This window comes from Schistocerca americana, chromosome 3, assembly GCF_021461395.2.
Source record: "Schistocerca americana isolate TAMUIC-IGC-003095 chromosome 3, iqSchAmer2.1, whole genome shotgun sequence".
Lineage (NCBI taxonomy): Eukaryota > Metazoa > Arthropoda > Insecta > Orthoptera > Acrididae > Schistocerca > Schistocerca americana.
In genome coordinates, this window is record NC_060121.1 from 174,284,798 (window position 1) to 174,395,521 (window position 110,724).

The 110,724-nt window shown below is 39.1% G+C and overlaps 1 protein-coding gene across 1 annotated transcript; it reads left to right on the forward strand.

Annotated features, from left to right (window-relative positions):
- Window positions 1-2,489: 2,489 nt before the first annotated feature.
- On the forward strand, window positions 2,490-91,279 carry LOC124606811 (cytoplasmic dynein 2 light intermediate chain 1). Its single transcript, XM_047138879.1, has 9 exons — window positions 2,490-2,593; window positions 8,248-8,359; window positions 12,888-12,989; window positions 13,104-13,367; window positions 24,688-24,756; window positions 51,456-51,613; window positions 74,456-74,612; window positions 90,279-90,371; window positions 90,460-91,279. The coding sequence occupies exons 1-9, from the start codon at window positions 2,583-2,585 to the stop codon at window positions 90,514-90,516; spliced, it is 1,023 nt and encodes a 340-aa protein (XP_046994835.1). The 5' UTR covers window positions 2,490-2,582; the 3' UTR covers window positions 90,517-91,279.
- The last annotated feature ends 19,445 nt before the right edge of the window (window positions 91,280-110,724 follow it).

Genomic DNA, 110,724 nt, shown 5'->3' on the forward strand with positions numbered 1-110,724 from the left:
TGTAGGCTGCATCCGACTTTAACCCTCTCGCATTACTGATGTCAAAGTTGGCAGTATCACTTCATCAGTGGAATTTCCTGTTTGTCATATTCATCAAAGTGGATTTGAACAGCCAATCTGTGCCATTTCTTCAACATTGGTCTTTTTTATTCCTTCCTCCTTTCATTAATTTATTACACTGGATTAATGATATGTCTTTGTCTGTACGAACTGAGATTTCTGAATATTTACTGGTAGCACAGATAATTCATATTATCTAATAACATTCACTGTGCATACCCATGCAGCAGGCTATCACACCAAATATCTAGAAGTAGATTTAGGATAGCTAGTGCTAAAAGATTGTGTATAATTCATCTTCGACATCTGTTAAATCTCACTGCTATAATAATGGCAGTACAGGGAGCATAGTTGGTATACTGCCTTCTTCCCCAGCGAGGGGCATAGGAGGGTGGCTTCCTGTCCCCCCCCCAACCCCGTTTTAAAATAAGTCTTCCCAAACCAAACTCTCATCCACGACGGACAGATGTATCAGTTCAGTTTGAGACAGTCACAGTATGCAGTGGATAATGATTAGTAGCTAGCGTGCGGAGCATTTGTTGTGAAATGATGAAACTGTTTTGTTATTTGGCATGAATGTGATACAAGTTCATAGCTCATATCCTCTAGTACGTAGTCAGTTTGAGGTTGTGATGGGTGGACACAGAGCTCATATGAAAAGGCACTTACACATAACCATCCACTTTGTTGGACGAGATTTGCTTAGTATGTATGAGTGGCAAATCGGATCCAACAAAGTGACCAGCCTTGGTGGCAGTTCTGACTGCTGGCAGTAACATCAAAGAGCTTGTGCCTCCTCTCCTAGTGTGGACACTGGGTCGAGTATTCATTGGCTCAGAAGCAATTTGCAGTGTCTGCTGAACGCGTATTTATTGTGATTAAAAATGTTGCAGTATTGGGTGGAATATGGATAAGACATTAACACCGATGGAGTTTTGTCGTCACTGGGAATGTTAAAATGTTTAGGGAACCCCATGTACTGCAATTGCAAAAGCAAATTCAGCAGCTTATATACTTGGAGGGAAATATGTCAACTGTTAGAAAATAATGTGCATGATGTGAAAAAGCAAATTGAGTCTATATTGATATCTTTTTTCTGCAGGTACAACTCTCCTAAAAGAAATGTCATCTTTGATAATTTAAGACCTCCACAATTCCGTAATAACTCGAAATCTGTAGCGTTTATTGCTTAAGACTATGAGTCCCACTTCAATGTGATATTAATTTTGCCCCACCACACTGCTCCCTTCATTTTCAAAGAGAGATCGTCTACCAGCGTTATTTCTTCTCGTTATTCCAAATCCAGCGCTTATCTTCTCGCAGTAAAATGAATGCTTCACGTGCAACGGCTGCTAAAAGTCTCTTTTTTCCTTATAATATCTACCACAGAAAATTTAATTAATACATTACTTTATGACAGTAACGAAGTGGGAGTAACCTCGACAACTTATCAGAGCCAACTGCGATCCTACATGGCCGAATCCCTTGGGCCCTGTGCCTTTGTTTGGTGAGGATGAGATTGAGAGGCCGAACGCAAATGCGTTGGCGGCCCAGGTTCGGCACAATCCATTGCCTATCGTTTCTTGGCCTTCATTGGCCCAGCGCGTACGCGCCTGAAGGAAGGCAAACGTTAAAATTGAAAAATTGAGAATTTCTTTTGGTGCTATTAACACGCCGGCATTCAACCGTGCCGCAGAATGACGTCCATATATGTGTCCGATGATCATCACACAAATAAACAATTGACAGTAATTCAGAGCTACGAAAAAAATATATACCCAGATAAATAACTTACTCCCTGGTGTTCTGCAGACTTGCTTCCATTTTGTGTCCAATATTTCGAAAATCGACTCAACCGTCTTCTTCAGGTTCTGTGAATTTTGGTGTTACATGTACTCTAGAAGAAGACGGCTGGGTAGGTCGACGAAATATTAAGCGTAAAATGGAAACAACTCGGCAGAACACCCCGAAGCACGCAATCACCAATCAAACGCTCCGATAAAACCTGAGGAATTACAACATAAGTAAATAATTCATTTGCACCGCTCTGTGAGTCCTAAATCAGTGACACATTCAATGTTTCTGGAATTCCATTGACATGTGGCAAATCATATATAACGCAATAGATAGCTCTGAAATTACAAAATCTGTTCAACTGTGAGTAAATTGTAAAAGCAATGCAATCGTAATTATTAATATGAACATGCGTTTAGCATAATATTCATGTTAATAATTGTTTGCGTTAAAATCTTTTCGGTATATTTTATGCAGACTGCTGAATTGGCAAACGATTACGGCAATAATTTTCCTCTCCTGTAGAAATACAGTTTTGAGCTTCCTTTCATTTATAGCTGCTTTTCAATTGAAATAAAAGTCTACTGTTACAGACGTCACAAGAATTTCCCTCGACACAGTGGTCAGTTGTGTTGCTTGTTGCTAAGCAACGAGCAATATTATACTTGCTACACAGCAACGAAGCGGTTTGTTTCTGGTCGTTAACGCTGCTATTAAAATGTTCAACGATGAAGAAAAGGTACTGACATTACATTAATATTTACTGCTGTCAGTTTCACTTGACAATTAGCGTGAAAAATTGCAATTAACCAGAGAAGTACTATACCAGCTTCCCAATAGTAGGTGAAGCAGGTGTCAAAAATTTTTGCCATTGAAATGAACATAATCAAATAAAAGTGTTTGGTCCAAAAAACGCAAAAATACAAACTGAATACTAATAGCTGTTGGTTGGACGAGATTAATTGCATCCGTTGTAAATTACCGTTACGTGGGCTTTATATAATTACGAAAATTGATATAAATCGGAAGATTGCAAATGTATTGTGTCAGTGTCTGTACCTATATTGTAGTTCACGTTTGTAACGTCTTAGGTGACTTCTAGTGTATCCACGATATATTAAAAAAAAAAAAAAATCAATCATTGATTCATATTCAGTTGAGAGCAAATGTTCGACTCCCTTTGCAACTGTAACCTACTGATTGTTGAAATTTTTTTTATTGTACTTATCAGTGAAGATTCGGTATTGTACCCTGCGTGATAAAATGTAGCAAATATGGGGAGGCTATAAGAATAAAACTAGGATTTCAAACTTTTACAATTTTTAAATTCATTTGCACAACAGATAAAACAAAAACGTTCTATATGTTTTTCGTCGTGTATTAACGCAGGTAGCAGCATTAATGCGACTGGAGAGCAATAAGATACGGTTGTAGGGCATGGGCTATCTACCAAAAAAACACATCACACAAAACGTGAACTTTTATGTTAGATGTAATGTAAAGTACTGTTTAGTTCGTAGGCGTCCATCTTCAAACATGAAAGTGAACTGAATAAATAACTCGTAAATTCATAGCCCAATGAAAACTGACAGAAAAAAGTAGTCTAATACTTTTAGTTGCGTACATCGTGAAAGATCTCATGTTTGAGCCAATGCAAAATGAATCAGGAAAAATGGTAAAGCGGCAGAATGGCATTTGAATAAGCCATCCCGAAGTAGTGGGAAATAGACGAAGAAGACCGAACAGTGTACGAAATTTTTCGTTAGATACAAAACGTATGTGGAGAGCAAGGGAAGATCTGCCTTCGGGCAGAACACACAGTAGTTGTCCTAATCGTTACAGTAATTTGCAACGTAATTAAGTAACGCATTCTAGCTGTTCCATTGACAGTACCACATGTTACCTAGAACTTTTTTCCTTAAAAGAATGTTGGTTTTTCCATAATGATTGCCGCATAAATTCATGGAAGTAATTTTAATGTTCTTCCAATCACCGACGGAAAATTCGGTTAATATTAAACTCATCTAGGCACTGAAAACTGAAGCATCAACAAATTAATATGATCTTCAAAAACCATTTTAATTGATGTTTTGTACCTAGAGGTATTTCTCTATGTATTGAGACAAAGTGGAAAATTGTAGCACAGTTTGCATACTTTGTGTCAGTTGCTTGGTAGGAAATATCTAGGACACATGTATTGTATGCAGAAAAGCAAGTTGCAAGATTTGTCAGTTGCTGAAGCCATTTCAAGTATCATAACATTTTTTTGCTCATCCAAGTATACTTACTGTTTATTAATTATTACAAATAAACATTGTGATACACAGAATCTTTGTGCATAATATAAAAAGTTTGACAAAAGAACCTTCAAGCCACTTACCATGAAATATATGATATGATGATGTCTGCTGTATTTTCCCCATTGAATTTTGCTTTCTTCTTTGGAGTCGATAGTAGAGTTGTGTATTTTTGGATAAAAGTCTTTAAAATCCTACCAATAGATTTGAGGCTGGGATATGACAGCATTTCTACTTGATTCTATAATGCCAAATTTTGATAATGCGCGTGCTTTTTTCTGTTACAGACTCTGCAAATAGTAATTGTAATTTTTCTGTTGATGGCATCATACAGCTTAAATATGCCAGTGACTTTGGCTTAATCTCAGATGAAAGCTCTGCGTGTCATGTGAATACCATATGTGGTTAAAAGTTTGTCATATGATTTTGAACAAATTGTCTAGCCTAACCTCATTCTACCATGGATGTGAAAATATTTATTTGCATATGTGCCCTGCATCACAGCACTGTAGTTATAAAAGTGTGATATGTACACTGTACTGTATGCCGTACATCATTCATTCACGTTAATATTAAAATACGTTACAAACAAGAACTGTATTTATCATTTTTAGCAGCAAGTTGTAAAATATCACTTGACAGGAATTATTCTACCACAGAACAGTACCAGCGTTCAGTTCTGCTTAGCAATGCAAAACAGCTCAGACAACTTGTCGAAATGGCTTGTTGAACAATTATTATATCAGTTAGTGTGAGGCAGTGATGATTTCTGTAGAAAAGTTTCATTGTCATTATCCCACAATGAGCTTTAAAAAATATGATTAAAATGTAGAGAGGAGTTCATATTGATCTGATAAAATGAACATCATGTTTATAAAAGGCCAGTATCATTTACTTATGTGGATCAGGAAACAAACATTTTTGTAACACTGACAGGTAATAAACCACCAGCAGGCAGTACCTTATGCTCAGTGCAACAGCTGGGGACATTTTAATGCAGTTATGAAGACTTAATTGGAGAGTCATTGTTTTAGGAGACTCATTGCTGATTTATTGCCTGGTAATACTGATTGATACCACAAAGAAAAGATAATGCCAAGCTTTGGAGTATTTGCCACATTAAAATTCTCTACAAGGATTGAAAGGCATAATGCAATAGTCATTGATAGTTTGTTCTTAGACCCAAAAACCTGCAGTGATTTAGCTATAAAACCGATAGTCAGTGGTCAATCTTACCATGATGATCAAATGTTAACAATAAAAAAGGAATCAGACCCGTTATAGTCTAGTCAATGAATGATGATGGTTCACGCAGCTCGAGACACAGACGGCAATTGCATTGTTGCCAGTTCCAAGCAATGGTTGTGGTAAGTGCATAAACATGCTCTGTGCTGAAGAAAATGTGTATACCATAAATTATGTCTATCTGTGCAGAATTTGTCGCTTACGACCACTATGAAATGTGACAACTGGGAACATATGGAAGTAAAATACACTAAATAACTTGCTACAATCATATTTAATGCTCACATTGGCTATGAAATACATAGTAGAGCACTTGGAACATTACCGGACATTCATTGGTTGTCGGAGAATGCGTGACATACACAGATGAGCCAAAACATTATGACCGCCTGCTTAATTGTTTGTCCATCTTTGGAATGAAATACATCACTGATTCTGCATATCAGGGAGCTGACAGTTTGTTGGTATGTTTGTGGAGGTATGTGGTATTAGATGTCGACACACAGGTTGTGTAATTTGAGTAAATAACGGTCCACTAATTTTTTTGTATGCCGTGATGGTGCCCAATAGTGGCCCCAGATGGGTTCCATAGGATTTACATCAGGTGAATTTGATCACTGAGACACCAACACAAATTCGCTATAGTGCTCCTCAAACAAATGTAGCATGATTCTGGCTCTGAGACACGGCAGCTATACTCTTGAAAGATGACATTGTTGGGGAAGACATCAAGCATGAAAGGATGCAGGTGGTTCGTAGCTGTCAGCATGTCTTTGATTACTACTTCAGATCTCATGCAGATGTGGGAGAATGTCCCCCCTAGCACAATAATGCTTCCACCAGAGTGGGTCTGTGGCATGCCGCACATTTCAGGCTGCTGTTCACCTCTATAACTGTGTGTATGGAGACGACCAGCAACCTAGTGTAGCAAAAATGTGATTCATCCAAAGAGATGATGTGTTTCTATTGATCGATGGTCGAATCCCAATGTTCCCATGCCCACTACAATCGAAATTGGTGTTGTCATTGGGTCAACATATGAACATGTAGGGGTGGTCTGCTGCAGAGCTCCATGTTCAACAATGTATGATGAATGTGTGCTCTGAAACACTTGTGCATGCAGCCAGCATTGTGCTCTTTTGGCAGAGATGCCACAAATCAACATCTACCCTACTTTACAGAGAAGACAATCCTCCGAACCCCATGTTCTGTGAAAAGTTGTGGACATCCAACCATCTAGCACCTATTGGTATCTTCACAGTCCTTCTATCTCTTTCCATAAATGCTCACAACAGTAGCACGGGAACATTCAACCAGCTTCACCATTTTCAAGATACTCGTTCACAGGCCCTGCGAAATAATAATCTGCCGTTTGTCAAAGTCACTTATCTCAGCCCATATAATTGCTTGGGTGACCCCCCATCCATGTCTGCTCTGCTTGTATAATTTTGTTACCATGTCGTGTTCACAACACCACAAGGTGCCATCCAACATCGCAGTGGGCAGTGGTCATAATGTTTTGACTAGATGTGTAGAATGAGCCTAAACTCGATCGCCATTATTCGTGACTCCAACTGTAGTTACAGATGATAGAAGAAAATTATAGTATTGCATAATCATAAACAGTGACATGATAACAGTTTTTGTAGTAAGATTACAGGAAGAATATTGGGTTAAATTTATAAAGACGTCACTGTAGACATTTATTTTAACTCTTTCTTGAACATATTCATACAGTACTTTCAGTCTGTTTTCACCTATAACTAGGAATTGTAAAACTGAACAGATACAAGAGTAAAGGATGATTACCTTGTGTATCTTGTGTAAGGAACAGAGAGCTGTACATAATTCAGAGGATTAGTTGTTGTCCAGAGCTGGAACTCCATTATTGATACCACCAGTATCGTAAAATTCCCCGTTATATCATTCAAAATAGTGAAACAATTTCTGAGAATAAACATAAACAATTTGGAATATTATTAAATAAGTTACAAACAGAAATATTGCTCAAAATGAAATCAAACTTAGAGAAAACGACCCTGGACAAATGTGGATACATTCAAATGATTGGTCACAAAACTGAATGATGTGAAATGCGATTTATTCATCTTGGTATGTACAACAATTTTCAGATTATTTGATTTGATGTATTGGAGATGCCAAGTTTTACAATAAGAAACATTTTTAAGAGAAATACAGCAGTTGATTCATTTGTTCAAACAGTAAAGCTGCCCCCAAGAAATTCTTCAGTAGGATAATAACACTATTCCACATTCCACCAGAAAAGTAAAGAGCAATCTTTTCAATGAACCAAGCTCCATCTTAAATATATTACTGCCTTTTGTGTTATCATAAATTTTTTACCCCATATATGTTTGGATGTAAAGTTTTAAGTGATACATTGGATGACAGAGAGAGAGAGAGAGAGAGAGAGAGAGAGAGAGAGAGAGAGTAATACCCAGAAGCAATTACTGTAATTGTTAGCGTGAGCAGATTAGCACAACTCGTAACTTGTTTTTAGTTAAGAGAAGTTACCTGTAGTAACTGCTTCTGCCTTTTAATGTACAAGTAATTAAACATCTCTGGAGCCTTTCCCTCCAATAAGGATGTAGAGAACACAGTGAGTGAATAAAAAATATTCTTTTATAATTCTGGGACATACACCATATCATTGCTACAATTACTGTAGGAAGAACGTAATGAATTAAATGTTTTATCTATTTCTAAATGTGACAGGAAGAGTATCAGCCACTTTCAACTTACTGCAACATACAGGGTGTGGATTTTGACACAAGTATTTGCATGATTTGTTATTAATTAATTTGATTTATTCTCTGTCATGGTTTTTCAGCAGTGAAAGCCTGCTTGAAATAGCACAACGACTCTGCAAAGAGAAAAAGCAGTTACCAGCAGCAACTGAATCAAAAGAATGCTCCCTTTTGTTCATGGGAAATAAAGGAGTGGCAAGTATCCCATTTGTTTTACTTCCAATTAAACTTCTTTGTAGTGAATTGTGATTTCAACCCTCCACATAAAAGATAAACTACACAAATAAGACACTCTAGTAGCAACAATATCATGAAAAGCATAGACGGCTACTGTTACTCACCATATAGGGGAGATGTTGAGTTACAGACAGGCAAAACTAAGAGATAGCTACACATTTAAGCCTTTGGCCAAAAGGCTTTCTTTCGAAGTAGAAAACGCACACACAGTCACACAACTCATGCACATATGACTACAGTTTCTAGCTGCTGTGGTCAACCTACCAGTGGCCAGAGACTGTTGTACTTGTGCGTGTGAGTTGTGTGAATTTGCATGTTTTTTCTACTTTGAAAGAAAGCTGAAAGATGTTTTGGCTTTTATTTAAAATGTATATGCAGTGAGCATTCTAATATAGTACATGAGTTTTAGTTTAGTTGTAGAGTTAAAACAATTTACATCTTATGTTTTACATGAAACAAAATGATAATTATGGTTAATTTTCTCTTTACATATCACAGAAATTAGATGTAAGTACTATTTAATTTTATGTGAAAATCAAGAATGGAGTAGTTTTAAGTCTTGAAGTAAAGTATCCTCAACGTGAAGGTTGTTTTGAACCTCACACTACTTGCTCATAGTTTTATTGGAGAAGTTGTGCCCTTACTTTCCTGATACCTCTGAACTGACACATGTAGTCAGTTATAGAGGGATCCAGTGAGCGAACAAATGACACTATGAAAGACCTACATGTTCAAAAACATAGAATTCTAACTGTGATTCTTGCTTTGTCTCTCTTTCAGTGTCATTACTGGTGTTCAGTTTTGTATGTTCATTTATAATAAACAAAACTTTTCTTTAAATGCTTATGTCTGTGAGTAAGAAATCCTTCTCTTTTTATCGAAAAAGCATTTTTCATGGGATTTTGAAATATTACATGATATTTTTTTATTTTAGAAAATGCTAATCAAAGTTAGTCTTGCTTGAATGATGGGAAAAAGGCAGACTACAAATTTAAATGTCCAGGGTTCAATTCTCAGTGAGTCCTAGGCCTTTTTTTCTGTCATTTATTGCTTCTTTCATCTTGGGAAAAGATTTGCCAATTTTAAAAATGACAAGTTGCACTGCAATTTGGAGTGTACATGAAACTGTAGATATTCCTGTAACTGGCTGGGTAAGTCAGTTCTAAGATCAAATGAAGCAAAAGTGTACCACCTCCTATAGGACTATGACTAGTGCAGTGTTCTAACCAACCATCTGCTTGGGGGCAGCTTTTTCTTTTTAGTTCCTCCATCAGGAGAAAGAGGAAAATGGGACAAAAAGTGAGACCTCCAGGAGCTAGAGTGAAAGAAAAATATGTTGATAAGACACAAGGAGTCATCAAGATATCAGAAGTAACAGTTATCTGTCAGTAGAGATTCAATTCACAGAGTACATAATAGTGTTTTGCCAGATGCCATAACTGCTCAAAAGTTTCTTATTGTTCTTTCAGTTTTTTCCCTCTCGTTTCTTTATGAGAAAACATGAAACACCGCAAATTTAACTGTGTGCTGCATCTCATATTATGTACACTTTATCCAATATTTATTGGTTATGAGGACATGTGTGGTTCTATAAATATGAGGGTTGGAACTTAAATAGTGGCAACTACAGGGTTATTACAAATGATTGAAGCGATTTCACAGCTCTACAATAACTTAATTATTTGAGATATTTTCACAATGCTTTGCACACACACATACAAAAACTCAAAAAGTTTTTTTAGGCATTCACAAATGTTCGATAAGCGCCCCTTTATTGATTAGGCAGACATCAAGCCGATAATCGAGTTGCTCCCACACTCGGCGCAGCATGTCCCCATCAATGAGTTCGAAAGCATCGTTGATGCGAGCTCACAGTTCTGGCACGTTTCTCGGTAGAGGAGGTTTAAACACTGAATCTTTCACATAATTCCACAAAAAGAAATCGCACGGGGTTAAGTCAGGAGAGCGTGGAGGCCGTGACATGAATTGCTGATCGTGATCTCCACCACGACCGATCCACCGGTTTTCCAATCTCCTGTTTAAGAAATGCCGAACATCATGATGGAAGTGCGGTGGAGCACCATCCTGTTGAAAGATGAAGTCGGCGCTGTCGGTCTCCAGTTGTGGCATGAGCCAATTTCCGCGGGCTACGCGTGAAACTTGCCCGCAGGCGTTCAACCGTTTCTTCGCTCACTGCGGGCCGACCTGTTGATTTCCCCTTACAGAGGCATCCAGAAGCTTTAAACTGCGCATACCATCGCCAAATGGAGTTAGCAGTTGGTGGATCTTTGTTGAACTTCGTCCTGAAGTGTCGTTGCACTGTTATGACTGACTGATGTGAGAGCATTTCAAGCACGACATACGCTTTCTCGGCTCCTGTCGCCATTTTGTCTCACTGCGCTCTCGAGCACTCTGGCAGCAGAAACCTGAAGTGCGGCTTTAGCCGAACAAAACTTTATGAGTTTTTCTACGTATCTGTAGTGTGTCGTGACCATATGTCGGTGAATGGAGCTACAGTGAATTTATGAAATCGCTCCAATCATTTGTAATAGCCCTGTATTTATTCACAACTGATACAAAAGAGTTAATGTTTGCACCTGTTACTGTCCTTCAAAGTAGTCATCAGCGTTGTGTAGAACCCACTGCCAGCTATGTGGAAGGCATTGTATACCGTTAGCAGAGCCTGTTCTGATGATGGTGCAAATGGAGCGGTCCACTGCCTGTTGAATCTCGGGAACAGTTCTGAAGCGAATGCTGTGAAGGGGTTCCTTCATCTTCGGAATCAAATCAAAGTCACAAGGGTTTAAGTCCGGGGAGTATGGTGGATGGAACAGTACTTCCCAGTCCCATCAACCAAACAAAGCAGCCACAGCTTGCGCTGTATGTGCCCACACATTGTTGTGCAAAATATTGGGTGGGTTGCACAGGAAGTGTCGCCGCTTCTTTTGTAAAGCTGGTCACAGGTGATGCTCCAAAAACGAACAGTAATACTGTGCATTGATGGGCTGCCATGTAGGAATATAATGCATTAGGATAACACCATCACAGTCGTACACGAGAATCACCATAATGTTAGACCGCACCATTCGCACCATCAACAGAACAAGCTCTGCTAACGGTATTTTATGCATTCCACATTGCTGTTAGTGGGTCCTGCACAATGCTGGTGACTACTTTGAAGGACAGTAACAGGTGCAAACATGTATCTCTTTTCTATCAGTGGTGAATAAATAGTTGCCACTATTTAAGTTCCAGCCCTCGTATGTTTATTCCCCATACAGAAAAGGGTTTCTACTACCAAGTGGCAGGAATTCATGTTCTTTTTGTAAAATAACCTGATATAATATTTTCTTATTTCTGAATATTACTGTCCCCTTTGCTTTTGAGGATTCGTAATGGATCACAAATACTTTGTAACAAAGTGCTTTAATTAATTATTTGAAGCACCACATAAAAATACTCTTTTTTAGTCCTCTTCTAGTCTTACATTTTGAAGTCAGCAGTCTTGTGATCTAGTCTGGCCCATCCCAATGCTCTCTCCTCCCACCTTTCAGTTATCAGGCTTGTAACAAATTTGTTGAAAATTTCCATCATTTTCTATCTTGTGAGCTTGTGATAATCTATAGCTATGTAGACAAAACATTTTTCATCCTGATCTTGGTTTACATTTACAATTTGTTTACCGTTAAAAGGCCCCTTCCAGCACCATTCCTTACTACATGCCCAACTAACTTGTCTCTACTTTTGGTAATTAACTTCTTGCCTCAACAGCCAAGTGAGGTAATGCAGTGGTTCAGCCACTGAAGTCTGATTCTGGAGGAGTGCACCACAGATCTCCATCTGACCATCCAGATTTATGTATTCAGTGATTTCTCTTAAAAAAAATATTACTTGAAGCAAATGCTGGGGTGGTTACATCTGCCTGAACTTTCTCTGTCTGTTTATTCTTGTCCCTTTCCTTTCTTCTCTTTACTCTCCCTTCCCCTCACACCTCTCTTGACCCTGACCTTCCATCCGATCACTTTTATTTTCACCCCGCCCTCTCAGTCCAAGATAATCATTTAGCCCTGCCAGGTCATAGTGTTGGGACAATGTAACTAGTGTGTGTGTGTGTGTGTGTGTGTGTGTGTGTGTGTGTGTGTGTGTGGAAGAGGGCGAGGGGGGGGGGGGAGTTTGTGGTCAGCAAGTCCACCTGTGTGTGCCTGTTGTATACAATCTGGAGAATAACACGGTTTTGAAAGCTGAGTTGCAATGTTTAACCTGTTCTTACGTCCCTGTACCAGGCCTTTGCCATAAGATGAGCGTTTGCAGTGATTAATTTTGTTATACATATTCTGTTCAAAATTGTATATTGTCATGCAAAGATTATAATACAATGTTATCAATAGTATACATTACTGGTGTACTAGTACTTTTGGTATGTTGATTCCAAATGAAAAAGATCAATGTATATCTTCGTATTAATATTTAATTTTTTCTCTTGAAGGGAAAAACATCATTAATATACCGATTTCTTGACAGAAATGAAACTGCAAAACCAACATTGGCACTTGAATATGCTTATGGGCGGAAATCGGGGAAAAGCTTGGTAAGAAAAATTGGTATTTGTTTCCATTTAGATTTGTATGTTTCAGAAGCCTTTAATGTAACATCTAAATGTTTACAAATTGACAGTGTGTTTCTAAAACAATTACGTTCCTAGGTAAAGGATGTGTGCCACATCTGGGAACTGGGTGGTGGAACTCTTTTTTCAGGACTTCTTCAGGCACCTCTTGCATCATGCCAATCTCATGGCTTAAAAAATTTGACAGTAGTGCTCATGCTTGATTTGTCATTACCAAAACAACTTTGGCTGACACTTGAAACACTTATCCAAGCCCTGTTGTCTGCCTTAAGAAGACAAACTGGCAGTCACCTTCAAGAGCTCCAGGAAGAAGCTTGGCTTCGAGTGGGGAAAGACCACCAGGTTAGTCGCAGTGGAGGACATGTTGTCCCCATACTCATGTACACCAGTACATAAATTCTGGTAGAATATTATAACATCATGTCAAGAATAGAACATTAAGTTTCTAATTTCATTCATTTTCAATGGAAGATTTAGAAATTTATTCAAAATGTTCTCCTTATTCAGTTCCCGCTGATGTAAATTATCATATTGAAATATACTCATAAGAAATCCAAATGTATAATTGAAGTTAGAGGCAATACTACACTTGTGAAATATCTGTTGTGTCGCTGCAGGCAGACTGAGTTTTGAGCATAATTATGCAAGTGACATTCAAATGAAAATGAGACAGACTCCAAAGTAATCATCATGACTGCTAGTACATTTATTCACTGTGCGACAAGATGGTCAACACCTTCACGGAAAAATGTTTGCAGTCATCTGTGGGGCGATGATTGTACCCAGGTGTGCTTCTTTTCATCCGAAGGAAATTGATGGCCATGGGTGTCTTTCCCCAGGGCTCCAAAAATGTAGAAATTGCATGGGGAGAGATGGGACTGTGTGGAGGATATGTAAGGGCTTTCCAGTATAGGTGAAGCAGCATTGGCAACATGTGTAGCACTGAAGGGAAAACATATGTGGTCAATGATTTCCTTCAGACAAAGAGGTGCACACCTGCATACACTCATGGTTCCCTAGGTAGCCACAAACATTTTTCCATAAAGGCATTGACTGTCTTGTCTCACAGTGGGATAAAAGTATTTACATTTATGGTGATGATAAATTTATTAACAGTTATGCGGATTACTTTTGAAATAATAAACAGTTTACTTACTTTTTGGCATCTGTCTCATTTTCATTTGAGTGCCCCTTATATTGCAGGCTGCTATTATTTACTGCAGTACCAAAAGAGAGAATTTTTCCCCTGAAGAACAATACAGGGATACTGTTTAAGTTTCTTATTATCAAAAGACTGGGTTAGTACAGATTTTCTAATATGTGAATTCTTTTGATCACTGGATAAGTAGGATAGTTTTGCTTGGATAGAAGCTTCATCTGTACTTATTATAAATGAGGCAGGTGTTAATTCATCAAGTTCAAACCAACAGCTATAACTGTATGTGAAAGATTCATGTTTTAAGCTCTTTGATTTTGACAGTAATTTGCAAAGAAGACTTTTGTCATATTTATTCCATTTATTCAATGAGGAGTATTGCTATGAGTTCAGGAGTCTGGAAGACTTTGTCCAGTAACTCAGCCCACCTCCCACTTTTAGTATTAGGTTAGCAGTTGCATTCAACTGCATACTACTGTCCTCCATCTAGAAGCTCCAAAAAAATGTACCAATCCACAAAAGTAGCAGTGACATATAGGTTTGTCTGGAAAGTAATGTGTCACAGTTAAAAAAAAATGTAATGATGTGAAAGGATTCTCCCAACCTCCTCGAAACATCTTGTGCCACCCATTCGATGGCAGTCTGGAAAGGCAATCATGCCTGAATTCTTCCTTAAGCATTCAGACAATTTCCAGCAGCATCTTGTTGGGCTTCAGGTGAAACTTTATCCCATCGCATTGCTGTAAAGTTTTTTCTAGCATATGTTCTGTACAACCACTATACAGAGTTTCGTGGAAGAAGCCTTCATAAACCTCCAAGAACACAGAGATAATCGAGCAACCTACCCCTGGAAAGATAAGAGTTGTCCCCCAACCCCTCCTCCCCAACTGATCCAACCACTCTACAATGTCACATCACAAAAAATGTGACACATTACTTTCCGTACACACCCTGTATTATGGAAACTGAAGTTAAATATCATTTGCACTGTAGCTACTCTGACATACCATATGACTTACGTGCACACAAGTTGTACTGTAACTTCGTTATGAGAAATTCTGTCCCATCACAGTACTGACATGTGTGAAGTAACAAAGAAGTACATTGTTGGAATTCAAAGAGTCCTTGCGTTGCTGTGGGGATTTGGGATTGAAATTCTAGAACAGAGACAACACACTGTATTATGTGGGTGAGTTTTGTAAATGCCACTATTATTCCCAGGTGATGAGAAAAGCTGATCGATGTGGGAATCCAAATTACAGGAAAATAAAGAACAAATACCTAATTGCAAAACACACCGTAGTGACAAAAATGGAGTACCACTAAACACAATTCACTAAGTCACACACTGTTCTTTGGATCCTATATGCACTGAGTTGTACATATTAGGACATCTATCTGAGCAACTGAAATATTGCATTTCATTTTCATTTCATTTTATTATCTTCGCATAAATCATTTACATGATGTAGGAATTGTCACAACAAAGTTATCATACAAGTGCTACAAACATAATAATGGAATATCACTATCAAGGCAATTTTAAAAGCACAAATTTAGACATATAAATTCAAAATTTTGACAATAAATTTACACACCATCAAAGTACCTATCTATGTCATAGAAAGTTTTGCTTAAAGGGTAATTTTTAAGCTCAGTCTTAAATTTTACTTCATCTATTATTTCCTTCATGTGTACTGGCAGAGCATTGTAAAGTTTTATTCCAAAATAACTTACATGCTTTTGGGTTTGTGTTGTCGTTACCCTTTCTACCTACAAATTCTTATGACTTCTTGTATTATAATTGTGATAGTCCTCATTTGTACATAGATTTTTCATATGTGCTCTTGTACACAGAATTCTTTTAAGTATATACAGTGATGGTATTGTGAGTATTTATAGTTGTTTGAAAAGGGGCCTATAATGAATTCTTGGAGAATTATGTGTTATGATTTGTATAGCTCTTTTCTGAAATTTGAAGATATCTATTAAGTGTGATTTAGTTTTACCCCAGAACACTATACTATAAGACATGATGGACTGGAAGTAAGCTAAATACACTAGTCTAGTACAGTATGTGCTGCATACTTTACATAATATCCTCAATGCAAAACATGCCGAATTGAGCCTGTGGGATAAATACTTGAGATGGTCTTTCCAGCTTAAGTTTTGATCAATGTGCATGCCCAAAAATTTCATGGATTGCACACTCTCTATCTCCTTATCAATTAGTTTTAACTGGAGGTCCATATCTTGGGTTGCTTTGCCATACTGTATATAATTTCTTTTACTTAGATTAAGTGTTAACTCCTCCCCCATGAGCCATAGACCTTGCCTTTGGTGGGGAGGCTTGCGTGCCTCAGCGATACAGATAGCCGTACCGTAGGTGCAACCACAGCGGAGAGGTATCTGTTGAGAGGCCAGACAAATGTATGGTTCCTGAAGAGGGGCAGCAGCCTTTTCAGTAGTTGCAGGGGCAACAGTTTGGATGATTGACTGATCTGGCCTTTTAACACTAACCAAAATGGCCTTGCTGTGCTGGTACTGCGAACGGCTGAAAGCAAGGGGAAACTATGGCCGTAATTTTTCCCGAGGGCATGCGGCTTTACTGTATGGATAAATGATGATGGCGTCCTCTTGGGTAAAATATTCTGGAAGTAAAATAGTCACCCATTCAGATCTCTGGGCGGGGACTACTCAGGAGGACGTCGTTATCAGGACTAAGAAAACTGGTGTTCTACGGATCAGAGTGTGGAATGTCAGATCCCTTAATCGGGCAGGTAGGTTAGAAAATTTAAAAAGGGAAATGGATAGGTTAAAGTTAGCTATAGTGGGAATTAGTGAAGTTCGGTGGCAGGAGGAACAAGACTTTTGATCAGGTGAATACAGGGTTATAAATACAAAATCAAATAGGGGTAATGCAGGAGTAGGTTTAATAATGAACAAAACAATAGGAATGCAGGTAAGCTACTGCAAACAGCACAGTGAACGCATTGTTGTGGCCAAGATAGATACGAAGCCCATGCCTACAACATTAGTACAAGTCTATATGAAGGGAGATGAAAATTTAATAGTCATAAGTGATTGGAATTCGATAGTAGGAAAAGGAAGAGAAGGAAACATAGTAGATGAATATGGATTTGGGGTAAGAAATGAAAGAGGAAGCTGCCTGGTGGAATTTTGCACAGAGCACAACTTAATCATCGCTAACACTTGGTTCAAGAATCATAAAAGAAGGTTGTATACATGGAAGAAGCTTGGAGGTACTGACAGTTTCAGATAGATTATATAATGGTAAGACAGAGATTTAGGAACCAGGTTTTAAATTGTAAGACATTTCCAGGGGCAGATGTGGACTCTGACCACAATCTATTGGTTATGAACTGTAGATTAAAACTGAAGAAACTGAAAAAAAGGTGGGGATTTAAGGATATGGGACCTGGATAAACTGACTAAACCAGAGGTTGTACAGAGTTTCAGGGAGAGCATAAGGGAACAATTGACAAGAATGGGGGAAACAAATACAGTAGAAGAAGAATGGATAGCTTTGAGGGATGAAGTAGTGAAGGCAGCAGAGGATTATGTAGGTAAAAAGACGAGGGCTAGTAGAAATCCTTGAGTGACAGAAGAAATATTGAATTTAATTGATGAAAGGAGAAAATATGTAAATATGCAGTAAATGAAACAGGCAAAAAGGAATACAAACATCTCAAAAATGAGATTGACAGGAAGTGCAAAATGGCTAAGCAGGCATGGCTAGAGGACAAATGTAAGGATGTAGAGGCTTATCTCACTAGGGGTCAGATAGATACTGCCTACAGGAAAATTAAAGAGACCTTTGGAGAAAAGAGAACCACTTGTATGAATATCAAGAGCTCAGAGGAAATCCAGTTCTAAGCAAAGAAGGGAAAGCAGAAAGGTGGAAGGAGTATATAGAGGGTCTATACAAGGGCAATGTTATAGAAATGGAAGAGGATGTAGATGAAGATGAAATGGGAGATATGATACTGCGTGAAGAGTTTGATAGAGCACTGAAAGACCTAAGTCGCAACAAGGGCCCGGGAGTAGACACCATTCCATTAGAACTACTGACAGTCTCGGGAGAGCCAGTCCTGACAAAACTCTACCATCTGGTGAGCAAAATGTATGAGACAGGCAAAATACCCTCAGACTTCAAGAAGAATATAATAATTCCAATCCCAAAGAAAGCAGGTGTTGACAGATGTGAAAATCACCGAACTATCAGTTTAATAAGTCACGGATGCAAAATACTAACATGAATTCTTTACAGATGAATGGAAAAACTGGTAGAACCCGACCTCGGGGAAGATCAGTTTGGATTCAGTAGAAATATGGGAACACGTGAGGCAATACTGACCCTACGACCTATTTTAGAAGCTAGATTAAGAAAAAGCAAACCTACGTTTCTAGCATTTGTAGACTTAGAGAAAGCTTTTGACAATGTTGACTGGAATACTCTCTTTGAAATTCTGAGGGTGGCAGGGATAAAATACAGGGAGCGAAAGGCTATTTACAATTTGTACAGAAACCAGATGGCAGTTATGAGGGTCGAGGGACATGCAAGGGAAGCAGTGGTTGGGAAGGGAGTGAGACAGGGTTGTAGCCTCTCCCCAATGTTGTTCAATCTGTATATTGAGCAAGCAGTAAAGGAAACAAAAAAAAAAAAAAAAAAGAAAATCAGAGTAGGTATTAAAATCCATGGAGAAGAAATAAAAACCTTAAGGTTCGCCAATGACATTGTAATTCTGTCAGAGACAGCAAAGGACTTGGAAGAGCAGTTGAATGGAATGGACAGTGTCTTGAAAGGAGGATATAAGATGAACATCAACAAAAGCAAAACGAAGATAATGGAATGTAGTCGAATTAAGTCGGGTGATGCAGAGGGAATTAGATTAGGAAATGAGACACTGAAAGTAGTAAAGGAGTTTTGCTATTTGGGGAGCGAAATAACTGATGATGGTCGAAGTAGACTGGCAATGGCAAGGAAAGCGTTTCTGAAGAAGAGAAATTTGTTAACATCGAGTATTGATTTAAGTGTCAGGAAGTCGTTTCTGAAAGTATTTGTATGGAGCGTAGCCATGTATGGAAGTGAAACATGGACGATAACTAGTTTGGACAAGAAGAGAATAGAAGCTTTCGAAATGTGGCGCGACAGAAGAATGCTGAAGATTAGATGAGTAGATCACATAACTAATGAGGAGGTACTGAATAGGATTGGGGAGGGGGAGAAGAGGAGTTTGTGGCACAACTTGACTAGAAGAAGGGATTGGTTGGTAGGACATATTCTGAGGCATCAAGGGATCACCAATTTAGTATTGGAGGGCAGCATGGAGGGTAAAAATCGTAGAGGGAGACCAAGAGATGAATACACTAAGCAGATTCAGAAGGATGTAGGCTGCAGTAGGTACTGGGAGATGAAGAAACTTGCACAGGATAGAGTAGCATGGAGAGCTGCATCAAACCAGTCTCAGGACTGGAGACCACAACAACAGCAACTAGTGTCAATTCATTAGCATTAAACCATTGTTGTATATATTTCAGGACTATGTCAGCTGTGGTGGTTAATGATTTTTTATCATCACTTATAATTACGCTCGTGTCATCTGCGAACAACATTGTTTTGGTAGAAATATTTGAATTTTTTATGTCATTTATATAAATTAAGAATAGTAAGGGACCAAGAACACTGCCCTGTGAGACTCCTAGTTCCAGTGTCTTTGCATCTGAAACCTACTTGATTTTCTGATTTTTATGTTCTGCGATGATTTCTACCACCCGAGTTCTATCTTAAAGTAAGATTCAAACCATTGCCTTGCAACTCCCCTTACACCTGTTGCCTCCATCTTGTTTAACAGAATTTGGTGGTTTACTGCATCAAAAGCTTTAGATAGATCTGAGTTAATTCCATTACACATGTTTTAGTATTGAGATTCCTGACAATCTCTTCAGTGTATGCGTGGATAGCCAATTCTGTGCTGTGGCCTGAGCGAAAGCCATGTTGATTGCAGTTCAGAAGTTTGTAAGCATGTAAGTAATATATGAGTCTGGCTTTCATTAGTTTCTCTAGAATTTTGAAAAATGATTGGAGAAGGGATATTAGTGCATAATTTTCTACCTTGTGTTGATCTCCTTTTTTTAAACAGAGGTCTAACCTTAGAAAGTTTCAACCTCTGAGGAAACATACCTTCACTGAAAGACAAATTGGCAATATGTACCAGGGGCTTTATAATTTGTTGGGCAACTTTTTTTATTATTGACACAGGCACTTCATCCTCACCTGCAGACATTTTTGATTTTAGGCCCTTTATCACCTTTAATATTTCACTATCATTTGTGGGAGTTAACAACATACTACTCTTTACTTTTGGGGCTGTTAATTTCTCATGTTTCGTAAAGTTTTTACTTAATGGCACAGGTACACTTAAAAAGTAATTGTTTATGTAATTCATCTTTTAATTCAATATTTTCACTATTTTTGACTATTATTTCCTGATCCTTGGGGCCTTTACCTATTTCCCTTTTCACAATTTCTCAAGTAGTTCTTGATTTATTACCTGATTTTCTTATTAATTTATCATTACTTACTAATTTTGCTTTTGTAATTACTTTTCTATATATTTTTGTAGTTTGTTACATGTTCTTTAAACTTGGGCTCAGTACAACTTTTCAGTTTGTAGTTAAGCATTTTCATGGTCCTGGAGGAATGTCTAATACGTGTTCTGATCCAGGAGTTAGCATGTAAATGCCCGTGTGAGTTTGTTTTTACAAGTTTTTTTTAAGAAAACACATTTCAAAATTCAACATAAACAGGGAAGAAAAAACGTTATATGCAGATTTGTGCTAGTTTGTAACAGCACTTCTGCCCATGATTAGTTAATCAATGTATTTATGAAGTGACTGCAACTATTTGTGGAGAAGGTTCTTTTGTGGATTTGATACGAACTATTTTTGGTCACAGGGGCCATGAAAAATTTAAGGATGAGTGCATTTGTTGTGTGGGCAGAAGAGCCAACACCGTGTTACTAGTGGAGGCCGTAATGCAAGTGTTTTAGCTCACGCAGGCTGGCGTGAGGAGGGAAGAACTATACTGATGTGAGGCCTGGAACATGACAAGGAATTGGAATTCAGAAAGTGGACGTAATTAGTTTGATACTTAACTTTAATCCATTAATGATGAATGTCGCTCTTGACAGTACATGAGTCACAATATTATCTGTTCAGAATACATTCTTGAAATAGTAACTGAATATGGCGCCTTGCTAGGTCGTAGCAAATGACGTAGCTGAAGGCTATGCTAAACTGTTGTCTCTGCAAATGAGAGCGTATGTAGATAGTGAACCACCGCTAGCAAAGTTGGCTGTACAACTGGGGTGAGTGCTAGGGAGTCTCTCTAGACCTGCCGTGTGGCGGCGCTCGGTCTGCAATCACTGATAGTGGCGACACGCGGATCCGACATATACTAACGGACCGCGGCCGATTTAAAGGCTACCACATAGCAAGTGTGGTGTCTGGCGGTGACACCACAGCATTGTGATAAGATATTCCTAGGTCAACATTTATTCAGTCTGTATCTATGGCATCTATATTTGTGAAAATATTATCTATGAGACTTTTTGAAGAGTTTGTTACTCTTGTAGTGTTAGTTATATGCGGATGCAAGTTGAAGCACTGTAAAACATTCAGGAACTGATCTTTGGATGCACCTTCAGTCAATAAGTTGACATTAAAATCTCCACTTATAATTATTGTTAATTTTTTTAATCATGTTATCTGTTAAGCAATGCCTCTAACTTATTTCTAAAAATTTCAGGATCACCACATGGTGATCTGTACACTGACATTATTATTAATTTACTCTTTTGCATATTCAACTGTATTGCTGCAGCCTCAAAATCTTTTCCTTTGCTCAAGGATTCAGTTACAGTCATATTTTTAATCTTTACTCCAGGTATTACATAAATGCTGACGCCACCATGTCTGGTTCCCTTCTTGCAATAATGACTTATTAATTTGTATGGGGAAATGCAAATATTTTCTAGTTCATAACTCATGCACCAGTGTTCTTGAATACAAGTACAATCTGTACTAGCTTCACTGGCTGCAATCTCAAGTTCTAATATTTTATTTTTAATGCATTGTATATTAAGGCTCATTATTTTTAAATTATTAAAATTAGCTTGAGAGGAGTTTGTACTTATGCTTCCCACAGTTACCGGCAGTTCCTTGTTGAGGCTGGGTACCAAAAATCCTTAAGAATTACACGTTTCCTGCTCCTTGTATTTCTTACCCCTGGAGGTGCCACCATACTTGTTGTATCTGTTGCTTTAGCTGCTGTTTCAGTGGATGCTGGAGGTGTTTCTGAAGCTTATGTTTCTGCGGATGTTGGAGATACTGCCAGTTTTGATGCTGAATCTGTTTTTGTAACTGATGTTCCAATTGATACTGGAATTTTTGCTGAGACCGAAGTTTCATTTAAAACTGGAATTTCAGCTGGCACTGACGTTACTGTGGATGTTGAAGCTGCGTATGAAGCTTGTAAATGATGCTTTGATGGTGTTGATGTTTCTTCTATTGATGATGTCTGAGTGGCATTTTGTGCCACTGGTCTTGCCTCTGTTCTTCTGATTGCTGGACACAGATGTTGTGCTTGTTTTTGAGCCTACTGGAGAAGGTGGTACGTCTGCTGCTGATGATAATGATTCAGCTATTTTTGATGATTCTGACACCACTGATGATTTGGCTGATTTGGCTGTTTTACTGGACAACACTCAGATTGTTTTACTTCTTCTAACATTGAAGAATCTTCTGTTGTTATCAATGATTGTGGGACATCAGCTCTTCCTATTTCCACTAATGTTCATACTGTAATAAGGTCAATTTCAGGCAGTGTGATAGTGTTCCCCTTTCGTGTTTCTGTGAAGTCAATGCTCTGTAAAATGCTCTCTGCAATCACTATTTATCCCAACAGATGTAGCATTAGGATAACCTTGACATTGTTGTTGTTGTGGTCTTCAGTTCAGAGACTGGTTTGATGCAGCTCTCCATGCTACTCTATCCTGTGCAAGTTTCTTCATCTCCCAGTACCTACTGCAACCTACATCCTTCTGAATCTGCTTAGTGTATTCATCTCTTGGTCTCCCTCTACAATTTTTACCCTCCACGCTGCCCTCCAATACTAAATTGGTGATCCTTTGATGCCTCAGAACATATCCTACCAACCGATCCCTTCTTCTAGTCAAAGTGTGCCACAAATTTCTCTTATCCCTAGTTCTATTCAGTACCTCTGCATTAGTTATGTGATCTACTCATCTTCAGCATTCTTCTGTAGCACCACATTTCGAAAGCTTCTCTTCTCTTCTCTCTCTCTCTCTCTCTCTCTCTCTCTCTCTCTCTCTCCCCCGACATATCTTGGTGAAAAGTCTGTTAGTGGTAATAATCTCAGTATTCACGCAAGAGTTTTCCATGAGATCATACCTATGACAGATACAGACAACAAAAAATTTCACTTCAGACATTGTGCAAATTACTTGCTTTAAAACTGTTGTAGCACATTTAGTTTCATTGGCACCTCCAATTATTACACATGTGCTGCCATTTGTCATAGATTGTTTACAGCTATTTAAAACTTCACACAGTGCTGCTCCTGGTTTGATTATGCCTAGTACTTTGAATCCTGATTTGTTAAACTCATAACTTTGGCTACACCTCTTCCATGGCTGTCTGCTAGAATAAGGATTTCATGTCTGTTTTCTAATGTGTGTTTTTTGTTTTGTTTACAAATAGTAGAGCTATTTGTTTTGATTTGTAAGTGAAATTTAGTGTTGATCATTGGACTGTCCATGTGGATCATAGTACAATTCGATTATTATTTCTTCTCTGTGTTATTTTCAACCACACTAAACATATTACTTAGTTTTAAAGTAATTTCTGATGTTTTTGTTGTGATCGTGTGCTGTTTAGTTGACTGGTATTCAAGAACTCTTGAAGGCTTGATTTTGAGGAATTTCTCACACTTCTTACTAAGCTTTCAAGCGTTTCAGCATATTTTATAATATAATTGAGTTCTTTCCTAAGTTAATTATCTACATTCACTTGCAAACCTGCACTGTGCACTTCACTGGCATTGTCCTGCCCGTTGCATTCCATACCACAGTCGCACTAATTTAGAACTTCTGATCATGAGAAACAATGTGTGTGACACCACTTATGATTGAACGCGCAAATTCTTAATTCATTTAACACAATTTTATAGCATATGATACACTTCACTGATGATACTTGCTGTCATCTTTACTACCTTTGCTTACAGATTTTCCAGAAACCACTCACACTCTTTGTTCATCTCCTACCAGGATTATGTCATTTAATGTCTAAAAGATACAAAGAGGATTGAAAATATATAAATAAATTCACATAAAATAATTTTCCAATATTTTGTATTTTATATTACTACTAAAAGTAACTAATATTTGCTCAAATTTGCAGGACAAGGAATACCTTGACCCATTTCCAGTGCAGCTTGTGATTCTTGGTGGGAAGTATGACCTGTTCCAGGTATGTTGCTGTTGTGAAGTGAACCATATAAAATTAACTAAGTTTAGGGAAACTGAGCATTTTCTAGTAACAACATTTACTTTATGGATGTCTTACTGTTGTTTTGCCCAATTCTTAGAATGAGGGACCTTCATGACATTCATACTACTATAAAGGCACTCTAAGAATACTCTTTGTGTGATAGCTGATGTGAGTTCCTGTGCTAATACAGATTAAATGTCCTCAACTGGAATTGACAGATTTTTTCATGCAGAAACTTTAGATAACAGACAACAATGTTTTTAATTTTGTATACATACATAGAAGGAGAAGTTACATGTGAAGCTAAATACTGTTGAAATTTTATGTCTTACTGAGTTTGAAACTATCTTAATTTATTGAGATTTTTAACGAAAGTACTCTTTCCTACAAATTTTAGAAATTAAGAAATAGATGTGTTAATCTAATTTAATCCTAACTGCTAATACTAGGACTATAGGAAACCACAGGCTGAATAGCGGAAGGAAACATTGAGTCATTGACAGGCACATGTGAGAGAGAAAGAAAATGTGCTAGCTTTTGGAATAAATCTTTTTACAAGATAGAGTACAAACACACACACACACACACACACACACACACACACACACAGTCAGTCACAGTCACACTGTCACACCTGTGCGTCTCCATCGTACTGACTGGACACGCAATATACATCTACATCCACACTCCACAGTGCATCTTACAGCATGTGGCGAAGGGTACCCCGCACCAATACTAGTCATTTCCTTTCGTGTTCCACTCACAAAAAGAGCAAGGGAAAGATGAGTGTCTATATTCCTGTGTATGAGTTTTAATTTCTCATATCTTATCTTCGTGGTCCTTACACACAGTGTATATTGGAGGCAACATAATCATCATTCTGCAGTCAGTTTTGAATGCCGTTTTTCTAAATTTTCTCAACAGTGTTCCTTGGAAAGAATTTTGCCTTCCTTCCAGGGATTCCTATTTGAGTTCCCAAAGCGTCTCCATGACACTAATTTGTTTTTCGAAACTACCAGTAACACAGATCTAGCAGCCCTCCTCTGAATTGCTTCAGTGTCTTCCTTTAATCCAACTTGGTAAGGACCCCATACACTCAAGTGGTACTCAAGAATAGGTAACAGTAGCATTCTGTATGCAGACTCCTTACACATGAACCACATTTTCCTTGCATTCTCACAATAAACCGAGGTCAACCATTCACCTTTCCTACCACAATCCTCACGTGCTCATATCACTTGCAGCGTTACGCTCAGTTACTTAAACAACATGACTGTCTCAAGCAAGACACTACTAAATATGTGACTAAACATTAATAGTTGATTTTTCCTACTCATCTGCATTAACTTACATTTTTCTATATTTAGAACTAGCTGTCATTCATCACAGCAACTACAAATTTTGTCTAAGTCATCTTGTATACTCCTACAGTCACTCAACTTTGACACCTTACTGTACACCATAGCATAATCAGCAAAAAACTGCAGATTGCTGCCCATCCTGTCCGCAAAATCATTTATGTATACAGAGAATAATAGTGGTCCTATCACAATTAGAGAGACCTTTGGAGGAAAGAGAACCACTTGTATTAATATCAAGAGCTCAGATGGAAAACAGTCCTAAGAGGGTATATACAAGGCCGATGTACTGGAGGGCAATATTATGGAAATGGAAGAGGACATAGATGATGATTAAACGGGAGATATGATATTGCATGACGAGTTTGGCAGAGCACTGAAAGACCTGAGTTGAAACAAGGTCCTGGGAGTAGACAACATTCCATTAGAACTACTGACATCCTTGGGAGAGCCAGCCCTGACAAAACTCTACCATCTGGTGAGCAAGGTGTATGAGAGAGGCTAAATACCCTCCAACTTCAAGAGGACTATAATAATTCTAATCCCAGAGAAAGCAGGTGTTGACAGGTGTGAAAATTATCAAACTATCAGTTTGATAAGTCACAGCTGCAAAATACTAACACAAATTCTTTATAGATGAATGGAAAAACTGGTAGAAACTGACCTTGGGGAAGATCAGGATTCCATACAAATGGTGGAACACATGAGGAAATATTGACAGTATGACTTATCTTAGAAGTTAGATTAAGGAAATGCAAGCTTGCATTTCTGGTATTTGTAGATTTAGAGAAAGCTATTGACAATGTTGACTGGAATACTCTCTTTCAAATTCTGAAGGTGGCAGGGATCAGATACAGGGAACAAAAGGCTGTTTACAATTTGTACAGAAACCAGATGGCTGTTATAAGAGTCGAGGGGCATGAAAGGGAAGCAGTGGTTGAGATGGGAGTAAGACAGGGTTGTAGCCTATCTCTGATGCTATTCAGTCTGTATATTGAGCAAGCAGTAAAGGAAACAAAAGAAAAATTTGGAGTAGGAATTAAAATCCATGGAGAAGAAATAAAAACTTTGAGGTTTGCTGATGACATTGTAATTCTATCAGATACAGCAGGACCTGGAAGAGCAGTTGAAAGGGATTGGTAGTGTGGAGGGTAAAAATCGTAGAGTGAGACAAGACATGAATACACTAAGCAGATTCAGAAGGATGTAGGTTGCAGTAGTTACTTGGAGGTGATGAAGCTTGCACAGGATAGGGTAGCATGGAGAGCTGCATCAAACCAGTCTCTGGGCTGAAGACCACAACAACAACAACAACAACAACAAAAACATCACAATAGGGGGCACTCCTGATGATACTCTTGTTTTTGGGGAACACTCGCTGTTGAGGACAACTTTCTGAGTTCTATAACTTAAAAAGTCTTTCAGCCACTCACATATGTGTGACCCTATTCCATATGCTCATACCTTTTTTAACAACCTGGAATGGGGCACCATGTCAAATGCTTTCTGGAAATCTAGAAATATGGAATATGCCTGTTTCCCTTCATCCCTAGCACCATCATTGTGTGTCCAACCAGCATGATGGAGGGTCAACAGTAATTGAACAACTTGCAGGTCCAAATAACTAACCCAGAGAAAATTCCAATAACCAGCAGGATAACACATGTTTGCAAAGTGCAGTACATAGACAGTGTCTAAGCAGCAAATTATGGCAAGACAAGAGGAGAGCGGTTTTAAATGCCTGCAGTTGATACATCAGCTGCTCGTTATGATAACTGGTGGTAGTGTCTGTGGTGGCCCCTGATGATGCCCCACCTTCAGATGATACACAGTGTATCCTGGTGTATGGGCACTGCACTGGTGCACCAACTCTGATGCCCTGCGGCATGGTAGCTGGTACAAGTGTCCTGGGATAATGTGGAAGTTGGGGTGATGCAGGTATGTTACCACTGTCCTTCCCATATGCGAGAGGTGATGGCCAGCTGGTGCGCCTGAGTCTGCCATGCAAACAGAGAAGGAAATGCCCCTGCAGGCTGGCGACCTCACAGATGAACTTTGGTTTGAGTCACAAAAGGATGATTGGTGTTGGTGGTGTTGCCAGTGCCACATGGCAGCAGTCTCACGGGTGACCATGGGTTCGACCCCTGGATGTGGTAGAGGTGAAAAAAGGTCCCTGTTGACTGGCACAACCGAGTACTGGAAGTAGCAGCCTGGTCGGGAGCTGCCCTTGTGACGATATGGTGCTGGTAAGGCAGTCGGAATTTCTGGGTGCTCTACTGCAGGTTTGGGCTGCATTTCCATATCCCATTCCTCTGTGCAGCTGCTCGAGGCATGCCACCAGTTGGAGTGTCTGGGAGAAACCTGAATCATGTTGGATCTAAAGGTGTCATTTCTGAAACTGAATAGCATAGGCATCAGACAGCAGGATGGAGGGTTCGGCAACAAAAGGAGGCTGCTGGTGGGATGGTGTAGGGCCTACTGACTATCACTGGTGAAGCTCAGCTGATGGGCGTTCATAACAGCAAGGATGCAGTTTGTTCTGGTGACAAGCCATGTGCTGGTCAGAGGTGTGGGCCCAGATTTTAGGATCCCTTCTGGGATATTGATGATGGGTGCGCTTTTGACAGACAAGGTGATGGGATTAGCAGGTGGAACATAGAGTGGGGCTGGTGGCAATGAAAAAGGGCTGCTGAACTCGTCTCCCCAGCATTCTATAAGAGCTCAAGAGTCTCTTCTGTTGGAGCATTGACTACATACAAGGTCTGTTCAAAGAATTCCATAGTACTCACAATTTCATGCCAATTGTGTGTTGTGTTGGAGCGAAATGCAGTTGACATCCCTGCACATGCCTGTGTGCTAACTTCAAGATGGCAGAGTCAGAGGAGCAACATGTCTGCATTAAATTTTGTGTTAAATTCAGGAAAACCTTTACAGAGACACACCAGATGATATAGGAAGCGCACAGTGATGAATGCTTAAGCCATACTTGGTGTTATGAGTAGTTGACATGGTCTAAAAATGGGCAGACGGAAGTTAAAGATGATCCTCATTCAGGATGCCCTTCGACATCTAACACCGTTATTCATGTCAGGAACATCAATGAAATTGTGTGTTCCAATCGAAGACTGACTGTCTGAGAGATTGCAGAATAATGTAACATTTCAGTTGGATCATGTCATGAAACACTGACATGGCATTTTGGAATGCATAGTGTTGCCACCGAGTTTGTTCCATGGCTCATGCATCAAGACCAGAAGAAGCTTTGCCTCACGGTCTGTGAAGAGCTTATGGATTGTGCAAATGCGAATGAGATGTTCCTTAATAGGATCATAACTGGCGATGAGACATGGGCCTACGGTTACGATGTCGAGACCAAAGTTCAGTCTTCACAATGGGTCAGGAAAGATTCTCCAAGACCAAAAAGGGCTCATCAGGTCAGGTCAAATGTCAAAGGCATGGTGATAGTTTTCTTTGACTTGAAGGATTTGTTCATCATGAATTCATGCCACAGGGACAAATGTTAATTTACAGTGTTATCAGGCTGTGTTGTGACACCTGTGAGAAAATGTGAGAAGAAACAGCCTGAAATGTGCTGAGACAAATCATGGCTCTTTCATCACAATAACACACCCGCACGTTCATCCCTCTTGGTGTGTGATTATTGCACAAAAAATGAAATCACAGTGCTGCCTCATCTTCTGTACTCTCCAGACCTGGCCCCGATGGATTTTTTTTTTAATTTCCAGAGTTGTAAAACCATATTGAAAGGACAAAGGTTTGCAAAAATAGATGAGATAAAAGAAAATTTGCAACAGGCACTTCACATAATCCAGCAAGAGGCATACCAAGACTTCTTCTGGAAGTGGAAGCAGGATTGAGAGCAGTGTTTAATTGTGGAGGAGAGTATGTCAAAGGAGACTATGCAAAAGGTAAGTATAGAAACATTTTGTGGACAAAGTTCCATAATTTTTGAGCAGACCTTGTATTTCTTAATTTGTTGCTTGAATGTATGGACCGGATGCTCCTCTCCTCAATTGGAGTGGGGCTGGGAGGAGGGGAACATAAGGTGCTGAATACTGTTTTGCTTGCAAAAGATCTCAAAAGTGTTTGCCACAAACTGGGAACATTATCTGCGATAATAGTCCGTGGCTGATGAGCAGTGACCAGTTTTCATCCAAAGTGCTGGACGCGTTCATTTGTTTATTCAGAAGAGGAGGCTGACTGTCCCTGCTACCTTTTGGCTGGTCAGTGACGATGGAATTGAGGCACATGCCCTGCTGCACTCTTTCTCAAATGACTTTACAGAAACAATTTGGTAAAAAAAAATCTTTTTGCTTTCCTTGTAACTTTATATATCAGGTCCATTATGATGTGCACATAATTTCATTAATGGTTATAGTTATTGTGATATTTATGTGGAAGTAACACACTGTGCAAGATTCAAAAAAGTTTGCAATGAAAAATAGGGGTTCCTATGGTTTTGCCTTTGGTGCACATTACATAATGTTTTGCTGTTTTCTTTAGAGATGGGTGGACATCCGTATCTGTCACCAATGTTGACAAAATTGATATGACGTAGCACACTCATCTGCAATCACACTGTGCCAGCAGTAATTCCAGGGTGAAATATCCACAACATTCTTCATATTTCATAAACGGTTTGAGTTATCAAAATGAGACTTTGGCAAATGACAACAAGGAAAGAGGAAAGTATTCTGCAACATGGTTATTACACGAAACTTCATTATCTACTGTATTATTCCACTAACTACAGATTTTTTTGGATTAAAGAATCTAATTTTTAAAGGCCATCGATAGTTGGTGAAATGAGAAATACTACAGAACAACATAAATGGAGATGTTACACATTTATTTTGCACCAAGGATGTGCTTTTTCATAAGATACTGATTATATTTTTCCTCAGTTCCTCACTTAATAAACTACTGTTTCAGAATTCTCTCCCAGTTGTATCTGTACAACATCTTATTGAGGTGAGAGTGTGTAAACTCTGCTGTGTTTTGGCAAAACAAGAAGATTTTAACATGACAAGAGAAATGTGTAGGTTTTACTAAAAATTCATCACTCATGACACTTCTCTGAAAGTTACAGACAGTGAACAAGCTGTGCAAAAATAAGTCACTGCATTTTCGCTAGACTTATTTTGGGATCTAACCAAAGCAGAGGTGACAGAGCTTTTGAATGGTCACCATGCAAGTGTGGGTGTGGAGGGGTCCCACTTAATATTTACGAAAAAAAAAAGTGAGAGTAGGTTGTAGTTTAGAACAGCAATTTCTCTCCAGCACTCGACATATCCCCTACAGTGCCTGCCTGCAGCCCCTGTCATTACCGCTTTCCCCTTGTGTTTCCTGATGTCTGCACATCTATCTTCCATGGTATTCTGCAGGGACTCTACCCACACCTATGGTTGGGTGACTGTAGACCAGGAAGAAAAAACTTCTAGCAGAGCAGCTTGTTGTTCGGTGCACTTCTCACAGGAAAGCTTGAGTTGCTTCATGTCAACACCTTACCCGTAGACATGACAGTGGGCTAGTGGTTTATCAAGTGACATCCCCCAGTGACCTTGATGAAGCAACTTCAGGGTTTCCAGGCAGAATGCTGCCGGTACAACCACTTTTGGAGCTTTACATTCAGTTCCGAGCAAAATAATGCTGTCGGCCAAAATGAAGTAATGGCATAATGAAAAATAGTGATACGCAGGGTCTGATTTTGTTGAAGGATATTCTGGCCACCTGAGCAAGACATGGTCATGGACACACTGCAAAACAGCATTAGTGGCAATGCCCTTGGGAATGCAGGAACTGGTGATGGGGAGGTGTCTATTGTGAGGTGATCTTCCTCATTCAAATGAAAGATGACAATTCTATAGTGTCAAACAACGAAGCCCCGGCCCATAGGTAGATGATGTGTCAGCATTTGTGTGTTGGGTTGTAGTGTGCAAATGAATTTCATAGCTACATTGACTCAAAAAAAAGTGCCCAACATTGAAAATGCTGTGCTGTCTTATATGGTAACTGAAAGAGGGTCCGAACTAGGAAATCAGTATTTTTTATTCCTGAAGGGATACATGAAGTTTCTTAACTGCATATATTATAGCTAGAGCTTCATTTTCATTCTGTGAGTAATTCATTTGGACTGGATTCAATGTTTTATATGCAAGATCTATTGGCTGCTTGGAACCATTGGCATCGCAATGTGATGAAACTGCCCTGATACTGTTTTGTCAGGTTTCAGTGGCCAGGAGCAATGGCTTGCCTGGTTGGAAAATAGCCTAGCTTAAGGAAGAGTGAAATTTGTTTCTAAGAATGCGAAATGCCTCTTCACACTCCTCTGACTAAATGAAAGAAACCCCTTTGCAACATAGTGTGTTTCAAGGATTCAAAATTTGAGCTGCTTGTGAAATAAATTTACTATAGTACTTGACCTTTCCCATAAGGGACTGTTTGTCTTTGATGTTGACTGTTCGTAGAAGTTTCTTGATAACAGCAGCATGTTGATTAATCAACTTAAAGCCATGTTTTGGTGTTACATGGCCAAGATATTCAATAGATCGTTGAAAAAATTTTGACTTTTATAAGTTTCTTTTGAGACCAGTATCTTGCAGGACTTGAAAAAGTATCCAGAGATTGTGTAAGTGTCCCTCCCTTATAGTTCCTGTGACGGCAATGTTGTCAAAGTAGTTTATGGAAGAAGGGACCTGCTCTGTTAGTTACTCCAAGAATCATTGAAAGATCATAGGGACTTTGGCTACAGCAAAAGGTAAGTGCTTGTATATAGATAGCCCAAAAGGTGTGTTAAGTACCATGATTTGTTGGGGCTGTTCATCCATCAGAAGTTGGAGGTACATGTCTGCCAGATCTATTTTAGAGAGAAGTATCAGCCACCCTCAAGTTTTGCCAGTAATTCATTCATCCGTAGAATAGTGTACGTATCTGTAATTGTCTGTGCATTAACAGTATCAGAATCCACACAGAGGTGCAACTTATTGGATAGTTATTATGAGTGGTATTGCACACTGACTGTTTGCAATCAGCTCAATCACTGCCAAAGTTGTGAACCTGTCCAGTTCCTGTCTTGCTCTCATGGAGTCTTCTTTATGGGCCTAGCACAGAAAAGATGAGGACTGGCCAGTGGCTTTAGAGTAGTATGTGCTTCAAAATTATTCGTTTTTCCAAGCCTGAAGGAAAATATTTCAAGGAAGTCACAACAGACCTGTTCTAATTTTTAGAAAGGGACTTCTTCTGTAACAAGATTAACTGCATTGTGAATGATAAAGCCCAAGGAACAGAAGGCTCAAAAGGGAAATGATATTGCTGTTTATGACCAGGAGTGTGATGTTACAACTGAAATTTTTGTAAGGGGCTTCTACTGTAAATTCACCTTTGATGAGGTTGCTGTGTTTGTTGTAACTAACCTCATTTTCATGGGGGTCAGTGCTGAACCAACTAATTTTAGGTAAGTTGGTACATGATCAGAGAGACAGCTGCCCCCATGTCCACTTGAAATGTTATTGGCTGATGGCCAATAGCCGGCCGGAGTGGCCGAGCGGTTCTAGGCGCTACAGTCTGGAACCGCGCGACCACTACGGTCGCAGGTTCGAATCCTGCCTCGCGCATGGATGTGTGTGATGTCCTTAGGTTAGTTAGGTTTAAGTAGTCCTAAGTTCTAGGGGACTGATGACCTCAGAAGTTAAGTCCCATAGTGCTCAGACCCATTTGAACAATTTTTTGATGGCCAATATGCAAGGAAATAAACAATTTATTTGTCCCTGCTAAGTTGGAATTAGTGACTGTCTGGATGAAGTTGATGTCCATTGCTAAGTCATTTTGCCAGTTGGCGTGCTGAGAGGTAGCACAATTAACACTTTGCAATGTGGCACTTTTGTTGCTATTTATGGAAGGCTCACATATGAGTGCTGATTGTCCTGGCATGCTGCAAAAAACACTGTGGGTGAGAGGGAAGTGGCCATCATCTGTCATCTTGTACTGGTCTGCACTGTGAGCAAATTTGGAGGAAACAGTCCATGTCTTGCTGTGAATAAATGCTATTTCCTGGGTTTTAGGTGGAGTGTCAGTGAATGACAAAGTTTGTTGACTGTCGAACTCTGCTCGTACTGCCACTACGCTGGCCCAGCTGTCTAGTTGTTGGTCCATTGGCCAGGAAATTTCAAAGGAATGCTCAGTTTGTAAGACCTACTCCAAAGTAGAATCACCAGATTGAGGGCTTGCTGAGGTATGTCTTTGCCATGGGCTGACCGAATAATGGTGACTCTAACTATGGAACTAGCATAGTATTCTTTATACAAAACTGACGTAGACCAAAACTTGTGACTTAGCCCTTGCAGTTCTGCTATCCAGGTGTGGTATAATTGAGTAGGCTGCTGCTGGCAATAGTAAAACTCTATCCTCACACCTATGATAATGTTTGGTTAACAATTCATGCATCTGTGGAAAAGACAGATTGGCAAATTCGGTGAGAGGCGCCAGTTTACATAACAACCAATAAGTCTGTTGCTTAATCCAAGAAAGAAACAGGCCTTTAATACTTGCTTTGTTAGTTACCTTAAAAGTGGAGAAGTGCTGGTGCTACCTTTGATTTACAAGTTTCCCATTCCTCAGCTTGCAATGTCCCATCTGGAACTATCCTAATATGGACTACCTAATTGCTGCAATTGACTGAAATTGGCAATTGGACTCATTTAATTTGGGTGGACAATCACATGCAGTAGGTGCTCAGCAACTCTGCTGCTAATCGCTCTCTAGTTTATAGAGCATGCACGCTACCACATGGAAGGAATTTTAAATAAATAAAATAATTACAATTGTATAAAGAAAATGCAGAGGAGAGCAGAACACTGTATATGGTCAGCACTCAGAGGCGATGACTACATAACTTTATGGACTAAGATGAATAACACATAGGCATAAGATTTCCACCGGGAATATTAGCTGTTGTACCTTCACAAAATATCACTTTCAGGAATGTAACCTACAAAAATGTATAGTGAAATATTATAGTAATTAAACCCGTTAAACATGAGGATGCTTAGCTACTGTGGTGGATGTTTTCTCAATGTGTATCTACAAACATTAAATTCAAAAAACTAGTTGCATTTGCAGCACTTCTCAGTATTAAAGCAGACGTTGCATTTTCTCAATGATATGCCCCTTTTTAAATATTATGCTTTCAAGTTAAAATATCACTTCATCCTGTACTTTTAGTAAACAGAAAGTTAGATTTGTCACATAAACTATAACTCTAGAAATTGTATAGACTGAAATCCACCACAGTATTTGCTACTGAGAATAATATGATATCACAATGTCTTTTGTCACTGTCTTCTGGTGTCTGTACTGCTTTTTTAAAGAATTTAGCAGGTAAATATTTATGACTGGTTGTACACAGTTGTCTTGACGTACATAATTACCAATGATTTATATTACAAACTAATACACCAGCTTCAATCATTGAAAATGTGAGGTTTGTAATATATGTTTGGCAGGAAAAAGGACACTCCTACTTAGTACGTAAATAAACACACTGGAAAGAAAACTTTTGATTTAAACAATAGCCACACATATATTACTTAACTTTTGTCATGTAAATACAATAAAAGTAATACTGTAGAACAAAAGCAAACTATTGCTTTTCATTTATTACTTAACTCTTACACAGCAGTTAGATCATGGCTTTTACAGAACAATACGTCTTCCTGGTACAAAGTCTACATCACATTGATATCACAAATAAAAATCATGTTTTCGTCTTTCGTACTGATGGTAAACTATCATAAAGCCTCTGGCCAGAAGTGCCATAAGATGAAGAATTAGTGACTTACAGTTGTGGCTTGATGTAATGTTGTTAATACTGTGGTATTTCTTAAATATATCTTGATATAGCATAGTGCTTAAGGTTACCCGGCATGCACTAGCTTAAAACTGGCAGTTAATTGTAGCCACCTCTTCTTCTGTGTATTATCACTACTTAAATACTCTGTGAAAATACAAGTAGCTTTTATAGCTCATCCATTGGAGGCTATTCTTGCTAATAAGTTCAGAATTCCACCACACACTGTTATACATGTCCCTTATTCAAAAATCTGCACAAGACTGAGTACAGACTTCTACAACCTCTTCACCAAAAATGGTGGTAACTTTCCCACCTATATGGATACGTAGGGATGCTTCTAATGAGTCTGACTTAATACTGAAGCCATTACTACGCAAATTAATATTCACATACCTTTTTTATACTGCAGATAACATTTTTGCTCGAACGAATTATATAAAACAATACCCAAACAATTATTCAAACAGTATGATTCACACATATGCATATCAGTTTACACAGCACAGTTACTCACTTGGTGGGAGCACTCTTGGTTGCTACATATGCTATGTTGGGTTTTTACTATCGCCACTAAATGACATATACTTACTTTAAGGTGCTATCTGCTGCCTCTATCACTTCTATTACCAGACAGATGTTTACTTGTTGCCAACTATTATAATGAAACTATTGCACAAAAATTTGTATGACTAAAATATGATGGTATATAGAGTTGTAAAGATACTTGTATCATTACAGGCTGCTTCATCAAAAGATTGGAAAAGGATGGATGGCTCTCTGTTAGTGGTTCCTCTTTTTGTTCCTTGTAGTTGTGGAGTTCTTACAGCACTGGATTCATTGTAGCAAAGTTCAAGTTTATCGTAGCACAATTCAAAGTTATCATAGCACAGTTCAAACGTAGCAAAACACAGTCCACACATAGAGTGTGACCCACTTGTCATTGCTTGTGTAGCAACTCGTACAAGAAAATATAATGCACCACAGATAGTTGTTTATTGACACAGAATATGTAATTACAGTAATCACACAACCCGCAAGGCCAAAGAGCTAAGCCAGAGAAAAGTGCAGAAACCAGCAGGGTAACATATGTTCGCAAAGCACAGTACAAAGGCAGTATCTGAGCGGAAAATGATGGCTAGACAATGGGTTTAAATATAGGCCGTTGTTATGTCTTCTGCTTGCTATGGCACCAGTTGCAGTGCCAGTGATGACCTCTGATAAGGCCCCAAGGACAGCACACCCTTGTGTATGGGCACCATGCTGGAGCTGCAACTGCAGCACATGGCAGCCCGATAGCTGCTACTTGCATCAGAAGTTATGATGACAGAGGAGCATTACCACAGTATTCAGCTGTAAATATCTTTGACCTTTTAGTGTTACTTACCTATTTTGACACCTCTTAAGTCTTATACATATTTGTTTCTGCAATCTCCTGTGGATGGCTCTAGGGCAAGTTAAGTAGTTAATAATGATTCACCATAACATTGTCAGATTTACTGTTTAGCTCTTTACATTAACTACTTTAAACATATGATGATCAGCTTGAATTAATAATTTTGACAGTTAATATAACACAGGCCAACTACTCACATTATTTGACAGGTGACAACACGCATAACTGACATAGTAACTTTGCTCTTTGAGTATTCCTCCACCTCTGACTAACAGAGAACATTATGTGATAATTATCAAGTGCCAACTACTTCACTTAATGAACAAGTTGAATGACATAATAGTTGTGCTAAATGACTGCTCGACATTGACTAATAATGTAGTAACTGTAGTGATTGAATGTTCACTACCGACTGACTTGGAATTGATATAGAAGTTTGTGTGTTGAGTGCCAGGCACTTAGTAACACGTAGCAACAGTATACCTTAACTGCTCAACCACAACTGACTATGGCTTTGTGCATGATGCCTGTGTAACATCACACATAGTACAAGGATGAGGAGGTAATGAGCCAAGAAATTTGTGCACAACTTGACCAAAAGGAGGGGTCAGTCAATAGGACACATTCTGAGACGCCAAGGAGTCACGAATTGAATACTGGAGGGAATTGTGGGGTGTAGAACTTGTAGAGGGAAGCAGGAGATGACTACAGTAAACAGATTGAGAAGGATACAGGTTGCAGTAGTTTATTTGCAGATAAAGAGGCTTGCACAGGATAGAGTAGCATGGAGAGCTGCATCAAACCAGTCCTTGGACTGAAGACCGCAACAACAACAGTACAAGAATTACAAAATGGTAAAATACACAGTAATTATGAGGGGCATTCCATATTGATTTACACTTTATTTTTGCCTACCATTCACGGTATGCCATTTCACTCATAATTACTGTTGCAATTATGTAGTGGCAGGACAAACACTAGACGTGCAATCCCTGCACAATACAGCTCAATTTCGTAACTGCTATCATTACTTGAGCGAACAACACAGAATGTGATCATAAAGCACAGTGCTGGAGGATGTGGTTTCTGTGGAAGGAGGATGTAAACAATGCAAATATTCACAGGTGATTGGTGACAGTGTGTGGGGAGTGTGCACCATCATGAAAAATGCTCTTGCAGCATGGTGACACTCATCCCCATGAGTCAGAAAACCATGGCTGCCTTCACTAAAATGGGTTCAGATACTGCCACACATACCGTATTCTCCTGACTGAACCACTCTGATTATCACTTATTCAGGCAATGAAGAAACCTCTGCATGGACATCATCTCGTAGAATTTGAGGAACTGCAGATGTGACAGACTCTAGAAAAGTGGTTTGAGGAGTGCCTACAGAAGATAAAGCAGCAGGGTGACTATTATATGGCTTTTGCCTATAGCCATTTCATCAACAGGAAAGGATTTCTCAGCTGATTTATGCAGTCGAGTAAAGAAACTCAATTTTCTGCCACATGCTCTTGTTGCAGTGGAAATTCAGTTTTCTGCCACATGCTCTTGTTGCAGTAGCTTCCATAGCCAGTCAGTCATTGTCACTTTTGTGCCATATTTCAGTGGGGGCAAGGCTGGGAGTGGGGGCCTTGAGCTACCTATTATGACAGTGGGTATTTTCGGTGACTGTCAAGTTCATCTGGTTTTGTAACTGTCATGAGCTGATTTTGTCCAGAACCGCGTAGCTTTTCCATTTAGCTTTGTAGCTGTGATAAATTTTTTTCAGCTTTCTTCTTGTGCACAATGAATTGGAAATACCAGTTCCTGATGTCTCCACATTCTAGTAACACAGATTGCTTGTTTGAACCATTCTTCAAAATTAAATGCAATGATTACAAAAGGTTCCTCAAAGAGATGCTGCTCCATCTCCAGCCTGTCTTTCTCTGCAGAACTGACACTAGTTTCCTCACACTAGTCAACTTTTTATGCCACGGAGAAGTCTTGTGTTGTATCCTATATTACACATTTGTTGAAAGTGCCTCTGTCTTGTTAGATAGTACCAACCATCTGAAAGAAATGAAAGAGAAGAAATAGATCCCTTAGAATATTGACCATATTCTGCATGACTAATGAGAAATAAGCTACAAATATATCCTGTTGTCCATGCAATATGGAACTGTGATTCTGTACAAAGTGCTTTAGCAGTAATCAAATATAAATACTAAATTATTTACAATGAAACAAGTGATTTTATTGAAGGACTGTTGAATAAAAAACTACCATAAATTAACTATTTCTTCCAAGCAGTTGTGGGAAATCACGGGAATGTGTTTTGCTAAATTTAAACACTTTCAAAACATCAAAAGCACAATAGGTAATTACTTCACTATCATTAAAACTTTTAATTCCACCAATTTCTGAAATACTTCCACACTGAACAAAAGCAACAGTCAGCCATCTGCTACCCCACACAAAAGTATCAGCTTCATTAATAATGAAATTCAGAACAGCTATTACAGAAAGGCGTGGTCCACGTACAGCAGCAAAAGATCCAATGTATTTCAACTTCACTTTATTCTCTACTCTGGTCAGTATTTTCCCTGTGTACAAAGTGTCTCTCTTCTTGATTGTGAAAATGGTGGAGCAGTTTATTCTGCTGTTTTCTCATATCACAGAATTTTATGACATTGAGTATCATATCAAAAGTTTGACCTCAAATCCAGGCTGATCTCCTTCTACAAACAGAAGTGGTAGGAACTGATGGTATCTTGCTTGAAGGACCATGGACTGATTATGACAAATTTTTGTCACAGATATAAAACACTGCACAAGTCACAGCTTGGTATGCTGAAGTTAATACAGAAACAATATGGCTACAACAATGTCGCTGTACAAAACAAACATGGGTAAAGTCAGTCACTTGTGTCTGATTGATGCAGAGACTTCTACACTCTGTGAACTACTGTAAAGTGCGTGGCAGAAGGTACTTCCCATTGTATCATTCCATTCACATATAGAGTGCAGGAAGAATGATTTCTTAGTCACCTCTGTGATTCCTGTAATTGGACTAACCTTATCTTTGTGATCCCTATGGAAGTAATGTGGGGGATTGTACTATTTTCATAGAGTCCTCATTTTTTTAAAGTTGTTTCTAGAAATTTTATAAATAGGCTTTCACTGAATAGTTTGTGTCTAACTTCACACTTCTCCCAGTTCAGTTCTTTCAGCATCTCCCACAGGTCAGAGAAACCTGTGAGCATTCGTACTTCTCTCCTTTGTAGAAATTCAATATCCCATCGTAATCTTATTTGTTATGGGTCCCATACATGTGAGCAGTATTTGAATATGGATCTCTGTTGCAGACTGATGGTGTTTCCCTTGTACTCTGCTGATGAACAGCAGTCTGCCACTTGCTTTACCTACAAGTGAGGCTGTGTGAGTGTTCCATTTCATTTCCCTACAAATTGTTGCACCCAAGTATTTGTATGAGTTGGGTGACCCTAAATGTGACTCATTGGTATTATAGTCATAGAAGACCACATTATTTTTTCATTTTGTGAAGTGAATGTTTTTATATTTCTGAACATTTCAAGCAAGTTGCCCATCTTTGCACCACATTAAAATCCTATCAAGATCTGACTAAATATTTGTGCAGCTTTTGTCAGACACTACTTCATTCGAGATAACTATACCATCTGCAAATAGTCTGGCATCATTATTAATACAGGGTGTTTATAAATGAATATCGGAGTTGGAACACTTTATAATATTTATCACATTAATCTTACAGTTATAAATGATATGTCAAATGAAAGAGCAACTCAAACAGTTTTACCAAGAACCTTATAAATGTTCAATGTGAGCACCATTTGTCACACGGCACACATCAACTCTATAGCCGAGTGCTGGACAGGCCGCATGGGGCCTAATGACAGAGCTTGCTTTGCATGGCCTCCACATTCACCCAACCTAACACCATGCGATTTTTTCCTTTGGGGCTTCATCAAGGATTGTGTGTATGTGCCTCTGCTACCAGCAGATCTCCCTGAATTAAGAAACCAGTTTGAAGCAGCTGTTGCTACAATCACTGAAGACACACTTATCAATGTTTGGGAAGAACTCGGCTATAGACTTGATGTGTGCCATGTGACAAATGGTGCTCACATTGAACATTTATAAGGTTCTTGGTAAAATTGTTTGAGTTGCTCTTTCATTTGACATATCATTTATAACTGTAAGTTTAAAATAATAAATGTTATAAAGCATTAAAACCCTGATATTCATTTATAAACACCCTGTTTTGTTTGGAGGTCATTAATACACAATATGAACAGATAACTCATTTTTTCCCAATAACTTATTCATTTCATTCCATTGTAGCCTGTTACCTATAATTTAAACTCAAGCTGTAATGATTCTTATCCAAATTATTTGATATACACTAATACTTAGTTTTATCTAAACAGTACTGCCTGCTACCATCATAATTATTTCTACTGTTAAATAAAACTATGCTTATTGCCAGATCTATCCAAATTTATGTCTACTACTATTATAATGGCTTTAGTTTTTGTCTGTCACATTCCACAATGCACTCTATTGCTCTCTGGTCCATAAGTATACCCTGTCGGTCCCTTAGGTGCTTGAAGGGTATTGTGATTGCAGCTGCTTCTTCCATTATTTGTTGCCTCCCTGGTTGGAGGGGAGGGTGCTCGTGTTACAAAGGAGCGCCATTCTTGCCAGTAACAAGTTCAGCAACATGCCAGCCAATGTCAACCTTTTTCACTATAAACAGCATAGAATATGAATGGCAAGGCTCTCAGCACACTTCTCTGTGCCACACCTGAGGTTACTTCTACATCAGTCGATGATTCTCCATCCATACTGTGTCCTCTCTACTAAGAAATCCTCAATCCAGTCACAGATTTTACTTGATACCTCATATGATGATACTTTCAATAATGTAAGTGTGTTACTGTGTCAAATAAAATTTTGGACGACAAGAAACTTTTTGTTCACCTGGCTGCCGTGATCCATGGTTTTCAGAATGTCATGTGAGAAAAGCAAGGGTTTGGTTTCAAATGATTTATGTTTCCAGAATCCTTGGTGTTTGGCATGGGTGAGGTTATTGTGTTTGAGATATGTCATTACCTTTGAGCTCATAATAATCTCTAAGATATTAGAACAAACGGATGCCAAGGATATTGGATGGTAGTTTTGTGAATCACTTCTGTTCCTTTCTTACAGACAGAAATGACCTATGCTTTCTTCCATTCAGTGGGCGCAGATTTATGTTTGACCTGTCCTTGGTATATTATGGTTAAAGGAGGGGCTAACCCAGTGTAGAAGTTCAATTTTAATCATTTCAGCTGTTTCTCATTGCAGCTGACACTTATCTTCACACATCTTTACAGTGGTATGAATATTAATTGGGACAGTACTCATGGGTTTTGGTTAGTAAAGAAATATTTGAAAACAGAGTCAAGGATTTTTGCTTTTGATTTGTGACCATCAGTTTCATTTTCCGTGTTGCCTGGATACTAACTTGGTTTATCTTTCGATAATATTCTGGCACACAGCAGTTACTGAAGGCTTCATGCATTGCCCTATTGACAGCCGAATATGTTTCAATCAGCATCTCTCTTTCTATAGCGCTTTGCTTTGTTACATGTTATGCAATGGTCTCTGTACCTTTTGAAGTTTCTTTGCAGTGACTGTATACCACTGAGGGTCACTACCATCATGAACTGTCCTACTAGATACGTACTCCAGTGCATGGTCAACTATTCTTTTAAACTTGAGCCATGCTTCACTCCTGAGCTAAAAGTTTCCAGATCCTCATTGAAACATGACACTACTGTCTCCTTATTTAGTTTACTCAACATGTAACTTTTGTACTTGTTTTAATTGCCCTTTGTACTTTGTTAGTCATTGTTATTACAAGTGCCTCGTGGACATTGATACTGGTTTCAGTGGGGACATCCTCAAAGAGAATAGTCCTGCCTGTAGCTACTAGATGTAATATATTTCCATCATGAGTGAGGTTGTGAGTTATCTGTTCTAGGTAGTTTTCAGAGAAGGCATTTAGTAATGCTTCAAGGGATGTCTTTATCAAATTCACAATTAACAAAATTGTAATTACCCAAGTTGATGGTTGGATGATTAAATTCTCCTCCAATTATTACTGTACAACTGGAGAACTTATGTACTAGCAAACTGAGATTTTTGTTAGAAGTTTTCTATTACAACATTGAGTGAGTGTGGTGGCTGATGGAAGAATCCAATAATAAGTATATGCCAACCGCAGATGCTGAGTCTTGACCAATCAATCACTTTTGTAACATCGATTTATATCGTGATGGATTTGAGTTTCTTGTCTACAGTGAAAATACACCACTTCCATTTCCCATTAACTTATCCTTTCGATATCCAGTTAAATTTTACCCAAAACTTTCAGTATTGTCAATTTCAGGTTTTAACCGGGTTTCTGAGCTTAATGTTAAATGAGTTTCACTGCCGCTGAACAGCACTACAAACTCTGGCACTCGACTGCGAATGCTCTGGCAGTTAACTAGTATTTTAATGCTCTGGCCAGTGTGGGGTTTTATATATATATATATATATATATATATATATATATATATATATAGTTATAATAGAGGGAAACATTCCACGTAGGAAATATATATCTAAAAACAAAGATGATGTGACTTACCAAATGAAAGTGCTGGCAGGTCGACAGACACACAAACATACACACAAAATTCAAGCTTTCGCAACAAACTGTTGCCTCATCAGGAAAGAGGGAAGGAGAGGGAAAGACGAAAGGATGTGGGTTTTAAGGGAGAGGGTAAGGAGTCATTCCAATCCCGGGAGCGGAAAGACTTACCTTAGGGGGAAAAAAGGACGGGTGTGTGTGTGTGTCTATATATATATAAATATATATATATATATATATATATATTCCTGGTTGCCATCTGTTGATGGGTGGATTGGTTACCACCTGGGGTAATGTTGTTATTACTTGCACGAGTCATACTTGCTTGTAATCAAGTTGGTCCAGTGTTTCCACTGGGTGTTTAGAACCAGGGATTGTTAGTTCCTGGCGCATTATGACCAGCCGCACATTGTGTGAACAGACGCTGACCAGGATGCCGATGGTTCCCACTTCAGACGCGTCCTGGATTTGGGTGTTGACAGTGCTTATTGTAATGGCGGCACTTACTCGCCATGACACAGCAACGTCTTCGGGTTCTGTGGTTTTTGAATGAGTGTGACCCTTGCCAAAAATCACCCTCCCACACCCTCGTGATGCTGCCGCCTCGGTCCGGGACTGCTTATTTGGGTTTCCCCTTATTCGCAGCTGTCCACCATATCTGATGGATCGTTCGCTATCCGCCACCTGCGACCCGCCCTGTACCTGAGGCTCGGCTAGGGTATATATATATATATATCCATCAGATATGGTGGACAGCTGCGAATAAGGGGAAACCCAAATAAGCAGTCCCGGACCGAGGCGGCAGCATCACGAGGGTGTGGGAGGGTGATTTTTGGCAAGGGTCACACTCATTCAAAAACCACAGAACCCGAAGACGTTGCTGTGTCATGGCGAGTAAGTGCCGCCATTACAATAAGCACTGTCAACACCCAAATCCAGGACGCGTCTGAAGTGGGAACCATCGGCATCCTGGTCAGCGTCTGTTCACACAATGTGCGGCTGGTCATAATGCGCCAGGAACTAACAATCCCTGGTTCTAAACACCCAGTGGAAACACTGGACCAACTTGATTACAAGCAAGTATGACTCGTGCAAGTAATAACAACATTACCCCAGGTGGTAACCAATCCACCCATCAACAGATGGCAACCAGGAATTCGGATTCTGGGGAACCTGGACTTACACGATTACACCAGAGAAAGTCGGAGCTCTCTGGCAAACTTCCACTTAAAACACCTACATACATTGGAACCTTTAACATAAATACATTAATCCAACCAGGAAAACTTCTAAACCTTACAACAGAACTTGAAAAGCAAAAGATAGTAATACTAGCTTTACAGGAGACACGTTTTACAGATGAAGAAACATCAGATTATGGCAACTATCGCATCTTTAAGAGCAAGACGGATAAACGAATCGGAAGAGGAGCCCCCCATCTCGGGATGGCGTTTATCATACACAAGAGCGTGCTCAGCTCCATCAAGGAAGTTACTCCCGTAAATAATAGGATAATGACGATGCGCTTACAATGTGCCAACAAAACATACACAATGGTTAATGTTCATGCTCCCACAAACGGAGACAACAAGAAAAACCCCATAGAAACAGAAAAGTTCTGGGAAAATTTGGAGAATATAATGGCCAAGATTCCAAAAGATGATACAAAAGTTCTACTCGGCGATTTTAATGCCCAAATTGGTAGAGAGAAAATCCACCAAAAAACCGTAGGCAAATATCCTGCACATAAATTTACCAATAAAAATGGTACAAGGCTCGTCGAACTATGTAAGCAGAATAACCTGAAGATAATGTCAACATCTCTAAGAAAATGTCCAAGAAAACAAAAGACATGGAGATCTCCTATACAACAAATTGGCGAGTTTCAAATAGATCATGTGGCGATTTCATACCCTGTACAAAAAGAAATTTACGACGTCCAAGTACGCAGAGGAGCAAACATTGATTCAGACCATTACCTAACTAGAATTAAAATCAAGTTTACAGCACGAAGAAGTCATCAGAAGAAAACAGAAATACAGAAATATGACACCAAGAAGATTAAAGAATCTAAAGTAAAAGAAGAATGGGAGAAGGAAAAGGCAAACACATGGGAAGAATTTCATTCTAAAATCACGCGAATAGCTAAGGAAACTATTCCCTTGAAAAAGATATTCAAACACCCTTGGTGGGATTCAGACTGTGAAAATGCATTGGAAAGGAGAAAAAAGGCATTTCAAGAATATAACAGTAAAAAATCACAAGAAAGTCTACATTTATTTAACGAGGTTAGAAAACAGGTTTCAAAATCCATTAGGCAAGCAAAAAGGAAGTACACAAAGGCACAACTGGATGCCATAGAAGAAAATTTCCAAAACTATAATACAAGAGACTTCTACAGATCTTTCGCAGATAAAATACGAGGATATATCCCTCAAAATTTATGTTTCAGAAAACCTGATGGTAAATTAGCCCTAACAAACCAGGAAAACTGTCAAGTATTGGCTCAATATTTTTCTAACCTACTAAATTGCCCAGAACCTAGTTTAAGGTTTCCCAAAGAAATCAGTGCCAACGCTCAACCGGATTCATTACCACCAACACAGGAAGAAATCAAATGTCACATTAAAAACTTAAAAAATAATACAACATCTGGCGAAGATGGCATTGTTGCAGAGCTATTAAAAAACCTAGGACCAAAGACGTTGCAAGAGCTCACAAAAATAATAACAAAAATATGGGAAACAGAAAAATTACCAGAGGATTGGAAATGTGCCCTTATTCACCCGTTACATAAAAAAGGAGACAGAACAAATGTCAATAACTACAGGGGAATCTCACTTTTACAAGTCACCTACAAAATTCTCTCAACATGCCTGCTGAAAAGAACACAAGAGCAGCTGGAACGCCAAATTGGTGATTATCAAGCAGGCTTTCGCCCCGGTCGCTCATGCATAGAACAAATATTTAATTTAAAGACAATATTAAAACACAAAGCAATTAGAAATGCCCCCATAATTTGTACATTCGTAGATTTTAAGAAAGCCTATGACTCAATTGACCGGCAATCTTTGTTTAACATTTTAGAGGAACTTGGACTTGACTCCAAAACACTAAGGCTTATCAAAGAATCACTGACAGACACTGTATCTAAAGTTAAATTCAGGGGAGAAATCTCTGAACCTTTTCTCATAAAAACTGGAGTACGTCAAGGTGACGGGCTATCTCCACTTCTGTTTAATATAGTCCTGGATAAAGTCATTAAGGAATGGGAAAAAGAATTAAAAAATCAATCCTACTGGAAACCAATCCATCTTGGTAGAACCAAAGACAACGTGGAGATATCTTGTTTAGCATTCGCGGACGACTTGGCCATACTTGCAGATGATGAAGAAATCGCCACCAAACAAATAGAGATCCTTAAGGAATGCGCGGATAAAGTAGGTTTACAAATTTCGTTTCAAAAGACAGAATTTTTCTGTACGAAATTCCATATACACAGTTTGAACACAAAATATGGAAAAATAAATAGAGTAAAACATTTTAAATACCTAGGTGAAATTTTGGAGCCAACCGGAGGAGAGAAAGTTGCACAGAAGATCAGACAACAGAAAATGAAGAGAGCATATGGTATGACACATGAAATATACAATAAAAAATGCATCTCCTCGAACACAAAAATCAGACACTACTGCGCAGTAATTAAGCCAGCAGCACTATATGCTAGTGAAACGCTCACACTCCACACAAAATGTGATTTAGAAAAAATACTAAAAGAAGAACGCAAAATTATGAGAAAGATTTTAGGTCCAAAATTAACAGAAGAAGGATACCGGATACAATCAAGAAGAACCACAGAAACTATATCAAACCTGGCAGCAGACATAAGAAGGCGAAGATTAAAATTTTATGGACATGTCACTAGACTTCCCCCCACACGACTCACCAACAGAATTCTCACTTACATAGAAAAAGTCAAATCAACAACACCATGGATTAGCCAAGTAAAATTAGATTTACAAAAAGCAAATATTGAACTTAAAGATGTCAAAGATAGAAAAACTTTTAGAAATAAGGTGGAAAAGTGGATTGTATTGTCGGAGAAGGAAGCACTAAAGAGACCAGGAACAAAATGGACAGAAGAAAGAAAAAGAAAACATGGAGAACGAATGAAAGAAGTATGGAAGAAACGACGTCAGAAAGCTTTGCGTGATCCTTCTGGGTCCATTCGCGATAAGTAAGTAAGTAAGTATATATATATATATCCGTGATCTGAAGGCTGACCGATCCATCGTCATTCTTCCGGCGGACAAGGGTTCCACGACTGTGGTACTTGATCGTCGGGAGTATGTGGCTGAGGGACTGCGTCAGCTTTCAGACAACACCACATACAAAGTTTGTCAAGGTAATCCCATTCCTGATGTCCAGGCGGAGCTTCAAGGAATCCTCAGAACCTTAAGCCCCCTACAAAACCTTTCACCTGACTCCATCAACCTCCTGACCCCACTGACACCCCGCACCCCTACCTTCTACCTTCTTTCTAAAATTCACAAACCCAATCACCCCGGCCGTCCCATTGTAGCTGGTTACCAAGCCCCCACAGAACGTATCTCTGCCTACGTAGATCAACACCTTCAACCCATTACATGCAGTCTCCCATCCTCCATCAAAGACACCAACCACTTTCTCGAACGCCTGGAATCCTTACCCAATCTGTTACCCCCGGAAACCATCCTTGTAACCATTGATGCCACTTCCTTATACACAAATATCCCGCACGTCCAGGGCCTCGCTGCGATGGAGCACTTCCTTTCACGCCGATCACCTGCCACCCTACCTAAAACGACTTTCCTCATTACCTTAGCCAGCTTCATCCTGACCCACAACTTCTTCACTTTTGAAGGCCAGACATACCAACAATTAAAGGGTACAGCCATGGGTACCAGGATGGCCCCCTCGTACGCCAACCTATTCATGGGTCGCTTAGAGGAAGCCTTCTTGGTTACCCAGGCCTGCCAACCCAAAGTTTGGTACAGATTTATTGATGACATCTTCATGATCTGGACTCACAGTGAAGAAGAACTCCAGAATTTCCTCTCCAACCTCAACTCCTTTGGTTCCATCAGATTCACGTGGTCCTACTCCAAATCCCATGCCACTTTCCTTGACGTTGACCTCCACCTGTCCAATGGCCAGCTTCACACGTCTGTCCACATCAAACCCACCAACAAGCAACAGTACCTCCATTATGACAGCTGCCACCCATTCCACATCAAACGGTCCCTTCCCTACAGCCTAGGTCTTCGTGGCAAACGAATCTGCTCCAGTCCGGAATCCCTGAACCATTACACCAACAACCTGACAACAGCTTTCGCATCCTGCAACTACCCTCCCGACCTGGTACAGAAGCAAATAGCCAGAGCCACTTCCTCATCCTCTCAAACCCAGAAACTCCCACAGAAGAACCACAAAAGTGCCCCACTTGTGACAGGATACTTTCCGGGACTGGATCAGACTCTGAATGTGGCTCTCCAGCAGGGATACGACTTCCTCAAATCCTGCCCTCAAATGAGATCCATCCTTCATGAAATCCTCCCCACTCCACCAAGAGTGTCTTTCCGCCGTCCACCTAACCTTCGTAACCTCTTAGTTCATCCCTATGAAATCCCCAAACCTTCTTCCCTACCCTCTGGCTCCTACCCTTGTAACCGCCCCCGGTGTAAAACCTGTCCCATGCACCCTCCCAGCACCACCTACTCCAGTCCTGTAACCCGGAAGGTGTACACGATCAAAGGCAGAGCCACATGTGAAAGCACCCACGTGATTTACCAACTGACCTGCCTACACTGTGACGCATTCTATGTGGGAATGACCAGCAACAAACTGTCCATTCGCATGAATGGACACAGGCAGACAGTGTTTGTTGGTAATGAGGATCACCCTGTGGCTAAACATGCCTTGGTGCACTGCCAGCTCATCTTGGTACAGTGTTACACCATCCGGGTTATCTGGATACTTCCCACTAACACCAACCTGTCAGAACTCCGGATATGGGAACTTGCCCTTCAGTATATCCTCACTTCTCGTTATCCACCAGGCCTCAACCTCTGCTAATTTCAAGTTGCCGCCGCTCATACCTCACCTGTTTTTCAACAGCAGCTTTGCCTCTGTACTTCCGCCTCAGCTGACATCTCTGCCCAAACTCTTTGCCTTTAGAAATGCCTGCTTGTGTCTGTGTATGTGCGGATGGATATGTGTGTGTGTGCAAGTGTATACCTGTCCTTTTTTCCCCCTAAGGTAAGTCTTTCCGCTCCCGGGATTGGAATGACTCCTTACCCTCTGCCTTAAAACCCACATCCTTTCGTCTTTCCCTCTCCTTCCCTCTTTCCCAATGAAGCAACCATTGGTTGCGAAAGCTTGAATTTTGTGTGTATGTTTGTGTTTGTTTGTGTGTCTGTCGACCTGCCAGCACTTTCGTTTGGTAAGTCACATCATGTGTGGATGGATATGTGTGTGTGTGTGTGTGTGTGTGTGTGCGAGTGTATACCCGTCCTTTTTTCCCCCTAAGGTGAGTCTTTCCGCTCCCGGGATTGGAATGACTCCTTACCCTCTCCCTTAAAACCCACATCCTTTCGTCTTTCCCTCTCCTTCCCTTTTTCCTGACGAAGCAACTATTGGTTGCGAAAGCTAGAATTTTGTGTGTATGTTTGTGTTTGTTTGTGTGTCTATCGACCTGCCAGCACTTTCTTTTGGTAAGTCACATCATAACTCACACAAATTGGTTTCTCTGTGGCTGTGTGTGTGAGGTTGTGAATTTAAAGTACTTGTACAAAAGATCGTGTATTTAAAATACCAGTGTAAGAAGAGCAACAATATTATGAAAAGGATAGCACACACACACACACACACACACACACACACACACACACATGCACGCCAATGCAACCCACACACAAATGGCCACAGTCTCCAGCTGCTGAGGCCACAGTGTGGCTTAGCCTCCTCCTTACCCCTATTATCCAATTGTGTTTCCCAGCATACACAACTGCTCACAACAGCAGCCAGAGACTGTGGTCATTTGTGTGCCTATCTGTAACTCAGCATCTCCACCATGTGGTTAGCAGCAACTACCCTTTTCAAAATATTGTTACAGCCCATCCTGGGTTTTCCATTGTTGAGTATAAGAAGAGTGGTAGCTTAAAATGTAACATAATCTCTTTGCTGTTAAATGGGTCTGAGAGTTATTCATTAATCTGCTGCAGCTTAGTGGTTGCCTGTAGTCATGTTTGTTTACACTGATTATCTGGATATTTATGTCCACGAAGATAATTTCCTATATGTTTTTATCACTAGGAGTTTGACCCTGAAAAGAAAAAGATCGTGTGTCGTTCTCTTCGATATGTGGCTCATACTCTTGGAGCAACATTGCTGTTCTACAGTCATCGTGATACTGGCCTTGTAAAGAAAGCCAAAGATGTACTGAACCATCATGCATTTGGTGCTCTGCAAGTGTAAGTAGATTATTCAGTTGTTTATGTGTTACAAACCTGTGAAATTCTTTATAACTTATAAAGATATTCAAAAGCAGTTACTATGGTATTTTCTAGTAATATCTGCATGATGGGCTTTTAGGTCAATCAAATGGGCAATCAATTTAAGTTTCAGATGTTTGTTCATGCCACCCAATTCCACTCGACAGTTTTAGAGTTATTGAAAGAAAGTCTACAGTCAGTAGTGTGGGAATATGCTGGTCATGCAATATTAGTTGGAGCCAATTTTAATCTACTGAGCCTAGACTGAAATGTCTATAGATTCATTGCAAGGGGTACAGACTGACAGTCTTGCAAAGTACTTTTGAACACGTTTTCCAAATACTTTCTTGAGCAGCTAGTTTAACTGCCTGCACACAGTAAAATATTTTAGGCCTTGTAGCTGCAAACAGACATGATCTTATCATTGGTGTCATTATAGGGACAAGAATTAGTGATCATGATGTCATCATAGTGACTACAGTTAATAAATTAATCAATCAAGAAGGCTAGAAGAGTATTTCTGTTAGAAAGGGCAAATAAATAAAGATTAGCATCCTACTTAGATAGTGAATTTATATCATTTAGTTCCAGTATGATGGATGTAGAGGAATAATGGGCAAAATTTAAACAGATTGTAATCATGCTCTGGAGAAGTTTGTGTTGAGTAAGTGGGTTAAGGACAGAAAAGACCCACCATGGTTTAACAATGAAATTTGGAAAATGCTGACAAAGTAACAGCTGTTGCACGCTCAGTTCAAAGGCGAAAGCTCAAATGACAACAGGCAAAGATTAGTAGAGATTCATGTATCTATAAAAAGATTGTTGCACGAAACATGCAGCAACTACCACCATCACGCCTTAGCAAAAGATCTTGCCTAGAACCCAAGAAACTTCTGGTCATATATAAAATTGCTAAGTGGGTCTAAGGCTTCTATCCAGTCACTCGTTGACCAGTCTGGTGTAGCAGTAACAGACAGCAAAAGGAAAGCCGAAGTTTTAAATTTCACATTTAAGCTATCGTTCACACAGGAGAATCATAGAAATTTACTGTTGTTTGACAATTGCACAGACTCCTGTATGGAGGACATAGTAATAGGAACCCCTGGCACAGAGAAATAACGGAATGAGTTGAAGACAAATAAGTCACCAGCTCCAGATGGAATCTCAATTCTGTTTTGCTAAGAGTACAGCATCGGTCCATTTTTAGCTTGCATTTATCATGAATTTTTCACGAGGGCAAAGTCCCATGTGACTGCAAAGAACCACAGATAGCCCTTGTATATAAGAAGAGTATAAGAATGCACCCACAAAATTATAGACCTGTATCAGTAACATTGGTCTACAGCAGAATTCTTGAACATATTTTCAGTTCCAATACAATAAATTTACTCGAGATGAAAAAGCTTCTGTCTTCGAATTAGCACAGTTTTAGAAAGCATCACTCATGCAAAACTTAGCCCGTCCTTTTCTCACATGATATCCTGCGAACTATGGATGAAGGGCAACAGACAGAGCCTATATTCCTAGATTTCCAAAACTCATTTGACATGGTGCCTTACTGCAGACTGTAAATGAAGGTATGAGAATTCTGAATAGATTGCTAGATATGTGAGTGTCTCAAAGACTTCTTAAGTAACAGAACTCAGTATGTTGTCCTCAATGTCAAGTGTTCATGAGAGACAAGGGTATTGTCAGGAGAGCCCCAGGAAAGTGTGATGAGACTGCTGTTATTTTCCATATACATAAATGATCTGGTGGACAGGGTAAGCATTGGTCTGTGGCTGTTTGCTGATGATGCTATGATGTATCGGAAGGTGTCATTGTTGAGGGACTGTAGGAGGATACAAGTTGACTCATACAAAATTTCTAGTTGATGTGATGAATAGCAGCCAGCTCTAAATGTAGAGAAATGTAAGTTAATGTGGATGAGTAGGAAAAAAAGAACCCATAATATTCCAATTAAACATTACTAGGATGCTGCTTGACACAATCACATTGATTAAATATCTAGGAATAATGTTGTAAAGTAGTATGAAATGCAATGAGTGTTTAAGGATTGTAGTAGGAAAACCGAATGGTTGACTTTGGTTTATCAGGAGAATTTTAGGAAAGTGTGGTTCACCTGTAAAGGAGACCACATCTAGAACATAGTATGATTCATTCATGAGTCTGATTGAGTGTTTGGGAAATGCACCAGTTTGGATTAAAGGAAGACATGGTTGGTTGGTTGATTTCAGGGGAGGGGACCAAACAGCGAGGTCATCGGTCCCCTTAGATTTGGTAAGGATGAGGAAGGAAGTCAGCCGTTCCCTTTCAAAGGAACCATCCCGGCATTTGCCTGAAGTGATTTAGGGAAATCATTGAAAACCTAAATCAGGATGGCCAGGTGCGGGTTTGAACCATCATCCTCCTGAATGCGAGTCCAGTGGTCTAACCACTGCGTCACCTTGCTCAGTCAGGAAGACGTGGAAGCATTTCAGAGGCAAGCTGCTAGATTTGTTTCTGCTTGGTGTGAACAACACACAGGTATTATGGAGACCCATCAGGAACACAAATGGGAATCCACGGAGGGAAGGCAATGTTCTTTTTGGGATCATTATTGAGAAAATTTAGAGAACTGGAATTTGAAGCTGACTGTAGAATGATTCACTGCCACCAATGTACATTTTGTGTAAGGACCACGAAGGTAAGATACGAGAAATTAGGGCTCTTATGAAGCCATTTTCCCTTGCTTTATTTGAGACAGGAACAGAAAAGGAAATGACTAGTAGTGTCACAGGGTACCTCCCGCCATGCACTGTACAGTGGCTTGTGGAATATGTATATAGATGTAGATGTAGGGCTAAATATGCTAGAATGAGGGTTGGACCTTTAATAGATGCAACTATTTTTTCTACTGTCCTTCTAAGTATTCAGTAGCATTGCATGTAACCTATTGCCAGTCATATGGAAGTTATAGGACAGCTTTAGTGGTGTCATTTGTGTTAATAGCTTGTATGGACACAGCCTATTAACTGAGGAATTTGTGTAACAGTTCTGAAGTGAATGCCATGAAGTGCTTCCATCATCTTACGAATCTATTTGAAGTCACCACATCTTAAGTCCAGAAGGTACGTTGGATGATACAGCACTTCCCAGCCCTGATAACTAACAGATCAGTCTCTTCTTGCACTGTATGCATGTGACCATTGTCCTACAAGATGACGAGTGGGTTCTGTGGAAAGAGTTGCCACTTTTTACTCAAAGTTGGTTGTAGGTCATGGTCCAAAACTGAACTGCACCTTGATGACCTACCATTGAGGAACAGTATACATTACGATAACGCATCACAGTCCTGCACAAGAATCACCATAACTTTCACATTGTGTGGGTTTTGACAAGTTTTTAATTGTTGTGGTTATTTGTAATGATTCCATTTGTCTGATTGATGTTTCAGATATGGCTCGTAAGATGTGGCCCATGTCTCATGCAACATAATGATACGGTGTAAGAAAGCCTCTCCTTCTCATTCATTACATTCCAAATGGGTACAAGCAGTATTGTATCACAGCCATTTCTTTATTTCCGTCAAATCATACTGAACCAGTTGTGATAAAATTTGTCTCTTGCCCAAGCATTACTTCAGAATGTGATGGTTTACTCTGCAGTGGTTTTTGTTTCTAAAAATAAAAATCAGTTTCAAGTGAACTGTGATATTCACAGCACAAAAATAATTTTCTTGTAGACTTAGCCTCTTTGCTCAGGATTCAGAACGCAGTTGTATTGAGCTACTAATAGCAGATAAACAGGCGCTTATAGTAAAATTGAGGAGGCACTTTTTTGCCAGAGTAACACTTGTCTTACCAGTGTACTCAATTATATTTAGCTGGCATAAGCGTGATTATCATTAAACAGCACAGTGATAGTTTGTTATTAATACAGTATACAGACTAAGTTTCCATACTCTCTTTGTCCTGTGTTAATGATGTTAATGAATACTTTCACTCGTTACACATCCATGATAGTTCTTCTACCTGATGGGATCTACAGAACACAATGGATGGATGAATGAATGAATGAAACCACAGTTGTATGAACTAATCTTTCCTCTTGGGTCAGCTCAATCATCCAATTTGTCCAGTAACTTGGTAAGAGCGTACACTTCTTCACTGACACTGCGGCAACCAGGTCAGCGAATGTTTGCCACAGTTTTTGTGTCCGTTATTGAAAACTCATACCCAGTTTGTTGTCACTATTCTGTAAGGCAATACAGATTTCCTGCAAGCCTTTTGAAGTTTTGCAGTACATTTTCTCACAATTCAGTTTCTATCTAGCTCCATTGTTCTTCTTTCAGAAATACTGTATTAGACTGTTTGCTACACAAGGCTCCAGTCATCCCATAAATGTGTATGTGCGTGATGTGGTAAGTGTGGATCTATTTGTGCTGAGGTAAGGTAGAGCTGTGCAACTAATGTGTAGTATAAGTGATGTTATTGGATTACATCTCTACATCAGTGATGCCACAACAGTGATGCCACAACAGTGATGCCACTATTAATTTCCAACCCTCATAACAGAGCAAGTTTGAAAGTAGTCCTCAAACACATTATAATAAGAATCATAAAATGTATAATTAAAACATAAAGAAGAGTACAGTGTTAATTAATGCTGAAGTCATATAACCAGCTGATAAGATTTTTGTATTTAGGTTAGTTGATGGCAACAGGTGGATGGACAGCAAAAGAAATAAATAAAGGAGAAAAAATGTCCTGGGCCACCTTTGATAAATTAAGTAGTGCTGTGAATAGTATACTTCTGATAGGTGTGAAACATAATGTTTACATCCATTTCTGTACTCTGCAAGCCACTGTAATAGCAAAGGTTGCGTAGTGTACCAGTATTATTATCTCACCTCTGTATTACCATTCATACACAGGTGGTATATGATAAAAAGACTGCCATGGTCTTTAGTATGAACCCAAATCTCTCTAACTTCAGTGTTGTGGCCATTAAGCAATATATATGTTGGAGAAAGTAATATGTTTCATAGCCCATTTTGTAATCTGATCTTTTCGAATTTTGTAAGCACTCTCCAAAATGCACAGAATTTTTCATGTAATGTTTCCTCTTGCACTTCATTGAGTGCTTTTGTGACACACACAGATTGAAAAAATCATGATGATTCATGCAACTTTTCTGTGGATCTTCTCTTTCTCTTCTGTTAATCAGTTTGGTAAAGGTCCCAGACCAAGAAACAATACTCAAGAACAGGTCATACAAACATTTTGTAAGCAACATCTTTTGTTTGTGAATCACATTTCCTTAGAATTATTCCAATAAATCTGGTTGTTGCATCTGCCTTCTCCATGGTTAAATTCATGTGGTCATTCCACTTTAATTCTTTCTGGGTGTTAACACCTAGATATTTGAATATTGTGACAGTTTCCAAAGATTGGTCACTAATTGCATAGTCAAATAATGTAAGATATTTTGCCTATTTACTTGCATTATTATTATTATTATTATTATTATTATTATATTTCTTTCCTTTCTCAGACATTATGTCTGCTTAAAAATGGAAAGTGATGCTGACCTTGATCAAGCGTGACTTCCTTTTAACTGTACGGTATATGTTACATTGCATTTAGGAACTTTTGGGTAATTGAACATGTATCAATAATTACAGATTTCTGTAGTTGTATATATACGTTTGGATGTAGCTGTATTGCGTTGACGTACTGGTGGATATTGTGTGGTATGACTCCTGTAGTTGATAGTATAATTGGTATAATGTCGACTTTATCCTGATGCCACATGTCCTTGACTTCCTCAGCCAGTTGGATGTATTTTTCAATTTTTTCTCCTGTTATCTTCTGTATATTTGTTGTATTGGGTATGGACATTTCGATTAGTTGTGTTAATTTCTTCATTTTATTGGTGAGTATGATGTAAGGTTTGTTATGTGGTGTTGTTTTATATGTTATAATGGTTCTGTTCGAGTATAATTTGTATTCGTCATTCTCCAGTACATTTTGTGGTGCATACTTGTATGTGGGAACGTGTTGTTTTATTAGTTTACGTTGTATGGCAAGTTGTTGATGTATTATTTTTGCTACATTGCCATGTCTTCTGGTGTATTCTGTATTTGCTAGTATTATACATCCACTTGTGATGTGATCTACTGTTTCTATTTGTTGTTTGCAAAGTCTGCATTTATCTATTGTGGTATTGGGATCTTTAATAATATGCTTGCTGTGATATCTGGTGTTTATTGTTTGATCCTGCATTACAATCATGACTCCTTCCTTAGCCATGTGTTGGATGCGTCTTGATCGAAGTGTGGCTGTGTTAGATGATACGGGTGCTTGCCATGTCGTGTTTTCTTTTTCCAATTTACTTTCTTTGTATCTGTTGATGTTATGTGATCTAAAGGGTTGTAGAAGTGGTTATGCAATTGCAATGGTGTAGCCAATGTATTTATATGAGTGATTGCTTTGTGTATTTTGCTAGTTTCTGCTTGTTCTATAAAGAATTTTCTTAAATTGTCTACCTGTCCATGATGTAGGTTTTTTATGTCGATAAATCCCCTTCCTCATTATTATTATTATTATTATTATTAATATTTGGGCTCTACTGGACCACATTATGAACAAAAAAGACCAGTAACATTATTAACATTTGCAGTCATTTCTCCTCAGTTGCTAACTTCAATAATGCATTATTGTATAAATAAGGAAGAATCTGTCTTTTGCAACTGAATTTATCTGTGTGTATTAAACACTGAGATGCCTTAACATGAATAGGTGGAATGTGTTTGGTGCAAAAGATGGAAATTTTCTTATCTATATTATCAAGTAGAAGAAGGTGTAATTAGATGAATGACGAACACTGACTTCACTTAACGAAGGTTTATTTAGCATTTGCACATACAAGAGTGCAGAGCGAACTGCCTCCGGCCATAACACGTACATTATATATACAGTTACAGAACATTCCAGTACAATGATTCTTGACATTTGTGGATACTTCTAGAATGTACTCGAACTGAATATAGAAATTAAAATTTTACAGTTCAGATGAGTTTTGAACTCATAACCCTCCATGCAACAGTCTAGTATCATAACCACTGCACCACGGTGACTGCAGCAAGGTTCTACTGTGACATTGCTCCCTCCTTAAGAGAACAGCATCATGGTCCTCCTAGTCCAGGAATGAGTCATCGATTCTGCATACTCCGACTCCTGATGACTGATGTTCGCCCTGGCGGTGATCCTCTTAGAACTTCCTTTGCTGCTATGCTCTTCGCCACCTTTCCACTTTTTGCCTGTCGCTGGAGCTTCGAATTTACCCTGGATTGCAGGATCCTTATAGGGCTTCATTCGAACGACGTGGACCATATCTCTGATCTTTCGTCGTCTTGTGTCTGGGTCAAAATCTTCAACTTCATAAGCAACATCAAACAACTGTTTTACAACCGTATAAGGTCCAAAGTAGCACCTGAGGAGCTTCTCACAGAGACCAACCTTTCAAACAGGAGTGAAGATCCAGACGAGGTCACCAGGCTGGTAGACAACAGGGCGGTGGCTCGCGTCATGCCTTCGGTGATCGTTTTCTTGAGCCTGCAGTGTGTGGAGTCGAGCTAATTGCTAAGCTTCCTTAGCTCCGGTTAACACCTGGCTGATGTAGTTGTCATCCGCATCATCAGGATGTAATAGAAACACAGTGTCCATCGTCATAGATGCCTCACGCCCATGCACCAGGAAAAATGGTGTAAATCCAGTGGTGTCTTGTTTGGCGGTGTTGAAGGCAAACGTCACGAAAGGTAGCACCTCATCCCAGTTGCTCTGCTCAACACTGATGAACATTGATAGCATGTCGGCCAAGGTCTTATTAAGGAGTTCAGTAAGCTCGTTAGTTTGCGGATGGTAGGCAGTCGTCATGTGACGAGTAATGTTGCACTAACGGTTTATCTCTGTCACAAGATTCGATTGAAAAACTTTCCCTCGATCCGTAATTAACGACCTTGGGGCACCGTGTTTTAATACAATGTCTTCCCTGATGAATTTGGCTACCTCGAATGCTTCGGCTGTTTTCACGGCTTTAGTAATGTTATAGCGTGTCAGATAATCACTTCAAACAATAATCCATCTATTGCCACTAGCAGACATTGGAAATCATCTGAGGAGGTCAGTCCCAACACGCTGGAAAGGCGTTTCGGCTGGTGGAATTGGGATGAGTCGGCCAGGTGATTTCTAGGAACTGTCTTTCTTCTCTGGAATTCTCGACAGTTCAACGCATAGTGACAGACACTCCTAAATAAACCTGGCCAGAAAAATCTCTTGTGGATCCTATCGGATGTCTTAATAAATCCTAAATGTCCGGCTTCAGTTGTGTCATGGAATTTCTGTAGAACATCTAAGCGCATGTGTTTAGGAATCACTGGTAGCCACCTCTTTCCAAATGGATCAAAGTTTTTCTTGCAAAGTAATCCATTAACTACCCTGAATTGTCCTTTCACGTCCTCTGCCCGTTTTAAGGTAAGCATAATTTGAGATATCTTGGCCTCCTTCTTCTGCTCAGCAAAGAGATCCTGGAGTGCAGCGAGACAGTCACTGTCTTTATCAAAGTCTGGATAGTCTTGCACAGGGTTTCTTGAGAGACAGTTGGCATCTTGGTGTTTCTTCCACTTTTGTACACTATGGTAATATCATACTCTTGAAGACGTAGTGCCCACCTGGCGAGTCGTCCTGTTGTATCCTTAAGACCTGTCAACCAACAAAGTGAATAATGGTCTGTTACAACTGTGAATGGCCTTCCATAGAGATACTGTTGAAATTTGCACATTATCTTTCTGTTGTTGAGTAGTTTGTCTCGGATTTTTTAAGTGTCCCAGAAGCATAGGCTATAACCTTCTCTTTTCCATCTGAAATTTGCACCAGGACGTCACCGATCCCATACCCACTGGCACCTGTGTGTAGTTCTGTAGGTGCTCTCTCATCATACAGACCAAGTACAGGGTCAGTCATCAGAGCTTTTCGCAGCACATCAAAAGACTCTTGTTGAGCACCACCCCAGATAATTTTAGCATCGGCCTTTAAAACTCTTAGAGTGGCCTGGCTTTGATACAAAAGTCTTTGATAAAACAACAGTAATAAGAACATAATTCGAGGAAGCTTCTCACATCTCTAACACTTTTAGGGATAGGAAATTCTGTTATAGATCTCACCTTTTATAGGTCTGGCCACACGCCTTTTTTTGACACAAAGTGTCCAACTATTTTGATTTCTTTTGCTCCAAAGAGACACTTTCTTGGCTTAAGCTTCAGTCCGCCTTGTTGGAGACACTTAAAATGGCCCTCAGTCTTTTTACGTGTTTATCAAATGTCTCTGAGAACACTATAATGTCATCTAAATAACAAAGACACATCGTCCACTTCAGGTGACTTAGAAGATTATCCATCGTCTGTTCAAAAGTTGCTGGAGCATTACACAAACCAAATGTCATTACCTTAAGGGGAGGTTTACTATCTTTGGCCTGAAAAAAGCATGTTCTTTGATAATTTTTTTCTCGGGATGTGTTATAGATATCAATATCAAATTTGGTCGAAATGTGTATTGATATTTCCTCTACAAACTGGAATTTTTTCGACTGGAAATGTTGAAGCCCAAAGACAGAAGTGCCTTCAGAATGCAACAAAATATCGATGTAGACCTCCACGCACGGTATGTCACAGGTCAACTGGCTCATCTGAAATCAATATTGATTTGACGTTAGCGAAGTGTATAAGATTCTTTAGGAGTTGTACCTCGCTTAAGTTATTTGGACCATAGGAAACAAAATGGCAGCCATTTGGAGAAAAAAAAAAATTGTTTTTTCATCGATTTTTCGATTTCGTCGGCCAAGTAAAAATATTTGTAGTTGATGGAGCGGAATAAAAGTGGTACAACTCCTAGACAATTTAGTTAGCTTCATCAGAAACAAAGAATCATGCCAATCGGTTCAGTAGATTTGAGGTTACCATACCGCATGATAAAAAAAAGTCATTTAGAGAAAAAAGCGTTTGAATTTTTGACTACATATAAATGCAATATTATGCAACTTACGTTCAATCTGCTATTCCGGGTCCATAAACTAGCCATTCCTCTTCCTCATAGAGGGCATTCTGCTTGATCTGGTCCATCCTGCACTGCTCCAGAGCCGCTCGTACGGCCAGTGACAAGCGGCGAATGCTTGGCGAACTGTGTCGAATAGAGTCCCAGAGTGACGTCTATCATTGTCATGGTCTTCAGATTTGCTGAATACCCTTCGTTGAAGCTGCTCACGCCAGGAAAGTCGCAATCTCCACAGTCTTTGCACCAGAATGCAAATGCTTGGGGGCTAAGTTCCAAACACATGCGTTCAAACTTTCATTTGAATTTTGTGTGTTTCCTCCCAAGCACTGGTACAATAACTTGTCCTCTGAAAGAGCCTCGTAGATTGGATGAACCACTTTTTGAACTTCTTTGGAGAGTGGCTGGTCGTGTTGGTGTTCATCCAGATGTCTGGTAGCCTCTGCAATGCACCACTTGCACCAACTAGTTTCCCCAGCTGGACAATTTTGGTGTTGTGGGTGGTCATCTGTCGAACACTTGTGGAAGTACGTTGCCCAAAGTGCCTTCTTCATCTGTTCCAGCAAATTGGTATGCCGTCAAATTGCCAAGCCATAGTACATCGTAAGCTTCTTGATCACTTTATCAGTTTTAGTCATGGGCAAGCAAATAGAATAATTTTTCACGGCTACAGAGTAGAAATTCTAAAAAAAAACTGGTAAGTGAAAAAGGCCAATTTCAGGCAGGTGCTTTTTTTTTTTTTTTTGTTCAACCGCAAATAACAAACATTTCCATTCCATATTTGGAATGGCTTGGCAATTCCATATTAGGGGTGGATTCTAATCACTTTTATGGATCCAAAAACGCAATTAAACAAAAAATATCGAGTTTTTGAACCGAAAGATAGTAAGCCTTCCCTTAAACTCATACAGGCCCTCGGGAGTGATGAATGCAGTTTTCTCATGATCAGCCTCATCTACTTCGATTTGCCAGTATCCCACGTACATGTCCATGGATGAGAAAAACTTTGCGCACTTCAGACAACCTAGTGTATCGTCAATTCATGGAAGTGGGTAAACATTCTTTTTAGTTATCTTATTAAGCTTCCTGTAATCGACCCAAAAGTGCCAACTGCCATCCTTCTTCTTGACGAAAACCACTGCTGAAGACCATGGGTTCCGCGAAGGCTGAATGATGTCATTCTTCATAATTTTCTCTACCTTGTTGTGAATTGTTCGACATTCCGTCGGTGCCACACGGTATGCTCTCTGGCTTACTGGTTGATGGTCTCCAGTGCTAAACCGGTGTTTCACCATCAGTTTGTCTAATTTGCTCTTCACCTGTGGATTGAAGCATTCAGAGAACTCTTGAAGAATGGCAAGTAGCTTCTTCTGTTGTTCCTTAGTGAGATCTGGTGATACTCAAGCTAGAAGATCTTGTCTCATAGCAGTAGCATCAATTTCGCCCACAGACTCAGCGTGGGAGGTTTCTATGACACTCAGCTGTTAGGCAATTAATGGCTCAGCGTTTGCTATGCACATGCATCTTGGAAAGATCTTCAGTTCTTAGCGACAATTAACTATACACAATTCACTGAATCCATTCTTAAACAAGACGACAGAGACTGGGATGATTAAGTTATTCTTCACTGGTATGCTTCTCTTATATTCTACTACAAGATCAATGGGTTGCTGCATGGCATGACACATGACAGTTGCCTTTCTAGCACTGACAGAAGGAATGGTCACTTCATCCACCACACATAGTCTTTACCCACTCAGATGCGCATCTTCCTGTCCACAGTATCTCATCTCATCTAGCATAATATTTGAGCAACCACAGTCTATAATTGCCTGAGAAGCTTTCAAAAAGTCCCATCCGAGTATGACGTCATGACTACACTCTTGTAAGACGATCAATTCTGAGGGCTGTGTATGGACCCTTATACCCACACAAATGACACATCTTCCTGTAGGTTTTACATATTTCTCATTAGCCACCTTCAGCAGAGATGTTTTGTTGTTGACAAATGTGGTTTTCTGCAACTGGTGATGATACTTCTCCGAAATGACTGAATATGATGCTCCAGAGTCCACAAGAGCTTGGGCTCGTCAGCTATCCATGAGGATATCGACGTAGTTTCCTATCATTTTTGTAAGTGATCAGTGGCGGAGGATTTTTCTCTCCAGCGGCCTCACCTCCAAGGAACGTCGCACCTTTTAGTTTTCCAGGTTGCGGCAGCTAGGTGAGTGGCTGGAGCTTCTAAACAAAGGCGATGGGTACCTTGATCGGCATGTTGGGGAGTGCCCCCTCCAGCAGCTAGCTTGTGGTGATGGTGACCTTGTCGTCCTGCATCCACATCTTGTTCTTTACAGTTCAGGTGAATTTTGAACTCCATGCAACAGTCTAGTATCTTAACCACTACACCATGGTGACTGTGCTACTCAGCTTCTACTGCGACAATATGATAAAGTATAACTGAAACAAAGAGCAGTTTAAGGTTTTAATTTTAGCTTTACCTTCTGACCATACTACTTCCATTTGTCAGGCCTAGTTGTTCAACTCTTCTTCAATTTTTCTAACAGGCCATGCACACAGCTGTGAATTTGCTGCCTAAATATTTTTCTGTCTGATATATCAAGTTGTGTTATTCCTGCTTTCTTCAAACCTTGTTGTACTGCACTGAACTATTTTATTGATCCAATTTTAGCTTTACTATGACATTTTAGAATTTCATAAGATGTCTTGTTAATCTGATTGGTTTCATTCTTTTAATATGCCTGTAGAATTTTAGGCTGTATTTTTTTATATCTGAATAAATGGTGGTACACTTTTCAGTTTATTTATTTGCTCTTAGTCTGTATGTTCCTATTATGGTCTGTATATTTTTATATGATGTCAGCTGTCATCCTTGCACCAGTCTCTCCGCCATTTGTAGCGATTGTTTAACAATGTGACTTTCCTTACACAGCTGCATTGTTTGTGAACACCATCATATGTCTTTAGACTTTATCAAACAGGTAATTTATATATATCGTGAACAGCAGTAGTCCTGTTACACTACCTTGAGGTGCACCACTCATTGCTTTCCATTAAGAATGACGTACTTAGTTAGTCTATTCAGAGGAAGCTTTAAATTCAGTCATTTATTCCATATGCATGTGTATAGTTTACTAGACATAGATATGGTGCTGGTCAAAGGCTTTCTAGATGTCAAGGAACATGGAAAATTGAAATTCATTGTGTCACCAATTTTTATTTAAGACAGTGGAACATTAACTTTCTGTGTGAAAGCCATTCAAAAACAGAGGGTTATTCAATGACTAATGGAGAGCTGATTGATGGTAAATACTTGGGGGAAACAAGATAATAAACTTATGAATCAGGGAATAGATTGGAGTGAAAGACATAAATATGATTGCAAAGAAAGTGAAAATGAGCAGGGAACTTTATTGTTGGATCCTAAGAGGTAATGAAAGGCCTAGGTAATGACCAAATAAAAGCTGAATAGATTACCTTAGAAAACTTTTAGGAGCCCCATGCTTATCTGTAATTAAAGCGCAGTGGTCTAGCGGTTCTAGGCACACAGTCCGGAACCGCGCGACAGCTATGGTCACAGGTTCGAATCCTGCCTCGGGCATGGATGTGTGTGATGTCCTTAGGTTAGTTAGGTTTAAGTAGTTCTAAGTTCTAGGGGACTGATGACCACAGATGTTAAGTCCCATAGTGCTCAGAGCCATTTGAACCATTTGTAATTAAAGACCATATTGCACAGAGAAGCCTGGAAGAGTCCTTTGGCCTGCTGTGGTTGTAAATGGCTGAGGTGATGGTTGTGGTGGTGGTGGTGTATATCAGTTTAATGTTATTACATTATGAAATCTGAAACTTACAAGTATAATTATTGTTTTTAATTTGAGTTAAATAATGTACATTTTCCCTCCACTTACTAGATGGCTTTTTTAGTATGCTTTGGATAGGTAAGTGACCTTTGTTTTATACCATTATGTGAGGGAACATGCAAATGTCTTGTAATAGTCATATGACACTGCTAGCTGGGCTGTCTCCAATGTGTTCAACTGCCTAAATCGAAAAGGCTTAATGACTCTAATAAATTTGTGACCAGTTAAATATTGTGTTTCATATTTTTGTTTATTTATTGTTGGGGTGGGGGTTGAAATCTGGGACTGCATAGCATAAAGAGGTCTGTTACGTCCCCACCGGAGATTAGATTAGATTAGCTTTACTTTCATTCCAATTGATGGAGTTGGCTACCAATAAATTCTTTAGGCTTCTCTTAAACTGAATTTAGTTGGTTGTTAAGCTTTTTATGGCTGCTGGAAAGTTACTGAAATTGTGTGTTCCTGAATAATACACACCTTTTTGTACAAAAGTAAGTGACTTTAAATCCTTGTGAAGATTATTCTTATTTCTAGTATTGATTCCATGAATTGAGCTGTTGGTTTGAAAAAGTGATATATTTTTAATGACAAATTTCATTAAGGAATAAATATATTGGGAAGCAGTAGTTAACCGTAGTATCCCTAGTTCCCTAAACAGGCTTCTGCAGGATGTTCTTGAGTTCACACCACATATAACTCTTACTGCACATTTTTGTGCCTGGAAGACTTTAGCTTGGCTTGATGAAGTACCCCAAAAAATAATCCCATATGACATTATGGAATGAAAGTAAGCATAGTATGCCAGTTTTTTCATTTTTATATCCCCTATGTTTGACACAATTCACATTGCAAATAGAGATTTGTTAAGACACTTCAGCAGTTCTGTGTTGTGCTCCTCCCAGCTGAATTTATTATCAAGCTGTAATCCCAATTTAACATTGCCCACTTCTTCTATCTGCTTGTCATCGTATGTTAGGCATATACTTGTTGGACACCCTTTACAAGTTCTGAACTGCATGTAGTATGTTTTTTTTCAAAGTTTAGTGACAAAGAATTGACTAGGAACCAGTGAATAATGTTCACAAATATTTTAATAGCCGATCTTTCTAAGACTATACTTGATTTGATATTTATTGCAATGTTTGTATCATCGGCAAACAAAACGAACTTGGCATCTGGTAATGTTACTGATGAAAGGTCATTGATATATACAAGAAAAAGTAGGGGCCCTAAGATGGAACCTTGTGGGACCCCACATGTAATTAGTTCCCAGTTGGATGATGCCTGATTGCTTAATACATGTCTATTGCCTAGTAACACCCTTTGTTTCCTGGCAGAGATATAAGAGTTGAACCATTTTGGAGAATTTCCTATTAGACCATAATATTCTAATTTACTTAGAAGGATATTGTGATTTACACAGTCAAATGCCTTTGACAGATCACAAAATATACCAATTGCCTGCAATTTTTTGTCTAATGAATCAAGTACATTTTCACTGTAAGTGTAGATAGCCTTCTCAATATCAGAACCCTTTAGAAATCCAAACTGTGACTTTGACTGTATGTTAGTTGTGATAAGGTGGTTATAAAGCCGATTGTACGTTACTTTTTCTAAAATTTTTTAGAATGCTGGCAAAAGTGAAATTGGTCAGAAATTTGATGCTATTTCTTTATCTCCCCTCTTAAACAGTTGCTTAACTTCAGCATATTTCAACCATTCTGGAAATATTCCACTGATAAATGACTGGTTACACAGATAGCTTAATATGTTACTTAACTCAGAATCACATTCTATAATTAACTTTGTTAATATTTCATCATACCTACTAGATGTTTTTGATTTTAAAGATTTTATGATGGACATCACTTCTGCTGGGGTAGTGAGGTTCAAATTCATATTATGGAAATTACTTGAAATGTCTGGTATGAGATATTCCATAGCAGCATCTACAGAACCTGACAACTCAACATTTTCAGTAACAGTTATAAAATGTTTGTTAAAAAGTTCTGCAACACTGTACACATCTGTCACCAATGTATCATTTACTCTTAATGCTATTTGTCTCTCTTCATGTCTGGTTCTACCAGTCTCTTCTTTCACTATATCCCATATTGTCTTTGCTTTGTTATCTGACATGACTATCTTTTCCTTGTAATTTATTTGCTTTGTTGTCCATATTACAGTCTTTAATATTTTGGAGTATTTCTTGTAATTTGCTACAGCATCAACATCAGAACTGTTTCGGATTCACAGATACAGTTTCCTTTTTGTTTTACAAGATATCTCTATTCCTTGAGCAATCCATGGCTTCTTTGTAGACTTTGCTGTAACCTTGGTTAGTTTTGGGGGAAAACAGTGTTCAAATAAGGTAAGCACTTTATTAGCAAAATATGAAAAATATAACTTTTCCTTCATGCCATGAGCACTGTCAACATCAGTCCAGTGAATTTCTCTGAGGAGTGTCCTAAAATAATAAATTTTTGGCTCATTGATTACCCTCTTGAGCTCAGATTTAACAGATTATATATCTTGTTCAGTATTACATTTAACAGAAGGAACTGCATGTCATGGTCTGAGAGGCCGTTGACTATTGGTTTTGTAATATAATTTTGTTCATTGGGATTTTCTATAAGGATATTATCAACAGCTGTTTGTGAGCTACCCTAGTGGGGAACGTTACAGTGGGAATTAAGTTGAATGATAGTGTTACTAACTCAAATAAGTTCTTATTGGGAGAGTCTCTAAGGAAATCTACATTGAAATCGTGAGCAACCACTATTTCTTTGTTTTTGGTTGTTAAATGGGCCAGTGCAGCTTCAAGGTGGTTTGTGAACAGATTAAAGTTACCTGCAGGTGCTCGATATACCGTACACTTAACATTATGAAGGATTTTTTTCTACTTCTGTTGCACATGCATCCATATGCTGTTCTAGGCAAAATTTATGAATGTGTATGTTTTTAAATTTATGACAGTTCCTGATGAATGTGGCAACTCCTCCTTTCTCCATTTCTGCTTTACAAAAGTGAGATGCTAACCTAAATCCTGTAACACTTAAAAAGTGATATACCAGTGATTACATGATGTTCAAAGAGGCAGATTATGTCAGCTGGGTTTGAGGACTCTAATTCATCTATGCAGATAATTAATTAATTAATTTTATTTCTCAGTTCTCAAATATTGTGATGCAATAAAGATAGCTGACATTTCACATTGACTGAGTTAAAATTGGGTAGAGTTGAAATTTCTGCTGATTGCTGAAAATTCTTCACCAATAGTTGTTTATACTGATGTAATAAGCTAGAATTATGGTTTTTGGTTTCTTTCTGAAACTGAAGGTTTGTCTCAGTCCTAACCTCCCTTAAAGTTAGGTTTCTTCCTGTCCTCCCTATCCTAAAAAAGGGTCTTTTATGAACCCTAAAACCACTGGTATTTTATCACTCATGGCAGTGTCTCCCCCCTTTAACTTTCCTACTATTTTCCCAATCAGTTTACCCGCTCTTTCCTGTTAAGGTGAACGTCATGCCTACTATAATCCCACATATTGAGAGAATCAACAGGAACCACATCAATGTGTGACCCTGCACTCGACATAAGTAGCCGTCCCAACTCCAAATTAACTCTTTTGACAGAAGAGTTCAAACGAGATTGGTCGTGGTGCCCAAGAACAGATATAAACTCGACACTAGTATGCCTTGATGCTTGCCAGGTCACACTCTGTACTGTACCCAGGATCTCTGTCAATACTATCCTGGTCCACCCACTATAACCACAGTGAAATCTTTGCAAAGTGATCCTAAACCCTCTGTCACCTGCACCGGACCAGCACTAGGTTTAAAACAAAAAGGGTACCCTGGTATTCTGATCCTAATTCATCCTGGGAACTACCTAATAACAACACTTTCTTTCTCTTTACTGATTTCCCTACATTCTTACTTTTCAATTTGCTGCTGAAAGTTTGTTGTGCCCTGTTTCTACACCTGAAGCTACTTGTGGCTCACCAGCTTCTAACTGAAGCAACAGGTCAAATCTATTTTCCACATTCACCACAAAGCTGTCAGACAAAGTTCTAGGCCTGTTCCTCCTGTTGCCTGTTGCCACTTCTCACCTCTCTTTACCCTTCTCCCTCCTTAACCTGTCAAGATCTCCCCTGGCCTTGTCTAACTCAGCCTGAAAGGTGGCAATTTTCCCCTCTTGTTCTAGTATCTTCCTATCTCTATTACATATCCTACAAAACCACTGATGAGTCTCATTTACTTCCCCTGTTACCACACCACTACAGTCACCCACATGGAAAAAACTACAGCACCCATTACACCAAAGCCCTGACCTAACAGTTCTACGGCAAGTCAAGTACTTTTCACTCATGACAAACGTAATATTTTATTAAGAATAAGTCAGTTAAATTACAGATAAACACTAAAATATGATTCCTCAAATTTGGCCTATATGCCACTGTGTGTAAACAAAAAGAACAGTGCAAAGTTTCTGAAACAACAACTTAAACTTTACACTACTTTCCGGAAATGTGAGTTAAATAATGAAGAGGTACGCTACAGTTAAATTGCGGGAGAGAGCAAAGAACCACTAAATGAAATTCTATAGATTTGCTGCGGCAAAACGTAAACAGAAAATACGACTGTAACCCGACTGTACGATCTTTTCGCGTTTTCTGCTATATTACGTAAAGAAAAATGAAACCTTTAATGGTATGCTTAAAAAGCACACTAATACACCTATTTACCATGTAATCAGTACTAAACTAAATGTTTTTATATTCTAAAATGACTTATCTTTACGTGAACATCAAAACTCGCGGTAGTCGTCTGGCTGCAGGGTGATGCTAATGAAAGTGTCACATACCCTCACTCCATGAGATTTTGGAGAGGCTGTGAACTTAAACCATGAGTTGATGGGAAACCTTACATCACCACCATTCCTGTCCTTGCCACACAAATTCTAATATTGATGCTTTCTTCAAATTGGTGTCGCTTCATATGAGTGTCCCTATATGAGCATGTGACAGAGACCTCAGCTAAGGAACTGAGCAGTGTAGCACTGTGGTTAGCACACTGGACTCGCATTCAGGAGGACAACACGTCAAACCTTTGTCTTCCCATCCTGATTTCCATGATTTTCCTAAACCCTTTGAAAGGGCACATCCATTTTCCTTCTCCATTTTGCCTAAACTGAGCTTGTGCTCCTTCTCTAATGACCTCGTTGTCAATTGGACATTAAACACTGATGTTAGTAACATGTGCAAATAATTTACACCATTATATATAAAAACAAAGATGAGGTGACTTACCGAACGAAAGTGCTGGCAGGTCGATAGACACACAAACAAACACAAACATACACACAAAATTCAAGCTTTCGCAACAAACTGTTGCCTCATCAGGAAAGAGGAAAGGAGGGGGGAAGACGAAAGGAATTGGGTTTTAAGGGAGAGGGTAAGGAGTCATTCCAATCCCGGGAGCGGAAAGACTTACCTTAGGGGGAAAAAAGGACAGGTATACACTCGCACACACGCACATATCCATCCACACATACAGACACAGTCTGACTGGCTAACGAGGATTCTCTTTGGCCAAGACGACAATATTTCTGCCACGTGAGCTACAGTAAATGACACATTCATCTGAAAACATAACTTTGGCATGGTTCACTGCATTTGGAAATTGAGTTTCAGTAACAAAATAAGGCATGCTAAATGTGCCCATTCTGATCTGTATCCAATAACTTGTTTATGAACATCAGTCATAAAGGTCTAACCACAAGGTCTATTTTCATGTGATCTCAAATTATTGTCATTGGTATACCAAGTTCCAAAGTATGGTTACGTGTTGACTTCATAGGAGATTGTTCAACTGAAGCAGAGACACTGGCACATGTTTCTTCTCGTGTCTTCTTCCTTCCACTCTGTGGTCTGTCTTTAACACTGCCAAAAACATAAGCACATCTTTCCCAATCCAGAAGTATTGTTCATGCATCAACACAGTTGTCACTAAGTGCTCCTCAGTAGTGCATCTGTGAGTGCTCACATCTGCCATGGCTATAAATTAAAACTCCACTGCGACTGGGGAAACATGTAAACGTGAATTCCAACAATTGATTCCAACAATGATAAGTAACATATCTACCAACCTTCATAACAACATTTGATACTAAACAGGGGTTACAGACGTATGGGGGCTTCTCGTCTTATCTTGTACATCCAGGAGGAAAGGTTCCAGATGATAAAGGATTGAAGTGATTGGCAAACCAGTGCAAAGAAACCGAATGTATAACAGAAGGAACATCACCATCACATCCAAGCACTTCTAATGAAAATGCCGGGTACACACACTATGTGATCTAAAGTATCTGGATACCCCCAAAAACACAGGTTTTTCGTATTAGGTGCATTGTGCTGCCACCTACTTCCAGGTACTCCATATTGGCGACTTCACTAGTCATTAGACGTCGTGAGAGAGCAGAATGGGTTATGGTGTAGCCATGCTTTTCATGGAAGGGGCCTGCACCTCTTGTTGTTTTGCATTGCACTATCACAGCACAGGCCTATATTGATGTTTTAAGCACATTCTTGCTTCCCACTGTTGAAGAGCAGTTCGGGGATGTCGATTGCATCTTTCAACATGATCGAGCACCAGTTCATAATTTCACAGCCTGTGGTGTAGAGGTTACACAACAATAACATCACTGTAGTGGACTAAGCTGCACAGAGTCCTAACCTGTATCCTATAGAACACCTTTGGAATGCTTTGGAACGCCAACTTCATGCCACACCTCACCGATCGACATTGATACCTCTCTTCAGTGCAGAACTCCATGAAGAATGGGCTGCCATTCCCCAAGAAACCTTCCAGCACCTGATTGAACGTATGTCTGCAAGAGTGGAAGCTGTCATCAGGGCTAAGGGTGGGCCAACACCGTATTGAATTCCAGCATTACCCATGGAGGGCGCCACAAACTTGTGACTCATTTTCAGCCAGGTGTCTGGATGCTTTTGATCACATAGTGTATGGCAGTCTTATGTTATAGAGTCAATTGCCTATTGAAATATATAATTATCTATTACAAAAAGTATCATTCAAAATTTCTTCACAATAGTTTTTTGGTTTTGTGTCTGTAAGCAAGTTGAATTTGTAAGTTTTATACTGAAAAAACTTGGCGATGATGGTGAAACTTTATTGCACCATATACTTTTCACATATGATTTGGCATTTGACATCTCTGTATCAGCTTGCTTAATTGCCGCATTTAGTAATCATACCAACCAACAGAACCCTATCATTACACTAATTTTTCCCCAAAAAGTGAGTGTCTGTTGTGACCTGCCCCATGTTATTGTTATTTAGTTTCTCTTCTAAGCAACAAGCACCATAACTGAAGATGTTTATCTGAGTTTACTTTCCAATAAATTAAAGATTTGGGAATAAAATTGTTTTAATATATGGTGGAGCATCCCTGGATTTATTCCTAAGAGTGTGTGTGTGTGTGTGTGTGTGTGTGTGTCTCAAGTGTGAAGCTCTGTAACTCACGGATTGGATGAGGTGATGCAATCCTGTGGCTTCTACAAAGCATAAAGCTTATACTTCTAGACATTTCTTCTAGGAAATGTATCAGATATAATGTTTACAGTGAACAAATTACTGATGTTAACTACATACAATATGAAATCGTAGCTGCAACTGAAATACTATTTTCCAAAGTTGCTTCACTCAACACTGACTATGTTTTCTGGGCTTTTCTGGAACTATTAATGGTGCTCACATCAAATGTATGACAATAGATAGAAAACTTTATACATTTTTGAATGATACAGTAAATGATATGTTGGTGATTGTTTATCTTTTGAGCTGTACAATTTTATAATCCCAGAATTTTATTTTAACCACCCTCTTACCAGTAATGGGGGCATTATTTTTAAACTTCCGTAGATAGTGAAATTATTTTAGTCACATCTCTGATAAATTAAGTACTTCCTTGACAGTTGCAGCATCAGTGAAGGGTATTAAAAGCTCTTCCTGCTGCTGACAGAATTAGATGTCATCTGTTCATTTGGCCTGATTGCTAGAAAAGTAAATGCACTATCAGTTTTTAAGCATGAAACAGGGATCTGAATTGGTAATGGCATTTAGAGCATAAATTCTTGCTCGTTTATTTCTTAAGATGCTAGAAATGTAAGACACATCTAAATTCAAGGCAAATGCATCACATATGATGTAGCAGACACAAGATTGCCATAGTCACAGATATTTATGAGTTTAACGAGACCATTGATGAAAATTGATGAAAATGTGCTCAGATCCAAAATTCCAGAGTGTCTTTGGTTAAATACAGCCAAATCACAAATGAGCCCTCTCCTTCTGAATCCTGTGATTTCTTCTGTGTTCTTTTTTTTTTTTTTTACAGTGATGAATAGTCAAACTACCCGCAGGTTGTTGGTGGTTCTATTTCATCTAAGTAACTCCTTTAGAATTTATTATTCTTTATTTTTCTTATCATTTAGCATTTGTTTCTCCCAATACAGCATTGGCATGATCTTCACTCAATCAAGGATTTACTTGTTTTCTTTAGATTTTATCTATTCCCTTTTCCCCCTGATGCTTTATAAGTTGCAAAAACTTGAGATTTGATGAGTGGTTTTTCCATCTCTGGTTTAACCCTTCTTACTGCAGTACTTTTATTCCAGATATTTATGAAAAGATGCTTTAGTCACAAATACACAGTTAATTTACATTTTTGTCCATTGTATTTGATAATATATCCTCAGATATAAAAATCATGTAGCAACTATTATAAACCTGAAGTTAATATTGTATTATCTTTGGATGTAATTATTTTACAGAAAAGGCATTTCACAAGATTATAATAACCCATTATTGATACCTGCTGGATCGGATTCAATGGAGCAAATAGGAAGAGGGTTTGGCTCACTCCCTCAGAAAGGGGCTGGTTCAGCTCTGGAGAGATGGAAACACAGCTTCACAACTCACTTTCCACAGGTATAGATCACATTGTGTGTGTGTGTGTGTGTGTGTGTGTGTGTGTGAGAGAGAGAGAGAGAGAGAGAGAGAGAGAGAGAGAGAGAGAGAGCAGTGTGATAGGTGAGAATGTATGTGCATGCATCATGTTAGCTCACATTTAGATATTGTTACTTGAATAAGAGTTAAATACAAATAATAGATACCAAACTATCTTGTGTTAGGTACAGAGAAAAAATTGTATATACTTTCATACTCATAGCTCTATGGGAAGTAATGTAATACAGCACCTCAGTTTCATTTTTTATACTTATATCATGAATTCCACAGTAAGTAGATATGACACTATCGCATGACAGACAATCCAAAGGTTGTACAAAAATTTCAAGAGGATGTTGCATGTAGATATAGTAGTAAATTACTCTGTTAAATTTCCAAATCTAACTAACTTAAACTGTATAGTGTGCGCAAAAACAGTGATAAAAGTTGTTTGAATGTGCCCAGTGGTACTTTGTGGGCTCATCTGTCATGTTTGGTGAATTTAAATATGATAAATCTGTTGTGTGAATGTGGTTTACCGGACTGTAACCATCAACAAATTGTGAACATGAAACTTAATGCTGGTTTGGAAGAATCTTTGGTAGAAATACTCAGAAAAGAAGTTTCAGATTTGCGGAATATTAAATAGTATGAACACAACTCAACATTGAAGAATATGTGCAGGACAGGGTACAGGGTGCACCCATCTGCAGGTGGTCGCTCATGTCGGCACCAATGATATGTGTCGCTATGGATCGGAGGAAATCCTCTCTGGCTTCCGGCGGCTATCTGATTTGGTGAAGACTGCCAGTCTCGCTAGTGGGATGAAAGCAGAGCTCACCATCTGCAGCATCGTCGACAGGACTGACTGCGGACCTTTGGTACAGAGCCAAGTGGAGGGTCTGAACCAGAGGCTGAGACGGTTCTGCGACCGTGTGGGCTGCAGATTCCTCGACTTGCGCCATAGGTTGGTGGGGTTTCGGGTTCCGCTGGATAGGTCAGGAGCCCACTACACGCAACAAGCGGCTACACGGGTAGCAGGGGTTGTGTGGCGTGGGCTGGGCGGTTTTTTAGGTTAGATGGCCTTGGGCAAGCACAGAAAGGGCAACAGCCTCAACAGGTGCGGGGCAAAGTCAGGACATGCGGGGACCAAGCAGCAATCGGTATTGTAATTGTCAACTGTCGAAGCTGCATTGGTAAAGTACCAGAACTTCAAGCGCTGATAGAAAGCACTGAAGCTGAAATCGTTATAGGTACAGAAAGCTGGCTTAAGCCAGAGATAAATTCTGCCAAAATTTTTACAAAGTTACAGACTGTGTTTAGAAAGGATAGATTGCATGCAACCGGTGGTGGAGTGTTCGTCGCTGTTATTAGTAGTTTATCCTGTAGTGAAGTAGAAGTGGATAGTTCCTGTGAATTATTATGGGTGGAGGTTACACTCAACAACCGAACTAGGTTAATAATTGGCTCCTTTTACCGACCTCCCGACTCAGCAGCATTAGTGGCAGAACAACTGAGAGAAAATTTGGAATACATTTCACATAAATTTTCTCAGCATTTTATAGTCTTCGGTGGAGATTTCAATTTACCAGATATAGACTGGGCCACTCAGATGTTTAGGACAGGTGGTAGGGACAGAGCATCGAGTGACATTATACTGAGTGCACTATCCGAAAATTACCTCGAGCAATTAAACAGAGAACCAACTCGTGGAGATTACATCTTGGACCTACTGATAACAAACAGACCCGAACTTTTCGACTCTGTATGTACAGAACAGGGAATCAGTGATCATAAGGCCGTTGCAGCATCCCTGAATATGGAAGTTAATAGGAATATAAAAAAAGGGAGGAAGGTTTATCTGTTTAGCAAGAGTAATAGAAGGCAGATTTCAGACTACCAAACAGATCAAAACGAAAATTTCTGTTCCGACACTGACAATGTTGAGTGTTTATGGAAAAAGTTCAAGGCAATCGTAAAATGCGTTTTAGACAGGTACATGCCGAGTAAAACTGTGAGGGACGGGAAAAACCCACCGTGGTACAACAACAAAGTTATGAAACTACTGCGAAAGCAGAGAGAGCTCCACTCCAAGTTTAAACGCAGCCAAAACCTCTCAGACAAACAGAAGCTAAACGATGTCAAAGTTAGCGTAAGGAGGGCTATGCGTGAAGCGTTCAGTGAATTCGAAAGTAAAATTCTATGTACCGACTTGACAGAAAATCCTAGGAAGTTCTGGTCTTACGTTAAATCAGTAAGTGGCTCGAAACAGCATATCCAGACACTACGGGATGATGATGGCATTGAAACAGAGGATGACACGCGTAAAGCTGAAATACTAAACACCTTTTTCCAAAGCTGTTTCACAGAGGAAGACCGCACTGCAGTTCCTTCTCTAAATCCTCGCACAAACGAAAAAATGGCTGACATCGAAATAAGTGTCCAAGGAATAGAAAAGCAACTGGAATCACGCAATAGAGGAAAGTCCACTGGACCTGACGGGATACCAATTCGATTCTACACAGAGTACGCGAAAGAACTTGCCCCCCTTCTAACAGCCGTGTACCGCAAGTCTCTAGAGGAACGGAGGGTTCCAAATGATTGGAAAAGAGCACAGATAGTCCCAGTCTTCAAGAAGGGTCGTCGAGCATATGCGCAAAACTATAGACCTATATCTCTGATGTCGATCTGTTGTAGAATTTTAGAACATGTTTTTTGCTTGAGTATCATGTCGTTTTTGGAAACCCAGAATCTACTATGTAGGAATCAACATGGATTCCGGAAACAGCGATCGTGTGAGACCCAACTCGCTTTATTTGTTCATGAGACCCAGAAAATATTAGATACAGGCTCCCAGGTAGATGCTATTTTTCTTGACTTCTGGAAGGCGTTCGATACAGTTCCGCACTGTCGCCTGATAAACAAAGTGAGAGCCTACGGAATATCAGACCAGCTGTGTGGCTGGATTGAAGAGTTTTTAGCAAACAGAACACAGCATGTTGTTATCAATGGAGAGATGTCTACAGACGTTAAAGTAACCTCTGGCGTGCCACAGGGGAGTGTTATGGGACCCTTGCTTTTCACAATATATATAAATGACCTAGTAGATAGTGTCGGAAGTTCCATGCGGCTTTTCGCGGATGATGCTGTAGTATACAGAGAAGTTGCAGCATTAGAAAATTGTAGCGAAATGCAGGAAGATCTGCAGCGGATAGGCACTTGGTGCAGGGAGTGGCAACTGTCCCTTAACATAGACAAATGTAATGTATTGCGAATACATAGAAAGAAGGATCCTTTATTGTATGATTATATGATAGCGGAACAAACACTGGTAGCAGTTACTTCTGTAAAATATCTGGGAGTATGCGTGCGGAACGATTTGAAGTGGAATGATCATATAAAATTAATTGTTGGTAAGGCGGGTACCAGGTTGAGATTCATTGGGAGAGTGCTTAGAAAATGTAGTCCATCAACAAAGGAGGTGGCTTACAAAACACTCGTTCGACCTATACTTGAGTATTGCTCATCAGTGTGGGATCCGTACCAGATCGGTCTGACGGAGGAGATAGAGAAGATCCAAAGAAGAGCGGCGCGTTTCGTCACAGGGTTATTTGGTAACCGTGATAGCGTTACGGAGATGTTTAATAAACTCAAGTGGCAGACTCTGCAAGAGAGGCGCTCTGCATTGCGGTGTAGCTTGCTCGCCAGGTTTCGAGAGGGTGCGTTTCTGGATGAGGTATCGAATATATTGCTTCCCCCTACTTATACCTCCCGAGGAGATCACGAATGTAAAATTAGAGAGATTAGAGCGCGCACGGAGGCTTTCAGACAGTCGTTCTTCTCGTGAACCATACGCGACTGGAACAGGAAAGGGAGGTAATGACAGTGGCACGTAAAGTGCCCTCCGCCACACACCGTTGGGTGGCTTGCGGAGTATAAATGTAGATGTAGATGTAGACAGAAACCAACAGGAGAGGTATATTAAGCCTAAGAACTCTGCTCATTTAGGGTGAAGAACAGAGAAATTAGTGTTACAAACAGAGAACAAATCTGATATTCTTGAACATGAAGATTCTAAATCAGAAGGAAACGGGATGACAAGAAAAACTGGTGATTGGGAAAATAGCGAGAAATCTCAAATAAGAGTGGGTGCAAAAGTCAATCGTACATATAACCATGTACTGAAGGCAAAATGCAAAATACATTTTTTTGCAGACAATCATGATAGGGGAATCACCAAAATATTGTGTAATGCTCAACAAAGATTTGGCATAACTGGAACTGTCAAATCAGGCTCGCCTTTATCTGAAATTCTAAAAAAAATGTGAAAACTACTTTAAATCTGGAAGCAAGTGTATTGTGATAGCAGGTGCAAATGACATTTACTGTAATGAAAGTAGGTGGACAATGAGGGTTTGAAAGATAAACTTCAAAATAAGCCACAAATTATCTTCTTTGTTGTGGCTATTCCACGAGGCATGATTTAATAGAAAAATCATGTGTTAGTAGTGAAATCATGAACATTAATGGGAAACTACAAACATCTGTAAATCATTTCTCATTGCCACTTGCAGCTGCAAGGACATAGCTTATTGATATGCTTTCAGCAGCAGGAGCCATCAGACAATTGGACTTCAGCCATTGCTCTGTCCAAAAAGCATGGACATGAACAGGTACCCATTGTTGCAACCCCTTGCAAAAAACTAGTGCCCAGACTGCATCCTGAAGCGTATAAATGTGTTGACACAAATTATGGGTGGGGTGGGGTGGGGTGGGGTGGGGTGGGGTGGGGGGGGGGGGAGTGGGGGAGTGGTTGGAGTATAATAGACAGTTGTGATTGATGCAACTGACCATTAAGTTTTTCAGCTGGGCTGGATTCATCCTGTGGAGAGGAGCAGTAGGAGACAAGAAATGGTTGAGCACTCTTTTGAGATCATGATGTTGGTGCAGCTTCACCAGTTGAGTTTTAAATGTGTGGACAAATGTCTCTGCCACTCTGTTGGAAGTGAGGTGGTACAAGGTTGTGCTGTTTTCTGCACATTGATGATGTTGAGTGCATCTGTGAAACATGTGGAAAATTGCTGCTGGCATCTGTCTTGATCAAACAAGGGTAGTACAGAAAGGGTCCTGCGAAATCTAGATGAATGAAACACTGCAGGTATGTCATGTCAGGCCAAGAAAGAAAGTGCTGCCTGCTTGCTTTGACTTTTTTGCACGCTGCAACCGTGTATTCTATATCTTTGCTTTTTGATGAGAATCATACCACAATGACCATGAAGTAATGTCAAAATTGTTGGAGCACTTGCGGAATGGCCACTATGTGTGGCTATTATCTCCTTGGATCAAAAGGACACCACTGTGAATGAACAACTCACATTGGTGATACCAATAGGTCTCAACATCAGGATGTTCAGGAGTCTTGTGATCCCCCGGCCAACCATTCTCCACCAATTGTGTGACTTCTCAAAGGACTGGGTCCTCCAGTGACTGCGGTGTCAAGGGGTAAGCTGGCCACTGGTGCCTTGGCTTCTGCATCAGTATGAAAGTAGACTTCAGGAGCAGCATCAGACTCGGTGTCGTGACCTACTGAGAGATGTGATAGGGTGTCCACAATGGCTTGTTGTGCTGTGGACCAATACCAGGTGTCATAGTGATTCCCTGGGAGGGATGGTGCCCATTTCTGCAGGCATTGGGCATGAGCATTGAACAGTGCTAACAAAGGCTCACGACATGTTAACAGAATAAATTGACATCCTTACACATAATTGTGAAATTTCTTCACTGCAAAAATGATAGCTGTATCTTCGTTTTCAAACTGAATTTCATTTTGCTGTGCCGACCTTAACATCTTGGAAATCTAATGGGGTATTCACATACATGTAAGGAAAGTTGGTTTTCATATGACTCAACTCTGTCTTTGTGAGAAAGAACAGCCCCCAAGCTGTAATTGTCCCTTAACATTCTTGAAAAGGAGCTGAGGTAGTGGTTTGATGGTAGCTGCCACATGAGGAATGAATTTTCCATAATAGTTCAGTGGACCTAAGATGGATTTGAGCTGTTTCGCATCTCTGGGGGCCGATAGGTTTTATGTAGCCTCTACATGATGCAGATTGGGGTGGACCCCTGAAGCACTGAAAACCTGATACAGATATTCTACTTGCAGCTAGAAAAAAACAGCATATTTCCTTATTGCATTTCAAATAAACTCATTGGGACACATTGAACAAGGAGTACAAATTAGTTGCTTGGTCCTATGTATTTTTACCAGTGATCATGAAGCTCACAAACAAAATTTGTGGCTCAGTTGAGGATTTCTTCCCGGGTATGACACAGCATGTTATCTTGGATGGGGAGTCATTGACAGATGTAGAAGTAACTTGAAGCATGCCACAGTGAAGTGCATCGAGACCCTTGCTGTTTGTTTTATGTAAGTAACCTGACAGACAGTATTAATAGCATGTTTTATGTAAGTAACCTGACAGACAGTATTAATAGCAACCTGAGAATTTTTTCAAATGATGAAGCCATATATTACGAGATTCTGTCTGAAAAAAAATCTGCACATATATTTAATGAGATATTGATAAGGTTTCAAAGTAGTGCAAAGATACACAGTTCACTTTAATTCTTCAGAAATACAAAATTGTAAACTTCACAAAAAGGAAATAAAAATGTAATATCCTATGACTACAATATCAGCAAGACACAGTTGACATCAGTCAGCTCATACAAATATCTGGTTGTAACATTTTTTATGGATATGAAATGGAACGATCACATAGAATCAGAAGTGCAGGTGCCAGACTTTGGTTCATTGGTATGATACTGGAAAAATGAAATCAGTCTGCAAAGAAGATTACTTACAAATATAATATAGAATTTGTTCAAGTGTGTGGAACCTATTCCAAATATGAGTCTCAGGGGATATCGAATGTATGCAAAGAAAGACAGCATGTATGGTCAGAGGTTTGTTTAACCCTTGGGAGAGCGTGATGGATATGCTGAAAAACCTGAGCTGATAGACATTTGAACATAATTGTCAACTATCCTTTAAGCCTACTTAAAGAGTTACAAAAACTGTTAAGTGACAGGTCTAGGAATGTACTACAACTTCCAATGTGTCACTCTATAGGGACCATGAGGGCAAGGTCAAACTAATTACAGAATGTATAGTAAAATTGAAGCAGCTATTCCTTCACTCTTCATATGTAAGTGGAAAGGGAAGATCAATAATAAGCTCTACATGGGAAGTACTCTCTGCCAAGCACTTTACAGTGGTTTGCAGAGTATAGATGTAGATTTAATAAGATGTTGTACTACTACTAAAGCCAGAATTACAGAAACTAGAACTGACGTCATTAACAGACCCTGAAAGTTGCATTAGTCAGATCAAGCTTCTGGTAATTTACTAATCATATCTTTCATTTATTAATCATATCTTAACTGAACCTTTATAACCAGAAACTTTAATTCCTTTTAATACTTTAGTGGCTAACCACAAATGTACCTCAGGTTTTGATAATGCTCTTGGAAGACTATGCATGAGTGTAAGCCAAGCCACTGTATTGTAGTAGTAGTAGTAGTAGTAGTGGTGGTGGTGGTAGTAGTTGTATCAGCAGCTTTATTCATTCGTAGATGTCTTTTTACAAGGATATAGGACATGTCAAAGTACTTACAAATTTAGATCAATTTAAAATAAGCTAATTAATATACACATATGTTTACAGACTTCTAGTTAGAGACAATCATTAGATTTACTCCTGGTATACAATACTTTTTTTTACAAATAACTTATTAAATATTTTAATGCCACATTGTTGACTCATGTCTCACTATCAGTCACTGCACACACTATACACACATTGTTTCATAACAATTCACTCACAACACACACACACACACACACACACACACACACACACACACTAGTGATCTCTGGGCCATTTTCTGTACCGCAACTTCCCATTTGCTATCCTGAAAAACTGAGTGAGCATCCCTCCATAATGAGTGAGATGTTGAGCTCAGAAAGAGGAAGAGGTGTTAGTATTGTGCCATACATAGCTTGGGGGTAAGTATTTCTAGAAAGGAAAAAAAAAGAAGGAACAAAACATCAAGTGAAGGTGTTATGTGGAATGTTGGATATTTTATTATCATTATTATTATTATTATTATTATTTATTTGTATAACTCTTTTTTTATCAAACCCCTACTCTGTATTAGCTAAGTAATCCTTCAATGTATAAAGTGTATTGCATAACAGGTACTTTGTAGCTACCTTTTTAAATAAGTGTATTTTTGCAATTTCTTTAATCTCTTTTGGAAATTTATTGTACAGTTTTATTCCTTGGTAGAAATGCTGTTTTGAGTTTTATATTTATTTTTTCTTGGTAAATGTAAGTTGAGTCTATCTCTTGTTGCATGTTCATGGACAGAGCTGTGTGTGCATTAATTACCAATGTTATTTTTGATGTGTACAACTGACGTAAATGTATTCACATGGAACAGTTAAAATCCCCAGTATTTTAAAGAGATCTTTACAATGAGCTTGACTAGCATTTTTGGTTATTATTCTTATAGCTCTTTTCTGGCGTTCTACAGATCGGAGCATGGAATGTCAGATCCCTTAACCGGGCAGGTAGGTTAGAAAATTTAAAAAGGGAAATGGATAGGTTAAAGTTAGATATAGTGGGAATTAGTGAAGTTCAATGGCAGCAGGAACAAGACTTCTGGTCAGGTGAATACAGGGTTATAAATACAAAATGAAATAGGGGTAATGCAGGAGTCGGTTTAATAATGAATAAAAAAAATAGGAGCGCGGGTAAGCTACTACAAACAGCATAGTGAATGCATCATTGTGGCCAAGACAGACAAGAAGCCCACAGCTACTACAGTAGTACAAGTTTATATGCCAACTAGCTCTGCAGATGACGAAGAAATTGAAGAAATGTATGATGAAATAAAAGAAATTATTCAGATAGTGAAGGGAGACAAAAATTTAATAGTCATGGGTGACTGGAATTCGGTAGTAGGAAAAGGGAGAGAAGGAAACGTAGTAGGTGAATATGGATTGGGGCTAAGAAATGCCTGATAGAATTATGCACAGAGCAAAACTTAATCATAGCTAACACTTGGTTCAAGAATCATAAAAGAAGGTTGTATACATGGAAGAAGCCTGGAGATACTGACAGGTTTCAGATAGATTACATAATGGTAAGACAGAGATTTAGGAACCAGGTTTTAAATTGTAAGACATTTCCAGGGGCATATGTGGACCCTGATCACAATCTATTGGTTATGAACTGTAGATTAAAACTGAAGAAACTGCAAAAAGGTGGGAATTTAAGAAGATGGGACCTGGATAAACTGAAAGAACCAGAGGTTGTACAGAGTTTCAGGGAGAGCATGAGAGAACAATTGACAGGAATGGGGGAAAGAAATACAGTAGAAGAAGAATGGGTAGCTTTGAGAGATGAAGTAGTGAAGACAGCAGAGGACCTAGTAGGTAAAAAGACAAGGGCTAGTAGAAATCCTTGAGTAACAGAAGAAATACTGAATTTAATTGATGAAAGGAGAAATTATAAAAATGCAGTAAATGAAGCAGGCAAAAAGGAATACAAACGCCTAAAAAATGAGATCGACAGGAAGTGCAAAATGGCTAAGCAGGGATGGCTAGAGGACAAATGTAAGGATGTAGAGGGTTATCTCACTAGGGGTAAGATAGATACTGCCTACAGGAAAATCAAAGAGAGCTTTGGAGAAAAGAGAACCACTTGTATGAATATCAAGAGCTCAGATGGAAACCCAGTTCTAAGCAAAGAAGGGAAAGCAGAAAGGTGGAGGGAGTATATAGAGGGCCTATACAAGGGCAATGTACTTGAGAACAATATTATGGAAATGGAAGAGGATGTAGATGAAGATGAAATGGGAGATACGATACTGCGTGAAGAGTTTGACAGAGCACTGAAAGATCTGAGTGGAAACAAGGCCCTGGGAGTAGACAACATTCCATTAGAACTACTGACGGCCTTGGGAGAGCCAGTCCTGACAAAACTTTACCATCTGGTGAGCAAGATGTGTGAGACAGGCAAAATACCCTCAGACTTCAAGAAGAATATAATAATTCCGATCCCAAAGAAAGCAGGTGTGAAGATTACCGAACAATCAGTTTAATAAGTCACGGATGAAAAATACTAACACGTATTCTCTACAGACGAATGGAAAAACTGGTAGAAGCTGACCTCGGGGAAGATCAGTTTGGATTCCATAGAAATATTGCAACACGTGAGGCAATTTTGACCCTACGACTTATCTTAGAAGCTAGATTAAGGAAAGGCAAACCTACGTTTCTAGTATTTCTAGACTTAGAGAAAGCTTTTTACAGTGGTGACTGGAATACACTCTTTCAAATTCTGAAGGTGGCAGGGGTAAAATACAGGGCACGAAAGGCTATTTACAATTTGTACAGAAACCAGATGCCAGTTATGAGGGTCGAGGGGCACGAAAGGGAAGCAGTGATTGGGAAGGGAGTGAGACAGGGTTTTAGCCTATCCCTGATGTTATTCAATCTGTATATTGAGCAAGCAGTGAAGGAAACAAAAGAAAAATTCGGAGTTGGTATTAAAATTCATGGAGAAGAAATAAAAACTTTGAGGTTCGCCGATGACATTGTAATTCTGTCGGAGACAGCAAAGGACTTGGAAGAGCAGTTGAACAGAATGGACAGTGTCATGAAAGGAGGGTATAAGATGAACATCAACAAAAGCAAAACGAGGATAATGGAATGTAGTCGAATTAAGTCGGGTGATGCTGAGGGAATTAGATTAGGAAATGAGACACTTAAAGTAGTAAAGGAGTTTTGCTATTTGGGAAGCGAAATAACTGATGATGGTCGAAGTAGACTGGCAATGGCAAGGAAAGCGTTTCTGAAGAAGAGAAATTTGTTAACATCGTGTATTGATTTAAGTATCAGGAAGTCGTTTCTGAAAGTATTTGTATGGAGCGTAGCCATGTATGGAAGTGAAACATGGACGATAACTAGTTTGGACAAGAAGAGAATAGAAGCTTTCGAAATGTGGTGCTACAGAAGAATGCTGAAGATTAGATAGGTAGATCATATAACTAATGAGGAGGTATTGAATAGGATTGGGGAGAAGAGAAGTTTGTGGCACAACTTGACTAGAAGAAGGGATTGGTTGGTAGGACATGTTCTGAGGCATCAAGGGATCACCAATTTAGCATTGGAGGGCAGCGTAGAGGGTAAAAATCATAGAGGGAGACCAAGAGATGAATACACTAAACAGATTCAGAAGGATATAGGTTGTAGTAGGTACTGGGAGATGAAGAAACTTGCACAGGATAGAGTAGCATGGAGAGCTGCATCAAACCAGTCTCAGGGCTGAAGACCACAACAACAACAGCTCTTTTCTGGAGTTTGAAAATTGTGTTGATATTTTGTGCATTTGTTCCCCAAAAAAGAATGCCATAGCTAAGAATTGAGTGTACATATGAATAGTATGTAACTAAAAGACACTGCATGTTACACACTGATGATAGAATTCTAAGGGCATAACATGCTGATGACATTCTGTTTGCCAGTACCTTTGTGTGTTCACACCACTTCAACTGAGGATCAATATTCTTTCCTAGAAATTTTGTGTTTGTTAAACAGTCTATAGAGCTTCCATCTACATTTAATTTAACATTGTCATTTCTCCTCTTAAAACTGAAATTCATGGCATTAGTTTTCTTTATGTTCAATGTCACTTTATTACTTATTGACCAATCATAAACTCCCTTGAGAGTTTCATTTGCTTTCTCGGCAAGGAGTTATCTTGTTTTCTATAATATTGCTGTCATCAGCAAAGAGGATTTTTTTCACCATGAGTAACACTACTGCGAAAGTCATTGATGTATATCAGGAACAGTATTGGTCCTAATGTGTTACCTTGCGGAGGCCCTATATTAATGTATTTTGGCTCTGATAAGTGTTTTACTAAATGTTTAGATCTATTTGAAGTATGTGTTATCTCTACTCTTTGTACCCTATCTGTTAGGTATTGTCGAAACCAGTGATTAGCAACCCCTATTATTCCTAATGCTTCTAATTTATTTAATAGAATTTGTGGTCGACAGTATCAAACAGCTTAGAAAGATCCAAAAATATGCCTGTGACACACTCATCTTTATCAAGAGCATCAAGTACAACTTTTGTGAATTCTACTATGGCTGACTCTATTTTTGCCACTTCGGAAACCAAACTGTGATTCACTTAAAAGATTGTATTTATTCAGGTAATTCATTAATCTGTCCTTCATAATTGCTTCTATTATTTTTGAGAATGGTGACAACAGGGAAATCGGCCAGTAATTTTGTATGTGTTCTGCATTACCTTTCTTAAGCAAAGGTACAACTCTTACCTGTTTTAACGCTCTGGAAATGTCCCTGAAGTGAAGGAATCATTTATTATATTTGTTAAGGGGCCTTGTATAATACCTATGCATTGTTTCATTACACACAATGGTACTTCATCTAAGCCTACTGACTTTTTATTTTTTAGTTTTTGAACAGTTTTACCGACTTCATTCTCTGTGGTTGGAAGTAACATCATTGTATTTAGTGCAACATTATTTACAGGTGTTATATGTGTTTGGGGGAATTTTTGCTGTAACTTCTCTGCAATACTTGAAAAATGCTCGTTTACATAGTTTGCAAAGTGTTGTGGATCATTTTTTACTTTATCTCCCTCCCTTACAAGTATGTTATTCTTTGTTTGTTTACCTCTCCCAGTTTCCTTTTTTATAACATCCCATACTGCTTTGCTTTTATTCTCTGCATTATATATTATTTTGTCATTAAATGACCTTTTTTTGCTGCAATCAGCACCTTCCTGTAGATCTTTTTGTATCTATGATAGAAATTTAAGAATTCTGGATCATTGCGAACCTTTTTCATGGAACTTAGGTGTTTCAGTGTTTCGGAGGACTTCTTAATACCTGCTGTTATCCACCTGTTTTTGTGAGATGTTGATACAGACAAGCATACTTTTGGAAACGCCTTTTCAAAGTTCAATTTAAAAAGTATGGAGAGTTTAGAGACTTTCATATTCACATTGGTTTCCTAATACACTTCATCCCAGCTTTGTTTTTCTAGTTGTTTTGAAAAATCTTTTATTTTGATTTCTGATAGATGTCATTTGTAGGCTTGTAGTTTAGGGAATGATTCTATGCCTGACTTTACTGTTGTTATTTGACAGAAATGGTCTGATAGTATGAGATATTTTACAGCTACATCACATTTTTCCCCATCCATATTTGTGACCACATGGTCAGTTACTGATGAAGTCGTTGTGGTAACCCTTGTTGCACTATTGACTAATAGGGACATGCCAAAACTTTGAATTATATTTATGAGGGTGCTGCTGGATTCATTTATGATGTTAGTGTTGATGTTAATGCCCCCACACAGAATTATGTTGACCTTTGTACTTGAAACTTTATCTAGAACTTCTGTTAACTTATTGAAAAAAGTGTCCACACTACCACTGGGAGATCTATACACACACAAAATGATTAATTTCTTGGTGATATCAAGCTCTGTTAATTCAATAGCTGATATTCGAAGTGTTTGTCTTCACTTACGGTAATGAGGTCACGTCTTGATTTGAACTGTGTTCCTTTTCTGATATAAATGCATGATTCTCCACCCCTTGAAGTAGTTCTGCAGTAAGAGTCTGCCTTTTCATACAGTGATAATACTACCTGTTGGATTTCTGTGTATCTACACCAGTGCTCAGTAATACAAACTACTGTGCAGTTCAAAGATTGCAGCTCAACTTCTAATAGTTGTATTTTATTTTTTATAGATTGCATGTTTTGATGGAGGATTGTCAAGTCTGTGAAATGCCCCATGTTACTCTTTCCAATGGTTTGTTTTTCTTTGTGACATCTGGTATATGTGATATTTGAGGTGTTAAAATCTGTCTTGTGAGTGATTGTTTCAGTATTTTTTAAAGTGCTGGAGATACTCTTTAGGCAGGGGAGCCTGTTGTCTGGATTTATCCTAAAAAAAGGCCTACTTTTCCTACATATGACAACAGGTATCTGACCATGTGTGGCCCAAGATCCACCCCCTACACTTTCATGAATCAGCTGTACCAATCTTCCTTTCCCAGTCCTGCTTAGGTGTAGGCCATGCCTAGTGAAACCCCATCTGTTGGTAGTCCCAACGGGCACCAGAGAAACATGTAGCTCGTGTTTTGACAATGCTCTTGGAAGACTATGCATGAGTGTAAGCCAAGCCACTGTATTGCTTAACGTGGGGTCCAGTTACCAGTTGGAAACCAGACAGTGTTTGTGTGAATTCCTGTCTTCCTGCTCGTTGTTGTATGCTGCCATCTGTTGTACGCTGCCAGCTTTTAGAGTTTCTTCAAAAGAAAAAAAATACCAAACTCTAAACCACTTTAGTGGTTGATTTAATCACTGTGTGCTTGTGTTGTTGGATTTGTATTTGGACTTTCTAGTTTTTATCATCTTATAATTCTTCTCACAAATATTCGCCTCCAGGAAGAATAATATGGAAGGATAGGAAAAAAACTGTTTGTCTACAGGCTACCAAGGCTACAACAAATACTATTTTTTTAAATATCATGAGACTAGGAATTCTAAGAAAGGAACACATGTATGTAATGGAGATCTTTGCCTCCCCTTAATCCTCACAACAGATGTGTTACTCTTATCCTGCAGTTCCAAATGCTGGGAAAGTGTTATGGAATGTTTCCTCACCTAACTTATTACTCAATTACCGAATAGTAGAGCAGAGCATGGTGGACACAGCACAAGAAAAATGCTCACACTTGTTTGAGGAACACATCTAATTACTGATTATGCAACTACAGTGAAAAACATACAAAATAGTCTTGCAATTCATAAGTTCTGAACAAAGTCACTCGCTAGCATGGGTGGTGCTGGAAAATGGTGCAGCACAGTAGAAAATGTCGATGCCAAGCAAGGTGGCAGTCTCATCCCAAGTTTCACCAGCACAATGATAATCCAACATAAGGCATAAATTAACAGTCTTTGGCAGAAAATGCAGCATGAAAAACCAATACAGACCCAGCTGCATAGCAGGGGTAGAGATGGCATGACACGGGTATCTCTGAAAGCTTCACTGTTCGTGTTGCCACATGGCATGTCCCTAACAGTGTGAGTGTGGAGCAGGAAGCAGTGTTGACACCCTGAGGAGAAGATAGAAACTGGTCGAAGCTAGGTCAGCGGAAGTCTCACGTTGACTGAACTATTGTTTTCTACTTGTAGCCAGCGACCATAGTGTGCTGGTATCTGGTCACATGGCAGGATTGAAAGCTTGAGATGGAAGTAACACAAGAAGGAAGAAACTCTTTACCTTAACAATGGCTGTTATGAGCTAGGGACGTACAAAACTGCTAAGACAGCTATGTGACGAAAGGCCATCACAGTGTCATTTACTTCTGTGTGGCAGTATGAATGTTTTTGCCTCCTGCAGCTATGTACTGCTCATGAATACTGTTCCATAATTTTATATTATCTCTGTTGTACTTAATTTTAGTCCCAGTTTCTGAGAAAAGCAATGGTCTTTCAAGATTTTCATGTACTTCTTTGATTCTTATTACAGGAGGCAGAAACTAATGCTATTCCAGATGATCCTGCCAAGGATCTCAACTTTCGTGAACCATTGATAGATTCATTAAGGGCACAGAAAGATGAAGTAAGTTTTTTGCCAAATACATTTTGGTTTATTATTGTCTCATTTCATCTGTTATGTCTCTGTTACAAACATTTTTATTTTTTGTTAGGAGCTTGAACGATACCGCCAGGAAGCTGAGAAAAGACAACAACACCAACAAAACTAATAAAAAAACAGGTGCAGTTGAAGATGGTATTACAGGCTGGGTGCAAGAGTGAAGTAGCTCCAGGTGGTTCTGAGATGAGATAATATGTTCTCTTAGCTGCGTCAGTATTGATCTTCCAAGCTTTGTTGGATTTCAGTCCAGTAGGATCCCATGGAAAAAGTACTAATATGTGTGATGGTTCAAGAAATTAACACTGGTCATAGTACTGCTAAGATTATAAAACATGAGGAAATTAGGTACAGGTAAAATGTGTGTGAATATATGCCCACAGAGATTAGAGAGGAAAAATTGTAGTTGATATTAAAATTAAAACTAATTGTATAAAAGAAAAGTTGAAGGTAGATAAATTCACAATGACACAGTGGGATGGCCTGTACTTACTTTCAGCAGATGCATCTCAGTAAAACCTGGACAAAATAAGTAAAAATAGTTCTCCAACCTTCACAATGTACTCAGTGTGAGTCTTAACCTGTGTTCTGAATGACATGCCACCCTCCCACCATTTCCAATCATCCCCAGTGAGTTTTTCTTTCCTCTACTGAAGAAGGAACTCATGATGCAGAACTAAGAGTACTGTTTCAATTCGTTTTTCAGTGGTTTTGTTGTGTGTATTGGGACTTGTACGTCTTGAAAATAAGTACTGTTGAGGCCATCTGTCTTTTTATTAAGTTAAAATTGTCACACACAAATGAAATAGAGATTTGTAATTCATTAATCAGTGCAGTGCATGGATGTTTTATGTCACTTCCTGCTCTACTTAAATTTCAGCAGAAAGATATAACTTTTTTTTTATCAAAACTCATTCTGTATCACAAAAGTCAAAATTAAATAAAACCACAGTTAAAAATATATGAAACATTTGTATAGTATAACCAAGAATTAAAAATATTAAACCTTCCAGTATTACGTGAATGTAAAAATGCATATACTCACAATAAGACACCAGGAGTTGTCTTATAGACACAAGAAAAGAAACATTAACTCTGATGTTCTCTTCCTGAAAGAGGACAATAATTGAGATATTGGGAAAATATGCCCCAGATTTGTCAAAATACATGATCAACCTTTCTGCTGCTTTTATATCCAAACCTTGCTTTGTATCCTCTATACTTCTATCAAGAGCTGTATGTCTGAACTATTTGTTTATAGATGTGTTTGATAACTGTGACACAATTACCATTTCACAACATTTTATTATTAAAATTACAAACTCTCACATGAATAAGTTATGTTTACTGAGTGTTTGAAGAAATTTATTGAAGTAAAGCTTACACCATTGTAAACAAGTGACAATGTAAATTTTTTGAAGACCACAAAGGTAAAAAAAGAAAGAAGATTAATCATATGTCCCTTTGATAAAAAGTTCATTAAAGCTAGAGTGCAAGCTCGAATTGTGGAAGATAGGAAAGTAAATTGGCCATGCCCCTTCAAAGGAACCATCCTGGAATTTATTCTAAGCTATATAGGGAAATCATGGCAACATAAATGTGGATAACAGGTTAGAACTTTGAACCGCTGTACTCATGAATGATAGTCTTCCCACTTAGCACTGTCCTACCATGCTCAGTTACCAAAAAGACATGCAATTGTTCTGACATTAAGTGTACCACTGCAGCAGTCTGCAGGCCCATTAATGTATTCATATTGTTGGATTTTTGTATGTATTCATCTAGGTATCTTATGTGTGTGTACATTTACATTTACTTTCTCTTTTTTTTCTATCACACTTGTTTATCACCCATTAATCAAATGTTTTATTTTCTGCTTTGTGCACTTCAACACCCCCAATAATCACTGAAGCCAGAGTCTAACCTTAAGTTTTCTTACATACACGTCAATAAAAATGAATTTGGTCCACATCTCTTCTTTCTCCAACTACTTTTATTTATTATCAATGAAATGAAGAGATTCTTATTTAAATTTGTTTCAATGCCACTACAAATTGACTGCACTTTTTATTGCACTCAGTGGTCATGACAACATATTACGCAGCAGCAACTTATCTATTGTGTGGGTCTGACTTATTTTAATTAGCTTCTTAGTGAAATCTGCAATTTTAGTGGTTTCATTTTATTTTGCGTATAATTATTTACTTTTGATCACTGAGTCTTTTTCAGACTTTGTTGTATAATAGTTTCTCTTCAAGCAATTAAGGTTGCACTTCACAAAACTTAAAATGCTGAAATCATATATAAATGTTCATTTTATATGTATGAACATATTCATAAATGATTATTCCACACAGATAATATTATGACATTCTTTTATTCATGCAAGAACACAACTCCGTAACTTAGCATATGCGTGTTCTTTACAAGCTGAGAAGAGCAAATGATAACATTTATTAAGTACAGGCTTATTACACTTGCACCTTAAGTCACTACATAAATAGCATTGTGTACAAATGTGGCAACCAGCAACAGATCAGATTCATAGGAATTAAATAAAAATTTATTGATATGTTATGTTGTGGTTGTACTGTTTCTTTCAAGAAGTTTATTAGTATGGACTTTATTGATCTTGCGAGGTGTCCCATCTCAATGTGAATTCTGTGTATATGACAAGAACTCAAGAAACAGTCGAGTGAGACTTTGACAAAAATTTCTCTTATAGGCACCAAGAGAGCAAATTCAACAGCTACTTCGCTAGAATAGCTAAAACTTCAGTGCACACAAAGTAATTTCAACACAAATCAGCAGCCAATAGGAAACAAAATCAACACCTGTAACTTACCAGTGTTTATTAGAAATATAAGGAGGGAAATAACAGTAAAGGTTAAATAACAACTATAATATATGTAGTCAGCAGGAATTGATGGTATACAAACCAGGATCTTACAGATTTCCATCCAAAATATGATCGAGCATCTTACTCTCCTATGCAAGTGCTCACCATAATCGGATATTTAGAATTCTTTCCTTCTATGGAAGCTGAAACTGTTGATAGGAGGAGTTTCACTGCCTTGCCATGGGCAGTGGTGAATTCAGAAGCGGACTCTCACACTATTTGAGCATGAGCAGAACCAACAACAGCTGATATAAGAATCCACAGGCCCAATAACAATCATTCCACTATCCTCCAGAGTTAACTATGCTCTGCTAATGTATATGGACTAGCCAGCTCAACCTGAACTGAGATATTCTCCATTTTCCAGATAATATTTAAGGCTATTACCATTACGCTTTGCAGCAATGTGCATGGCTCAAGTATAAGTTGCTAGTTCAATTCCAGTTAACTTCCAATAAGCAAATTAGTGCTCATTTACATGTTTTGTGGGGTTGTAAAAGTGTTTGTCAATACACCTAATTGATTGTTAAGTTGTGTTACTTATTGCTGCTGATATAGAAGGATATCCTTTCTTTGCTATTAAAAACAACAAAAATAATACATATTGATAAAACTGATGATAAAGTGATGAACTGTTTTTGCATCACATAATCCTCCTCTTTGTCCATAGTATAGGAAAAAGTAATGTACAACAAATTAATAAGGTTCACTGACACAAATGGAACTTAATTCATTCTCAACATGGTTTTATAACCCAGAGAACTACTGATACATTTACATTAGAATGCATTTAAACTATTTTGAAAGTAATTGATGGAAAACAGCGGGTGTATTCTTGGACTTAACCAAAGAGTTCAACATGGTACAGCATTACATTCTCCTGAACAGGACTGAATGTTATGGCATTATGTGGCTATCAAATAAATGCATTCATTCATTTTTAAGTAACTGCAAGTAAAAAGTAAACATAAGACTTGCAAAAGTAACTCTGTTTCAGTATCTGAGGATGAAGGTTTGAAGTTTTGTGGGATAAAATTCTTGAGTATAATACACTGAAGAGCCAAAGAAACTAGTACACCTGCCTGATATCATGTATGGCCCCCGAAAGCACACAGAAGTGCTGCAGCATGATGTGGCATGGACTCAACTAATGTCTGAAGTAGTACTGGAGGGGACTGACACCATGAATCCTGCAGGGCTGTCCATAAATCCGTAAGAGATTGAGGGGATAGAGATCTCTTCTGATGAGCTTGTTACAAGGCATCCCAGATATGCTCAATAATGTTAGTGTCTGGGGAATTTGGTGGCCAGCAAAAGTGTTTAAAACAAGAAGAGTGTTCGTGGAGCCACTCTTTAGCAATTCTGGAATGTGTGGGGTGTTGCATTGTCCTGCTGGAATCGCCCTAGTCCGTTAGAATGCACAATGGACATGAATGGATGCAGGTGATCAGACAGGATGCTTACATATGTGTCACTTAGAAGTATCAGGGCCCCCACGTCACTCCAACTGCATACAACCAACACCATTAGAAAGTCTCCACCAGCTCAAACAGTCTCCTACTGAGGTGCAGGGTCCATGGATTCATGAGGTTGTCTCCGCACCCATGAAGATCTATCCATTCGATACAATTTGAAACAAGACTCATTGGACCAGGCAACATGTTTCCAGTCACCAACTGTCCAATGTCGGTGTTGATGAGTCCAGGTGAGGTGTAGAGCTTTGCATCAAGGGCACATGACTGAGCCTTCGGCTCCGAGTGCCCGTGTTGGTGGTGTTTCTTTGAGTTGTTCACACATTGACACTTGAGGATGGCCCAGCATTGAAATCTGCAGCAGTTTGCAGAAGTGTTGCATTTCTGTCACGTTGAACAATTCTCTTCAGTCATCATTGGCCCCGTTCTTGTAATATCTTTTTCTGGCCGCAGCGATGTTGGGGATTTGATGTTTTACTGGATTCTTGATATTCATGGTACACTCGTGAAATGATTGTATGGGAAAATCAACACTTCAATGCTATCTCAGAGATGCCATGTCCCATCGCTTGTGCGCTGACTATAGCATCACGTTCAAACTCATTTAAATCTTGATAACCTGCCATTGTAGCAGCAGTAACTGAGCTAACAACTGTTCCAGACGCTTATTGTGTTATAGAGGCATCACCGGCTGCAGCACCATATTCTGCTTGTTTACATATCTCTGTACTTGAGTATGCATGCCTATACTGTTTTCTTCAGTGCTTCAGTGTCTATTACAATCTTGACTTGCATATACTGAGCAAGGTAGAGCCATTTTGAAAAGGCCTACCATAGTTCAATAGCCTTGTTTGAAAGCTGCTATGAAAAGTAGGAAAATATTTTTCCTTACCAAGACTGAGCGAGGTGGTTCAGTGGTTAGCACACTGACCTTGCATTTGGGAGGACAATGGTTCAATCCTGCATCGAGCCATCCTGATTTAGTTCTCCATGATTTCCCTAAATCATTTCAGGCAAATGTCGGGATGATTCCTTTGAAAAGGCATGGCCAACTTCCTTCTCCAATCTGATGGGACTGATGACCTCGCTGTTTGGTTCCCTCCCCTAAATCAACCAGCCAGCCTTACAAAGATCGACAGGATACAAATTGCAGAGTATCTGAGTAGTCAACATCAAATATTCATTGCCGAGGTTGAAGATGTAGAGCAGAAATGGAAAAAAGTAAAAAGCATTGTTGAGTAAGCCCTAGACAAGTACTTTCTGAGCTAGATTTAAGGGATGGGCCTTGTTGTTAGAAAACTGACACAGAGTGTCATCACAGATTCAAGAGAAGTCAAAACCTAGGAGACAAAAAAAAGCTGAATGAAGTGAAAATGAACATAAGGAGAACAATGATGGAAGTGTTCAATGACTTTGAAAGTTAAATTTTCATTTAGCAGTTTGAAATCATTTATTCAGTCACTCAGTGACCATGCAAGGGCCAAAATGGAACATAAGAGAGAGAAGGCTGAAACACTGAATTTGGTTTTCCAAAATTGTTTCACTCTGGAATATCATAATACAGTCTCTCCTTTCAATCATTGTATGAACATCAAAATGACAGTTACTGAGATAGTTGATCGCACAGTAGAAAAGCATCTACAGTCACTTTGCAGTGGAAAGGCATCAGGACCAGATGAGATTCCTGTAAGATTCTACAAAGATTATGCAGAAGAATTTGCTCCACTTCTAGCAACAGTTGAGCATAGTTTGCTGGAGCAATAAAGGGTACCTAGTGACTGGAAAAAAAAGTGCAGGTCATTCCCACTTTCAAGAAGGGTTATAGGACAGATGCACATAATTATAGACACATATCATTGATGTCAGTCTGTTGCAGAATTGTGGAACATGTTTTACGCTTGAGAATTATGACATTTTTGGGGAATGAAGATCTCTCCTAAATGGTCTCCACGAACAGAGATCTTGCGAATCTCTGCTCACTCTGTTTCTCCTTGAGATTCATAACACTGTAGACATCAGCACTCTGGTTGATGCTGTGTTCCTTGACTTCAGGAAGGCATTTGACACCATCCTGCATTGCTGTTTAGTGAAAAAAAAAATTACAAGCATACCCAGTATCAAACCAGATTTGTAACTGGATTCAACACTTCCTTGCAGATAGGGCTTAACACATTGCTCTTAATGGTACAAAAATAGACAGATACAAAGGTAATTTCTAGAAAACCCGAAGGAAGTGTGATAGAAACATTACAGTTTACAGTGTATATAAATGATCTAGTAGAAAACATTGAAATCCCTTTAAGACTGTTTTCAGATCATGCAGTTGTGTATAAGGAAGTAGTAACACCAGAAGACAGTATCAGTTTGCAAAATGACCTACAGAGAATTGGTGAATGGAGCAGTGTCTCCCAGTTCGCCCTGAACATAAATAAATGTAACATATTGTGCATGAGTAGCGAAAGAAATCCACTACAGTATAACTATCTATTGATGACAGATTGCTGGAAACAGTATCTACCGCAAAATATCTTGGAGTAACTTTCCAGATCAATCTTTAGTAGAGTGACCACATCAAACAATAGTAGGAAAAGCAGATGTCAAACTGAGATTATAGGAAGAATCGTAACAAAACGTAACTCATCCACAAAAGAAGTGGCTTACAAGACACTTGTTTGACTGAATCTTGTGGACTGCTCATCAGTCTGGGACCTTAACCAGGTAGGACTGATAGAAGAGATCTAGAAGATCCATCCAAGAGCACCATGTTTCATCACAGGATCATTTCCTTGGGCAAGAGCATTACAGATATGCTCAACAAACTCCAGTGGGAGATGCCACAAGAGAGGCGTTGTGCATCGTGGAGAGATTTACTATTAAAATTATAAGAGTGTACTTTCTGGGAAGAGTCAGACAACATATTACTTCCTCCCATGTACATCCCATGAAATGACCACATTGAGAAAATTTGATATACAGAGGCTTACTGACAATCATTCTTCCCATGCACCATTTGCAAGTGGAATAGGGAAGTGGGCAATGAGCTACTGGTGTCAGAAGTACACTTAGACACAGACTGTCATGTGGCTAGTGGAGTATTGATGTGGTTGCAGTAGAAACAAGGACAGGTTTATCAATGGTTTAAACAGAGATAAATTCATGTTGAGATACAAAAGCTGCATAAAGCCAAGGTGCACATGAGGAGAGCAACACAAGAAGTTTCCAATTAATTCAATAGTAAAATTCTTATATATAATCTAAAGAATAGTGTCAAATAGTTATAGCCTTATGTAAGATTGATAAACGAACCAAAGTCATCTCTCCAGTCACTCACTGATGATACTGTCACCAAAAAGAAGTTTGAGAGAGAGAAGACAAAAATTCTCAATTTCATTTTCTGAGGAAGTTAGCCCTGCACATTCTCCTTTCAATCATGCACAATTACCAAAATTACAGAAACTGAGACAAGTGACTACAGAATAGAAAATCAACTAAAACCACTTAATAGGGGAAGGCAGCTGGAACTGATAGTTATCTTTATGATTCTATGCAGATTATGTGTATACAGCTCAGTACAGTTGCAACTATACATCCCTCATGGCTTAGAACAGTGAATTAGTATTTAGGCTTTATTTTTGACAACTGACACTATGATGTGGGGGAGAGGAAGCTCGGCAGGTGGAAACTGTTGTCCCTTTTACAAAGTGTACAAAGGGAACAGCACTGGTCACAAACAGATGATAATAGTGGCCTCCTACATGTCTTGACATCTAATGATGAAGTATTCTTTTCAAATAGATTGTTCCTGATTTTTAGGTTTCCATACCTCACTCAGTAAAAACAGAAACCTTAAAGGACCACTGTCTGTCTGTCCATCTGTTAAGACCCTTTTTTCTCTGGAGTGGGTATGGGGAATCAAATTGAAATATATGTCAAATGCTATGATCTGTGGTTCCTTGGTCGTGTAAGACATTCAAGCTTCTAAGTCAATACAGTCAAAAGATACAGCCACTTATGTCACATATTTTATACTCGCAAACTCATTTATCAAAACCTGTAGAATACTCAACACTTTAATAAGTCTTGGCAACATTATGTATTCACTCAATATGCCTTACGCTTCCAGTGCTACAAAAATACAGAAACTGGTATCAGTGAAGAAACATCATGGTAATACCAACAGATGTACATTACTCATTGAAATGAAGCACTCACCAGAAATGGGTCTGTCCAATATGGATAAAAAGTATCTAGTCAACATTCAGTGCTGACAAGCAAATGCAAACTGATTTTATGGTACAATGATAGTGTGAAGTGAGGAAAGCTACTTGGTGGCATTACAATTGTAGCAGTTATGAAACATCGTAATGTAATAATAATGAACAGTCAATGAGGATACTGAGCATTAACAGACAGTAATTTTCCTTCCTTCATCTTTTAAATAATACATCTAATTTCACATTATATAAACCAACTGTAGAAGCTCAGTGCATAAAAAAATATAATGCAATTAAACCAAATCAGTAATGTAATGTAAAACAAAGATTAAAATAACAGAAAGTACAGAGAGTGGGAAACTAAATTCATGGATGTAAATGTTTATATGTCGATTCCTGCTTACAGTCAGTAGTGAAAATACGACAAAATATTGAATTTCCTAAAATACTCATTTCTTACACAATTGAAAAAGCTCCTGAAATATTTATACATGAATAAAGCTCAAAAGTAAAAAAAGTTGTATTACGTGTATGTGGTAACTTGTATATATCAGAAAACTGTAAACATGAAATGCAAAATTCTATTATATAACCTGTGGCAATAAGTTTTGATCACCACTATCTACTTTCCTATACAAAGGATTGAAGATCAGGCTATATTAATTGCTTCACTTTGCACTATCACTGTAGTGTAAAATCAATTTGCACTTGCTTGTCAGCACTGAAGGTTGACTAGATGCCTCGTCTTCATATTGGGCAGCACAATTTGGGCTATTACAAACAGATGATAACTATTTATGGTGGTTTCTATATTTAAATGTATGATGTATATCGTTTGGCATTACAATAATCTTCCTTCACTTACACTACGTGATCAAAAGTATCCAGACATCCCCCAAAAAATACGTTTTTCATATTAGGTACGTTGTGCCACCACCTACTGCCGGGTACTCCACATCAGCGACCTCAGTAGTCATTAGACATTGTGAGAGGACAGAATGGGGCACTCTGCGGAACTCACGGACTTCGAACGTGGTCAGGTGATTGGGTGTCACTTGTGTCAAACATCTGTACATGAGATTTACAAACTCCTAAACATCCCTAGGTCCACTGTTTCTGATATGATAGTGAAGTGGAAATGTGAAGGGGTACATACCTCACAAAAGCGTACAGGCTGACGTCATCTGTTGACTGACAGAGACCATCGACTGTTGAAGAGGGTCATAATGTGTAATAGGCAGATGTCTATCCAGAACATCACACAGGAATTCCAAACTGCATCAGAATCCACTGCAAGTACTTTGACAGTTAGGCGGGAGGCGAGAAAACTTGGATTTCATGGTCAAGAGGCTGCACACGATTCAGCACCTGTTCATAAAGCACGGCCTGTGGCGGAGTGCTGCAAATACAATCAGCAGATATGGCTGTCTGTTAAGACCCTTCTCAGTAATGAATAGAGGTATCAAGTGGAAATTTTTATCTCATACTAAGGCCTACCGTCTCTTGGCAATGTAAAAATTCAAACTTGTATGTCAATGGAATCAAAAGATATGGCAATTTATGTCACATATTTTGATACTCGCAAACTCGCTTATCGAAACCTATAGATGAAGTATCTACATACATAATAAAGTTTCTTGAATAATAACTGCTTGGCTGCTCTTGGAAAAAAATTATTTAATGACTGGTTTCATAGCCTAGAAGCCCCATCATCAGGTTAAACATTGTAAATCATGACATTAAAGTTGCAACGTGTACTGGACAGAACACTCATTGTCTATGCATAAATGGTGTGATTAGCCATTTATTTATAATTTAGTTACAGACAAGGAATGTTTGGTTCTGTCCATGTTGTCTGTCATCATTCACCACATTTAACCTGATGATGTGACTTCTAGGCTGTGAAACTGGTTGTTAAATAATTTATTTACAAGGGCAACAAGTGGTTATTATTCATGATGTCTTTGTATGGCTGCAGTTGTCCCTCACACAAGATAGTGCACAATAAAGTTTGTACAGAAACCTCAGAGTGGAAGTCCTACTTGCACTTGTCCAGATTTTTTGTTGGTGTTCAAGTCAGTTCATTCACCATATACAACATTATGTTTCTGTAAGATTCCTTAGATTGGTATATAAACATGGTCAATGGATCACTAACTAGTTGCAATGAACCAGGAAAATAACCTAAACTACTAAAAGCAAAAGTTAAACTTTTACCATAATAATACAAGTTATACGATTAATATCAAAAGTCATTTGAAAATAGACAGTTTTCATGTATAATCCAGAAACCACCAGCAGTGGCAATTTCTTAGTAATATTTTCACTAGCCTAAAATAAAAAAATTCATTGTCAGTATACTGAATCAGACTTGTTAGCTAATTGCAACATCATTAATATGTACTACAACTTATGCCTGTCATAATCTTGCTTACAGTTTCTTCTTATCTCTTTGTTTTCTGCTGAATATGGAGCTATTTGAAAGTTCCAAAAGAGTGAGATTCAATCACATTTCAGAATGTGTGGCAGCCTTGCTACAGTTCTCCCTCTTTCCACAAATGGTAGCTGCAGCTTATGTTACAGGTAATGCCAAACAAAATTAATAAAGCTATGTACATATTCTCTTTCAGTCACTTTTGTCATAAAGAGTGGTTGGTTATTTGGTACACACTTCTTTGAAGTGAGATATTTTCATTGTATGTGCTGTCTGGATCATGTGATGAAATATTGTATCACCTAATCAGAAAAATGTAATAAAAATTTGTTTACATCTGCCTATGCTTTGCATTCTTTATATATTTTGAAAAAATTTAACTTTTTTATTATGTACTCATTTGTTCTTTCATCTTAGCATAAAGAAATAGCGAAAATGAAATTTTCACTCTGCACAAGATTGTGCACTGATAAGAAACTTCCTGGCAGATTCAGGGAGGATGTAGGCAAAATTGGTCAAAAATGACAAAAAAAAAAAAATTGCCACCAGATAGTTCTGTAGCATGTTAGAAATACTGTCTCCAGTTTTCACACATTAATCTGAACTACAAATGATAAAAAAGCTGTCTTTTTTCAATCACTGTGCAGTGCCACACCCACTTTTCTAGATGACACTCTTCTTGTTTGGGATGTTTTATTACTTCCTGCTGTCATAAAAGCATCGAGAGTGTAGAACACTGTGGACCCATTTACATCGTCTTATCTTTGCCTTCCACTGTCTATCTTTGGCAGCTGTCATTGTCTGTGATGCAGAAGTATAAACATTTCAGTTCTGCTGTTAGTGTGAGAATTACGACTGTGTTCAAGCTTCCTTTGTATGATTTACCATTTAAAATGCCAAGATATACTGGTAAAGTGTTGAAGAAAGTGGCTATAGCTCACCACAGTTTCTACAAGTGAGTTGTCATAATTAGGCGGATGATAACTGTGAAGCTAAGATGACGAGCAGTTCATAGTAGAAACTTGGAACTGGTGTAGAGTTTCAGTCCACTAAAGACGAAGTGAATAGTGGTTTTAGGATAATTGATTTAGAGATTATGTGTTCTATTATTAGAAAATCGTGTACATGTGGTAACTATGGCAATAAATCTTTAAGATTATATGACAGCAATGACAGAGATGGTATTGTGTGTAAGACACACTTGTTTTGTGTCAGCTGTCAAACTGACATTCAATTGAAAACATCAACTGCTAAGAATTGGGTGTCTGAAGCCAACGTAAAATTCTGCTATGGGATGAGATGTGTTGGTGTTGGAAGGGAAGGTAGCAATTTGTTTTGTGCAATAATGAAAATGCCTTCTCTGTCTGCCTCATACTCAACACTAAACAATCATGTTCTGAATGCCTTGGAAACAGAATGCAATAGCAGTTTGTCAGCAGCAGTGAAAGAGGCAGTTTTATTGAACAAAGACATTCAGACAGAAGTAAATGACCCTTTGTCTTCTACATATCTATGTGTTTCAAGTGATAGCTCATGGATGAAAAGGAGTTCCACCTCCCTACACGATGTTTCATCAGTTATAAATGTTGACACAGGAAAAGTTTTGGATTTGCAGGTTATGTCCAAATATTGCTCTATTTGTGCACAGAGGAAGACATTAGACTATAAGAAAGAAGAGAGACAATGGCCATTGAAACACAAAATAATTTGTAGCAAGAATTATGATGGTTATAGTGATGACATGGAGTCAGCAGGAATGAAATTAATATTTCATTGTTGCGAAATGAGGCACGGAGTTAGATGTGTGAAATATCTCGGTGACGGAGATTCTAGTGCTTTTAAAACTGTTGTAGAAAGCAAGCCATATGGAAGTGGATGCAACATTGAAAAGCTGGAGTTAGTGGGGCCAATTCAGAAGAGGATGGGTGGGAGACTTCTGAAACTGAAATGAGAACAAAAAGGTGTAAAACTCAAAGATGGAAGGCCACTGGGTGGGCCACAATGCCTGACTGACAAAGAGATCCACTATTTGCAAATATATTATGACAAAGCAACAAGGTGAAACGCTGAAGATTTGTAGGCTATGCAGAAGGCAGTGTGGACAATATTTTTTCACAAATTGTCAACTGATGAGAAGCCAATACATGAATTGTGTGATACATCCTGGTGCAAATATAAGCAGGCAAAAGCAGAAAACAAAACCTATTCACATAAACACAGTCTTCCTGAAGCAGTCTTAACACGAAAAAGCCAACATTTTAGTTTCTAACTCATCTGTATTTGTTAGAGAAATGTATCCATGGTGGAACACAAAACCTGAATAGGAGCTTCAACAGTCTCATATGGAAGAGATGCCCAAAAACAACGTTTAGCTCATCTACTGTTGTTAAAATTGCCACATATGATGCATGTCTGGTGTTTAATGATGGTAACTTTGGAAGAATAAGGACACTTACTGGACTAGGATTTATTGCAGGTTGCTTCACCAAGAAGCTATTGAAGAAGATAGATACTGTGTGTCTTGCACGTTTTGAACTGTCTGTGAAGGATATAGCCAAAAGGGCATGCCAGAAACATCGGATAAAAAGGACACAGGTACATGAAGAGCAAGAAGACCAAATTTATGGTTCTGGCCAACAATAAGGTGCTAATGTGTGGTGTAAATGCTTATAAAATCTTTTATGCAAATTTCCCGGAACTTTCATTTTTCAGTGTATAAGGAACATTTTCCCCTGAAGGATTGGAGATAGGAAAGTGAAATTTTCTGTACTATAACACAACTTCCTGTGGTACAAATTTTTTCTAAGTGTATTTCTGTCAAAATTATTTACTTTTCTGTGAAATTGAAATTGCTTTGTTTCATACGCATAATTTTTTAAAATAAATTGTTAGAGCTCTAAAACTGATATTAAAAAACTGTTACACATGGTCAGCCGCGGTGGTCTAGCGGTTAAGGCGCTCAGTCCGGAACCGTGCGACTGCTACGGTCGCAGGTTCGAATCCTGCCTCGGGCATGGGTGTGTGATGTCCTTAGGTTAGTTAGATTTAAGTAGTTCTAAGTTCTAGGGGGCTGATGACCACAAATGTTAAGTCCCATAGTGCTCAGAGCCATTTTTTTTGTTACACATGTTTGCTTATCTGATTACTAAGAATTACCTGCAACAATATGAAAGTTGTAAGTAAAGTAATTTTTCTGAAAATATTCCTTGTGTAATAGCATGTGTTGTGAAAATTTCCAACAATGCCATGATCAAATTTTCGAGAAAAGAAATTGAAAAAATTCAAGAATTTAGCCTGTAGCATAATTATCTCACATGCAAAATTTGATTGTATTATCTTTCAAACATCAGAAACTGTGTTAGATTATGAAAACATGTCCATTTCCACCTACGTCCTCCCTTAAAGCTGTGTGCCGAATCAAGACTCGAACATGGGACCTTTGCCTTTCGCGGGCAAGTGCTTTATCCTCTAAGCTACCCAAGCATGATTCATGACCTGTCCTCACAGCCCCAATTCTGCCAGTACCTCGTCTTCTACTTTCAAACTTCACAGAAGCTCTCCTGCAGACCTTGCAGAACTAGCACTCCTGGAAGAAAGGATATTGTGGAGTTTGAGTCTCAGTCTGGCACACAGTTTTAATCTGCCAGGAAGTTTCATATCAGTGCACACTCCACTGCAGAGTAAAGATTTCATTCTGGAAACATTCCCTAGGCTGTGGCAAAGCCATGTCTCCACAATATCCTTTCTACCAGGAGTGCTAGTTCTGTAAGATCTGCAGGAGGGCTTCTGTGAAGTTTGGAAGGTAGGAATTGATCACACTGATATTTGTCACTGAACAACAGTTACACATGTGTTGTAAGTACAAAGATCTGTTTACAGTGGATATTGCTACTTGTGATGGAGTTCACAGAATTTTTAATCTACCAGTCTACATTATTTCGAAAAAGTGTTCCTAATATTATTTTAACTTTGAATCTGTGGTTATACACAAATACTTTATCTATGCCTGACAGGAGTCTGCTGAAGTGCTTTAATTAGTGCATAGGACTCACTCTGTACCTACCCAAGAGGAAAGGTCTACTTCTTTGTGGAAATTATTTTTGTGCCCTGTGTTGTTGTAATGTTGAAGTGCAAGTGAAACTGATTTTTCATCATTAGAAATAAATATTATTAACAGGTCAATGAACTGGAAAATGAGAGTAAGAATACCTGGATCTTTCAAGTGGACTGTTTACACAATATTCTTCCTGCTTACTTCTGTTGAATAGATACTTCATTTCATTTACCTGTATATCCCAGAAAATAATGTCACCATGTTATTGTTGTTGTTGTTTCTGTATCCAGTCCATTAGTGATGTATAACTTACTCTCACACCAAATAAGTTAAAAATTCTTTCATTGTTGGTGTTTCACAACAATTAAGATAAAAGTTCTTTCACTGTTGCTGATGTGGTCCTTAGTCTGTAGACTAGTTTGATGCAGCTCTCCACACTAATCTATACTGTGCAAGCCTCTTCATCTCCGAACAAGTGCAGCCTACATCGATTTGAACCTGCTTACTGATCTCTTATAATTACTTTCTGGTTTCCATAAAATTGGCAAATAATCTTTAGTAACCCATCAGTGGATATCAAGATGGATCCAAATGAGCTGGCATGATGTTGTAGTGGAATATATTAGAACACTGCCATGGAGGGCTTGCATGAGACACTGCATGGTGCAGAGTCGCTGACCCAGGCATTTACAAGCCAGCAGCAATAGGACTGTCCTGGCAGTCTTTATGTGGACATCAACTACCTAAGCCCTGACCTTCGCCCCACGCAGTGCTCATTTTCCATATTGCTAGTTACTCTGTCACTCACACGGGTTGCATTGTGTTTGTTCTGTGCTCATCTCAACAGAATGTTCAGACTCTCTGATTCCCTATAGATTACTCCCACACTGAGTTTCCTTCCTTCTTCCCAAGTTCAGCTCCCCAAGCTTGTAGTCAAGTCACTGTCAGTATAGTAATATTTTGTGCTGGCAGTGATGAGATTGGTGCATCGTCATGCATGTGCAGATATAAAAGTGGCAACATAGGACATATTTACATGTGTGATACTTTTCTTTTCCATTGTGTTAAATTGTGGCTACAATGGACCCAGCATTTTTGCAATGCTAGGAGGAGTAGTGGCACCTCCGTGAGCAGCAACAAAAGCTACAGGAGGAGCAGATACAGGAACTGCTCAAACAAAATGTGGAATCACCCCATAAGCACGCCACACTGATGATGAGCCTGCAGAGAAGCCTTTTTCCCTGCAGCCCCCAATGCCATTCACGGGCATTGACGAGTTGATGGAAGGTGGAAGAATTACCTATGCTGGTTCTTGCTGCACTGCCACATAATGCATACCATCAATACAGTTCATAAGGCTGCCATGTTATTTCCAGCAGAGAGCAGGATTTTATGAAATCGTGCAGAGTTTGAAACCCTCTACTGAGCCTGAGAAACTTAACTTTGAGGATCTATATCAGTGTCTCAAACAGTATTTAGGTCAACAAGCCCATGAGGTGGTGGCATTGTTACAGTTTAATCAGCAAGACAAGCACCTTGGGCAATTGTATGTGGTGTGAATTGCAGACCTGTGAGGTCTCTCATGCCAGTATTGATTTGTTTTCCCCAGTGTGCTATCTCATGAGAATTCCCTAATTAGAGATGTGATCCTCCAGTTAACACTTGACTCTGCAGTCCAGATTAGGACATTGATGTTGTCCAATCCTTCTTTAGCCAAAGTTTCTAAGGTTGTGAAATCACATGGACTTACAGCAGCAGCAAACGATGTACTGTCCAACAGCTGGCAGGGGGCAAAGGTAGAAGACATACATGGTAAACAGCCCCAGTGTCCCATATGGTGAACTAGACAGTCTTGCCTTCCACTGAGCTGTCCTGTGTTGACACCATCAATTATTCAAATCATCGGCATCATGGTGCCACCCACCTTCACCCATGCTGGGCATGGCAGGTTCGAGTCAGCCACAGCATCGTAATCCTGGTTTGTGGCATTTTTCAGGTTCTCAATGTTGCTCTCCTTCTGCCCCTGTTTCTGCTCAGTTCTCACGTGTCCGATCCTGCCCCGGTCATTATTTGCTACATAATGTATGGGTTGCACTGCATGGTACACCATTTAGCAACAGTTTGTGACAGTTGGCGAGCTGAAGGAAGGTCATTGGAGGCCCAGTTGTTCTCCCTCATCTCAGAGGCTTTCTCCAAAACCCCACAAACATCCTGCAGCTTATTCCCTCTTGCGCTGCTGTGCATTGAAGTGACCACTACATGAAGTTGTGTCTTTAAGGGGGTAATGGTGTGTTCTCTTCATATTGTAATATGAAACAGCAACTTAAGTTGTTAGTGGATAATTTACTGTTGGTGAAAACTTTTCTTGGGTTGGATGCCATTTCTGTTTTTAGTTTCCAGATAGTTGACAAAGTATGTTTAGTGTCTTGAGCTGCCCCTTTTCAAGACTTGGACTCTTTACAACCATTGTACGACAAGCTTTCTGAGAATCCCCTGAGTCGGGCAGAAAATTTTGAGGCACACATCTCCCTCAAGCCATCAGCAATACCTAAATTTTGTCACCTCTGCCACATTCCCTTCACAATGCACAACAAGGACAAGGCCAAGTTGCAGCATTGGCAGGACCTCAGCATCATTTCTTTTATTTTGTAAGTTACTGGGCCACTTCTTTGATTGTGCTTCAGAGGCCAGACAGCATCATGTGCCTTTTTAAACAGATGGTCAATGCACAATGTGACATAGACTTGTATTCAGTTTCTCAGCTGGGGGAGCTGGTGAAGTTTTCAGGAAGTCCATATTTTTCAAGCATTGACTTGTGTGACACATACCTGCAGTTGCCATTGGACGCCATTTCTCAGATTTTTTTAGTGCTCAACATACTATTTGGCCTGTACCAATTTAATTGCTTACCCTATGGAATGTCGTCTGCACCAGGATTGATTCAGGACACCCCCTATGTGGAAACTACCTTGATAACAATTGGGTCATGGTGTCCATGTGAGAGAAGCATTTAAAAAATCAGCAGGTGGTTTTCTAAACCTTCTGGTGAATGCCCTTCAATGTGAACTGGAAAAAAATGTAGTTTACTCTGCCCAAAGGTGCATTTTTTGGGATGTACTTAGCAATGATGGCCTCATTCCTACAAGACAAGCACATCATCAACCTGCTGGCACCCAAGAACCTGAAGGAGCTCTAGTCCTTTTTGCGTAAGATTTTTTATTATATGAAGTTCATTCCCAGGCTGTGCACATCTGGCATCCTCTTAACTGTGTCACCAACAGGGTGTCAAGCTCTTTCCGAATAGGCCATGAAGGCCCAACAGTACTGACTGGCCACCATGTAATCCTCAGCACATGGGCATCACTGGATGTGGCTATGGAGAGGCATGTGGTCAGCGCACTGCTCTCCCGGCTGTATGTCAATTTCTGAGACTAGAGCCGCTACTTCTCAATCAAGTAGCTCCTCAGTTTGCCTAACAAGGGCTGAGTGCACTACACTTGCTAACAGCACTTGGCAGACTGGATTGTCACCCATCCAAGTCCTAGCCCAGCCCGACACTGCTTAACTTCGGTGATATGACAGGAACCAGTGTTACTACTGCAGCAAGTCTGATGGCTATGTCAGCTACAGCTGAGCAGCCGACCACCTGGGAATGCATCCTGGGGACCCACGCTCCATGAACTTTAATTTATGATAATACTTGGCAATTCCTGTTGCAGAAATTTGCAGCTTTTTGCAAGTGCAGTGTTATCCAGCATATGACTACCATCCGATTTCACCCAGCTTCTGACTTGGAGGTGGAGTGATCACACAAACATTTAAAACTCAAATGTAGAAGTCTGTGTCTGCCTTGTCCCATGATGATGCGTTGACTAGTTTTCTTCCCACATACATGCGATGCTGGCTAATGGGTGCAGTCTGGAAGAATGGTTGCATGGCCATAAGCTGCAGGGTCTTTTGGATTGGTTGTATCCCCAGCTGTATACCCCTACTGTTGTGGCCTGCTGTATTTTCCTCTCTGGGCCGCTGTTTGGGCACAGTCTTTCGGCTTGCAGTAGGGTGGATGCTGGGTATGATGGTGGATCACATAGGCTGGCATTTATTTGCGGTACACATCAGTTGGGAACAACTGACTATTTATTCCACTCAGTTGCTCACCTTCTGCTGCCCCCGCTGCATTCTCCATCATTCTGCCTTTGACTGCAAAATAGCGGATGAGCACAGATAAATCCCACAACTGCTGGTGCAAAGTCAATGTAATGTGACCAGCAAGTGTGGATAACTCCCACGACTGCTGGCACAAAGTCAATGTAATTTGATCAACACCCTCTTCGCTCTTCTGTCCAGTGGACCAGGTCTCACCCCTGCCGATGCAGGTGAACCAACTGTTATCTCACTGTCCACAGTATTCCACCATTACAGCAGAGCCAGGTGCATCGACATTGTCTCCTTCAGTGGTCTATCTGCGGAAAGGACTCAGTAAACCCACCAGTGGGTATTGAGATGGATGCAGATGAGATGGCATGGATATTGCAGCAGGATAGTGTGGAATGCTGCCATGAAGGGTGTGCGTGAAAGGTATTGCATAGGCAGAGCCATTGATGCCTGTGTTTATCTGCTGGTGGCAAAAGACCTGACCTGGCTGTTCTTACACAGATATCAACTACCGCAGACCTGGCCTTTGCCTCACACTATGCTCTGTTTTCCATTTGATTAGTTACTCTATCACTTATGCTGGTCACATTGCATTTGCTTCGTGCTTGTCTCTTCGTGGATTTTTGGATTCTCTGGTCCCCCTTAGATTGAATCACATGTTCAGTTTCATTTCCTCTTCCTTGTTTCATCTTCATGGGCTTGTAGTCGAGCCACTGTCAGTTTGTGTAGTAATATTTTGCACAGGTATGGCATTGCAGTGATAAAACAGCTATTCACTCCCTTTACATGGTGTGTATCATAAGTTTCAAGGCTTAACTCAGAACTAGAAATCTATTGGACATTTAAGTACAGTGGACAAAAATTCTTCAAAATATGATCCTAAAGCATCAACACAGTGCTGCCAGCGCGTCTTACACTGTTCGTAGCCCTTCTGGAAGGCCTTGGGTGTCATGCTGTCAAGGGCTTGTAACGAAGCAGGGTTGCCCACTGCTATCCTGTTTTGGTTTTACACTCCTTCAGTAACTTAGTTAAGCAATGAACTTTTATTTTTTTTTTCATTTTCACTACTCGGATTCCGACTACAGATTCTGT

Excerpts from the sequence above, each read along its gene's own strand:
- LOC124606811 (XM_047138879.1), top strand. Across the intron at positions 13,368-24,687 it reads GAGTGGGGAAAGACCACCAG|GACAAGGAATACCTTGACCC; the intron begins GTTAGTCGCAGT and ends TCAAATTTGCAG. Across the intron at positions 24,757-51,455 it reads GGAAGTATGACCTGTTCCAG|GAGTTTGACCCTGAAAAGAA; the intron begins GTATGTTGCTGT and ends TTTTATCACTAG.